General features: G+C 42.0%; 4 protein-coding genes, 1 long non-coding RNA gene and 3 pseudogenes across 5 annotated transcripts in view; 3 read left to right on the top strand and 5 right to left on the bottom strand.

The window, feature by feature from the left end:
* Window positions 1-579: 579 nt before the first annotated feature.
* TEKTL1 (tektin like 1) lies at window positions 580-9,237 on the bottom strand. Its single transcript, XM_014853550.3, has 7 exons — window positions 7,455-9,237; window positions 6,130-6,234; window positions 2,472-2,670; window positions 1,910-2,076; window positions 1,681-1,776; window positions 1,479-1,592; window positions 580-961 (listed from the first exon to the last, which is right to left on the bottom strand). The coding sequence occupies exons 1-7, from the start codon at window positions 8,022-8,024 to the stop codon at window positions 713-715; spliced, it is 1,500 nt and encodes a 499-aa protein (XP_014709036.3). The 5' UTR covers window positions 8,025-9,237; the 3' UTR covers window positions 580-712.
* A 14,944-nt stretch (window positions 9,238-24,181) lies between these two features.
* SLC1A6 (solute carrier family 1 member 6) lies at window positions 24,182-49,584 on the top strand. The gene is made up of 10 exons (XM_014841348.3): window positions 24,182-24,436; window positions 29,373-29,584; window positions 30,327-30,464; window positions 31,983-32,187; window positions 32,995-33,037; window positions 33,565-33,908; window positions 36,639-36,872; window positions 38,044-38,238; window positions 44,419-44,553; window positions 45,307-49,584. The coding sequence occupies exons 2-10, from the start codon at window positions 29,380-29,382 to the stop codon at window positions 45,500-45,502; spliced, it is 1,695 nt and encodes a 564-aa protein (XP_014696834.1). The 5' UTR covers window positions 24,182-24,436; window positions 29,373-29,379; the 3' UTR covers window positions 45,503-49,584.
* A 3,344-nt stretch (window positions 49,585-52,928) lies between these two features.
* LOC106831169 (olfactory receptor 7C2) lies at window positions 52,929-53,882 on the bottom strand. Its single transcript, XM_014841231.2, has one exon. The coding sequence runs from the start codon at window positions 53,880-53,882 to the stop codon at window positions 52,929-52,931; it is 954 nt and encodes a 317-aa protein (XP_014696717.1).
* An 8,162-nt stretch (window positions 53,883-62,044) lies between these two features.
* LOC106831172 (olfactory receptor 7C1-like) lies at window positions 62,045-75,778 on the bottom strand. Its single transcript, XM_070519677.1, is given in 4 exon segments — window positions 62,045-62,267; window positions 67,565-68,145; window positions 68,148-68,452; window positions 75,676-75,778. Coding segments are annotated over 4 exon segments (1,212 nt in total).
* A 13,013-nt stretch (window positions 75,779-88,791) lies between these two features.
* Window positions 88,792-89,723, top strand: LOC106831179 (olfactory receptor 7A10-like; annotated as a pseudogene).
* Window positions 89,724-96,820: 7,097 nt separating this feature from the next.
* Window positions 96,821-117,518, bottom strand: LOC106831187 (olfactory receptor 7A17-like; annotated as a pseudogene).
* Window positions 117,519-128,552: 11,034 nt separating this feature from the next.
* On the bottom strand, window positions 128,553-129,540 carry LOC106831194 (olfactory receptor-like protein OLF4; annotated as a pseudogene).
* A 2,274-nt stretch (window positions 129,541-131,814) lies between these two features.
* LOC123289422 (uncharacterized) overlaps window positions 131,815-141,628 on the top strand; it is a 10,275-nt gene continuing 461 nt past the window's right edge. The window contains exons 1-3 of the long non-coding RNA XR_006533385.2: window positions 131,815-131,931; window positions 140,159-140,384; window positions 141,013-141,628. The exon at window positions 141,013-141,628 is cut by the window's right edge and continues 461 nt beyond it. This is a non-coding gene — a long non-coding RNA (uncharacterized lncRNA). The remainder of the gene's footprint in view (window positions 131,932-140,158; window positions 140,385-141,012) is intronic.

Genomic DNA, 141,628 nt, shown 5'->3' with positions numbered 1-141,628 from the left:
CTGGGGTCTGGGAGAATGAACAGCCTCTGCTAGAGAGGGCTACTGGGGAAGCTGCATCCTAGTGTGTGTGTGTGTGTGTGTGTGTGTATGTGTGTGTGTGTTATCAACAAAGGCAGAAAGCAGGGGGAACCCATGTCTGTCTAAAGAGAGGAGGACAGAGGGGAGCCCCAAGTTCTGCCTAGAGTGCAGGCTCTAGAGTCGAGGACTAAAATTCCAGCTCTTCTACTTGCCAGCTGTGTGATCTTGGGCATCCGCTTAGTCTCACTGTGCCTCAGTGTCCTCAACTGTAACACGGGGATGATAAATCATGGTGCATTGCAGCCACCATGCTACAGGCCTTACACACATGAACCTATCTATGCTTACAACAAGCCTTTGAGGTGGGTGCTGTAGTTCTTCCTGTTTTACCAGTGGAGAGACTGAGGCCAGAGGGGGACTGTGACTTGCCCAAGGCCACACAGCTTGAAATTGGGGAATCGGGATTTGAACCCCAGAAATCTGGTGTCCAAATGCATCCTGTTAACTTCCAGGATACCCCCCTATAGCGTGTTGCAGAGTAAACGATAGATACACAGTAGGTGCCTAACAAATGATAATTATTGTTATTTTTGATTGCTATAACTCTGCTGGAGGGCGCTCCGAGGGAGTGTGGGTGGCAGGAGGCAGGGCCGTTGGGCCGAGGCCCCGCTCCCAGGCCTGGCCGGGGAGGCTGTCACTGGGTGGCGGGGTACTCGGCGCGCGGCGGCGGCGTGCGCGGGTCCCAGTCGCTGACCAGGCGCTGCGCCTGCTCGTAGCACACGTGCGGGTGCTGCTGGCGGAGGCGCAGGCGCACCACGTTGTAGTCCACGTCACGCCCGATCTTCTTGCAGTTGAGGCTCCAGGTGAGGTCCTTGCGCTTGGCGAGCAGCTCCTTCAGGTTCTTTTCCATGTGCGAGATGTGGCGCTGCACCTTGTCAGTGCCCTGCAGAGGGGGCGAGGGGGCGGGCCGGGCTGGGGGACAGAGAGCCGGTGCGGAGGGCGGGACCCTGTCTGGGGTGGGCGGACACACCTGGGCCAGGGGTGCGTGTGAAGGGAGCACAGCTGAAGAGAGGGCGGGCCTCAGATGGGGAGGGACACACCTGGGCCAGGTTTGCTTGGAAGAGAACCCGCGAGAGGGCAGGGCTGAGGGACGAGGTGGACCTGGGATGTGAGAGAACATCTGGGCAAGGCGTGCATGAAGGGGGAGCCTCCTCAGGGGCGGCCTGAACTAGGGGCTGTGTCATGAGAGGGTGGGGATGAGGTGGACAGGGTGGGGATCGAGGGGACTTATTTGGGACAGGTGTGGGTGTCGGAGGGCCTCCTCTTGAGCAGGAGCTGAAGGACAGACTTTGATGAGGGGGTCTTCCCTGGGCCAAGTACGCTTGAGGAAGGACTCTTACCAGGGCGGGGCGCCCTAGAGAGCGCGGAGAGGCGCGGAAGGGGGACGGAGAGGGGCGTACCTGGGCGAGGCGCGTGGCCTCGGGAAGTTGGGTGCCCACGTGTCTCTGGTACACGCGAACCAGGGGTCTATCCAGCTTTTCTCGAGTCTCCAGGTGACTTTTTGACAGAGGACCCTGGCAGAGTGCGGTGTGCGGAGCAGTGAGGCCCAGCCTACGGGGCACCCCTGGCCTCGCCCCCGCAGGCCCTTTCCCCAAACCATACCTTGATGAGGTCGCGGGTGATGTACATCTCCTGGTTGAATTTCGTGCACCGGTGGATAGTTCCCCTCATTAGTCCTAAGGTCATGTTCATTCTTTCCTGGGTGGGTGGCAGCCCAGGGGCTCACACCGGGTTCTCGTCCCCTCTCCTCCCGCGTCCCCCACCTCCCTCCGCAGTACTCTCCCACCCTGGCCCCCAGCGGCCAGCTAGGAGCCGAGCCCGCCGCGCCCACCATCAGCTCCGAGGTCTCGCGCGTCTTCTTTGCTATCGAGGCGCACACGCGATCGCCGATCTGCTGTTGTTGCTCCTGGATGTCCTCCTCGTTCTTTGCCATTTCTAGCAAGGTGTCCTTGGACTCCAGCAACAGTCGCTTGGCTTCGTACAGCGCTGCGGCACACTCTGTGGGCGGGCGGGACGCGCGTGGGGCGCCGAGGCCCTTTCCCCCACCCTGGCTTTCTGCGTGCCCCTCTCTGTTCTAGGTGGTGGTGGGCCCTGGGCGAGGGGGCTTTATCGGGGGACTGGCAGAAAGCCCAGGGGAGGGGCTGTGAGTGGGTTAGTGTGAGCAGCGCCTGGGAGTGCCTGGGCGAGTGTTGGCACGCAGGCATGAGTGTGGGAAGCAGGATTGCGCAGAGGGAATAGCTAATCAAGGACGTGGGCTTGGCTGGAGACTGGCTTTCAGGTCTCTCATTTGCTCTAGGGGGAAAATTCCCCAGGGAAAGGGGCAGCTGAGAAGTAGGGGAGGGCTGGGCACCAAGGGCATCCACTATAGTGGGCTCCTTTCTGTGGGGGCCTACCTGGGGTATAGGTGCCCACAGGGTCTGGAGGTGGCGTTTTCAGGCCCTGAGTGCGGGGAGAGGGGACACGGGAGAGGTTCACCCATGAGTGGCGGCCGGCCTGCTCCAGAACCTTGTCCAGGGGCTGGTTCATGAGGTCTACAGCTTGGAGCCTCTCCTTACAGCAGAAGACCAGAGTGTCTCGGCAGGAGGCCAGGGTCTGGAGGCAAGGAAGGAGAGAGAGGCAGGGAAGAAGGCAGAATGTGAGCTGGGAGGGTGGAGGTGGGGGTGGGGGTGGCTGGAAGTGATTTGTCTCCTGAGGACTGCAGAGCGAATCTGGGTCCAAACTGACCCTCTCCAGCTCTTGTTTTGACGGGACAGGAGCAATTTCAAAGTGTTGAAACTCAGACATCCCACCTTCTCACCCTCTGTCCGGAAGCCTTCAGTAACCCTGGTGGGGGGGGGGGGGGGAAGCAGTAGGGGCTGGTGGCAGCTTCCCTGTCTTGGGTGTCAGTCGGTTGGGTTCTGTGCCTGGCCCCCAGAGAGAGCCCTTCCCCCATCCATTTCTGCGTCTGGAGAGGAGCGTGGGCTGCACCTGCGCCTCGGTCTCCCTGTGCCATCCCTTCACTCCTCACCTGCATTCAGGGCTTACCCCACCCTCACTCCTAGCCTCAGGGTCTCCCTTCCTCTTCTCCAATTAGTGTCAGGAGCCCTTGCTGTCCTCAGAGTCCCTTCCCCAGGATCTGTTGCATCTGGAACCCCCACCCCCATCCAAATCCTACTTACACCATTAAAAAATAAAGCACATTGCATTTCTTTGATACTTGCAATTATTTGAAAGTTATATTAAAACAGAAGTCTTTCTGCATATGTATATACCCATATAAACACCGCCCTCATCAAAATATAGAGTATTTTCATCAGCCTAGAAATTTCCCTGGGGCCCTTTCCCCCTTCCTGCTAAGCTAGCTGCCTTGTAGGTTCGTTTTGCCTGTTCTTTGAGGGGTTGGTAAACTACAGCCTATGGACTGGCCGGCTGCTTTTTGTAAATAAAACCATATGGAACACGGCCACACTCATTCCTGGACGTATCCTCTCTGGCTGTTTCTGTGCCTCACTGGTGGAATTGACTATTGTGACAGAGACTGTGTGGTGCGCGAAACTCAGAGTACTTGCTATCTGACTCTTTAAGAAAAGCTTTTGAAATCTAGAACTTCATATAAATGAAGCACACAGTGTGTACTCTTTAGGTTCAGCTTCTTTTGCTGAATAACATATCTTTGGGATTCATCCATTTGGGTGAAAAAATGGATTTAAAAAGTCTCCTGTTCATTAATTCGAATGCCCATCGAGCCCCTCCCGTATGGCAGGCAGTGTGCCAGGCAGTGGGGCTGTGGTGGGGAAACTGACCCAGCACCTGCCCAAAAGAAATGAGGTCAGCACGTGCACACGTGACTGGACAGTGAGTGTGTCCGAGGAACGAGGGTTATCTGGAGGGCGCATGGGATCAAAAGAGGTGTTTTTTTTTTTATTGTGGTAAAATAGATGTAACAAAATTTTTCCATTTTAAATATACATTTCAGTGGCATTAATGCTGTGCAACCATCACTATTGTCCATTTCCAGAACTTTTTCAACATCCCAGACAGATCTGTACCCATTAAAGAATAACTCCCCGCCTGTTCACTGGTGAGAATGACACAATAAAGAAGGAAATCCTGGTGATGCAGGTGAAGGGGGAGAAGGCGGGTGCAGAGGTAGGCGGGATTATAAGACTGGCAGAAGGAAAATGGGAGAGGTGCCTTTCCTTAGCTTCCATGCATTGGGGGTCATTTATTGTGAGGAAAGTACAGGAAGGTGAAGAGGTTTGAGGAAGAGAAGGTATGAATGAACTTGCACAGTGGGACAGCGAGCCTTCTGGAGACACACGGGGAGATCCCTGGGGAAGTTCTGAGTGTCAGTTTGAGGTCTGAATTCATGATTTTAAGTTGAAACATGTTTACTTGGTGGTGAGCATTTTTTTTCCAGAAATATTCACCCCAAGCCTCCCCAGTGGCCCTTTCTGGGTTCTATATATGTCTGTCTTTTCTCACCTTCCTATTTCCCTTTCTCTTTTTCAATCCCTCAGAGTCTTCTCCCTTGTCGGTTTCAAACTGCCTTGAAGGATTTTTCAGGAATCACCAGATTTAAAGGAATATGACTGGGGTGGAATGACTGCAATTACGATTCAGCACCAGGGACAGTGGTGCACCAGCCCATAATTCCCCTCCCTCGACCCCACCCCTTCCCCCGCCAATCCTTCTTTGAATGCCCCTATAACTGAACTCTGCAAGGGCAAGGCCAGTTCTGCCCTTGTTCAATACTTCTTCCCAATGCTAAGTACAGTGCCTGGGACGCCAGGGGGCTGGATTAATATTTATTAAATGGATGAGTCAAAAGCACATACAGGTTACCAGCTAACCCAAACCAGTCCCAAAAGCTCCGTGAGACCCAGCTACTCTCCTGCCTCCATTAGAGCCCTCGAGAAGAATTTCCTGTTGCAAGAGTGAAGGGTGCAGCGAGAGATGATCTCTGCATGGAGCCAATAAAGACAGAGCACGTATGACAGTGTAAAGAGCTAGGTTCAAGACACGCAAGCTGAAGCACAAGGCAGCTCTCCCACTTCCGAGTGCATATCCAAGGGCAGTCAGGGTCACGCTCCCATGCTCATTTCAGCATTATTCACAATAGCCTGTTATGGAAACAATCTAAATGTCCATTGACGGATGAATGGATAAAGAAAATGTATATAGATAATGGAATATTATTCAGCCTTAAAAAGGAGAAAATTCTGCTATTTGTGACAATGTGGATGAACCTGGAGGACATTATGCTGAGTGAAATAAGCCAGATGCAGAAGGACAAACACTGCATGGTCTCACTTACATGTGGAATCTAAAATAATCAAACTCGTAGAAGCAGAGGGTAGACTGGTTGTTGCTGGGAGGAGAGAAATGGGGACGTGTGTGAAGGAGTAAAAATTTTCAGTTATGCAAGATCATTAAGTTCTGAAGGTCTAATGTACAACAATGTCACTACAGTTAACCATACTGTATTTTGTAATTGAAATTCACTAAGAGGGTAGATCTTAAGTGTTTTCACCACATCCACACAAAAAGGTAACTATGTGAGGTGATGGATATGTAAATTACCTTGATTATGGTGATTATTTCACAATCTACATATATCAAATCATCAAGCTGTATATTTTAAATAAATATACAATTTTAAATCATTAATTGTACCTCCATAAAGCTGGGAAAAAAGACACCTGAGCGGAAACCACGGCTCTGCCCCTGGCTAGCTCTGTGCTTTGGGCAAGGCTGTCTCTCTCTGGGCCTCGATTTCCCCATCTCTAGTGAGGGGATCACTGGAGTGTTTTAAGGAGTTAACTCAGCGACTGCACGGGGCTTAGCACAGAGAGGATGCTCACTGTTACCTTGAGGCCCAACTCCATCTCCCAGAGCCCCAGTTTTCCATTTCGAAAAGGGGAAATTCAGTGAGCGGCAGGTCAGGGTGGGCGGGGCGTGGGTTGAGAGTTTGCTGTGGCTGTAGTCCCCAAGGGCAGAGCGGTTTGCCGGTGAGGCAGACAGGCAGCCAGCCCCTCCAGCCCCCTGAATGTGGCTTCGTGTGTTTCCAACCTTGAGCAGGGCCTCTGATTTTTCCATGTCTTTCTCCATCTTCCTCTTCATGCTCTTGAGCTTCTCTTTCTCCCAGGTAAGCATACTGTCAGCTCTGTCAGGGAGCTGGAAAACAAGGAGAGACCTTCTCACACCTCAGGAGAGGGCTGGACGCAGGTCGCTCCTTCCAGGGTAGTAGAGGGATTGCCAACTTCATAAACTGTGGGTTTGGGGAATGGAGCTGGGGGCACTCTCACCCCTTGGGGGTCTCACTCTCTGAGAAGGCTTTATCCTTTCAGGGGGCTCTCACCTGAGGCAGGTCTTACCGTCTCGAGAGTGGGGCTGGGGGCTTTTACAGTTAGGAGCGCAGTGAGCCAGAATGGAGATGACCTAACTTGGGGGAAGGTTGCTATCACTCTGGAGCTGGGGGTCCCGCTTCCTTGGAGATGCTCTTATCCCCCCTCCCTGGTGAGAAGTGGTGGGATCTCATCATAGGGATGATGAAGTTTGCCTTTTTGGGGTCTTAGTATCTGGACTGGGGGGCTGGGAGTAAGAATCCTTCTCTGTGGGTGGGGGTCTCATCTCTCTCCAGCAAGGCTGGAGTGTTCCCCCCTTTTGGAGTGGGCGTCTGGGGTTTCCCTTTAAGGAGAGTATTTCACCAAGGCTGGGACTAGCGGGCTCCCCCTTCCCCTCCCCGGCTGGGGGCTCAGCTCTCAGGTGTGGGGCTGGGAGTCTGTGAGTCTCCACCTGTGGGCAGGACCTGTTTCGTTCTCCTGGGTGAGGTCTGGGCAGGTGTTCTCCTCCCCTGAGGCTGGAAGTGGGAGGGCTGGGTTTTCGAAAAGAACGTTTGAGGAGAGTTTCATCTGGGTTGAGACCAGGCATCACCTGCTACCTCAGCTGGGGGCTTCCATGTGCTTTCAAGGGGATTGGGGCATTGAGGGTCTCATGCCCAGGGTAGGGGAGGGGCTCTCACCCTCTGGGACTGGGGGCTGGGTGGGTGATTCCATGCCTGGGCCACGGGCTGTGGGTTTTCGCCTTTGGGAAGAACTTCATCTAGTTTGACTCAGGGGTCCCACCCTCTCTTCCTGGCCAGGGGACTGGGATAGACTCCTCTCTGGGGCAAAGGGCCTGAGGATCTCATCCCCTTGGAGGGGGTCTCACCCTCTGGGGCTGGGAACCCAGGCACCTCATCTTGGGGGTGTCCTTATCTTCTTGTGCCCTTACTCACTGGATCTGGGGCCTGGGGGAGTGGGGAGTGTTCTCTCTGTGGGGCGGGTTTTTCCCTGGCTGAGCATTAGGGAGCAGAGGCCTCAGTCTTTGCGACTGGGCTCGCCGGGTGGTCTCACCTTCTCTGACTTGGGCCGGTAGCCCCGCAGCTTGACGCTCTGCTGGTTGATAAGCAGGCCCTTCCGCACCTCGCTGAGCCTGTGGTCGGTGGCCTCCCTCTGGCGCTGCAGCAGCCGCACCTGCCCATTGATCTGGTGCTGCGCGCGGCAAAGGCGGGCGGCGGTGAGGCGCGCCCCGCGAGCGTGGGCGTGCGCCACCTCCGCAGTCTGCAGGGCCAGCGCATCGCGGTGCATGGGCAGCGGCAGGCGGGCGTGCCAAGCGGGTGGCTTCATCTTGTCCTTCCACAGCGTGACGCCCTCGCCCGGCGGCGGCTTCTCCAGGGTGCCGCCGCCTTTGAGCATCTCCACGTGGAAGCGCCAGGGCAGGACGCAGGCGGCCCGGCACAGGTGGCGCTCCATGCTCGGATCCTGCACGCTGTCCTTGGGTTGCCACACGGTCACCGCCTCCTGCCTGCAGCGATCGGTCAGCTGGTGCGCCTTCCGCGTCGTGGCCTTGGCAGCCTCGCGCCATGCTGGAGCCCCAACGCGCAGGTCTCGGCTGTGCTCCGTCGGGGGTATCAACACCGGCATGGTCCCTGCTTGGTGCCCTGGCCTGGGACGAGACCCCCACGAAGAGAGTCAGGGACCCCCAACGACACGCAGCTCCTTCCTGGCTGAAGAGTGAGCGAAACAGAGCGCCCGTCACCATGACGCCGGTGGCAACGGCGCAGACGGAGTTCCAGCTGTGGGGGAGGGGGAAGGGCGACAGGGGGCGTTGGAAGGGGTCGTTGCTTTGGAGCTCTGTGGAGGTGGCTTGGAATTGGGCTCTTTGCGAAAGCTGACCTCATCTACCCCCGCAGTGCCGGCCTCCTTCCAGCTCTCAGGACTCGCTGGTCTGTGTCCGCTTCGCAGCTTTGCATTTGCCGTTCCCTCTGCGTGGCAAACTCCTTTCCATGTCTTTCCCATGGCTGGCTCCTTTTCAATCTTCAGAACCCAGCCTAAATACCACCATCTTAAAAGAGTCTTTCCTTAGCACTCGGTCTAAGCCCCACTCTCCCCTATCATTCAGGAATTTTAGTGCAAGCCACAGAAACGGAAAAGATGGTCTCGCAGCCAGAATCATAGCCAAATGGTACAAAGACGTGCAGTGGCCCCTGAGGACACATGGAGAGGACACCATGGCTGCTGTTGCAGAGCTCTCAGCTGCGTTGAGTCCTCTGCCTCCGGAAATGCCAGCTGCTCCTGCTGGCTACCGACCGAGTCAGCACTCTGTGGAACCTGCTTCTCTGCCTGTGCAGTTCAGGGGTCCCAGGCAGCTGCCTCTTAGGGGCTGAGCCTGTGGCGCATGGCCATGGCCCCAGAAAGCGAAGCTGGGGAAGCAGTCATGCCTGAACGTTCTCCTCCTCGAGTGGGAGGAGGGTTTGCTTCTCAGGAAACTCATGATGTGAATTCCTCCCTCGGAGGAAGTGGGCCAGAGTCCAGCGTGGAAAAAGGAGACAACTGCCCTCCGTCCTTCCCCCATGGTTTTCCATCTCATCACCTTGTTTGGTTCCCTCCAGCAGTAGCATCTTTACTTGGGCAGTTGCTAGGCTCCTCAAACTCAACAGGTCCCAAAGCAAACTTTTGGTTAACGTCCTCCATCTTTTCCTTCTGCTAGTAAGACTTGGTAGCTGGCCCGCCATCCACCCGAGTCACTCATGCTAAAAACTTAGAACATGATGCAGTCTGTACAGAAACTGATATGGAATACTGGACACTTGAGATTTAGACAATGTTGTAAGTCAATATGACCTCAATAAAAATAATTTTTAAAAAACTTAGGAAGCTTCTTTAATATTTTTGTGTCCACATCCAATCCATCAACCAATTTTGCCTTTCCTGCCTTCCATATTTATCTCTAATATGATCATATTTTTCTCCACCGTTTTTATTCTCTTTCACATCATTTCTCACTCACCTGGTCTTCCTGTGTACCCTCCCCAGCCCCCATACCTCCTCAGATTCATTCTCCACACCACAGCCAGCACTATGTTTTAAACTAGGGCACTTACTTAAACCCCTTCAGTGGATCCCATTGTACTTGGAATAAAATCCAGACTCTTTACTCAGAAGGCTCTGCATGGTCTGGCTTTTCTTACTTCCTGGAATTAACTCACCTTCTGTCTCCCACCCCTGGGCTCACTCACTGCTCCAGCCTTCCTGCCCATCTTTGTGGTCCTCTAACGTATCACACTAGTTCCTACCCCAGGGTCTTTGCACTTGCTGTTGCCCTTTTGGTTAGATCTCTTTCCCTCAAGATTTTTGCCTGCCTGGGTTCTTGGTGTCCTTCAGGCAGGCCTTACCTTTTCGACAGGTCTTCCTTGACAACTCAAAAGTAGCTTTCTTAGTTTTACAATTTATATAGTGCCTGATAGCACTTATGGTTATCTGAATGTCTCCTATCCATTTATTTGTTTACTTTTTAATTTTTGATCTCCCCACCACCTACCCTAGAAGAATGAGAACCTTGAGAGCAGGAACTTTGCTCTCAAGTGCCTAGCATGGCTCAAGGCACATAGCAGGTCCTCAAAACGCATGTGATGAAGGAATGGATGGTGTCAACCACATGCTGTGACCATTTTATTGGTTTCTTTTTTTTTGAGATGAAATTCCCATAAGTAAACTTAACCATATTAAAATGCACAATTCAGAGGCATTTAGTACATTCATGATGTCATGCAGCCACCACCTCTGTCTAGTTCTAAAACATTTTCATCACCCCAAAATAAAACCCTATTCCCATTGGCAGTCACTCTCCATTCCCTTCTGCCCCCATCTCCTGGCAACTACTAGCCTACGTGTTGTCTCTATGGATTTGCCTGCTCTGCATATTTTGTGTAAATTATTCATACATTATGTGACTTTTTGAGTCTGGCTTCTTTCACTTAGTGTAACATTTTCAAGGTTTGTCCTCCCGTAGCATGTATCGATGCTTCATTCCTTTTTGTGGCTGAATTACATTATATTTATATTCCACAGCTTCACTTATTCATTCCTTCATTGATAGACATTTTGTTTGCTTTTTACTTTTCTCTTTTGTCTATCTTCCCCATCAGATTGTGAACTTCATGGGGGCAGTGACCTTGCCCCTCTTATCTACCCCTGTATCCCAGCATCCAGCACAGAATGTGGCTCATAGTAAGCACATAATAGACATTTATTAAATGAATACACGAGCAAAGGAATGAATAAGCATTTTCTTGTTGAGCGATTGAGAGGTACAAGGATGCAGAAGGGATGAATGACCCTGGCTTTGCAAAACCAGAAAATCATTGAGTGATGGGGAGGAATAAGATGGGCAACTAAAGGCTCCCAGGCCAGCTATGCTGGACACCCACCAGGGTCACCAGGAAGAGATGGGGGCAGGTAACCATTGTGACGGAGGCTTGCTTCAAGGATTCACAGGAATGTGGGTTTAGCATGGTCATTAGCCACTGGGCCCAATGATATCTGGCTCAACAAACCTTCACTAGAGTCAGGATAGTGCTGTGGTCACGATTCTGGAACCAGACGACTTGGGTTAAAAGTATGATTCTGACACTTGCTGTCTGTATGATCTTCTGCAAGCTGCTTGACTTCTCTGTGCCTCCATTTCCTCATCTTTGAACTAGCATAATAGGATCGTGGCATGGATTAAATGAGTTAATATGAGTAAAGTGCTTAGCATGGTGGCTGACACAGGGTGGGCATTATGCAAGTGCTGACTTTTCATTTTTATTAATTGAATGAATAGATGAATTAGCTCTCCTAATACCAGGAGACTCAGAGAGGGTTTCACAAGAACTGGGGAGACAGCTCTCTTGGGACAATATGCTGCGCTCAGCCACCCACCTTTGCTTTGTTCCTGTAGTGCTTCCATTTTCCCAACCAGAGGATTGCACTGGGTTGGTTTGCTGCCTGGAGTATGGAGCACTTCTGTTAGGCGGTGTTCCTGCCAAGCTACACAAGGGACACCTCAGGAAGCTTTCTTGTGCCAAACCTGCTTATGGAGGATTTTGGCTCCAACATCGGTCTCTCATGAAATTCATTAGGGCTGTGAGTGGGGGTGCAGTCTGTTCCATTATGTTTTTTTATTGGTTCAACCCATTCATGCCAACACACTCCCAGTAGATACTACCTTTGTCTGAGTGTTGGATTTGATACATGCTACTGCCCAGTGCTCTGTCTGCCAACTTCTCCCCATTTTGACCTTCCAACCCAAGTTTGACTCTATCAGCTTCTAATACTCACTCCAGTTCCTGGTCTCTGATGGCCCATTTTGGACACTTTTCTCGAGCCTGACACATATGCCTGTGTTTGAGCAATAGGTGAACCACCTCCTGCTCAGCTTTCAGAGCCTGCTGCTCACAGCCTAGGGGTGCAGGTGCTAGAGACTGAATATCTGTGTCTCCCCAAAATTCATATCTTCAATCCTAATGCCCCATGTGATGATATTAGGAGGTGAAGCTTTTGAGAGATGATTAGGTCATAACCTCATGAATGAGATTAGTGCCCTTATGAAAGAGACCTCAGAGAGCTCCCTTGCCCCTTCTGTCATGTGAAGACACAGTGAGAAGACAGCTGTCTATGAACCAGAAAGTCCCCAGCAGACACTGAATCTGCTGGTACCTTGATCTTGGACTTCCCAACCTCCAGAACTGTGAGAAATCAATTTTGCTTGTTTATAAGATACCAGTCTATAGTATCCTGTTGTAGCAGCCTGAACAGACTGAGACAGCAGGTGGCTGGAAGGAACGATAGCAGGGCTGGTGTTAGCTCTCAGTCTCCAAGAGATTCAACTGCACAGAAATGATGCAGTTCAAAAAATGCTACAGAAACATTTACATATGTGAGCTGAGGGCTGGGAAAATTCTTCACTGCTCTTCAAGCCCAAATACAACCCTCTTAAGCTAACAAATAAGCCTGTTTTTATGCTATGAAAGAAATGTGTGCACATTGTGTAAAACACAGAAAAATGTAATGGAGTCAGAATCATCTATAATTTTACCATTCAGAAATGTCTATTCTGAACATGTTTTACTTTCACTCCTACATTTCTCTATTCCCGCTCCCTCCACATAGTTATAGTTATACACATCTCCCTCCTCCCAACATGCTGAACCTCAGATATGTCTAACTCAGGCCACTGGGGAATAATATTTGTGAAATTAGCTCTCTGATTTTTATGACAAAGGATGCTTTACAGATATTCCTTTCTGTAGTCATCTTTGCCGGGACCACCTGTTCTATATAATGGATACTGAGAAGTGGAGAGCAGAATTCTGCCCTTGGATTAAATAGAGAAATTGCGGGATGTATGAGGAAGGAGAGCCTTCTAAAACTTCTAGCTTTTCCTCTCTCTTTTTCCTTTGGTATTACATGGAGATGCCCTTTGCTCTGAAATCTTGGCAGGTAATTATCAGAGACCCCTTTTTAGGTCTTCCCTTCTGGGGCACCAGGTTCTACTTTTAGTAAATGCCCCCCTTTCTCTTGGAGATAATCACATCAATTGGTCTCTTGTTCCAGGGGGATGTGACCTAGAATCAGTTTTGTCTTTAAGAAATGAGGTCACTTTCCTGAGGGAGGTGTCAGGAGATAGCGGGAAGCCCCAGGCTGGGAGAGGAGCTTCTTCCCGGCCACCTCATGCAAAGGTGGTGACCATGTTGGTTGGTGAGGATAAAGACTGGTCCATATGGTTCTAGCCCCCGTCAGTCCACTTAAATGGTTCAGACCAAGGTATCAATGTCCTCCTATAATTGACAAATTCCATAGTTACTTTCCATCCCACTCAACCAGACCCATAGGTAGCATCTGAAGTTGTTGTCTACCTGAAACTTGAATCTCCTCTTTCACATTTTCCTCTTCTAGCTCTACTCTGGGTCCTTCACTGGCTGATTGTTTGCCATCCACCCCTCCAATATAGAGTTAGGCAGTCTTGAAGATGGCCCCCAAGGGTCCACACCTCCTGGTCTTCATGCCCTGTGAAATCCCCTCTCTTTGAGGGTAGGCTGCACCTAGTGACTCACTTCTAACCAGTAGAATATGGCAAAAGTGATAGAGTACTACTTCTGAAAGATTAGGTTATAAAGAGATCATGGCTTCTGTCTTGCTCCCTCTTTCGGAAATGGAGAGGCCACGTGGCAAGGATGTGAAGGGATCTCTGGCCATTAGCTAGTGAGGACTTGAAACTTGCAGTCCAATATCTCGTGAAGAACTGAATTCTGCCAACAACCACATGAGTGAGCTTGGAAGCTATATCCTACCCCCATCCACCCTTGAGATGAGATAGCAGCCCCTACTCACGTCTTGTTTGCAGCCTGGTGAGAGAACCCAGCTAAGTCATGCCCAGATTCCTCACCCGTAGGAACCCATATAATAAACGTGTTGTTTTAAGCTGCCAAGCTTTGGGATAATTTGTTATGTAGCAATAGATAAGTAATGCATTAGAATTCCATCCTCCATTTACTTCTCATTACTCACCTTCTCCCTGGAAAACACTCATCCGTGTTAATGGATTTGGGTATTACTTATTAGCTTAGGATGACTGTGGCTTTAAGACCAATGGGTAGGTTTAGTGAGGTGAGCCTCAAGTTTAGAATAGCATCCAAATTTCTTGCCATGATCCGCAGAATCCCAATTCTTTACCACCTGGCCCTGTCCGCCTTTCCATCCCTATCTCCTATCATGCTGTCCTTGGATCATGAAGGATCAGTCATTCTGGAATGCAGACTTACCAACCTTGTTTTATCTCATGGCCTTTGAACTTGTTTCCCCCCTTTCTGGAATGTTCTTCCTTCTCTGGAATGTTCTTCTCCTACATTTTCATATGGCTTATTCCCTCTCATCCTTTAGGTCTCTGCTCAGATATTATCTCCTACAGGGCCCCTCCTTGGCCATCTTTTCTGAAGTATCACACCACCATGCTGTAATATAGCCCTTCTTCTCCTTGTAGCACTCATCAGTTTGTGATTCTCCCACCTCCCTCTCCAGATATTAGCTCCTTGATGGGAGTGTTATCTGTCTTAGTCATCACTGAATCCCTGGCGCTTAGCCCAGTTGCCCGCACAAAGCAGGCCCTTACTACTTATTTGTTGAATGACTGAATGATGGTGACCCTACCACGCTTGGACATAATCCATGTGTGGACCAACCAAGGACTTTCTGTTGCTTCTTCATGGACTTTCCTGTTCTGGCCTCTCAACCTTCAAGCATCTTTCTTATTTATGAGGGAACCCAAATTAGGTGGCAGGCAGGACTGATGAAGGGCCTTACCCACTGTTGTGGGTTGGATTGTTATCTCCCCATCCCCAAAATATTTGTTGAAGTCTAACTCCTGGTACTTGTGAATGTGACCTTATTTGGAAATAGGGTCTTTACGGATGTAATTAGTTAACTTAACATGAGGTTATACTGGAGTAGGGTGGGCCCTTAATCCAGTGACTGTTTTCCTTATAAGATGCCTACGTAAAGACATAGAGACACATACAGGGAGTAAAGCTGCGTGAAGAGAGAGGCAGAGACTGGCGTGATGTGTCTACAAATGGAGGAACACCAAGGATGGCTGGCAACCGCTAGAAACTGGAATAGGCGAGGATGGATCCTTCCTAGAGCCTTTGAGGCAGCACAGCCCTGCTAACACCTTCATGTCAGAATTCTGGCATCCAGGACTGTGACAGAATAAATCCCTATTGTTTTAAGCTGCCCAGTTTGTGGTAATTTGCTATGGAAGCTCTAGGAAACTAATACAATGGTTTGTCCCTTTTGTCTTGGGTCCCCTGCCTGCTCCTGGCCTGTCTGTATGTGGCATTCCTTATCACCTGTGCACAATGTGAGCACCTCTTCAATGCTTAAAGAGTGGAACCAGAGAGAAGCAGCCTTTTCCTCTCCTGGCTGTCTGAGCTCGTCTTCTAATTTCTAGGTTTCCCAACTTAATCTTACCCTTCTCTCATCTCAGATTCCCTGAGGCAAGGAGCCCATGGGTCTGGTCCACAAAGATCTACCTCCTGAGGTACACAGCAGGTTGGCAATGGATGGAGAGTGGACTTGGGGGGGGGGTCCACCAGAAAATCTGTCTCTCCCAATGGATTGACTGACCCATCAAGTTACCTGACAAATATTTACTGAGCACCTGCCCTGAGTCAGGTGCTGGGCCATGAACCAGGAGATGAGAACGACAAGACAAAGCCCCTTCTCTCACGGGGCTTCTCATCCAGTGGGACAGACAGAATATGAAAAACTAAAATAAGCCACAAGATCATGTCAGATAGAGGTAATTGCTTAAGGTGCAACAACAGGTCATCATCATCATGATTGTTGTCTTTGTAGGCAGGACAACAAACTGCCAAAATGACATGATTCTAATTTTTCTTTCTCATAGTAAAATATACATAGCATAAAATTCACCATCTTAATCATTTTTAAGTGTCCAGTTCAGTGCCATTAAGTACATTCCCATTGTTGTGCTGCCCTCACCATCATCCATCGCCAGGACTTGTTCACTGTCCCAAACTGAGACTGTGTCCCATTAAACATTAACTCCCCACCCCCTCCCCCAGCCCGTGGTGCCCACCATCCTACTTTCTGTCCCTATGAATTTGACTCCTCTAGGGATCTTGTATAAGTGGAGTCATAAAATATTTGTCCTTTTGCATCTGGATTGTTTCACTGAGCATAATGTCCTGTAGTTTCATCCATGTTGTAGCATGTAGGCATGATTCTAATTTTGAACTCGAAAAAATATCTCTACCTGGAAAGTGATCCACCTTCGCTGCTCAGTACGATGTTGGGCACAAGACAGATGATAATAAAGGCTGAATAAATAATCATGAACTAGAAAGAGACTGAAGTTTTTAATTGTAAAATACATATAACATAACATTTACCATTATAACTATCTTTTCCAGCTTTATTGGAATATAATTGACACAGAACATTGTGTAAGCATAAGGTGTACAAAGTATCGATTTCATACATTAATGTATCGCAAAATGATTACCACCATAGCCATTGCAACCATTTTAAAGTCACAAGTCAGTGGTGTTAAGTACATTCACAACGTTGTGCAACCTTCACCACTATCCAGCTCCAGAAAGAACATTGCCATCCCCTGCCCAAAGAAACCCTGCACCCGTGAGCAGCCACTCTCTGTCCCCCTCCCCAGTCCCCGGCCACCACTAATCTGCTTTCTGTCTCTATGGATTTACCTCTTCTGAATATCTCGTATAAATATACATGCAGACTGAATTTCGGAGGAGTAAACTTAGCCCCTCGTCTCTGACTCTCTTCTTTTCTCCCCTGAAATTCTGCTTCTGGTTTGAGACACTTTACTTGCATATCAGGTGACTTTGATAACAAGGGGGGAGTTTCAGAGAAGGGGCACCTGGCCTTCCTCTCCCTCCTCCTCTGCTCCCTCTGGGGCCCTGAGAATGATGGGGAAGCTGCCAGCAGATAATGAGACCCCGCCTCTCCCTTAATGACTCTGGGGGCTGCGGGGATGCCGCAGGCTGGCTCTGCCCTAATTAATTAATAGGGAATGCTACCCGCAGAGGAATTAGCCTCGATTCCTCCATCTCAGGCTCCTCTTGGCTCAGCCCCTGCTCAGGCCCCACCCCACAGCCTGGGCAGTCATCTGGGACAGCCTGGGGATGCTCTCTCTGGGCTGGCCTGCCCTCCTAATGCTAGAACCAGAGCTGGAGCCTCTGGTCAGTGTGGACCTGGGGTGGGCTTAAACTCTGGCCCCACCATTTATTAACAATGTGGGCTGAGACTTAACCCCTTTGAGCCCCTTTTACATCTATAAAAGGGGGCCAGTAGCCTTTCCCTTATTGAAAGAATGAAAGAGAGACTTACAGGGCCAGGATGAGGGTGAGGTGATTGAGTGACTCACCTGGGGTGTGAAATGTAAGAGATTGAGTGACTCACCTGGGGCGTGAAATGTAAGAGATTGCCAAAACACCTGTAATTAAGATAAGCCATATTCCAGATTTTGAGAGGTGATGGATATGTTTATGGCCTTGAAGGTGGTAATGGTTTCATGGGTGTATACTTATTGCCAAATTCATCATGTTGTATGCCTTTACTACATTCAGCTTTTTTATGTCAATTATACCTCAATAAAATGAGGAAATAAATAAGGCAATGAAATAGACAGTGACTCTGTGTTTATCTGCAATTTCTAAATAATGAAATCTATCGGATTTTTTTCTTTATGAGTTAATCTTTGGAGATATAGTTATGTTATCTTTTCCCATTCAGAGGCAGTAAAGCTATTCTCCTGTAAAAAAGGGTAAATAACATTCCAATGTCAATAATTAAAAAACACACACACAAAATTAATGCAAATATCCACGGTGAGAAAAATAGCAGAATATTAGAGACAGAATCAGTAAGAATGTCCAGTCAAGCTACATGGAAGCCTGAAGCAGGAGGAAAAATCAGGAATTCTAATCCTGTTTTTATCTGACATGTTGATATTTTGTTCATTGTGGATTTTTTGCCTTCATTGTAATTTTTAAAAATATTGCATTGAAATATTATTTATCTTAAATCTGAGGTTTTTTTGGGCACTCCCTTACTTTTTTTTAATTGGAGTGAAATTCACACAACGTAAAACTAACCATTTCCAAGAGTACAATTCAGTGGCATTGAGCACATTCACAGTGTTGTGCAACCATCACTTCTATCGAGGTCCAGACCATTTTCATCGTGCCTACAGGAGACCCTGTGCCCATTAAGCAGTCACTCCTCATCCTCCCTCCCCCAGCCCCTGACAACCACTAATGCGATTTCTGTCCTTATGGATTTGCCTGTTCTGGACGTTTCATATACATGGAATCATACAGTGTGTGGCCTTTTGTACGTGGCTTCTTTCACTGAGCATCTCTTTTTCGAGGTTTGTCTGTGTTCTAATTTGCATCAGTGCTGCCCCCAAACGTTTTGCGCCCATGGCGAGTGCTTCACTTGCCTCAACCTCGTCCAAGCCCTGAAGAATCGTAGCAGTTCACTTTTACTGAGTCCTTCATGTAAGCTTCATTTTAAAAATTGAGATAAAATTGACATATAACATTGTGTAAGTTTAAGGTACACAATGTGTTGATTTGAAATTTAAATATTGCAATATGATTACCACCATTGCATTAGCTAACATCTCTATTGAGTCACCTCATTATCTTTTTTCTTTGTGGTGAGAACATTTAAGATCTAGTCTCTTAGCAGCTTTGAAGTATCCAGTACTGTATTGTTGACTTTATCACTATGCTGTGCATTAGCTTTCCAGATCTTACTCATCTTCTAGTTCTTTTAACCCTCACTACAGCTCTTGGGGGTAGTTCCTGCAAATGCAAAGGCTCTGAGCATTCCCATTTTACACATAGGGAGACTGAAGCTTGGAGAAGTTAAGCAGACTGCCATAAGCTTACAGAGCTAATAAGTGGGGGAGGTGGAATCCCAACCCAGGTAGCCGGACTCCAGGGTCTGTGCCCTTAATACTGTGTGGAGTGCCCGGGCCGTGCCTGGCACACAGGGGGTTCTCGGTACATGCAGAGTCGCTCAGGCCACATGGATCCAAAAAGGGCAGGCCCTGCTGGGGCCAGACTAGGCTCCCCACATTGCTTCCCATAGGCTTTCTAGTCGGGGACAGGTTGAGTTTGAATTGCCTGTGGAATGTGTTGGGGGAGATGCACGCTGCCCTCCCTGCTGTGTGTCAAATGCCCCAGGTTCATCCTGCTCAGAGTCTTTGCATTTGCTCTTCCCTCCCCCTGGATTTCCTTTCCTAGAGATATCCTCATGGCTTGCTCCTTCATCTCCTTTGGGTCTTTGCTCGAATATCACCTTTACATGCAGACTTTTACTGAACAAACAAAGTTACTCCTTCCCCACCCTCCGTGTATTCTTTTCCTGGTTATTATTTTTTTCATAGGGCTTATCACCATGTGACAATGGTTTGCAAAGTGTGGTCTGCAGATCACTGGGGTGAGGTGACCCTGAGATTCTTTTAGGGGCTCCACAAGGTCAAAACTATTTTCATACAGGGGCCGGTCCTGTGGCCAAGTGGTTAAGTTCGCGTGCTCTGCTTCGGTGGCTCAGGGTTTCGCCAGTTCGGATCCTGGGCGCGGACATAGCACTGCTCATCAAGCCACGCTGAGGCAGCGTCCCACATGCCACAACTAGAAGGACCCAGAACTAAAAATATATATATATACAACTATGTACCGGGGGGCTTTGGGGAGAAAAAGGAAAAATAAAATATCTTTTAAAAAAACCCACAAAAAACTATTTTCATACTAATACTAAGAAACTATGTGCTTTTTTTCCACTGTGTTATTATATGCACTGATGGTGCAAAAGCAATGGTGAGTAACAACTGCTAGCATCTTAGTATGAATCAAGGCAGCAGCATGGAACTGTGCTAGGAGTCTTTGTTTTCTTCACTGCCACAAACTCAAGATTAAAAAAGCAAAAGTCAGTTGCACTTTAGTGCGTCCTCGATGAAGCACTAAAAAATTGTTCACTTTATTAAATCTCAACTCTTGAGTTCATGTCTTTACTTTTTTCTGATTTTGATTGGAGTGGTTTTTTAAAAGACAACTTTTCTTAGAGCAGTTTTAGGTTCACAGGAAAACTGAGTGGAAGGTACAGACTTCCCCCATACCCTCAGCCGCCACTCAGGCACAGCCTCCCCCATTATCCACATTCCCCATTACAGCCGTGACTTTGTTCCAAGTGATGAATCTTCGTGACGCATCACCATCACCCTAAGTCCACAGGTTACACTAGGGCTCGCTCTCGGTGCTGTGCATCCTGTGGGTTTGGACAGATGTATAATGGTATGTGTCCATCATTACGGCATCATAAGAATATTTTCACTGCCCTAAAAATCCTCTGGGCTCTGCCTATTCTTTCTTCCTTCCCCCAAGCCCTGGTAACCACTGACCTTTTTACTGTCTGCATAGTTTGCCTTCTCTGGAATGTCACATAGTTGGGACTGTACAGTACGTAGCCTTTTCAGATGGGCTTCTTTCATTTAGTAATGTGCCTTTAAAGTTCCTCCGTGTCTTTTCATGTCTTGCTAGATCATTTCTTCTTAGCACTGAATAATATTCCATTATGTGGATGTATCGCAGGATATTTATCCATTCACCTACTGAAGGGCATCTTGGTTGCTTTAAGGTTTGACCATTATGAATAAAGCTGCTATAAACATCTGTGTGCAGGTTGTTTTGTGGACCTAAGTTTTCAACTCCTTTGCATAAATACCAAGGAGCCTGACTGCTGTATCATATGGTAAGAGTATGCTCAGTCATCAGTTCGTGTCTTTTTAAAATTCTGTATGATGAAACAGGAAGCATGCAGACAGCATCTTTGCTGCCCCTGCAGCACCGCAGTCACTGTCTCCAGGAAGAAACACCTGTGTCCCTGTGTGAAGTGCAGGCTGAACTAGCCGCATGTCTCATGGAATACCATATTTAGATACACAAACTTCAGGTATTCTGATATGGATATTTGGCAGACATTTTCACAAAAATGAAAGAAAGGGGCCTGTCACTTCTAGGAAAAACAATGGACAGTATTTGTTGTTAATGATAATATTTGAACTTTTAAGTGAAAACTAGAATTTTGAAAAACTTGTATTTACCACAGTGATCTCGACAACTTCCCAACACTTAAAGATTTTCTGATGAGATCAGTGGTCATATTAACATATGTGACTTTTGGATATTGAATAATGAAATGTGTTAATATTTGGAAGATCTGTGTAATTCAGTGGACTAATATTTTTCAAATGACTGGTGCATGATGTTTCCAAATCATGCGTGGGGAACAGATGCACTCGGTGGGTTTTCATGTAAATGGAGTCCAGAAGTCCACTGACAGTTCCAGATCACACATTGCAACTATTAAACGTGTCGAGTTTTGGTGTAGTCTCAAAGACTAGGCAAATTACCTGAAAAGCTGGTCAAAATACTCTTCCCTTTTCCGTTTACATGTCTGTGGGAGGTTGAATTTTCCTCATATACTTTAACCGAAACAACACATCATGACAGATTCAGTGCAGAAGGTACACTTGATTCTCGTTATTCACCGTAGTTGTCTTCTACAAAGTGGCTGTGAACCCTGAACCATGGCTCTTAGGCAGAAAAATCGGGTTAGGTTCCTGTAAGCCTCTGGTCACCACATTTTTTTTTTTGAGGAAGATTAGCCCTGAGCTAACATCTGCTGCCAATCTTCCTCTTTTTGCTGAGGAAGACTGGCCCTGAGCTAACATCTGTGCCCATCTTCCTCTACTTTATGTGTGGAATGCCTACCACAGCATGGCTTGCCATGTGGTGCCATGTCCACACCCAGGATCCAAACTGGTGACCCCCGGGTGCCAAAGTGGGAGGTGCGCACTTAACCGCTCCTCCACCAGGCGGCCTCTCTGGGCACAGCATTTTTATCAATCAATCATCAACTGATAAAAAGCCAACTCTGTTTTATGTGTGTTTCCATTTAAAGGCACCTTATTTAATAGATATCGTTGATTCATTCACATTGAATTCACAACCAACAGCCCTATAACTCCTGCCTGAATGAAGCTTGTGGCATGAGGCACGTCACAGCCTTCTGGTGCTAAGGACCACTAGGCGACACCACGCCTGGGGCCAGTTTAAACAGCAAAATCAAGGAAAAGCAGAAAAATGTGAAAAATGCAGCACTAAACAGACTGTGGAAAGGACACTTTTTACAGTATGACGCTGGAACAAGAAGGCAGAGCATCGCCTCCTTTGACCTCAGCTGGGAACACGGATGTCGGCCACGTCAGAGCTCTCACTGCTCCGTGGAGGCCCCTGGCCGAGGGAGGCCCCGAGTGCTGATCGTGGGGCTGCAAGTGAGTTTTAGTGAGCGGATGAATTTGCAAACACAGAATCCGCACATCATGAGGGTCAACTGGAGGAGAATCCCGTCTTCTGGTTATTAAGCTAGACAATAAAGCAATCTGCAAAGGTGTAAAACATTGCCACTCTTCTCATAATTTTTTGTTTTGGAAAATATAGTTAATTTTTATAAAAATACACTATTTTTGTTGCCATGTAAAGAGTTTATGTTAAAATGGATATTTAAAAACATTCTCAGTTTTAATTTCTAATACAGTTAAGATCAATAGGCATGCCCTCTGTAGATGAAAACTTATCTTTTAAATCAACAGACACAGTTGTGTAGAACAGTTTTATATTTACAGGGAAATTAAAAAGATAGTACAGAGGGGCTGGCCCCATGGCCGAGTGGTTAAGTTCGCGTGCTGCGCTGCAGGCGGCCCAGTGTTTCGTTGGTTCGAGTCCTGGGCACGGACATGGCACTGCTCATCAGACCACGCTGAAGCAGCGTCCCACATGCCACAACTAGAAGAACCCACAACGAAGAATATACAACTATGTACCGGGGGGCTTTGGGGAGAAAAAGGAAAAAAATAAAATCCTTAAAAAAAAAAAAGATAGTACAGAGAGTTCCCCATCCTCCCCCCGCAATTTCCTCTATTAATATCCTGTCTTAGTACAATACATGTATTACAATTCATGAGCCAATATTGAAACACGACCGTTGACGTCCACGCTGTTCAGATATCCTGTTTTCTCTTAACACCCCTTTTCTGCCCCAGGAGCCCCCGCAGGATCCCAAGTTAGTCTTACGTCTCCTTGGGCTCCTCTTTGCTGTGACGGTTTCTGGGCTTCCCCTGTTTTTGATGGCGTGACGAGGTTGAGGAGCACCCGTCTGGTATATTGTTGAATGTCCCTCCATTGGAAGTTGTCTAATTTTTAAAAAATCATGATTTGACTGGAGTTGTGGGTTTCCTGGCTGTGTGTACACGGAGAGTGAACGCTCCCTGGCTGTGTGAACCTTCGGCTGAACCTCTCTGAGCACCTGACCCTCACGGAGAAATGCGGGTGGTGGTATCTCCTTCAAAGGGGTGTGTAGATTAAATACAGGTAGAAGCGCCTGCCTAGACCAGGAAGCTGCAGTTCACAATTGCTCGGCAACAACGAGAACAATGACAGCAAACACGTAGCCAACACTGGGTTTTTATCACGTGCTGGGCTCTGTGCTCAGCTCTCTGAATGACGAGAGGCCAAGATGTTGGAAGCAACCGAGTCAGTGCCGTTTGAGAAGAAACGCAGGATCAACATTGCCCGGCGTACCCTAAAGACAGCAAAGAATAATATTAATTACTATACTAACAGCAATTATACACCTCCCATTTGCACAGGGCTTCACGCTGCACGGGGTATTTCCACGCTCAGGCGTTTTAATTTTCTCAGCCTTAATTTTCTATGGGGTCAGCAGAGTCATCTCCGTTGTTTAAATGAGGAAGCCAGGCTCAGAGAGGGAGAGGAGCTGGCCCAAGCTCGCACAGCGGCTAAGTAGCCAAGGAATGTGCCCCCGGAGGGAGAAGCGGGCAGCGGAGCCCGAGCTGCGGCCGTGTCTCCGATACGCTCAGGCCTGCGCCTTCTCCAGACCTCCGCCCAGGATGCAGGCGCAGGCCCCAAGGTGCCCGGCCTTGTCCCGGGGCTCTCCAGGGACGTCCAGTCCTCAGGAGGGCTCAGGGGCCGGCGGAAGGCGCGGGCTCTGAGGCGCGGCTCTGAGCTGGCGGCGGGGGCCGCAGGCGGGAGAGGCCACCCACCCCTCCCGCTCCAGGATCCCCCTCCCTCCCCAAACACGCGGGGCCCTTTCTAGGGCGCGGCTGCGGAGCCTGGCCCGGCGCGGGGGAGGCGGGGGGCATCCCGGAGGGGATCCCGCCCCCTCCCCCGGCCGCGCGGCGCCCCCACACCCACGTGAGCGCACGGCCGGTCCGGATCCCCGCAGCTGCACAGCGCGTCCCGGCTCCGCGCCGCTGCCTCTGCCGTCTGTCCCCGCGCCAGCGCTGCGCCGTCCCCGGCGGGTGCCAGCTGCCGGGCCGGGGCTTCGCTGGACTCCGGGTCTCACGGTCCTCCTCGGAGCGCAGGCGAGGCGCGGTGAGTCGGGGGACTGCGGCCCCGCGCGGGCAAGGGCTCTGAGGGCAGGGGCGGGCGGGACCCGAGGACGGCTCGGCCCACCCTGGGGTCAGGCGGGCGGGGTGCGCCCTACTCCTGCCTCCCCATCTCTCGCCGCCCTTTGTCTCAGCTCCTCCCTGCCCCTTTGAGTCGTTCGCTGTTTCCTGGCGCCTTAGTTACCCGCGGGTCTCTCTGCCCCTCTCTCCGCCCGCCTCCTCCCGCGCCTCTGTCCGCGGCCTGGATCGTTACAGCTATCCGTCTCCGTGCCTGGTGCCTCGTCCTTTTCTGGGGCTCTGATCCCGGCCCCATTCGGGGGTTTATTCCTCCAACTCCGGACAGCCCTGGTTGTGACTGAGACTTTGGCCACCGCTGCAGGGCGCTGGGTGTGGAGCTGCGTGTGTGTGTGTGTGTGTGTGTGTGTGTGTGTGTGTGGGGTGGGGGTGGGAGTGGGGGGGGCGGTGGTGGTGTGTGCCGCCGAGAGACTGAATGTGTGAGGGCGCTTGCCTTCCCAAGGTGTGTGGGGCTGCATGTTTAACTACTGGCAGGAATTTGTTTGGAGTTTTGTGTCCTGTGTCGCAAGATGTGTGTGTGTGTGTGTGTGTGTGTGTGTGTGTGTGTGTAGGAATTGTAGAACCACTGCAGTTCCTTTTACAGGGGAAGTTGTGCAGGGCTTTGAAGGTGTGTGTGGGGTTGTGTGTCTGACGGTGTGCATGAATGTGGCAAGTGTGTGTGCATGTGTTTGTGTGTAGGGATGGTATGACTGATGCTACCTGAGCGGAGCTGCATTTCTGAAGGTGTGTGTGGGGTTATGTGCCTGAACAGTTCTGTGTGTGACTGTGTGTCTGTGTGTGGTTGTGTACCTGTCAGTTGCACAAGGAGGCGTGCGGGGTTGTGTTTTGGAGTGTGTGTGTTATGTGTGATGTGTGATTTCCGTGCTTCCTTTCCCTCCCCCCACTCACCCTCCGGCTGCAGGGTGTTAGATAAAATGTGTGGAAGTAGCCTCGTTTTGCCACAGCAGCTGGCTTCAGTTCTAGGGTGTAGGAGGCCCTTCTTTGTTCCCGTTGGCTGCAAGCGGGGGGGGGTGGCTGGCACATCTCACCATATCTAAGAGTCTGGAGGTGGGGGAACCAGGTGGAAGACCCATCCTTGAACCCCTGCAGAGACTGGGGACACTAGAAGGGCCATGTCTAGAGCAGGAAGCCTAAGAAGCAGGTCAAGACCATGTCTAGAACCAGGAGAGACTGGACAAGAGAGAACCGAGGGTGAGGGGGGAGGCCCCAGGGGTCCAAGAGAGGCTGAGAAAGGCCCCAGTGGAGGCCAAGATCCTGGGAAAACCATTTCAAGTCCAGTACTGCTTGGTGAGTAATGTACCCAGGACCAAGGAAAATCGATAGGAAGACACACTCCTGCTTCTGCATTCTTCTCTGTCCTCAGTTGTACGTCTGCTGGGCTTCTGCTTTTCCTCAACCATGGCTGACATGTTTTGTGCTCACCAGGCACTGTTCTAAGCGTCCAGTGAATTTTGCCCTCTGAGCCACACAGACAGTAACCAGTTCCTGCAAAGGGGAGTGGGGTTTGAAATAAAGAGCTCACGTAAGCTCTTCCGCTAGGCCAGGGGTCTGCAAACTTTTTCAGTAAAAGGCTAGAGAGATTGTCTTGTGGTCCACAGGATCTGTGCCACCAGCTCCACTCAGCCGTGGTAGCACGAAGTATAACCATGGACAATACGCGTTGAGTGAGTGCTGCTTGCCAATAAAGCTTTATTTACAAAAACAAGTGGCTGGCTGGATTTGGCCCTCAGACCATGGTTTGTCTATCTCTGCTCTATACTGTACTACCTCTTGTAAGGAAGAGACAGGAAAGAGAGAAAACTAGCTCTGGATTTTTTGTGACTAGTTTAGATCTTAGCTGACACTCCCTTGGGACCCGTGGGACGCTACTGCTTGGTGACAGGGAATGTACATCCTAGAGGAGAGGGAGGAATTTCGCATTTCCTCTGTAGTCTGTGGTCCTCTGTCTGGGATTTTTCACAGCAAGGTGAGAAGCAGCATCCTGTTTTCAAAGTGAGCGATCCACTTGAAGCAGGACCCCAACTGGAGTTGGCCATTGGAAAGGGGGGTTAGACCTGGAGGAAGCAGGGCCTGGAAAGGTGAGGCCGACGTCCTATCACTTGGATATGAGAGGACCAGAGGGCAAGGAAGACAGTGGCCCTAGAAAAGTAGCTGCTAAGCCAGTGGCAGCAAAAAAAAAAAAAGAAAGAAAGAAAGAAAAAAAAAATTCCAAGGACCTACCTGCTGGTGGAACTGAGACCTCTGCCAGACTCCCAGCCCTGACCTGATGAAATCAGGCACTGGGGCAGGGGTGGGGGCAGATTGGTAAGGAGAGGTGTCAGAAGCCAGGTCCCTCAGAGAGTAGCTGGGTAAGGCCACGTTCTCCCTACAGGTGCAGCGATCCCAGGCAAACCAAATATGCAGAGTTCAGTACAGGATACAGTATTCACTGTCTTCCTTTGGCCTGGATGTTTTTTTCTAAGAGTTGGATGAATCTGGTGTATCTGTCAGGAAACAGCACACTCAAAAGGGGGAACTGCAAAGAGTTTAAGTTAGGGACTATTTACAAAGATATGAGCAGAGTTAAGAGAAACTAGTGTGGCTGGTGTAGCACTCAGGGATCAGCAGCAGTGGGGAGGCTGCAGGGAGGGAGGAGGCGAGCGGCCTGGGGAAAGCCATGGCTGGAACAGAGAATTATCTTTCTTTTTTAATTGAAATATATTTGACACATAACATTGTGTAAATTTAAGGTGTACGCCATGTTGTTTTGATACCTTTATATATAATACGATTGCCATTGTAGTGATGGCACCTTTATCACATCAAGGGAGCCAAGAACACCCAATGGGGAAAGGAGAGTCTCTTCAACAAATGGTGTTGGGAAAACTGGATAAACACATGCAGAACAATGAGGCTGGACCCCTATCTTATACCACTCCCAAAAATTGACTTGAATCAGCCTAAGACTTAAACATAAGACCTGAGACCATAAAACTTGAAGAAGAAAACATAGCGAAGAAGCTCCTTGGCGTGGGTCTTGGCTTTGATGTTTTGCATATGACACCAAAATCACAAACAACAAAAGCAAAAATCAATAAGTGGGACTATGTCAAACTAAAAAGCTTCTGTGTAGCAAAAGAAATGATCAATGAAATGCAAAGGCAACCTGCAGAATTGGAGAAAATTTTTGCAAACCATAAATCAGATAAGGAGTTAATATCTGAGATATATAAAGAATTCGTACAACTCAATAACAAACAAACAATCCAATTAAAAAATAGGCAGAAGAACTGAATAGACATTTTTCCAAAGAAGACATTCGAATGGCTGATAGGTACAGAGGACTGTCTGATGGGAGCTGTGGCTGAGGTGGAGGAACATAGCCTCTGCCAAGTATGCTCATCTCCACCTGCTGCCTTCCACGGCCAGACCGAAAGGAGAGCCAGTGGGCAGGGAGCCTGGGTGATGCCATCTCTAGCGATCAGCCTCCGCCTGGGAGTGAGTCTAGAGGGATGGCAGAATTCCCAGTGTGCTTGGCCTGGAGGCACTGCCACTCTGGCTGTGACATCAGTGCCTGCAACATTGTTGTCCTTCGAAAACCAGAGGCTCAGTCCCCAGGGCCCACCATACTTTTAGGGACCCATGGAAATGCTTTCACTTCTTTTAAAATCACAAGAAAGAATTAAACTTTTAGGTCAAAGAAAATGTTTTAACATATAATATTAGGTGAAATTCACATCACAGGAAACCAACCATTTTAAAATGTCATTCAGTACATTCACAATGTTGCGTGACCATCACCTCTATCTAGTTCCAAAATAATATATTCATTTTTAGACCAATGCAGTCGTAAAATAGGATTGTAATATTTTTTTTTAATGGAGGAAGGAGTCCAGGAAGGCAAAAGTTGCTCAGGCTTATGAAAGTCACATTTCTAAGTTGCCTTATACATGTAAGGTGTTTAGCTGGTAAGAGGATAGGCAGGTGTTTATTTTTATATGCATTTAACATGTATTAAAATATAATTAGCATTTCAAATGATGACCTAAAGTTTGACATAGAGGAATGACGTAATGTATCTAAAGTTACCATTTTAGATACACTTATTTAGATAAGTAAATGAAGTTACATGGATATGGCCGGAGGTAAAGAAAAGACATAGAAGTCTGAAGTTTGGATAACAGTGCCCTGCCCCCTAGGCAGACTCTGAACATCACATTCTCCTGCAGAGATGTATCCTGAAGAGCCACGGGGGTCAAGAATTATCCCCATTTCCATCCCGAGGGACTCCCCCCCTCTGCAGTTGCTCATCTGGGCATTCAAGCAGCTGCAATTATAGGGCACCCACTGTTTGCCAGTACCTGCAGATTTTGTCCTTGTGGAAAGCCGTCTTGTCAGCACCTCCAGGCCAGGCACCGAACCGTATGAATTTTGGGGGGCTAGCCTCAAAGTGCCTTGTCTAGGGCTCTGCATGCAGTTGTCGCTCAGCAAGCCTTGTTAGTTTGCTTTGCGAGACGGGGCAGCCCCCAGTTGCTTGTGATGATCTCGTGAAAGAGGAGGCTGGAATCAGGGAATGGCAAAAGCGGCCATTCTATTGTGGTCTACTTCCCCGCCTCTCCCCAGCCATGCCCAGGAGTGATTCTGGAGACCTTGGCCCTTTTCTGCCAGGACACGACCCCTGAACCCTAGGCTGTGTTCTCAGTGGCCCAGCCCCAACACATCCCGACAGACCGACACCGCCCCTCCCCTGCTGTCTGCACTCCCCCGGAGGACTCACCAGCGTCCTCCGCCTTTCCATCCGTCCCTGTCTACCCACATCCGCCCTCTGTCCCGTCCCTCACCCGGCCCGGGCCCTCTGTCCCCTGCAGATAGACGATGAGCAGCCACGGGAACAGCCTGTTCCTGCGGGAGAGCGGCCAGCGGCTGGGCCGCGCGGGCTGGCTGCAGCGGCTGCGGGAGAGCCTGCAGCAGCGGGCCCTGCGCACGCGCCTGCGCCTGCAGACCCTGACGCGGGAGCACGTGCTGCGCTTCCTGCGCCGGAACGCCTTCATCCTGCTGACCGTCAGCGCCGTGGTGCTGGGTGAGTCGGCGCAGCCCTCGAGAGCGGGACTCCTGGGAAGTTCCCTGCGCGCACGTCTCCTTACTTCACCCACGGGTTCTTGCCTGCACACATGCGCACGTCCCCCCAGCGGCACCCCCACCAGGGACACACTCACACGAATGGGTACAACACAGTTGTGTGTGTACAACGTCACATGTATATGCGTGTGTACACACACACACACGTGTACACTATACAAACACACCCTTTCTGTTTGTAAACAGACAACAAACATGAACACATTTTAATGCATTCACAAAACTTACAGGTGGAACGTGAACGCACATCACACTTGCACGCATTTACTAGAACTTAGAAACACATTCGTACATGCACATACATTCCTCTATACTTATAGCACTCTTATGAACTTAAATGTACATACACTCCCATGTCTGAAAACAGTAACGTACACATACAACTCACACCTGTATACACACAGAGGAGAAACATGTGCATCCCGTGTATAGGGCCACATATACAGGCACAGGTACATGTGCACAAGTGAGTGTACAGTGTCACATATGCATGCATATGTACATGTAAATGTGTGCATTTACACACACATCAACATGATACACAAATTCATACATTTCTACACTCAGAATGTGTCTCTCTTTCTGCCACCCTCATCCACACACATCCTTATTCAGATGGATGGCCCCTGCTTGGGGCTCAGTGGCCCAAATTCCACTCCACGGACCCCTCATTTTGGCCCTAGGGGTCAGCCTGGCCTTTGCCCTGCGTCCGTACCAGCTTACCTACCGCCAGATCAAGTACTTCTCTTTCCCTGGAGAGCTGCTCATGAGGATGCTGCAGATGCTGGTGCTGCCACTCATCGTCTCCAGCCTGGTCACAGGTGAGAGAGCCCAGGCCGGCAGCGCTGGCCTCCAAGACCCATCCCGGAAACCAGGCTCCAACTGGAGCTGAGGCTGTCCCAAGCATGGGGACGCATCTCCAGCTCAGGCCTCAAACATGGAGTGTGAGTCTGGCCCTGAGTCCTTGGCCAAAGCTCCAATCTGCGTCAGACCCAGGTTCCGGACCTCATATCATCTACACCACTTATTTCAGGAACTTTCCTGTACTTTTCCTTGGAGTTAAAATACCAGCCTGCCCGAGGCTTGGTGTCATCCAGAGATGGGAGAAAAGTTGTGGTGGGACAGCCAGGGAAGGTTGCTGGGATGTGGTGTGGGTGGCAATGGGATGAGATGCGGATGGAAGTGTTTGTGATGGGGGTGACAGGATGGTGGGTGGAAGGTGAGACGGAAGTATGGATGGACTATGCAGGAGTTAGCAAACTTCTTCTGTAAAGGGCCAGACAGAAAACATTTTCAGTTTTGAGGGCCATACGGTCTGGTGCAACTCCTCATTTCTCTCCTGTTGTAGTGCAAAGGCAGCTGCAGATTAATATGTAAACAAGTGGGCATAGTTGTGTTCCAATAAAACTTTATTTCTAAAAAGAGGCAGTGGATCAGATTTGGCCCATTGATAGTCAGTTGCCAATCTCCAGAATTTGGGACAAGCATGAAAGAATGGTTTCTTGGGTTGGGTTTCTTAGAAGCAGAGCCTGAGATGAGGATATTTGTGCAAGCAATTTATTGAGGGATAGCTCTCAAGAGAAACCTATGAGGAAGTGAGGAGAACTGGAGGGGGGGGGAGAAAGAAGCTAAGCAGAAATGTTGGTTCAGAAGAAGGCTGGCATCTCAGCCTGATCCTATGAGGAGCTCTGGAGCATGAGCAACCCTGCAGAATTGATCCCCCCAACTCTTCCTCCACCCAAGTCAAAGGAGCTGGCTTTTTAATCCCTGTACCAAGCAGCCATTGGCTGTAGGTCTCCAATGGGGCCTTTCTGGGTGAGGAAGCTCCTTTCTGCTGAGGGCAGTTCTCAGCAGAGGTAGGTAGCATGAGCTGTTAGCAGCCAACACACTTAGCAGCTGTAGGATAGGTGTATCATTCTGGTAAAGGGTGTCTGAATAGGGCACCAAAAGTATCTACTACAGAGAGTATGCAGTGAGGTGGGTTGGAGTGAGGTGTGATTTGGGGTGGATAGCGGAGTGAAGAGTGGAATTAAATTATGTTGCAAAATGGGGGTAAATGGAGAATGGGATGGGGATTGAAAAGATTGGCTTGAAGTAGAGGGAAGGTTAGTGAAGTAGTGTTTGGGAAAAAAGATGGAGTGGAAAATGTATATGGAAAAGAGAATGGAGCTTGAAGAACGATGACATGGTGACATGGGTGGTGGGTGCGGCATAGGAGGAGGGTGTGCTTAGTGGAATGGTGGTTGAACTGGTGGTGTGGGAGGGTGGAGCAAATGGATGGGAGAGTGGGTGGTCGGGTGTCGATGGGGCTGCTTGGGGCTATACTACCTGTTCTCCAGGTATGGCGTCCCTGGATAACAAGGCGACAGGGCGGATGGGGATGCGGGCAGCTGTATATTACATGGTGACCACGGTCATCGCAGTCTTCATCGGCATCCTCATGGTCACCATCATCCATCCTGGGAAGGGCTCCAAGGAGGGGCTGCACCGCGAGGGTCGGATCGAGACCATCCCTACAGCCGATGCCTTCATGGACCTGGTCAGGTGACGTCCTTTCTAATTTTGATGGGAATTTTGGCCCTCCATGCAACAATTTATGCTCAAGCAGAGACTAAGGGGACAGGCTGACTCAGCCTGGAAATGGCAGCACCCAAGTTGAGCCTGGTTTTATTGGTACCCATTTTATGCCCTGGAGCCTTGCACAAATCCTCTGAGAGCAACGGACTCCTAGGATATGATCTTTTGACCCCTAGGCTGGGGAGGCTGTAGCTTAAGCATCTTGGGATGGGCTCAGACAGCTGGCGTTTGTCTGGTGTCCCTAAATTCCACTGCAGGGTGAATGATTCTCTTAGAGCAGCAAGATTGTGTCAGTTGGAATCAAAGCTGGCCCGAGTGATACTCTAGTCACCAACTTGGGAGGAACCCAGGGTTGGGGGAATTCAGGAGCTGTCAGTGTGATTTTGAGGCATCATTATCATGTGTGATAATGTGTGTGTGAACTGAGGTCCCTGAGGTGGCATAAGGTCCCACTGAGGGCTCAAACAGACCTGAATTTGAGGTACATCTTCAGCCCTTGGCAGCTGTGTGACTTTGGGTAGCTTACATAGATTTTTTGTGCTTTGGTTTCTTTGTGTGTAAAATGTGTGTAAAATCAGTAGCACTCACTTCTAGGGTTATTTTAATGTATAAATCAGATCATATAGATAAGGCACTTAGCTCAGTGCTTGGCCTAGAGGAAGTGTTCATATGTTGGCTGCCATTATTATTATTGCTGTTGTTATTATTATAGCTATTATCACCCTAGATTCCTCTCCAAGGTCTAACTTCCCTTTATCTGATGCTTTTCTGCAGAAATATGTTTCCGCCCAACCTTGTGGAGGCCTGCTTCAAACAGGTCAGGAGGAAATACACAGTTTCATCAAGGAGGCTTGGAGGGTGGGGGAAGCTTGCTGCTGAGTGAACGGTCCAGGGGTGAAGGGTGTGAAGAAGGGCCTGACAGAGCAATGGCCAGAGGCTTTTGGAAGAGACTGGGACATTGGTGTGATGATTAAGAGAGGGTTAGAGAGGAAGACTTAAGCCCAGGGCTGCCTGGGAATGGTATTGGAGGAGAATCCAAGGCTTTTGACCATAAATGGTTGAGGAGAGAGGCCCCCAAATCTGCCTGAGCAGTGCCTGGGGAGCTTGTGCAAAATGCAGAATCTATACTCATTCCCCCAGGTGGTGGCTGTTCCCTCCCTCAATCATCTCTTCATTCACTTATTCTTCTATGTGTTGGTCAAATCATCCATTCACTGATTCAGATCTACTGAATAAGACTCTCCAGGGTGTGGGAACCAGGAATTGACGTTTGAAGGAAATTTCTCCAGGAGATTCTGATGCATCTGCTGAATCATATTTGGCCCCAATCTCTCCATATTTCAGTTCAAGACGCAGTACAGCACGAGGTTGGTAACCAGGACCATTGTGAGGACAGAGAACGGATCTGAGCTGGGCCCCTCCGTGCCTCCTCTATCCTCAATGGAGAATGGAAGCAGCCTCCTGGAAAATGTCACGCGAGCCTTGGGCACCTTGCAGGAGGTGCTGAGCTTTGAGGAGACTGTGCCTGTGCCTGGCTCGGCCAATGGCATCAATGCCCTGGGCCTTGTGGTCTTCTCTGTGGCCTTCGGGCTGGTCATCGGTGGCATGAAACACAAGGGCCGAGTCCTGCGAGACTTCTTTGACAGCCTCAATGAGGCTATTATGAGGCTGGTGGGCATCATTATCTGGTGAGTGCTGGTCTGTGACAGGGTGGGTGGTGATGGTGCCTGGGAGGATGGAACCAGAGCTGGAAAGTCAGGCTGTGGGGAAGCTGCTGACGGGCTCATTGCAGCCATTTGGCCAAAGTTGTTCATATACGTATTGGTTAATTCACTCACTAACTCTTGCAGTCATTCACTCACTCATTCATACCTTTCTGCAATGATTTCTTCACTCATTCACTCCCTTGTTCATCTATTCATTCACTCATTTATTCATTTATACTCATTTTTCCATGCATTGGTTTACTCATCTTCTCATTCATTTATTCATTCTTCTGTGCATTGGTTCATTCACTCATTCATCCGTTCATTCGCTCATGAATTTGTTCACTAACTCATCCTGCATTAGCTAAACCATTGAACGATGCATTTATTTATTTACTAAGTCACTTATTCATTTGGACTCATTGTTTGACCCACTGATTCATCTCTGCACTTGTTACTTTCTCATTCGCTTGCTCAAATATTTCTTGCATTCATTCATCCATTCACTTAACACACTCATTCATTCATTCACCTACTCCTTCATGTCTCATTTGCTCATTTTCTTACTCATTTATCCACTTGCTAATTGTTCCTTAATTGATGCATGCACTCATTCATTGTTTAAATCTCTTCATTATGTCACTCACTCAACGAACATTTTCCCAGGCTGACTTTCTCTTTAACTCTGGAATACAGAGATACATTGAATTAAGTCCTTGTCCCCAAGGAGCTTGCAAAGTCTTGGAGGAGACAGACACATATTAGATACATAGAATACAAGGTGGAAGGTTCTATAGTAAGGAGACCTTACAAAGTGTTGGGAACATGGAGAAGTGAGCAGCCAGTGGAGGAATTTACAGTGAACTCTGCCTGGGAAGGTGAGGAGGGAGTCATGGAGAAGGTCATCTCTTAGCTGGGTCTTGAAAGGTGAGCAGGAATCTAACAGGATAGGAAGAGGGAAGAGGACTTCAAGCAGAGGGAAGAGAACATGCAAAGCTTGAAAGAACCTGAGTTGTTTGGAGAATGGTGCAGAGTTCAGGAAGGTGGGAACATAGGGTAAGTTGTAAGTGGTTGTGGAAGATGTTAACAAGGCTGTCTGGTCCCAAATTGAGGAAGACTTTGTACATTATCCCAAATAACTTGAAAGTTGTGTCGGGGGCTGGAGGGCCATGTAAGAGCTTGGAAAAGCTGCTGAGGGGGAATGGAAAGGGGTGATTATCAAGGATAAGCAAGATGATTGACAAGGAGTAGGAAGGCTCAACTCAGCTGGGAACCATGAGTGGTGTCATTGGCATGGTTAGGGAAAGTATCCCTATGTGCCAGGTGGCTGAGCGTGGGAGGAAGGAAGTCATGTGCAATTCATTAGGGTTGAGGAATTTTGCAGAGGACAAGGAGAATGGATGAAGATGAGGGAGATGGAAATAGAGTTCACAAAGTAATCATAGAGGTAGGTCTAGACTTGGGGACAACTTAGCAACCACTCACCAGGGCTAACCCTTGAGCCCAGCTTAGGGAACACAGATGTGGCTGGAGAAGTCCCCCATATCCTCATTCCCACAGCCTTAGCTTGAGTCTCATCATTTCTGACCCAAGCTGTTGCATCAACTTCCCAAGAGGTCCCCAGTTCCTCCCGTACATCCATGAGAATGACCAAGGGTAGATTTCAGTTTCTAAAGAGACGAATAACAGTTGAAGCCTGGTAATAGGTGAATGATGGCACCACTGGCAGAAACTCACAAGACTAAGCAATGGGCTGTTTTTTTGGGAAAACAGGCGAGCCCCTGATAAACTCACTTCTTCTGTCTTCTTTAGTCTCCTTTTCACTCACTGCTCCAGCCACACTGGTCTTCTCTCTGCTCCTCCAATACTCCTAGCTCATGCTCATCTCAGAGTCTTTGTACTGTGCCTGAAATGCTTCCTTCTCAGATACACATGGTTCCTTCTCATCATTTGGGCCTCAGCTTAAATGTCACCCCTTCAGAGAAGCCCTTCTGACTGCTCACACTTAAGCTGCCCCACTCAGTGACACTCTTTTGCAGTTATCACCACCTGAAGTTTTTAATTACACATTTCTATATGTACCACCTATTTCTGAAAGAATGTGCACCATAAGGGCAGGAACCATGTGACTGGAACATACTAGGTACTCAATAGATGTTTGTTGAGTGAATTAATAAATAGATAATTTGATAAGACATGTTGTTTGACGTGTCTATGGGAAATCTAGGTGAAATAGCTCAGGGCTGGTGAATGAGTGAGAATATGCACTTACAGGAAAGAGAATAGGCCCATAAAGGTGATAAATGCAGAGCAAAGAGTTGGGGGCAGTGAATAATGGAAGTTAGAAGGCCAGAGATAGGGAACATCTGGGCAATGCCTACAGAAATAGTCCTGAAGACAGTGATTATTTGAGGGGGACTTGGATGGAGGAGTGGATAAGGAGAGACCTTATCAGATTGTATGCCCTGGAGTTGTAGGAACTTTTCTGCTGTCTGGGGGTGAGCTGTGGATGAGCAGGAAGAGGTGGTGGGGTATGCTTGTGGCGCCCAGCCCTGTTTGTTATTGTGTGGAGAAGGTTGGGTGGAGGAGGGTGCTGTATGACAGGCACTGCCTGGCTCCAGGGTCTCATATGGGCAAAACTTTAGGGATGCCAGTTCTGAGTTTGTAGGGGAGGTCATGAGGGAGCCCTGACAGGTGTCTGGCTTGGCCCAGGTATGCACCTGTGGGCATCCTGTTCCTAATTGCTGGGAAGATCCTAGAGATGGAAGACATGGCCGTCCTAGGGGGTCAGCTGGGCATGTACACCTTGACCGTCATCGTGGGCTTGTTCCTCCATGCTGGCGGCGTCCTGCCTCTCATCTACTTCCTCATCACCCACCGGAACCCTTTCCCCTTCATTGGGGGTGTGCTGCAGGCCCTCATCACCGCCATGGGCACATCTTCCAGGTATGGCCTTGTCTACCCCTGTGGGTACCCTTCCTAGGTTCACCGTTGGTCTTTCATGAACTCTCCTAGGAGTCCCAACCTCCCCCACTACAGAACCTCTTCTGAGTTGTATAATAGTGTCAGATGCTCCTGAAGGCCTCCAGGTGGCTCGCAGGGTGATCTTTGTCCTGGACTAGCTCTCCTGACCCCTTTTTCTCCTCTCCTGTCTCTATTTTATGTGGAGGAGAACTTGCTGCCAATTTTGAGGTTAGGATGAAGGTTCCAAGATGCCTCATATTCTCATTTTCTAGCTCAGAGGGTCTCATCTCCCCTTAAGATGGTTACTTCCTTCTCCCTTTTTTTGTGGTTTTAGGGGGTTAATAAAAAGCTCCCCTTTCTCCCATCACCCAAATTCAAAATGGTTTGAGGAGTATCAGAAGCACCAATCAGATGGAAGAAAAATACAATTTTTATTGTCCATAACGCTGATTGGAGAATGTGCCTTTTGATCTATGGCCAAGTAGGGTTGGTGCCATTGTACCCCAGGATTAAACTCATCTGGCTTCCACAGGGCTGGACACTCAGAAGCCCTCTCTGTGGGTCCAGGCTTCTCACTGCATGATGTAAAGCTTATCAGACAGAGCACACATCTTTGTGGACAGGCTGACCTCAAATGAGATGCCCACTCCTTTAACTAAACTCACCAATTGATTAAGTCACTCTTCCTTACCTGGGAAGTGGTGGGGAGAGAGGCCACGAGGGTTAGTGTAGCTCAGCTTGCTCCCTGAGCAAATATGGGGAGTGCAGAATAGGAGTCCTCTGTAATGTTCCCCTCTTAGCCCTGAGGGGTGGGAAGTCAGAAGATTCTTAGTTCTCTCCTTTCTGGGAGTGAATAGAGTGAATTAGTGGTATGAACTAGCCTAGTAGTTAGCTTTAAGCTATTGGCTTTAAGTGGGTCAAGAGACCTTCAGCTTGGAGGAGCCCCATTGCTCTGTGCTCCCTGTCATAAGGAGACCCTCTTCCCCATGCACAGTTATCAGCCTCTGAAATGTTACACACCTGCCCTCCTCCCCTTGCTCTGGCTCCCATCTGGCTTCCCAGTGTTCTCAGGGGAAGCTCTCCTTGGGTCTGTTGCTGCTCCAGCTCTGCTCTGCCATCCCCTGTTCTCAGCCCCCAGGGCTCTCTCCCTTAGCTCCGCGACACTGCCTATCACCTTCCGCTGTCTGGAAGAGGGCCTGGGTGTGGACCGCCGCATCACCAGATTCGTGCTACCTGTGGGGGCCACCGTCAACATGGACGGCACTGCCCTCTATGAAGCCCTGGCCGCCATCTTCATCGCCCAAGTCAACAACTATGAGCTCAACCTGGGCCAGATCACAACTATCAGGTGAGATGGTCTTGCGTGGGACCTGCCAGCAGGTGAGACCTAAGAAGTCTTTAGCTTGGCTGGGGGAGGGCGGAGCCACAGCTCGAGGTCAGGGGAGGCCCTTGATGTTGGAGAGGGGGCCTGTGGGAAGAGCCCAGTCACCCATACTAGACGAAGCTAAAGGTGAGACTTTGCAATCTGAGGCTGTCAGAAGCTGGCAAGATGTTCAGGAGAGTCCTCCTCTAACGTGGTATTGTGGAAGATCCCTTTGTGCAGTATTTTCCAAAGTATCGCTGGTGCCTCCAAATGCCCTGAGGTTCTTGTTATAAATATGGATTCCTGGGCCTCATCCCAAAGGCCCAGAGGTTCTAACTTAGTCATTATAAAAGCAAAAGCAAACATCATCATCTCCTTCGGGTCTTTGCTCCAATGTCACCTTTTCAGGAAAGCGTTTCCTGAATACCCTATTTAAAATTGCATGTCTGGACTTTCGTAGGCTGAACCATTGTCCTGTAGCACTATCTGCCCTCCTTTAAGTATTTTACTTATTCATCTTGCCGATTGCCTGCCTTCCCCACTAGAATGTAAGCTCTGTTTGGACAGGGATTTTGTTCTATGGGAATTTCTACTAGGTGTCTAGCAATAGCATATGTGCAATAAATGTGAGTTGAAAGAATGAATTTATTAAGGCTGTGTAAACAGTCTTGTGCAGAGTGCCTTTGCACCCATTCATTTGATCCTCATGACACCCCCTGAGGTGGGTAAAATTATCTTTACTTTTTTAGAGAGGAGGAAACAGAAATTGAGGCCGGTGAAGTTACTTGTCCAAGGTCACTTAGTGGAGAAGTTGAGCAGGGGGTCTTGATTCCTGAACCAGTGCTGGCAACTGCAGAGCACAGGGTGGGAGGAGCGATGGATGAGGGCTGGGAGGAAGGAGTGTGCATTCAAGGAAGCTGGTCTGGGAAGCAGGGGTACATGTGGGCAGTGGTTTGAGATTCTCTTACCCAGGTGAAGAGTCTGAGTCAGTGGAGCTTAGCTTCTTGTGTGCCACACTCAGCAACCTCATGCTGCCTTCCTGTGAACGTGAAGTACTTGGAGCTCATGGGGCTGTGGTTCTCTATACCTTGTGGCCACTGAAATAGGCCTCATAAGTATTGGATATTGGGGAATAGCCTCTTGTTCAGTCAGTCAGCAAATATTTATTGTAGTAGTACTGACTCGGTCCCAGGAACTGGGAATATGGCTGTGAACAACATACTCATGACTCTGTACTGAATCTCTTTGGAAGTCAGCTGACACAGCAGACTCAGAGTCCTGGGAAGGCACTGCTGGGAATTTTCCTCATGGCTTGGGCTCCTGGCAGTAAGGACTGTACATGGACTCCCAACAAAGGCTGGCTGGGGTGTGCTGGACACAGCTCTCTGAGGCTCTGCTCTTTTGTATAGGTTCTTTTTGGAGGAAGAAAGACTCACTGTGACTCCTCTGCTGACAAGGGCCTGGGGGCCAGTTTCTTGGCTTATGTCTCCATTTCCTTAGAAAAAGAGAACTTAGAAAGATTTGCAGTAATTTTCTGGGTGTGGGTCTGCCTTTGTTCATTCCTTCCTTGCTCAAACGTTCATTTGGTGTCTACTTACTGAACCCCGTGCTTAGGAAGACCTAAATATGTGAAGGCATGAACCTGGCTCAGAAGGCATCCACAGTCCATTAGAGGAGACCATGAGTGAACTAAACATTTCCACATGGTCTGCCAAGGGCTGCGCTGGGGAAGCCAAGTGCTGTAGGAGTGCAAGGGGGCACCTGGCCCAGCCTTGGAGAAGAGGCAGTGAGTGAAGCCTTCATGGACAGGTGACTCTGGACTTGAATGTGGAAGGAGGACTAGGAGTTGGCCAGGTGGAAAGGAATGCAGTGGGTAAAGGGGTTTATGGCATCTGAGAGCAGTGGTTCTCAAAAGAGGACCAGCAGCAGCAGCATGTGGGAACTCACTAGAAAATGTAAATTCTCAGACCCCAACACAGTCCTACTGAATTAGAATTTCTGGGATAGAGCCTAGCCATCTGTGTTGTAGCCAACCCTCTCATTGACTTTGGTGCACAGTTAAGTTGGAGAACCACTGCCTTAAAAAGACTAGGAGGAGCTCATCAAGGCTGAGGCTCGGAGGACATGAGAATGAGAAGGACATAGGGCTGGAAAGTGGGCAGGGGCAAGCTCAGGAAGGCCCCTGTGCCAAGAACTCTAATTTAAGAGCAAACGTTCAAAAAACATGTGCTGAGTGTTTTCTATCTGGCAGGCTCTGTGTGGAGACTGAGGGATGCAGGGAAAAGTAAGACATGGTTCCTGAACTCAGGGAAGATCCAGTCTAATGAAGGGAAAAGACACACAAATGATGATGATGGTGATGGTGGTGATGATGATGGTGATAGTGGTAATAGTGGTGATGATCATGGTGATGATAATGGTCAATATTTATAAAGCACTTACTATGTGTCAGACACAGCATTAAATATTTTACCAGTGTGAATTCTTTGAATGACATCCCATTATGTCCTATGTATAGCTCCATCATTGTCCTTGCCAAATTAAAAAAAGATTATCTGTTTGTTATGGGTAGCATAAGAGCTTTGGGAATCCCGGGAATGGGCATCTAACTCAGCTGGTACCATGTAGCTTTCTTTTCCCTTCCATTTTGTTAGTACCCCTCCTCCCCCCAAATAACTTCAACATCCACACAGGTGACCCTTCATCATCTTCCTTTAAAAGTTCCCTGGCCTTTGGAACTCCAGCCACCTACCCTTGGGACCACACCCTGGACTTTGTCACCACTCAGCCTGCTTTGACATCTCTAGTATATGCATCATGGGCACAACCTCCAATGTATCTGCCTTCTTACTTTACTTCCCCTACATTTCTTTAATTTCATGAGAACTTTTGCTTCCTCAATTCCTCTCTCCCCCCCCCCCCATTTTGGTTTCACTTTTCCCCTTATGTGTTTTAGTTCAGTGCTTTTATGTGCATACTAATCACCTGGGGTTCTTGTTCAAAAGAGGTTCTGATCCAGTGGTTCTGGAGTGGGGCTTGAGGTTCTGCCTTTCTAACAAATCCTCGGGTGATGCTGATACTGCTTGTCGGGGGACCACACTTGAAGTCGTGAACTTCCAGACCAGAGAACGTGGTGCTTCCTTCTTTCACTTTCTTGAGACTGTCTTTGACATCCTCACTCCCTAGTCTTTCTGTCCATCACCTCTCCAAATCCTCAACATTGGGGAACTCATCCATCCACTTTATCTGCTCATACGTCAAGGTGTCTGAGCCCAGGTAGGAAAAATCTACCCACCATGGAGATTTTTGCCACTAGAAGAGGATGCATTACATTCTCAGCCAAGCACATTTCCACTCAGAAATCCCTTTATGTCAGGATTCACAGTCCTGGGTACACATTAGCATCACCTGAGACCACCTCCTCCAAGAGGCTCTGACTTAGTTCTGGTGGATGTGGGGTCTGGACATCAGTATGTTTGTGAAAGCCACCAGGTGATTCTACTGTGCAGTCAGGGTTGACCACCCAGTTATATAGTGGTTGTGTTAGGCGTTCCTCAGCATTCATACTGAATATTCACCACTATCTTTACCCACCAAACCTGTTCTCTGGTTTCCTTCCTCATGGAAGACCGTATTGCCTGCTACCTCAGGGAGATCTTGGAGATCATTGAGGTTATTGGGCATGAATGGACCTAACTTTCTGCTCCTGCAGCTCAAATCTGTTGTGTATGCATCCATCCATGCTTCCTTTCCTCTGATCTCAGTTTAAACACAGTTCTGTTGCTCTGTTCAAAACTCGTTCCTCTGCTGTTCCCCAAATCCCATCCCTCCTGTCTTCTCGTTGTCAGCCATTCCATTGCTATTTGCATTTTCAATTCCACTGCCTCTACTTGACCTTTCTCCGTAGCATATGAAGGCATGCTGACATCTCTCCCATATTATAAAATTAAAGATCTCACATCTAAAATGCTACTGATCTCAGGGAGGCTTGGCTCCAGTGTCTGAGCATCTCACCCTCTCCAACACCTGCTTGTCCTTCATGGGTACATAGGGATTGTGGCTGAAGGCAGGTACCACAATGTCTCAGCATAGTACAAAGCTGGCTTGATGGAAACACTTATGACTGGGTGTCCGCAGTAGGATGAGGTGCTCTACCTTTTTGAGGGTCCTGATAGATCACCCTGTAAATAAGGAAAACAGTCTGAACTTGGGTCCCAATGACTGAGGGGACTTTCAGGGATACATCCCGACCCCAGGGCTGATAGCACCTGGAGGTTCTGTGGGATGTTGAGCCCATGTGAAGTCCCTTCTGCTACAGGTAGAGGAACCCTGGTCCTAGCTACCTCATTGCCACACAACCCAGAGATTGCCACTGGATCTTTCTTCAAACAGCCTTTCTTGTTACTGGCTGGGATATATGAACCCTTTTCTATGGTAAACCAAGGATATAATGAAGATGACATAAAGATAATTTCAAAGGAAAACATTTTTTTTGTTTATTTGTCTATGTCAGGGTCCCAAACATTGCTGTGAACACTTCTCATGGGAAACTTTGACATCATTGGGAGTAGGGAAGTCATCAAAAAGGGTAAGGATGAAAGACTTTTGAGGGATTTCTTAAATGGACCTGGGATCTGAGCATCACTTCCAGCATCTTCCTGGGGAATCTTTGGGGAGAGCTTGGTGGGGATGGCCACCTTGAAAGCCACCAGATAATAGTTCCAAGTTTAGTGGCAGATAGTGATTGGCTAGTTGGAGATTCCTAGTTTGGACCTAATCTAAACTTAATCCAGAGAAGTTTGCGTTGGCTTCTTGGATCTGGGTTGGGATTAGCTCGTCCCGTTGAGAGCAGGCTGCCCGCCTGCCAGGGGCACACGCAGACCACTGTTTATGCCAGGGCCAGCGATCGGAGGAGGTGTTTTCTCTCACTTAGGTTGATGGTAATAATGATCCCCTTGAGGCCCGTCCTTGAAGCACTGTGCTCTTTTACTGCTCACAGTAACCTCACAAGGTGGGTGTATCTTCCCATTCTACAGGTGAGGAAATAGAGACTCTGAGTTTATGTCCAAGGTTGTACATCTAATGAATAGGAGTCTTCTGGATCCCAAAGTCCATTCTCTGTTCACCAACCCAACAGTTTGCCCAATAGCTATTCTGTTAGAGACCTCATCTGGGCTAAGCATCCGAGTGGCTCCATGTTCATGATTATAGAATTTGGGAAAGGGCTTCAGAGGCCACTGGGAAGAGGGGCACCAACCTCAGGGCACTGACACCTTTCCTGGTAAGCTTGGTGGCTTTAGAATACTTGGCACCATGCCAGGCAACCCACGTTGATGTGGGAGCTACAATCTAGCCTACTCTTGATCCAGTCTGACTCTTCTTGATGCTGGACAGCCATCTCCTTCATTTTCCATAGATTTTGCCTTTTAATTTTCCAAAAATGTATATGTGTATTATTTTTCATATATAATTTTTTCCCTTTGCTCAGCATAACAGAAAGTTTTTTCTTTTGGTTCTAAACTTTGTCCATCTTCCACATTTCCATCCCTGAAGCTGGACGTGGCCCTACTGACCTACCTGCTTCTAGTGTGTGTGCAGATGGGAACTCAGTCTTCTGGTTTATGGCTGCTGTCTGGTTTGATTCTTCTGCTTTCTTGCAGCCCCTAGTGGCAGCTAGTTAAATACCTCCTTTTACATCTGCAATATGAGGTGTTTAAACATACAAAAGTCTGTCGTTGGGTGAACTTCCAACCACATCCTAGCAGAGGACGAGGAGACCTGTCTGCACTGGGACTCAATGAAAGTCACTTTGGGTTACTTTTTTTTTTTTCCTGATTTTTCTCCCCAAATCCCCCCAGTACATAGTTGTGTATTTTAGTTGTGGGTCCTTCTAGTTGTAGCATGTGGGATGTGGCCTCAACATGGCCTGATGAGTGGTGCCATGTCCGTGCCCAGGATCCGAACCAGCGAAACCCTGGGCTGCTGAAGCAGAGTGTGCGAACTTAAGCATTCGGGACTGGCCCCTGGGTTACTTTTTATTTTTGGGAATTTGATTTAGGATGCCCTGGGAATGGACCCCTTCCCTTCTCTCATGTCCTTTCTCACTCTCTTCCTTGTCTCTCCCCTCCCTCCTCCTGCCTCCTTGTGTCCTCTCTCCACTTGCAGTATCACAGCTACAGCAGCCAGTGTGGGGGCTGCTGGCATCCCCCAGGCGGGTCTGGTCACCATGGTCATTGTGCTCACGTCGGTCGGCCTGCCCACTGAAGACATCACGCTGATCATAGCTGTGGACTGGTTTCTGTGAGTGTTCTTCAGACCCTTGTGCTGTCTCTCCTTGACCCCCTTCCTTTCCCTGTAGGACCCCAACCCATGGGCCCTCATTCCAGCAAGGACGCTGAGTTCTAGAATTTTATATTGAAAGGGGGTGCTTGGGGAATACTCAAAGCCATGGCCTGTGGATCCCAAATTCCATAGAGTCAACCTTGGGAAGTAGGGCAGGGAGGAGACAAGCAGTGGGGGCTTTACCTCTCAGCTGGAAAAGCTCCCCTTGTACCTGTTCTATGTAGAAGTCACACAAAGGTGAACCGTGGGACAGAACTGCCTTGAAAATATTTTTAAAAAATTCTCAACTTTAAAAACAGGAGGTTTCCATGAAAAAATCTGGACTTTCATCCCCACCTGGGAGCTGTCAGCTGGACCTGAGTCCCATTTGGATGGTCTCCAGCCTGGCCTGATTTACTCGTGGTGGTTACCTTCCTCATCTCATATGCTGTTCAGATCATGACTCCTAATTTTTTATCAGATGTTTACATCCTTTAAAAAAAGAATTGTATTGCTAAGATCAAGTGTGAGCATCAGAGCTTGTCCGACCTGTGCTCGTTAGAAGGGGAAACTGAGGACAAGGGGGGTACCTGCAAGTGTTACATGGTCGTGGATTGGACTGGAATGTGAACCCCAGCTCTCAGGCACAGGAGCCCCCCTACTGCACCCTGCCCCCTGGGGAGCTCTTCAAGCCTCTGTTAATGCAGTTTCTCTCTCCCCTCTCCTCCCTAGTGACCGACTTCGCACCATGACTAATGTGCTGGGGGACTCGATCGGAGCAGCTGTCATTGAGCATTTGTCTCAGCGGGAGCTGGAGCTGCAGGAAGCTGAGCTCACCCTCCCCAGCCTGGGGAAGCCATACAAGTCACTCATGGCACAAGAGAAGGGGGCATCCAGGGGGCGGGGAGGCAACGAGAGTGCCATGTGAGGGGTCCCCAGCTCTGCTGCCCAGAGGTGGGGGGAGGGGCTGGGGAGGGAGGTCGTGGGGAAGATCCACTGCCTGGATGGCCATGCACTGAACACCTGTGTTCTGTCTGGATGGCCATGCACTGAACACCTGTGTTCTGTCTGGATGGCCATGAACTGAACACCTGTGTTCTGTCTGGCATGTTTGGGGGAGACTGGGATAAAAGAACAGGAGTGAGAGGGGTGTGAGGTCTCCATTTCTCTCTGAGTGTATGCTGAGAGCTTGAGGGCAGGTCATGAGCGAGGCAGGGAGGGACTATTTCTCCTGGGATCAGGGATACAGGAAGCTTCAGGCTCAACCAAGAGAAGGATCAGCTCATGTGCCTCATTTTCTCAAGGAGTGAGGGAACTGAAGAAGGAAAAGGAAAACCTCTGTTTCTCATAATAAAGCAATATCCATGGCCTCTGTGTAGGGGTCCCCAAGACCACCTTTGGGTTCAGTCATTTGCGAGAAGGACTCATGGATCTCAGAAAAGCTGTGATGCTCATGTTTATGGTTTATTGCAGGGAAAGGACACAGATTGAAATCAGCAAAGGCGAAACGTGCTTGGGGCAGCGTCCAGGAGACACAGACATGAGCTTCTAGTTGTCCCATTTTAGTGGAATCACATAGACAGCACTTAATTTTCCCAACAATGACCTGTGACAACACATGAAGTCTGCCAGCTGGGGTGCTCACTTGAGCTTTGATGTCCACGATTTTTATTGGAGGTTCAGTCACATAGGGATGGAGCACTTGCTCCATCATTCTTTACTCCCCCTGGAGGTCAAACTAATACAGCATTGCCCAGGGCCCCAGGTGAACGAAAACAGGCATTCACCGTAAATTACAACTGTCAGCATAGACTGTTTGGCATGGCTCAAAGCCCCAGGTATACAAAGACAGTTTTATCAAGCAGTATATTCCAAGGGCTCAGAGGTCATCTTCGAGGAGCCGGTCAAGGGCCAGTCCTTTTGTTGGCAGGTGCAGGCTTTCAGCATCCCTAACCTTCTGAGTCAACCCTTTACTGCATACACCCTGTGGAGGGGAACAGAGGAAGCAGCTTCTCCTGGGGATGAGTAGCTGGTTCTTGTAGCCTCAGCTCTTAACTCTCGAGAATGAATGGCCCAGACAGCCCCATACCAGTCTTGGGGTTCTGTATCTCCTAACTACACAAGAGTGGATGTTGGCCTCTTAGTATCATTTTCTTGTAACCTAGTGAACCAGATGTGACACTGAATGAGACCTTGCTAAAGACTTGGGGAAAACACAAGTAGACAGAGGGACATGATTCTGTCTGTTATGGATGTAACTCAACTCCACGACCCTATTTGTCCAGGAGACATGACAGTAATTTTTTCTAAATCAAATTAAGCTCTGCTTGAGCATTTACCTCTCCCAAATTGGGGAGGGAAATTCAAGCACAGGTGTGTTTTGAGATGCCCCTTCCCCCATTCTTTAGGATCCTAAGAGAACCTTTGGATATAGGCAGTTGAGAGAACGTGGGAGAAGGGCTCCACGGAGACATATGTGGCCAGGGAGTGGAAACAGTCTACACAAAGGCAAGAGGCTCCTCCGTGTGTAAAACATCCTGCTCTGCATTTGCCCAGGGGGGACTTGGCCTGGGACCCGAGTGTCAAACCGGAATTCCAGCCTCCAGCCCAACACCTCCCCATGGCTGTGTCTCCAGAGGGCTCCTTGTGGGAGCGAGGTGTTTTAGTTTTCCAGGGCTGCCGTGACAAAGTACCACAGATTGGATGGCTTGAACAGCAGAAATTTATTTTCTCAGAGTCCTGGAGGCTGGAAGTCTGAGATGGAAGTGTCATCAGGGGTGGTTTCTTCTGAGGCCTCTCTCCTTGCCAGGGGCTGGCTGTCTTCTCCCTGTGTCTTCATATTGTCTTCCCTCTGTGTGTGTGTATCCTAATCTTCTCTTTTCATAAAGATACCAGTCAGACTGGAGTAGGAATGAACTCATTTTAATTAAACAATTAAATCTGCAAAGACACTTTTTAAATGAGGTCTCATTCACAGGTTCTGGGTGGGCAAATCTTTTGTGGGGCCACCAGTGAAGCCACTACATGGCCAGGAAATGTAGTCAGCCTACCTAAGACCAAGATCTTCGTGGTCTGGGGAGGTGGAGTTGTGAGTCAGGTAAAGGAAGGCACCCGTAAAGGAAGCATCTATCAAACCAGTTACCAACGTGGTTGCCCAGGGCTTCTGCTGAGGAGCGCCGGGAGCCAATGTCATGTGTATGCCTCAGGGCCATCTCACCCAAGGGAGTTATACACCAACTCTGTCAGTCTTTGGTGAAGGAGTGAGTCCTGAGGCATTAATTCTCTATGCACATAGGCAGAGCAGAATGCTGCCACCAGAGTGATCCCTCCTTAGGCAAACGATGCAAATAGAAAAGTTTGAAGCCAGACAGGATTGCATTAAAATGGTAAATGGTGATGGGAGATCTATATTACGCCTCTTCATTCTACCTTCCTGGGATGCAGTTGCAGAGTCTGGAAAGGCAGAAGTTTTTGTGACCATGATGATGAGAATCCAATGCTAAGGATGGTAGAGCGGAAAAGTGGCATGATCCTGAGTACTTGAGGACTGGCCTTGAAATGCTTAGCTCCAGAATTCATGTTTCAAGAGGAAAGAAAAAACCTTTTTGGTTAAGCCATTACAGAGTGGTTCCTGCTATATGCAGCCAATTGCAATTTTTAATTGGTATGGAAGAAGTTTACTAGCAACGTACCTGATGACCTTGACAGGACGTCCCTGAAGAGAGTTATATAGAAAAGACAGCTTCCTTCTAAGGCCATGCTCTCTGACAGAGCTTTCTGCAGTGACGGAAATGTTCTCTATCTGCTCTGTCCAGTACAGTAGCCAGTAAGCACACATGGCTTCTTGATCACTTAATATGTATAGTGTGACTGAGGGACTGATTTTTTTAATAAATTTTGTTCATTTTACATTATTTTAAACTGCCACGTGTGGCCAGTGGCTGCTATGTTATATCAGACAGCACAGTTCTAAGGGACACGCTCTTGGGGACCATGGTGCTGTTTTGGTAGAGTTAGCAGAGGTAAGGACGTAGCTCTGATCCCTATGAAGGATAAACGTGGTCAGCACCCCACCCCGGAGCATCGGGCTCAAGTTTCTTCATTTGACCTCGTGTCTACGATGGAAGTGAAACCGCCGTTTTCCTCAAAGGCATAGGCATTTCTGGCTGAGACCCCAAAGCTTCCGTCCCTGTACGACCCTTCGGGACTTGCATTCAGCTTGGAGCAGCTGAGGTCATAATGTGACAGAGCTCGAGCCCAGATTTCTCGGTAGCTTGGGAAAGTGGCTTCTTGTCTTGGAGACAGTGGACAAAGTCAAAATTTCTGGCTGTCTAGGTCCTTGGGTCCATAAGGGGCCGGCTGCCTCTGCATCTGCTGAGATTTTGGGAGATCAAATTCATGAACACGCAAAGATGATAAAAGTTAGTTCTTTTTTCTCCCCTTTTCAGTTCCCTTAGGGAGACTGAAGGGAAGTCTTCCTGCCTCATGCACAGGCAAATAAATGTTCTTTCAAACGAAGACATTATTGCTTAACTAGTGGGTAAATTTAGCATTAAACTACACCCCAAGGCAAAAAACGTTATCTAACTTTTTCAGCGACTTTTGACTTATGCTTTTAAAACTTCTGTGTTTTTGTCTTACTCTCTATCTTGCCTCCATTCTTGGGCTTGTCAATGAAACATTAAAAATATTAATGTATGCTACCACTGTCCTTTGTGCTCTACATGCATCTGCTCTTAATACTTACAGTGGCCCTGTGAAGACTTGCTATTACTATTAACCTTATTTTACAGATCAGGGAGCAGGCCCAGAAAACTTAAGAAATACTGCATGGTCAGCCCCGGTGGCCTAGTGGTTAAGTTCAGCATGTTCCACTTCAGCGACCCGGGTTCAGTTCCTGGGAATGGACCTACACCACTCGTCTGTCAGTGGCCACGCTGTGGTGGTGGCTCACGTACAAAAAGAGGAAGATTGGTAGGGGATGTTAGCTCAGGGCGCATCTCCCTCAGCAAAATAAAACAAAAAACAAACAAAAAAGAAATTCTGCAAAGTCACACAGCTGGGAGGGGCAAAGTTGGTCTTTGAACCTGCACTTTTTGACCGCTGAGCCTGTGCTCCTATCCTCCACTGCCTCTGAGTAATCCTGGCCTTATTTATTCTTTGGTAGGTTGTACCAGCGGTCCCCAGACTTTACTATGAAAATGGATCACCACCTCTTTTATGGTGGGACACATTACATACATTTTAAAATGTGTCCTGGACAGTGTTTCTTGTTAGAGATGGCATTCAGCTGCAAGTAACAAAAAGATGGACGAAAACAGTAGCTTAGATAAATTAAGGCTTTATTTACCCCCACATCACAGGTCTAGGATTAGGAAGTATGGTAGCTCAATGATGCATTATGGACTCAGTCTTCTTTTGCTTCCCTGCCATTCTCAATCTGTGTTCATCATCCTCATGGCTACAGAATAGCTGCTGAACCTCCAGACATTGAATGCATATCCCAGGCGGGAAGATTGAGTGAAGAGTCAAGGGGGCTTTCTAAAAAAAAAAGAACAAACATCTTTTTAATGAAATATAACCTATAGATAGAAAAGGGCCATATCCAAAGCTGAAGGAATTGTCACACACTGAATATTCTTCAAATAACCAGAAACCAGACTGAGAAAAAAACATGTCCAGCCAGAAGAAGCTTCCTTTGTGCTCAGTTCCAGTCACCACTTCCACCCCCACCATAACAGCTATCTAGAATTCTGGCAGTATAGATTACTTTTTCCCCAGTTTTGAATTTTATATAAACAGAATTATTTAACATTTATTTTTCATGTGCGTATCTGACTTCTTTTTTTCAACGTTATGTTTGTGAGTCTATTTTTTAATTTTTTAATTAGGAAAATACGTATTTTTTTGGAAGCTCCACCTAACAATTCCAGCTTATATCTCTTTGGGCAAAACTGTGTCACATGATATGTTAGGCAGAATGATGGTCTTTCCAAAGGTGTCCATGCCCTAACCCTTGGAGCCTGTGAATATATTAAGCTATATGAAAAAGAAATTAAAGTTATAGATGAAATAAAGGTTGCTAATCATCTGACCTTAAAACAGATTATTCTGAATTGTCTGGGTGAGCCCAGTGTAAACATGAGCATCCTTAAATGTGGAAAAGGAGGCAGAAATAGGGGTAAGAGTGAGACAATATGGGAAAGACTCGACTAGCCATTACTGGCACTGAAGATGGAGAAAGGGGCCATGTGGGATGTTCTCTAGAATGTGGGCATTCTCTAGAAGCTGGAGAAGGCAAGAAAGTGTATTCCTCCCTAGAGTCTCTAGAAAGGAAACCAGCCCTGCAAACATCCTCATTTTATCCCCTTGAAGCCCATTTTGGACCTTTGACCTACAGAACCGTAAGCAAATACATCTGTGTTCTTTTAAGCCACTAAGGGTGTGGTAATTGGTTACAGCAGCAATAGTAAACCAAGACACATGGTTATCCCTATAACGATGTTTTAAGCTGGGTGTATTGCCATCGCAAGCAAATCAGTGTTCTGCTATTAGGAAAAGGTTGAGAATCAGTAGTGGAAAAGCAGCTTAGCCATGTCTTCCACAAAGAGTAATTGGGAAGATAATTTTTAAAAAGAAGAATAAAGAGGGAAGATTTGGCTTCCTCTTTATGGAAATGTGTAATAAAGCTGTGTTTGTCAAACATAGTGAAATTGGCTTGAATCTAAACAGATACATCAATGTAGCAACAGAATAATAATAAAAAAATTCAGTGAAATGAGACGCTATTATAAAAGGGGCAAAAACATCAATGAGGAAAGAAATTATTTTGGAATAAATGGTGCTTGGGCAATTACTTACTGGTTGGAAGCAAAATAAAGTTAAATTTGTATCTTAATACCAATCACCATAATAAAATAAACTCGGAGGAAAAATATAACATAGCAGTAAATGTACACTTCTAGAAGAACTTACAGACTAACCCTCTGAGCATAAACCCAGGTGGATGAAAAAGAAAGGAATAGAACTGAGAACATAATTGATGGATTCAAGCATGTTAAATGCCTGTGGGTCAGCCAGCAGAGAAGATAAAAGACAAATGAAAGACTAGGAAAAATATTTAGAATGTGTTGGGTATCACAAAGCATAACAATGTAGACACATGAAAAATTTCTTTTAAACCAGTTAGAATAAAAAATACTGAAGATGATAGATGATCAAAAGATATAAGCCAAAAACTTAGAAAGAATAAACACAAGTAAATACATAAACATGAAAAGGTGTTCAACCTCATCAACAATCAAAGGAAGTCAAAATATTAAGGAAACCTTAATAAATTTTATCCCAGGGTTTGATTTATTTCTAAGGTTGCAGCCCCCAGAGACAGAACATTTCTTGGTTGGGGAGCTGACTTCCAGAAATGAGAGTTTTTATATTTGAGGACTCCTTTTTCTTATAATAAGTTTTGACTAGAGGCAACATAACATGATGCCTTAAAGAGTGGTCTGATTTAGAAGCTCTGGGTTTCAGCCTCTTCACCACATCTGTGACCTTGAGCTGGCTATCAAGTTATCTTAAGCTCTTAGTTCCTTGTCTGTGACTATCTGGAAATGATACTAATCAAACGTTACTCAAAAATTTAAATGAGACAATGTGTGTAAAACGCTTAAATAGTGCCAGCATATACTGATTGTTGTTGCTATTCTTATTATAAACTTCAATAACAGAATCTCTTTTCTAGCTCAAAAGCCTTTATTAAATCAGTACATTTGTGTTTTTACGGTCCAGTCTCTATATTTAACCATCCACCCATCTATTTTTTACTCCATTCAAGAAATGTTCACTGAGCATAAACCCCTTTCTAAGAAATGTACCAAGCACTGCCGTTTCAAAGATGGATAGGATATAGTTCAGAAATTTAAGGAATCCACATTGTGGATAAGTAGAGAAATTCAGTAAAATTGATGTGACTGAAGGAAAAGTGAACCAGAAAAAAGGGGGGAATCTTTGAGTTTATTTCATTCTCATACCCTCAGAAATCATCTTCGTGAATGAGTTTCCAGGGCAACATTTCCAAATAGGTACACACCCCATCACTTAGAGGATGGATATTAAATGTGTGAGATTTGATTTTTAGGAAATCCAAATCATTACTGAAGAAACAGAAAATATCATATGAGGTTAAAAAGTCTGGTTACAGAGTGAAAAAGAGAACCCAACATATGATCTGAAAAAAAATAGAGCAAGGAAGACCCAAGGGAAGTTTTGCCTTAAAACATGTAAAATTAGGAAAAATAAAAACATTCGACAAGGAGGCCAGGAGTTCTGGTCCTCAGTATTGTGCACCTAGCTACTCATGGGATAGTTCCAACAGAGAGAGGCACCACCCTGCTGAGGAGTCTCCCGAGGGCCCCCTTCATGTCCTGGTTCCTCAGACTGTAGATGAAGGGGTTCAGCATGGGGGTGAGCACAGTGTACATCACTGAGGCCACCAGACTTGTCCTAGAGGATGAAGTGGCTGCAGAACTTAGGTAGACCCCAAGGCCTGTGCCGTAGAACAAGGAGACCACCGAGAGGTGAGACCCACAGGTGGAAAAGGCTTTGTACCTGCCCTTGGCTGATGAAATTCTCAGGATGGAGGAGAAAATCTGAGAATAAGAAAAGAGGATTCCAGAGAGAGGAAAAACAGCTAGGATAATGGTCACAAAATACACCACAATATTATTGATGAGGGTGTCTGAACAGGAGAGCTTCAGGACTTCAGGAAGATCACAATAAACATGGGGGATTTCCATGTTTGTGCAGAAGGACAATCTCAAAACAGTCAAGGTCTCGAGTAGGGAACCTATGACACTGATGCACCAGGACCCCAGAACCATCAATGCACACAGCCGGGGGTTCATGATGATTGTGTAGTACAGGGGGTGACAGATGGCCATGAAACGGTCATAGGACATCACAGTCAAGAGTAAATTGTCCAGGCACCCAAACGCAATGAAAAAAAATATCTGGCTGAGGCAGGCTTCATAGGTAATAACTTTTCTCTGCATCTGCAGATTCAGTAGCATCTTTGGGACGGTTGTGGAGGTGAAACAGATGTCAGCAAAGGAAAGGTTGGAGAGGAAGAAATACATGGGCATGTGGAGGTGGGAATCTGAGATGATGGCCAGAATGACAAGCAGGTTCCCAATGCCCGTGACCAGGTACGCGGACAGGCACAGCCCAAAGAGGAGAGGCTGCAGGTCTGGCTCCTCTGTGAATCCAAGGAGGAGAAAGTTTCCAAGTCCTGTTTGGTTTTTTCTTTCCATGGAGCTGCTGGGTTTGCCTAGAAGGAGGGAAAAAGCAACACAAAATTCACTTCAAATAAGCATTCCCTGGAATAACATAAAATATCCTTAATCCAAAGCCAGGCAAATTATGAAGTCATTCATTTTGGTTAATGATTGGATCTCTTTGCTGGCAAACTGTAGTTACCACTGTGACCTGGAAAAATTGTCTCTAAGTTCAGTGGTTCTCAAATTGTGGTCCCTGATCAGTACCATCAGCATCACCTGGGAACCTGTTAGAAATGCACATTTTCAGGCCCACCTGAGCTACTGAATCAGATGCTCCAGCATGAGGCCCGAACTCTGCACTTTAACAAGCCCTCTAGGGAATTCTGAGGCACACATAAGTTTGAGGAGCACTGCTCTAGTGCTTGCCTGCATCCCTAAGCAACATCCCTTTGTCAGCATCCCTGATGGCCTCTCTTGCACTTTCTGCTCAGTGCTTGTGGGAACAGGGAATTGCCTAACTCTAGGCAGATCTTCTAATCATTGAGAGATTCTTTCATGGTGCTGCTTTTCTGTAATTTCTATATCTTAGATCCTCCTTGGGTGCTCCTTCTGTTAAAAAAAATAACTAATCTTATTATTAATCATTTACATTTCATTTATATTATCCATGTCCCCATATATAAATTCAACCAAAATTGAATTTCTAAACACAGTATCCTAGAGTTCCAGAATATCAAGTTTGTCTTAACATAAGTCCCTATTTTATTTTTAGTTTTACTGAAGTATAATTGATTTACAAAAAATTGCACATATTTGATATATATATCTTGATAAGTTTGGACATATGCATTCACCCCTGATACCATCAGCATAATCTAGGTAATAAATTTTTATCTCCTTGTACTCTTTTGTGTGTTTTTGTGTGTGGTGGGAATACTTACAATCTATTCTCCTAACATATTTTAAAGAGTACAATACCGTATCATTAACTATACATGCTAAGTTGTACACTAGACCTCTGGAACTTATTCATCTTGCATAACAGAAACTTTATACCCATTGGGCAACAGCTCCTCATTTCCTTCCCCCCAGCCACTGGCAACCAACATTCCATTCTCTGCTTCTATGAGTTTGATGATTTTAGATACCTCAGGCAAATGTTGTCATACAGTATTTGTCCTTCTGTGTCTGGCTTATTTCACCTTGTATAATGTTCTCCAGGTTCATCCATGGTGTTGAAAATGTCAAGATTTCTACACAGCATTTTAATGTATGTTAGGTTTAATATCATTAATAATGAAATTCCCTCACATTATCTCTCTGATAGTGTTATTAGTAAAGATTTTGATTTTTTGCATTTATTAGGTATAGTGTGCATTTCCTTAATGTTCTTATTAATTTTAAGATTTTCTCTAATATTCATATACTTTATCCAAATAATATTAATTTAAAACATCTATTTATCTTTAGGTCTTATTGCATTGATATGAAATTCCACCACACTATTCAACTGTATGGCAAGAGTTGGAATTTTTATTAGTTTTCCTTTCTTTCGAGGGAATAATTCTAGCGCTTTGTAAGTTAATATGATGTTCACCATAAATTAGGATATATATATTTTTCTCAGCTTAACCTGCATTTTTTTATTCCTAGATAGCTTAGAGGGTCTTTTAAAGGTACAAATAAGTGTTTTGTGATTGATTAACAATTTAGAAAAAATAACATTAAAAAATAAAATTAAATCCATATTCCCTAATAAATTTCAAATGTTAAGTGTGGAGCAAGAGACCATACAAGCTATCAGAAGAAAATAAATAGACTACATAGATAATATAAATTTATACATGAATATATATATAATCTTTGAAAGTAGAAGTTCTCTCTGAATAAAAAGTCTAGTAGATACAAGAGAAGAAAAGATCCATAATTGGACCATAAATCAAAAAATTCTTAATGAGAAAATGTGCCATGCAGAAAATTAGAATGTAAAAAATAATCTTTCTGACTGATAAAAGTTAATATCTTTAGGCTATAAAATCTTAATTATAAATCATAGAAACATTAATGAATTAACTTGGAAAAAGGCATTGGATATTAAAGATTTACAAAAGAGAATATAAAAGGGTAATAAATGTTTGAGAATATTTTCTTTCTAGTATTATTCTATGAGAGTGAAATTAAAATAAGATATCGTTTCAGTGAGAGAATTAAAAAGTACTTTTTAAAATAAGATTAAGAATGCAAAATTCCCTTATGTGGAAAGAGAAATAACACTTCAGATACTGTTATGAGAGGATAACTGATCCGTTTTTCGGGACTGGAGAAATTAAATGAGCATACAGATCTTTTATAATTAGACACATATTTGCACAAACCCAGGGAAAAATTATCTACAGCAAGATACACGAAAATGTGGACAGAGATCATCTTTGAGTGGTAATGTGAATCCTGATTTTTAGATTTATTTTCTTCTGTCTTTCAAAAACTGCAAATGAACACACATGTAGTCTATACTCAAGAAATAAACACTTTAAGATTTGAAGATGTGGTTAATAAAAGTTCCTCAAAACAAAGGTAAAGCATAAAATTAAGATAAAAGCAGAATTAATGAATTAAAAAGAAGAAAACTTATAGAACTGAGAAATAAATTCTAGAGCTAATTATTTGACAAAATCAAACAAATAGATGAAATTAGAGAGAAGTCTAATGAAAATGATAAAAAGAAAGAAAAAGAACAGAAATGCCTAAAATTAGGAACGAGAAAAATGAACACAGAGGTAAGGAAGTGCTCAACTTTGCAAGATAACATTAATTATAACTCTATATTAAAAATTGGAAAATCTCTGAGAAATAAATTTATTTCTGGGAAAATATGTGTCAAAAGTTGGTTCAGGATGAAGGATAACAGATCAATAATTAAGGAAGGAATTAAAGAACCAAACTGACCTCCAGAAATGCCCTGGTGGGACCTGTGGCAGGAACAATAGAAGAATCCCCTTTAAATATTAAGAAGAAAGGAAAGCCTGCTATCACTAACGTTATTTATCAACACCCTGGAAGTTCCAACTAATGCAACAGAATGAGAAAAAATGTAAAATGTAAGTATTGAAAAGGCAATTCTTCATTGTTTGAAGATGATGGGTTGGTTGCAGATAGTGAACTGGCAGCTGAAAACCTCTTTTAACTGAGTATGGTTTTAGTAAGACAGTCGATACAAAACAAGCATGGAAAAACTAGGAGCCATTTTAAAATGACATTTAGTGGCATATAGTACCTTCAGAATGTTGTGCAACCATCACTTCTATCTAGTTGTCATCACTATGGGAACTCTCTGTCCTATCTTTGTAACTTTTCTGTAAATCTAAAATTATTCAAAAATAAAAACTAATGACAAAAGTGGGTGCAAGAGAAAAAAACCCAGTAGTGTTCATACGTATGGTTAAATCTCTCAGGAAACAGATCACAATGATTTCATATGTTAATAAAAATATAAATCGCCTGGAACAGGGACTGGAAACTTGGAAATATACAATAAATAAGAGCGATAAATTTATTAAATAAGCTAAAATTTCTTGAAGACCTTCATGTGTCAATGCTTTTTATGTGCTATGTTTTATATGCCTTAGCTCATTTTGTCATCATAACTATTCTTTTTACTTAACAATGAATATGTGTTTCCAGTAATGCAGTGATAATAATCAATATGTATAGATTCTCACTAAGTGTTACAGCCGATTTGGAAACTTCCCATTCATGATCTCCTTTAATTTAACCTTCACATTAACCTTGTGAATTGGGTACTACTATTATCCTCATTTTACAAATGGGGAAACTGAGACACAGAAACACTAAATAGCTTAACATCAAAAGCTATATGAATGGACTTGTAAGTGATAACTATGCAGAATCCCAGGGAATGTTTCTTGCTTGAATGAATAAATGAATGAATAAGATTTTACAGATAAAAGGACACAGGAGCATCTTTGATAGAGGAGAATAGAGGCACTTGTAATGGCTCCTGGAAAATTGCTAAGATGGCTGGGTAAGAAACTCTGGAGAGATGTTGAGGGCTGAGAGAAGGTCAGTTTCATCAGGAATGTGAGAGGTCCTCAGAACTGGGTTCCAGAAGAGACAGGAAGGAAGCTGAGAGGAAGAGAAATTGAGAGAGACTCAGGAATTGAATTTTGTAGAATGTTTTAAGTGAATGGACTCTCACCATCACATTATCTCATTTTTGCCACCAAAGTTTGTCCTCTGAGAGCTCTGCCTGCCTCCATTCCTGTTTCCCACAGCAAGTGCTCTGATGGCGTTGCTGAGCCTCTAGTTCCCCGGGTCCTTTCTTCTCTGGGTGATGGATATTCAACTCAGTTCCCAGGAAAGGCAGAGAGGGGGCGTCAGGCAACCATTCTCTGAAAGGGCACAGTTGAACTCCCTCCTCCCTGGGACAATTGAGCTGCAAGTGAGAGGAGTAAGGAGCATATTTACCGTTTCTGTGGCCTCAGAGGTTGAATTCTCACAAAAGCTCATTAAAGCAATTGTTCCATTCTTAGTCTACTCTCTGAGAAATTTTGTTCCCATGAGTTAGGGAGCCAAAACAGGAAGGAACTTCTTTATGCTAGTTTTGTGCCCTTGGGAACATCTTGGAAGCCAGCTATGTGTATTCCCTGCCCTACGCCCCTTAGTCATGGTGTTCTTTTCTCCATGGGTGTGGTCTCCATTGTCCTCTCCCATGAGCATTTCTTCAAGATTTGAGATGGAATTTCTTTGTCTACCAAAGGCACGAGCAGGTACATTTTTCAAGACTATGTGAGTCCCAAGAACCTTGACTTGGAGTTGTGAACAAGGCTCTAAACCACACTCAACTCCCAACAAAACCATTCTGATGACATTGGCACAACTCCTCTTCTTACCATTGAAGGTGCAATCAAGAGATAGTTGTAGACATGCAATGAGAGAAGTGCATGGAGAGGTGGCTGGCTCTACAGGCAGGACTCTGTGGGTATTTATAGCTTTACAGGGTAAAACCAAGTCCATCAGACAGTCCTCAGCATTCTAGTCCAGAGGCAATGGGCCATCTTTATCAATTGACAAGGGAGTGAATTTTATAGCCCAAATCAAACATTATTAAAATATTTCCAGAAGATAAGAACAGTAGGATACTTAGAGCATTCCCTTTGAATGGCTGCTTTCAGCCTGAAGGAGTAATCAACAGGATGAGATCTTTTCTACCAGAAGGGCAGACCTACTGTGGGGTTCACTGTGCTCATGTCATTATATTGAACAGTGCACCATGTTATTTAATCAGTATCATGAATCTTGTAGTTGACTCAGTCTCCCTTCCTTCTCATGGCTGTTAACAGAAAATAGAGCTAAATCTGGGTCTTCACTTTAGTGCTTGTACAGGGATTTATGGTCCATTATTATCATGTGTAAAAATGTTTCAGGGAAGAGAGAGAGGACATGAATCAGAGAGGAGAGGAGGGAGTCTTTTAGGCCCCTGGGAAGTCTGAGACTTTTGCTTTTACTGATGTTGGAAGCTAATAAAGGGCTTTCGAGTGGAGGAATCATTGAACAAACTTATAGTTTTAAAAGATGATTCAGTTGCTAAATTGAGAATTAACTGTAGGGATGGGGCATAAAGGGAGAACATTGAGATTAATGGGAAGGCTATTGCAATTCTCCAGGAGGGAACTGACCGTACAACTTATTGCTCAAATTGAAACTGAAATTTAAGTTGAAAATGTTGAAATGGAAAGAGGGCGCTATTAATAATTATTTTGAGACAACAGCTATAGATCAACACAATCCCGTGTAAATTGGTCACCTAACTGAGGAAAAAGGGTGGTGGCTGGGACCAGAGAGGCGGCTGTGGAGGTGGTGGTAGGGAGTTAGATATGGAATGTGGTTTGAAGGTGGAGCTGATGGACTTTGCTGAATGATATGATGTGGGGTGACACAGGAAGAGAGGAATCAAGGACAATTCAAAGTATTTTGGTCTCAGATACTGGAATAGTGGAGATTTGCTGTTTACAGAGATGAGAAGACAGTGAAAGGAGCAGATTTGGGCAATAATTTTTCAGGACTATGGCTTTGTACATGTCAAGTTTGATATGTTTATTAAGCATCCAAGTGGAGATGTCTAAGGAGCAGTTGAGTCAATGATTCTGGAGTGATCTTGTATGAAAAGAAATATTTGGAGTCATTAGTCTGCAAATATGATTTTTGAATCTATGACACAGCTTGAAATTACCTACAAAATGAGAACAGATAGGGAAATGGAGAGGACTGAGGACTGAAGCATGGAACACTACAGAACTGAGAACTTGAGACTGTGAGGGGGAGCCAGCAAAAGAAGACGGAGCTGCCAGCGAGGTAAGGCAAAACCAAGAGAGGATAAGTTTCAAGAAGGAGTGAGCAATGGTGTCAAGGGAGCTGAAGTCATTAAGAGAGAGTCATTAAGAAGACTGACTGTTGGATTTGGTGATGTGGAGGTCTCTGCCAACCTTGACAAGACCTTGATGAGAGTTGTTTAGTTGGCATTATGAGGATGGAAGTCCTATCGTTAAGGGTTTAAAAGAGAGAGGGGAATGGAAGGGGAGATAGTGCTTTTGGAATACACTCCAGAGGAGTTTTGATGAGATGGAGAGCAGAGACATAGGAGCACCATCTGGAGGGAAGAGCGAGGTTAAGAAAATAACATTTCCATTAAAATGTAATTCACCTAAAATTCACTCAAGAAAATACTTTTGAAAGGAGAAATGGCAGCGTGTTTGTATAATGTAGAGTGTAATTCATCAGAGAGGGAGAATTTGATGCTTCAGCAGAGAGAGTTGCTGAGGAAACCAGGAGAAGGAAGGTTTCAAGGAGTGACCCACATCCTTGGGTAGCAGAGAGGGGGAGGGTCTAGGGTGTATATGGAGCTCCTGGCCTGCAAGGCTCTCACCAGACACCAGACCTGTTGGCACCTTGATCTTGGGCTTCCCAGCATCCAAAACCATGAGCAACAAATGATGTTTAAGCCATCAGTCTATGGTGATTTGTTAGAGCAGCCTGAACTAAGACAAAATTAGTGGGTCATTGGGCTTGATGGAGGGAAAAAAAGGCTCATTATTTGACCACAGAGGTAGAGTTTTCTTTGTATAAGTTTCCGAGGTCCAGTTATTTAGTTTTTCCACCTGGAGTAAACACATCCTCAACTTTAAACTCACATGACAAAATTTTCCTGGCTGTATTCCCAGGTAGGCTATTCAGGGCATTCCTCCCCAATGGGGAAGTCCATTTTGTAACTATTAGTAACTGACAGTGACTTAGAGCATCAGTGGGCAAACACTTTCGTAAAGGGCGGGACAGTCAATATGTTAGGCTTTGTGGGCCATCTGTTCTTTATTTTAACTATTTAACAGCCGCTGTAGTGGGTAAGCATGTGTAGACATTATGTACAGAAATGGGTGTGGCTGTCTGAGTTTTCTGTGGCTGCTGTAACAAATTACCACAAACTAGGGGACTTGAAACAACAGCATTTCTTCTCTTGCTATTCTAGAGGCCAGAAGTCTGAAATCAAGGTCTCAGTAGGGCTGTGCTACCTCCAAAGGCTCCAGGGGAGATTCCACTCCTTGCCTCTTCCTGTTTTTAGAGGCTCCCAGTGTTCCTGGGCTTTGTGGCTGCATCACTCCAATGTCTACCTCTGTAGTCTCATGTTCTCCTTCTCTTCTCTGTGTCTCTCTTCTGTGTTTCTCTGTGTGTCACCTGTCATTGGCTTTAAGTTCCACCTGGATAATCAAAGATGGTCTCATCTCAGGATCCTTAATTACATCTGTAAAGATCCTTTTTCCAAATAAGGTCATATTCACTGGTACTGTGGGTTAGGATGTGGACATATCTTATTTGGGGCCACCATTCATCCCGCTATACTGGGTTCCAATAACGTTTTTTTTTTTTTTTTACAAAAAAGGCTGTGGGTTGGACTTGGTGGATGGGACACAGTTTATTGATCCCGGGCTGAGAGAGTAGCTTTAGAAACGGGGAGCAGGTAAATCAGAGAGAACACTGTGAGCTGTACAGTCATGCTCCGCATAACAGTGTTTGCATATAGGAGGGTGGTCCCTTAAGATTAGTACCATATAGCCCAGGTGTGTAGTAGGCTATACCAGCTACGTCGGTGTTAGTACACTCCACGATGTTCGCATAATGAGAAATCACCTAATTCGGCACTTCTCAGAAGGTAACTCCACCATCAAGCCGAACGGGACTGGATTTTCTTTGGTATCCTCCGTACCTGAGCAGCGGTTCAGCCTGTCTTTTTCCTCTGATGCCCTAGGTTTGCTGCAGCTCAGATGCAAATCTAATTCCCCATGGTTTTCTTTCAGCTCAGGGGCGCCCCGGGCAGGGCAGGACCCGGATTTAGAAAGCAGGTACTCCGGGTACACGATTTAAGCGGGGAGTGCCTCCCTGTGTCCCGGGCACCTCACCCTCGTCCAGGCTCCTGCACCCGCTCTCAGCTTCCAGCCCTCCCTTGGCGTCTTCCCTGCAGCCGTCCCTCCCCTGAGGTGCCCCCGCAGTTCAGCGGTAGCCCTGGGGCGGGCGGAGCGGCCTTTCCTCTGGGCCTCCGCAGGTCTCCTCCTGCTTCAGGCGCAGCATCCCCAGCGCTGAGTCATCTTCTGAGCGGAGGCGAGCATCTTCTCCCAGTGGTTTTCCTCTTGCACGAGCCGCGCTCAGTGTTCCCGTCGGCTCAGCCACGCGGTTTTCCTTTTGGTTTTTCCTGGGATCCTCTTTGCCCAACGCGGCAGCATTTCCTCTGCAACGGCCCAGCGTCTCGACACCTGCAGGTTTCCTCAGGCTGTGCCTCTCCCCTCAGTGGCGCCGGATTTCCCGGTGGTTCTGCAGCTCGTGCTCAAGTCCACACTCTTGACAAGTCCACGCCCAGCGCGCTGCCCCTTCCCGCTGGACACGCACAGTCGCCTGCGTCCCCACGGCGTTTTCAGAGCGCGTTTCGCGCACAAACGCCTCCGCGGCTCTGCGTCTCCTGCTGGGGCTCTCCGCGGCCCAACCGGGCGTCTTTTCCTATGGTTTCCCCAGAGGTTGGAGACGCGCCGTCGACCCGAGAGTCTCAAACCGAAGTTCTCCGCTCCGTGTCGCCCTATTCCTCTCTCCCCAAGCCCCCAGCTTGGCCATAGCTTACGTGGGAAATATCCGAGAGTCTTAAATGATCCCCACATTGCTATGAATGTGGTATGTCTGCTAAACACAGAGCGATCGTAGGCTTTATGTTACCCAAGAATTTGTCACAATTTATAGTGTATTCTTAGCCCACGTCTGGAGTGTGAATTTCAGTCTTGAGTATCACGATTTAAGAACTTCCACTGCAGACTCAAGGAAACTTAGGCACAAATACAGTGCTATTGCAGTTAATGATGTAGAATGGGAAGTCTCTGGAGGGGGGAGGGGTGGGGACACCTGGGAAGCGTTTTCCTTACCTGTTAACATGGTCAGAATCTGAGAAAAGATTTCTTATAATATTATAAAATGCGTTCCATGATGAATCTCCAGATTTTTAATTTTTCCTTCTAGAGAAATAACCCAGACTCTGCCTTAATTCTCCGTGATGGAGGCAATGTTCTCACCAGGAAGTGCTTTGCCCTGCTGCACGTTAGGGAAATACAGTGGAGTTCCTCCCTATGACAGCTGAGCCCTCTCCACCTCCAGGCTCCGTGGTCCAGCTACTTATTTAAACTTGTTTTGGGGCATATACTCCATTCATCTTAAGGCCACTCTGTGCCTGCTAACATACCAGACACCACAGAGAAAACGTACCTGACATGAGAGCAGACACCATCGCACCTGTTAAAGGGTAAAAAGCAGGTGGAAACAGAGGTGACCAAGGAGGCCCCATCTCTCTTCTCACCCAAGCCTCTGAGAAACTTCCCGAGGAAAGATTTCCATCCCGGGAACTGAACATCTCGTGTGTTTAATTAGCAGAGCTAATCCGGGAAAAGATGATGATGTATTATTTGTGGACTAGGAAGACTTCTGAGAATTCCATGTTATTATGTGAGATATCGGGGATTTCCTGTTACTTTTCTCTTGCTGCATTAAAACCCCCCAAGATTAGTGACTTACAACTACCACCAACATTTACTATTCTGCATGGTTTCCATGGGTCAGGAATTTTGGAGTCCTTCTGCTGGAAGTCCTGGTTTGAGGTCTCTCCTGAGATTGCAGTCAGAATGCTGGATGGTGCTGCAGTTGTTGGAAAGCCTGACTGGGGGTGGAGGATACACTTCTGGCTGTTGGCAGGAGGCCTCAGTTCCTGACCACGTGTGCCTCTCCATAGGGCTGACTGAGTGTCCTCACACCAAGGCGGCCAGCTTCCCTCAGAGGCAGCAATGCAGGGGGGAGCAAAGGGCGAAACTTCAATGTCTTTTATACTCTAGCTTTGGAAGTCACACGTTGTCATTTCTTAATATCCCGTTGGCTTCAAAGGTCAGCCCTATTCAACGTGGGGGGCAGTACATCAGTAGGTGGGGATCATTGGGGACTATCTTAGAGTTGGCTCCCACAAATATGGTGTGACAAATCTAATTATGGGAACAACTGACACAGAAATGGAAAGAAATTGAGAGTGGAAGTGTTTGGGTAACAGGGAGGCAGAGTCGTCTACAAAAATTCTTTGATTAAAATGAATAAAAACAAGCTGTCAACGAAAATAATCCATAACCAGTCTATAAATGAAAATTTGGGTGAGTTTATTCTGAGCTTAAATCTTAGGATTATAACCCGGGAGAGTCTTTCCACAAAGGAACAGAACACTCCAAAGAAGTGGGGGTATACAGGGTGGTTATATACCCTCAATGAGTATGTTTCACATATGATTGAAATGTCCCTTTTACAATAGTCACGAGGCTGCTCTGTCAGCACAGCGATTGATGGAAACGGCAGATAGGTCTGCTGTCTCAGTGAATGCCGCGGGGCGGCCGGTGTGTTGCCTCGGGCTGGGCGGTCACAGATGAGTGCTGCAATCGGTTCCCAGCCTAAAGAAAGATGCTTAATCTTTAAGGAGATGCCAACGTTGGGAGGGGGAGAGAAGTTGCACCTTTATCTCAAGGGCCTTTTGCTTTTGCCATAGGGAATCTCTAAAGCAGATATACAGTGCATGCTCAATGGCCTCGGTCAGGTCCTTTTGGAAAGACAAGTTCAGGCCAAATTAGGTTTACACAAAATGGCTTCCTCATATACTCCAATATATCCTATTACTTGTCATTTTTATTTGTCAAAGCATATCGTTTTCAAGGTCATCCCATGCACTGAGGGAATAGAGCAGATTTTTCTCTGACATATGAAAAGTCTGGTCCCATTGTATGGATATACCACATTTTGTTTATCCATTCATCAGCCATGAAGAGGAATGAAGTGCTGACACGTGCTACAACCTGGATTAACCTTGACAACATTATGCTGAGTGAAAGAAGCAAGACACAAAAGGTTATATGTTGTATGATTACATTTACATGAAATGTCCAGAGAAAGCAAGTTAGAGACAGAAAGCAGATTTGTGGTTTCCAGGAACTGGAGGTGAAAGGAAATGGGGAGTGATTGCTAACGGTTATGGCATCTCCTTTGGGGTAATGAAAATGCTCTGGAGGGGCCTGTCCCATGGCGTAGTGGTTAAGATCATGTGCTCTGTTTCGGTGGCCCAGGGTTTGCTGGTTTGGATCCTGGGCACTGACCTACTCACCACTCCTCTAGCCCTGCTGTGGTGGCAGCCCACATGGAGGAACTAAAATGACCTGCAACTGAGATATAAAACTATGTGTTGGGGCATTAGAGAGAGAAAGAAAAAGGAAAATATTAGCAACAGATGTTAGCTCAAACTTCCTAAAAAAAAATCATGATGGAGGCAACCGAAAAAAAAGAAAATGCTCTGGAAGTAGATAGTGGTGCTGATGGTTGCACGACATCATGAGTGTGTTTATTGCTATTGACTATACACTTTAAATTGATTAAAATAGTAAATTTTACACTAGGTTTTAATCTCAGCCTTCTTGGCTCATATGGGGCTCCATGGGTCACGTAGAAGGGTGATAGGTTTCCGAATACCCAAAGAGGGACACACAAGGCTGAGCTGAGCGCCCACAGGTTGGAAACTGGCCCCTGGGTGAGAAGTCAGATGATGCCACCTGGTGTCCACTATGGACAGTCTGTGTCAAGGGACAGATAGAGGACTCACTGTGACACCGAAGGTTCTGGGGTATTGAAAGGAGCTAAAATCTGGGTGAATCATCATGAGAGGACCACAGAGTTGGTCCAAACCAAGAGAACATAGCAAAGGTTTGTTAACCCAGATATTGGCAGAGGCTGCCGTTGGAAGTCCAATGAGAGCCACCACTGCCAATAGCAGTCAGCTTAGGCAGTTCAATGACTCACATTTTCCGGTTGTTATTACCATTATAATTATTGTGTGGCAGTGAGCTGGCATCCAGATGGACCAGACATCTTTTCTGGGCAAATGAACCTCTGCTATCTTCTCTTGGTTTGGACCAATTCTCTGGTCGTCTTCTGTTGATTCAGTCCAATTTTAGCTCCTTTCAATTCCTCAGAACCTTCAACATCACAGTGAGTCCTCCATTGTCCCTTGACACAGACTGTCCACAGCAGACACTGGCTGACATCATCTGACCTCTTACCCCAGGAGCCAACTTCCAACTTATGGACACTCAGCTCAGCCTTCTGTGTCCTTCTGTGGGTCATCAGAAACTTAATGACACTTCTAAGAGACCCATGGAGCCCCATATGAGCCAACGAGGCTTAGATAAAAACTCAGTGTCCCTCCCAGGTTCACACTGCACAGATATTGCACCTCTGCTACAGAAACCCCATTTTAATTCAAGGTAAAAATATATAACCATAATCCCCAAGCTTCCCAAACAGGATGAGATGAGAGATGTAAGCCCCCGTTTATTACTTTTTAGGCTTCAGCAGATGCCCTTGAGGATTTTGCACCTGGGAGTTTTCCATATGTTCTCTTCCTCATTGGAAGAAACTCTCCTGTGGTTATGCACTGGGGGTGATTTGGCCCCGAGAGGACATTTGTTCATATCTGGAGACATTTTTAATTGTTACAACTTGGCTGGTGATGCTACTGGCATCCAGTGTTTAGAGGACAGGGTTACTGCTAAACACCTACAATGCGGAGGACAGCCCCAGCAAAGAATGATGCAGCCCAAGTATCAAGAGCGCCAAGGATGAGAAATTCTGCCCTATGTCATGTTGTCTTTCTTCCCAAGGAAAATGAGCTTTGTGACAGTCTAATGGAGACCAGAGCACAGGGAGAGAAATTTGCTTAATAACGTGGGCTGGAGCATCATAAAAAATTAGCCCTCTTATATATATCAATAGCTGGCATTTGCTTAGGACTTGCCACTTGCATTCCCTGTGCTGGAACTTTACCATATCATCCCTTTTGATCCTCTTGTCACCTGTATGAGGCATGCATTGTTATAGGTCCATTTCACAGATAGAGAAACTGAGGCACAGGAGGTTGAGCATTTCTAACAAGACCACCATCCATTAAAAGCGACATCAGCATTTGAACCCAGTCAGGGGGACTTCAGAGTCCACACTGTTAAGTGCTCTGTTCCATTGCCCTTGGTCACACTTGTCCAGGCACAGAGTCTTTGCTCTTGTCTTGGGAAGATGACACGCTGCAGTCAGGCTTTCTAAAGGCCCTCTTCATGACCCTGCTCCTCAGGCTGTAGATGACGGGGTTCATCACTGGAGTGATCACAGTGTACAGGACTGAGGCAAACACCCATGTCTGAGAGGCATGTGTCCATGTGGAACTGAGGCAGACCCCCAGGCAGGTCCCACAGAACAAGGAGACAACCGACAGGTGAGACGCACAGGTGGAAAACACGCTATACTTCCCTCCTGCTGAGATCCTCAGTACACAAGAAACGATTTGAGAATAAGAAAAAAGGATCCCAGTGAGAGGAGAAAAGCCCGTAGTGCCTGTTACAATATATAATACAATGTTATTGATGAAAGTGTCAGAGCAGGCGAGCTTGAGGACCTCAGGGAGTTCACATAAATACTGCAGGATTTCAGTGACTGCACAGAAAGAAAGCGACAACATGGTTAAACTCTCAGGCAGGGCCCCAAGAACACTGATAGGCCAGGTCAGGTGGAGTAACTGGGCACAGAAGCGGAGGTTCATAATGACTGTGTAGTGCAACGGGTGGCAGATGGCCACGAAACGGTCATGGGCCATCACAGTCAGGAGTAAATTGTCCAAAAGTCCAAAACCTGTGAAAAAAAATACATCTGCATGATGCAGCCTGCGTAGCTAATGACTTTGCTCTGCACATGGATGTTCAGGAGCATCTTTGGGATGGTGGTGGAGGTGAAACAGATGTCAGAATAGGACAGGTTGGAGAGGAAGAAGTATATGGGTGTGTGAAGGTGGGAGTCTGAAATGATGGCCAGGATGATCCCCAAAACAGTAACCAGGTACAAAGACAGGAACAGCCCAAAGAAAACACATTGAATCTCTGGCTTCTCAGAAAGTCCTAGGAGGGGACATACTGGGAGCGCCGAGTGGTTTCCTGTTTCTGTTTATAGCAGTTTCTTCCAAGAAAGAGGCAGAAGCAAGACTGAATCAATGACCAATAGGCATCTCAGAACCGTGGTCACTGTTAGCTTGAATGCAATTTGAGGAGATAAAGCATTTCTTCTTTCTTGTCTGTCAGTTTGGGGTTTCCAAATGCCGCCATCTTCTCCTCAGAACATCCAAATGCCGCCAACTTCTTCTGTGTTGCCACCACCAGCTGGAAAACCTACACATGAAAACTAATTTTGCTCCCAAAGTAGACCTCATCTGTTCAACTGCCCTGATACCTGGTCATCCAGTCTTAGTCTTTTCAGATGTCTTTAACTAATCTGTATACTTTTAAGTGCCTTTACAATAAAAATAATCACAATAATTTTTATTATTGTTTTAATAATACTAATTAAAAAGGCCTGGATCTGTATATAATTTCCATAAACTATGGTAATGTCGTGATATCTACTCACTTTCTACTCACAATTTCTACTCATTTGACTACTTAAAATGTATAATGGACCAATCATGAAAGAAATTGAGTCATCAATCAACTTTACCTCCCAGAAAAGACACAGCGCCAAATTACTAATTTGAAATACATAAAAATTATTTGCAGTCACTTGAAAATAAATGTCCCAATGAATTTTATGACGCCATTTTAATCATGATACCAAAAGCCAACAGCTCTTCACAATAGCAGAGGTACAGCCAAGACTACAGATTAATCTTTTTATAATTAATGTATCAGGATAAAGCTCAAAGAAAATAGCAATAAAATATATTCAGCAATTTATCAAGCAAAACAAATACCATGACCAGGTAGCATTCAACCTTAGAAAGCAACCAGCATTTCATATTGGTAATTTATTTATTGTAGTAGAGCAAATCAGTAGAAAAAATCATCCAAATAAAATAGGATTGTCTTATTAAATGCCAAAGATATTGCATGAAAACTGGTCTGAGGATCTGTAAATAGGATATTTCTTAACTATGATAAAGTAGTTTCCTTGGTCATCAGCTAATAACAACCCTGACACGAAGATATTTGAAGAATCCCCATAAAGATCATACAGAAGACAAATATGCCTGCTGCTGCCACTACCCAACACTGTTCTGAAATTTCAAACCAATATGACCAAAGAAGAAAAAGCAATAATAAGTTCATGTTTTGAGTAAAAGTAAATTGATCAGGTTTTCACATGATACAATTGGCTACCTAAAGTCCATTGGCAAGGTATTACAACTAAGAAGTCACTTTGGTAAGGCTAGATTTTTTTGTTGTTGTTGCAGTAACATTGGTTTATAACATTATGTAAACTTCAAGCGTACATCGTCATGTATTTTGGTTTCTGTGTAGATTACATCATGTTCATCACCCAAAGACTAATTACAATCCATCACCACATACCTTTTGCCTTCCTCCCTCCTCTGGTCCCTTCTAGTAACCACCAATCCAATCTTTGTTTCTATGTATTTGTTTGTTGTGGTTTTTATCATCTACTTATGAATGAGATCATATGGTAGATGACTTTCTCCTTCTGGCTTTTTTCACTTAGGATAATATCCTCAAGGTCCATCCATGTTGTCACAAATGGCCAGATTTCATCATTTCTTATGGCTGAGTAGTATTCCATTGTATACATATACCACATCTTTATCCATTCATCCCTTGATGGGCACCTAGGTTGCTTCCAAGTCTTGGCTACTGTGAACAATGCTGCAGTGAACATAGGGGTGCATGTATCTTTATGCATTTGTGTTTTCAAGTTCTTCTGACAAATACCCAATAGTGGGATAGCTGGATCATATGGTAGATATATTCTTAAATTTTGAGGAATCTTCATACTGTTTTCCATAGTGGCTGCAGCAGTTTGCACTCCCACCAGCAGACTATGAGGGTTCCCTTCTCTCCACATCCTCTCCAATACTTATTGTTTCCTGTCTTATTAATTATAGCCATTCTGACAGGATACAATGATATCTCATTGTAGTTTTGATTTGAATTTCCCTGATAGTTAATGATGTTGAACATCTTTTCATGTGCCTGTTGGCCATCTGTATATCTTCTTTGGAGAAATCTCTGTTCAGATCTTTTGCCCACTTTTTATTGGGTTGTTAGTTTTTTTAAAAAAATTTATCGAGTTCATAATAGTTTACATCAATGTGAGATTTCAGTTGTACATTATTTCTTGACTGTCACCACATAAGTGCTCTCCTTCACACCCAGTGTCCCCCCCACCCACCTTCCCCTGGTAACCACTAAACTCTTTTGTTTGTCCCAGTACTTGTTTATATTCCACATATGAGTGAAATCATCTGGTGTTTGTCTTCTTCAGTCTGGCTTATTTTTCTCAGCATAATTCCCTCTAGGTCCTTCCATGTTATTGCAAATGGGATGAATTTGTCTTTTTACTGGCTGAGTAGTATTCCATTGTATATATATACCACATCTTCTTTATCCAATCAATGGTCGATGGGCACTTGCATTGCTTGCATGTCTTGGCTTTTGTGAATAGTGCTGCAATGAACATAGGGGTTCATATGTTACTTTGGGTTGTTGATTTCACATTGTTTGGGTAAATACCCCGTAGTGGGATAACTGGTTCATATGGTAGGTCTATTTTTAGTTTTTTGAGGAATCTCAATACTGTTTTCCATAGTGATTGCACCAGTTTGCATTCCCACCAGCAGTGTGTGAGGGTTCCCTTCTCTCCACACCTTCTCCAACATTTGTTATTATAAACATTTTAACAGGTGTAAGGTGGTATCTTAGTGTAGTTTTGATTTGCATTTCCCTGATGATTAGTGATGAGCATCTTTTCATGTGTTTATTGGCCATCTGTATATCTTCTTTGTAAAAATGTCTGTTCATTTAGTCTGATGAATTCCCACTTGTTTATTTTTTCTTTTGTTTCCCTTGTCTGAGAGGACATGGTATTTGAAAAGATCCTTTTTAGTTTGATGTCAAAGAGTATACTACCAATATTATCTTCCAGGAGTTTTATAGTTTCAGGACATATCTTCAAGTCTTTGATCCATTTTGACTTTATTTTTGTGTATGGTGTGAGATAGTGGTCTACTTTCATTCTTTTGCATGTGGCTGTCCGGTTTTCCCAACACCATTTATTGAAGAGACTATCTTTTCTCCATTGTATGTTCTTGGCATCTTTGTTGAAGATTAGGTGACAGTAGATGTGTGGTTTTATTTCTGGGCTTTCAGTTCTGTTCCATTGATCCATGTGCTTGTTTTACTACCAGTACCATGCTGCTTTGGTCACTATGGCTTTGTAGTACATTGTTAAATCAGAGATTGTGATACCTCCAGCTGTTCTTTTTTCTCAAGATTACCTTAGCAATTCGTGGTCTTTGATCGCCCCATATGAATTTTAGTACTCTTTGCTCTATTTCCGTGAAGAATGTCGTTGGGGTTCTGATAGGGATTGCATTGAATCTGTAGATTGCTTTGGGTAGTATGGACATTTTAACTATGTTTATTCTTCCAATCCATGAGCAAGGAATCTCTTTCCATCTCTTTAAGTCATTATCAGTTGCTCTCAGTAATGCCATATAGTTTTATTTGTATAAGTCCTTCACCTCCTTGGTTAAATTTATTTCTAGGTACATTATTTTTTTAGTTGAGATTGCAAATGGAATGATATTTTTGAGTTCTCTTTCTGTAAGTTCATTATTGGAGTATAGAAAAGCAACTGATTTTTGTAAGTTGACTCTGTACCCTGCAACTTTACTGTAGTTGTTAATTATTTCTGTTAGTTTTCCAGTGGATTTTTTGGGTTTTCTATATATAAGATCACATCATCTACAAACAGTGAGAGTTTCACTTCTTCACTCCCTACTTGGATTCCTTTTATTTCTTTCTCTTGTCTAATTGCTCTGGCCAAAACCTCCAGTAATATGTTAAATAAGAGTGGTGATAGAGGGCATCCTTGTCTCATTCCTGTTCTCAGGGGGATGGCACTCAGTTTTTGCCCATTGAGTATGATGTTGGCTGTGGGTTTGTCATATATGGACTTTATTATGTTGAGGTAATTTCCTTCTATCCCCATTTTGTTTAGAGTTTTTATCATAAATGGCTGTTGGATCTTGTCAAATGCTTTCTCTGCATCTATTGAGATGATCATGTGGTTTTTATTCCTCAATTTGTTGATGTGGTGTGTCACATTGATTGATTTGTGGATGTTGAACCATCCCTGTATCCCTGGTATAAATCCCACTTGATATTGATGTATGATCCTTTTGATGTATTACTGAATTTGGGTTGCCAAAATTTTGTTGAGAATTTTTGCATCGATGTTCATCAGCGATATTGGCCTGTAGTTCCCCTTTTTTTGTGCTGTCCTTGTCAGACTTTGGTATGAGTGATGTTGGCCATGTAGAATGTGTTAGGAAGTGTTCCATCCTCCCTAATTTTTTGGAATAGCTTGAAAAGGATAGGTATTAAATCCTCTCTGAAAGTTTGGTGGAATTCCCCAGGAAAGCCGTATGGTCCTGGGGTTTTATTCTTTGGGATGCTTTTGATTGCTGTTTCAATCTCTTTCCTTGTGATTGGTCTGTTCAGATTGTCTGTTTCTTCTTGACTTAGCTTTGGGAGGTTGTAGGAGTCTAAGAATGTATCCATTTCCTCTAGGTTATCCATTTTGTTGGCATATAGTGTTTCATAGTATTCTCTTATAATCCGTTGTATTTCTGCGGAGTCTGTTGTTATTTCTCCTCTTTCATTTCTGATTTTGTTTATTTGAGCTTTCTCTATTTTTTCTTTGTAAGTCTGGCTAGGGGTTTGTCAATTTTATTTTTCTTCTCAAAGAACAAGCTCTTTCTTTCATTAATCCTTTCTACTGCCTTTTTTGTTTCAATAGCATCTATTTCTACTCTGATTTTTATTATTTCTCTCCTGCTGGCTTTGGGCTTTGTTCTTCTTTTTCTAATTCAGTTAGGTGTAATTTGAGATTGAGTATTTGGAATTTTTCTTGTTTGTTAAGGTGTGCCTATATTGTGATGAATTTCCCTCTTAATACAGCTTTTCCTGCATCCCATATGAGTTAGTATGGCACGTTATCATTTTCATTTGTCTCCAGGTATTTTTTGATTTCTTCTTTAATTTCTTCAATGATCCATTGCTTGTTCAATAGCATATTGTTTAGTCTCTACATCCTTGTGCCTTTCTCAGCTTTTTTCTTGTAATTAATTTCTGGCCTTATAGCATTCTGATGGGAGAAGATGCTTCTTATTATTTCAATTTTTTAAAATTTGTAGAGGCTTGCCTTGTTTCCCAAAATATGGTCTATCCTTGAGAATGTTCTGTGTGTACTTGCGAAGAATGTGTATTCTGCTGTTTTTGGATGGAGTGTTCTATGTATGTCTATTAAGTCCAATTGTTTTAGCTTTTTGTTTAATTCCACTGTTTCCTTGTTGATTTTCTGTCTGGGTGATCTGTCCAATGATGTGAGTGGGGTGTTGAGGTCCCCTACTATTATTAGGTTATTTTTAATATCTTCTTTTAGGTTTGTTAATAGTTGCTTTATGAACTTTGGTGCTCCTGTATTGGGTGCGTAGATATCTATAAGCATTATTTCTTCTTGATGGAGTGTCCCTTTCATCATTATATATTGCCCCTCTTTGTCTCTCTTTACCTGCCTTATCTTGAAGTCTACTTTGTCTGATGTAAGTATTGCAATGCCTGCTTTCTTTTGTTTGCCATTAGCTTGGAGTATCCTCTTCCACCCCTTCACTCTGAGCCTGTGTTTGTCATTGGAGCTGAGATGTGTTTCCTGGAGGCAACGGATTGTTGGATATTGTTCTTTAATCCATCTTGCCACTCTGTGTCTTTTTATTGGAGAGCTCACGCCATTTACATTGAAGGTGATTATTGATGTATGAGGGTTTAATGCTGTCATTCTGTCACTCATTCTCTGGTTTTCCTGCATTTCCTTTGTTTCTTGTCCTGTGTGTTTTGGTCTACCCATTGAATTATGCAGTTTTTTATGCTGTGTTTCTTTGTTTTTTCCTTATTTATTTTTTGTGTCTCTGTTCTACTTTTTAGTTTAGTGGCTTCCCTGAGGTTTGTATTCAGAAACTCGTGCATAACATACTCCATTTTCTGATGGTCTCTTATTTCCTTAGTTTAAACTGATTCAGTCTCTTTCCTCCTCCCCTCCTAAGCTATTATTCTCATATTTTATTCCAAATTGTGTTGTGAGTTTATGGTTAAAGTGACAAGACTGTCTTTGTTTCTGGTATTTTCCTTCCCTTTATCCTAATGCTATAGTTGAATATTTGCTATCCGAATATATGAATTTGCAGAAGATTCTGATTCTGCCTACCTATTTGTCTCCTTACTCTGTGTTTTGTGACCCCTTTCTCCCTTTTTTTCTTTCTTCAGGTATGACAGCCTTCTTGAGGATTTCTTGTAGGAGAGGTCTCATGGCTATGAAGCCACTTAGCTTTTGTTTGTCTGGGAAAGATTTAATTTCTCCTCATATCTGAAGGATATTTTTGCTGCATAGAGTATTCTTGGCTGAAGATTTTTGTCTGTTAAAGTTTTGAATATGTCATTCCAGTCTCTCCTAGCTTGTAAGGTTTCTGCAGAGAAATCTGCTGAAAGCTTGATAGGGGTTCCTTTGTAGGTTATTTTCATCTGCCTTGATGCCCTGAGTATTCTTTCTTTGTCATTCATTTTTACCAGTTTTAATGCTATATGCCTTGCAGTAGGTCTTTTTACATTGACAAATCTGGGAGATCTGAAAGCTTCCTCCACACACATTTCCTTCTCATTCCCTAGATTTGGGAAGTTCTCTGCTATTATTTCTGTGAACAAGCTTTCTGCTCCATTCTCGTTCTCTTCTCCTTCTTGAATACCTATAATTCTTATGTTGCATTTCCTCATTGAGTCAGATATTTCTCAGAGACTTTCTCCATTTCTTTTTAGTCTCAGTTCTCTCTCCTCCTCTGTTTGGAGCACTTCAACATGTCTATCTTCAATTATGCCGATTTGCTCCTCTATGGTGCCCACACAAGCATTCAGGGAATCTGTATTTTGTTTTATCTTTTCCATTGTATCTTTCATCTCTAATATTTCTGATTGATTCTTCTTTGTAGTTTCAATCTCTTTTGTGAAGTACCTCCTGAACTCGTTGAATTATTTCTCTATATTCTCTTTTACATCATTGAGTTTTTGGATGATAGCTATTTTGAATTCATTGTCATTTAGTTTACTTATTTCTGAGTCCTCAGGACTGAGTTCTGGGTGCTTGTCATTTTCTCCCTGGTCTGGGGATTTGAAGAATTGCCTGATGCTGGAAGGACGGGTCTTTCCCATTTTGATATTATTTGGTTGCAGTTGCAGCCTATCACCACTGGGTGGCGGTCGAGAGCCAGGTATTCTGAGCCCTCTGCCTTCACCTGAGATGGTGGGCACGGTTCAGGGGAGGGCGCTTTCTCCTGCGTGCAGTCCTGCGTTTCCCAATCAGATCTCACTATCTGGTCTCCTGGGGTCTTGTCTTGATGAGGTCACCCAAGTGGGAAAGCTTTTGCCCCATTAGAGGGCTTCCCGCTAGGCTGCAAGGGCCCTAGGGCGTCCTGGGTAATCCCAGGGATATGTGACACCGCCCCCACTCCTTCCCTCACGTAGCCTTCCACGGCAACGATCCCAGTCTTTAGGGGAGGAAGCGAAGATCTCTCTTACCCTGTTCCAGCTCCTCCAAGGGGGCCTCCAGCCTCTCCGCCCTCCCTGATGTGACTGCTGAGACTCTCCGAGAATTTTTGTGCTTTTAGGGTATTTTCTGTTAGAATATGATTGCTCCTTTTTGTTGTATGCTGGAGGGGAGAGAGTCCTGGGCAAGCTCACTCCTCCATAGTGCTGATGTCTGGGTTGTTAGTTTTTTGTTGTTGAGATGTATGAGTTCTTTTCATATTTTGTATTAACCACTTATGAGATACATGGTTTGCAAATATCTTCTCCCAATTGTTAGGTTGTCTTTTCGTCTCGTTGATTGTTTCCTTTGCTGTGCAAAAGATTTTTAGTTTGATGTAGTCCCATTTGTTTAATTTTGCTATTGTTTCCCTTGCCCAGTCAGATGTGGTGCTTGAAAATATGCTGCTAAGAGCAGCACTGAAGAGAGAACTGGCCTATGCTTCCTTCTAGAAGTTTACTGGTTCCAGGTCTTACACCCAGGTCTTTAATCCATTTTGAGTTGATTGTAGTGTATGGTGTAAGATAATGGTCTACTTTCATTACTTTGCATATGGCTGTCCAGTTTTCAAAACAGCACTTATTGAAGAGACTCTCCTTTCTCCATTGTATGTTCTTGGCTTTCTTGTTGTAAATTAACTGTCTGTAGATGTGTGGGTTTATTTCTGGCCTCTTGATTCTGTTCCATTGATCTGTGTGTCTGTTTTTGTGTCAGTACCATGCCGTTTTGGTTACTATGGCTCTGTAGTAAATTTTGAATTCAGGGAGTGTGATACCTCCAGCTTTGTTCTTTTTTTGTCAGAATTCCTTTGGCTATTTAGGGTCTTTTGTTGTTCCATATCATTTTAAAATTCTTTGTTCCATTTCTGTGAAAAATGTTGTTGGAACTTTGATAGGAGTTGCATCAAATCTGTAGATTGCTTTAGGAAGTGTGAATGTTTAAACTATGTTAATTCTTCCAATCCAAGAGCACGGAATATCTTTCCATTTCTTTGTGTCTTCTTCAATTTCTCTCAACAATATTTTATAGTTTTCAGAGTACAGATCTTTCATTCTTTGGTTAAGCTTATTCCTAGATATTTTATTCTTTTTGTTGCAATTGCAAATGGGATTGTATTCTTCTTCTTCTTTTTTTTTTTAAAGATTTGCCCTCAGTTAACATCTGTTGCCAAACTTCCTCTGTTTTTTCTTTTTGCTTCTCCCCAAAGCACCCCTCCTCCAAGTACATCGTTGTGTGTTCTAGTTGTGGATCCCTCTAGTTGAGCTACATGGGACGCTGCCTCAGCATGGCTTGATGAGTGGTGCTAGGCCCCCACCCAGGATCTGAACCAGTGAAACCCTGGGCTGCTGAAGCAGAATGGGTGAACTTAACCACTTGGCCATGGGGCCAGCCCTGGGATAGTATTCTTAATTTCTCTTTCTGCTACTTCATTGTTAAGGTATAGAAGCACAACTGATTTTGGTATGTTGATTTTGTATTCTGCTACTTGACCATATTCATTTCTTATTTCTAAAAGTTTTTTAGTGTATTCTTTAGGGTTTTCTATATGTGAAATCATGTCATCTGCAAATAGTGACAATTTCACTTCTTCCTTTCCAATTTGGATCCTTTTTGTTTTTCTTGCCTGATTGCTCTGGCTAAGACTTCCAATACTATGTTAAATGAGAATAATGAAAGTGGGCATCCTTGTCTGGTTCCTCTTCTTAGACAGATAACTTCCAGTTTTTCTCCATTGAAAATGATACTAGCTGTGGGTTTGTCATATATGGCGTTTATTATGTTGAGGTGCTTTCCTTCTATACCTATTTTATTCAGAGGTTTTATCATAAATGATGCTGTATGTTGTCAATGAGTTCTCTGCATCTATTGAGATGATCATGTGATTTTTATTCTTCATTTTGTTATGTGATGTATCATGTTGATTGATTTGTGGATGTTGAACCATCCCTGTACCCCTGGAATAAAACCCACTTGATCATGGTCTAGGATCGTTTTAATGTATTGTTGTATTCAATTTGCTAGTATTTTGTTGAGACTTTTTGCATCAATGTTCATCAGTGATATTGGGCTGTAATTTTCTTTTTTTGTGTTGTCCTTGTCTGGTTTTGGTATCAGGATAATGTCAGCTTCATAGAATGAGTTAGGAAGCCTCCTCTCCCCTTCAATTTTTTGGAAGAGTTTGAGAAGGATAAGTATTAAATCACTTTTGAATGGTTGGTAGAATTCACTAGGAAAGCCATCTGGTCCTGGGCTTTTACTTTTTGAAAGTTTTCTGATTACTGTTTCAATCTCCTTACTGGTGATTGGTCTTTTGAAATTCTCTATTTCTTCTGGATTCCATTTTGGAAGGTTGTATGATTCTGAAAATTTATCCATTTCTTCTAGATTATCCAAGTTGTTGGAGTATAGCTTTTCATAGTATTCTCTTAGAGTCCTTTGTATTTCTGAAGTATCTGTTGTAATTTCTCCTCTTTCATTTCTGATTTTGTTTATTTGAGCCTTCTCTCTTTTTCTCTTGGTCAGACTAGCTAAAGGTTTGTCAATTTTATTTATCTTTTCAAAGAACCAGCTCTTGGCTTCATTGATTTGTTCTATTGTTTTTTTTAGTCTCTATTTCATTTGCTTCTGTGCTGATTTTTATTATTTCTTTCCTTCTGCTGATTTTGGGCTTTGTTTGTTTTCTTTTTCCAGTTCCTTTAGGTGCACTGTTAGATTGTTTATTTGGGACTTTTCTTGTTTGCTGAGGTAGGCCTGAATTGCTATAAACTTCCCTCTTAGCATTTCTTTGGCTGTATCCATAGATTTTGATATGTCATCTTTTCATTTTCATTTGTCTCCAGGAATTTTTTGATTTCCCCTTTGATTTCTTGATTGACTCCATCGTTGTTTAGTAGCATTTTTTTTTAAAATATCCACATATTAGTGGCTTTTCTGATTTTCTTCTTGTAGTTGATTTCCAGTTTCATAACTTTGTGGTCAGAAAAGATGCTTGGTATTATTTCAATCTTCTTAAGTTTATTGAGACTTGTTTTGTGGTCTCATATGTGATCAATCCTGGAGAATGTTCCATATGCATTTGAAAAGAATGTGTATTTTGAAGTGTTTAAATGGAATGTTCTATATATATCTACTAAGTCCACCTGGTGTAATGTGTCATTTAAGGCCAATATTTCCTTCCTGACCTTCTGTTTGGCTGATCTATCCACTGGTGTAAGTGGAGTGTTAAAGTCCCCTACTATTATTGTGTTATTGTCTATTTCATCTTTTATGTCTGTTAATAGTTGCTTTATATATTTAAGTGCTCCTATGTTGGGTGCATAGATATTTACAAGTGTTATATCCTCTTGTTGGATCATTCCCTTTATCATTATGTAGTGCCCTTCTTTGTCTTTTGTTACAGTTTCTTTTAAAGATTTTATTTTATTTTTTCCTTTTTCTCTCCAAAGCCCCCCAGAACATAGTTGTATATTCTTTGTTATGGGTCCTTCTAGTTGTGGCATGTGGGACGCTGCCTCAGCATGGTTTGATGAGCAGTGCCATGTCCATGCCCAGGATTCGAACCAACGAAACACTGGGCCGCCTGCAGTGGAGCACGTGAACTTAATCACTCAGCCATGGGACCAGCCCCTACAGCTTTTGTTTTAAAGTCTACTTTGTCTGATATAAGTATTGCTGTCGCAGCTTTCTTTACATTGACATTTGCATGGAGTATATTTTTCCATCCCTTCACTTTCAGCTTGTGTGTTTTTAGGTCTGAAGTGTGTCTCTTGTATGCAGCATATATGTGGGTCTTGTTTTTTTTCCACTCGGCCACCCTATGCCTCTCTGTTCCTTTCCTCGTCTCTTGCTCTCTTCTCTTGTGATTTTATGGCTTTCTTTAGTGCTGTTTATCTTCCTTTCTCTTACTTTTTTGTGTATTAATTATAGCTTTCTAGTTTGTGATTATCATGACGTTCACATATATATAATAATCTATGTATATAGCAATCTACATTGAGCTGATGGTCTCTTTAGTTTGACCTCTTTCTAAAAGCTCTACTCTTTTACTCTCCCACATTTTATGTTTTTTATATCAAATCTAACCTCTTATTTTGTGTGTGTGTATCCACTACCCTCTTATCATTGAAATAGGTAATTTTAGTACTTTTGTCTTTTGACCTTTGTATTCTCATCATAGATGGTTGATCTGCTACTTTTACTCTATTTTTGCCTTTACCAGTGGTTCTAGTGTCTTTTATTTTTGATAATTTTCTTATCTCTGTTTGTAATCTTGTCTTTCCAACTTAAATAAGTCCCTTTAGCATTTCCTGTAAAACTGATTTCTTGGTGATAACCTCCTTTAATTTTTGCTTGTCTGGGAAACTCGTTATCTCTCCTTCCATTCTGAATGATAACCTTGCTGGGTAGAGTATTCTTGGCTGTAGGTTTTTTCCTTTCATCTCTTTAAATTAGTCATGCTACTCTCTTCTAGCCTGTAGGGTTTCTGCTGAGAAGTCAGCTGATAGCCTTATGGTGTTCCCTTTGTATGTCACTTGTTGCCTTTCTCTTGCAATTTTTAGGATTCTCTCTTTATCTTTAATTTTGGACATTTTAATTATAATATGTCTTGGTGTGGGCCTTTTTGGGTTTATCTTGTTTGGTGCTTTCTGTACCTCCTGTACTTGGATGTCTGTTTCCTTTTTTAGGTTAGGAATGTTTTCAGCTATTATTTCTTTAAATAAATTCTCTGCCCCTTTGTCTCTTGTCCTTCTGGGATATCTATAATGTGAATGTTAGTGCACTTGTTGTTGCAGAGTTCTCTTAGACTGTCCTCATTCTTTTTAATTCTTTTTTCTTTTATTTGTTCAGCCTTGGTGATTTCCTCTAGTCTTTTTTCCAGCTTACCGATCTGTTCTTCTGTGTCAACTACTCTGCTATTGAGTCCCTCTAGTGAGTTTTCCCTTTCCAGATTGTATTCTTCATTTCTGATTGGTTCTTTTTTATATTTTCCAATTCTTTGTGGATGTTCTCACTATGTTCACCCACTCTTCTCCCAAGATTGTTGAGCATCTTTATGAATTTTTGTTTTAACTCTTTGTCAGGTAGATTGTTTATTTCTGTTTCATTTAGTTCTTTTCCTGGAGTTTTGTACTGTTCTCTTGTTTGGAACCTATTCCTTTGCCTCCTCATTTTGCCTCTTTCTCTGTGCTTATATGTATGTATTAGGCGAGTCAGCTGTGTCTCCTGATCTTGGAGAAGTGGCCTTATGTAGGATTCACCTTTTGAGGCCCAGCAGTGTGTTTCCCCTCATCACCAATTCCAAATGTTCCAGGAGTGACCTCTGTGTAGGCTATGTGTGTCCTTCTGTTGTGATGGGGTTGCTTTTGCTGCAGGTGCCCAGGGAGTCTAGGCTGTATCCCTGGCCAGCTGATTGTAATGCTCATTTGTGTGTGGCTTTTCTGAACACTTCTGTCACTTTGTTGGGTTTGGGGAGCACCAGCTCAGTTGTCTGCAAGGCCTAATATCACATACTTGCTGCAGTTTTCCTGTTAAGTGACTAGGCCCTCAGTCTGGTTGTTTGCTAGGCTCAGGAGCTTACAAATGCTGTAGGCCTCCAGCCTGCAAAGATGTTGTAAGCTCTCTCAGGAGTGTAGCTGAGTAGAGTTGGCCCCAGGCACAAGAGCACTCAACTGTTTCAGGCTTTTAAAGGTGGGGCTGATCCCCAATGTGACTGTTTGAGAAGCACCAGTCTTCTGCCACTGATAAGCCTCAGGGCACACAGCTCCACACACACCATCAACACAGTCCTGGCCCATGCACACATCTTGGCCCTGTGGATCATGCCCAGTCACCCCACTGCAGAGGTCGTCACACACTCCACCAATGCCCCACATGCTCCACCCTCTCCTCATGCATGCCTTGCCCCATAGAGGTGCACCCACTCACTTGCCTGCAGAGGATCCAGGGACCCAGTCTATACAGGCTGAAGAGTTGCCTGAGGGCTTGCTGTTGGGTGAGGCTAGTCCCTAGGGCAGTCTGCCTGCCATGGCTGAGAAGGATTAAATAAGTGCTCTAGTGGGTGGGGCAGAGCCTGGGCTAACAGGCCAGGGGAAGAACTCCAATGGCATCTGCCAGCTTCTGTCAGCACCTCTATCTAGGTCACACTAATGGCTGTCACCAATGTCTCAGTCCCTGGAGATGTCTCACCTTCCACCAAGATGCACTACAGCCTATCAGGTGAGTCTCTTTTCACCAAAGGTCTGTGCACCTTTCTTTCTGATGACTTTAGGTTGCTTTCCGAAATGGGTGAATTTGTGCATGGGCTCTTAAGTGTTGATTTTTTTCCCACTTATGTCCCATAGGTTTTCCAGGGGTATTCCTTGTTGTAGTTAATAGCGAGCAAAGTGAGATATTATGACACTCATCTCAGTTGTGCTGAGTCCGAAGGATGCTTATAGTGGTAACACTCCCCCACTCTTCCAGGGAACAATCCTAACCTCAGGATTGCTCTCAGCTGGCCGTGAAGCTCTGCAGCTCATGAAGGTGGCTTTTTTCTCTCCAGAAAGGAAGTTATTCCTCTTCCACCTCAGTCAGGACTGTCCCTTGTTGTGTGGGTTCTTTTGATCCAATTTTCAGTTCTCTCTCAGTGGTAATTTTTCCAAGAATAATTGTATCTTGGTTGTGTTCATGGGAGGAGGTGAGTTGAGAGTCTGTGTATGCTGCCATCTTGATATCAACTCCATCAAAGTCTTACAGTTTTAATTGTCCATATATTTCATTTCCTTGGTTAAATTTATTTCTATTTTGTTGTTTTTGATGCTATGGTGAATGGGATAGTTTTCTTTATTTCTTTTTCAGATGTTTTGCTGTTAATATATAGAAACAACTGATTTCTGTATGATGATTTTATTTTCTGAAACTTTACTGGATTCATTGATGAATTCCAACAGTGTTTTGGTTGATTCTTTAGAATTTTCTGTATAAAAGATCATATCATCTGCAAAAAATGACAATTTACTTCTTCCTTTTCAATTTGGATGAATTTTGTTTCTTTTTCTGCTTAATTTCTCTGGGTCAGCCTTCCAGTACTATGTCCAATAGGAGTGGTGAGAGTGGACACACCTGTCTTGTTCTTGATCTTAGAGGAAAAGCTTTCAACCCTTTATCCTTGAGCATGATGTTAGCTATGTATTTGTTGTATATGACCTTTATACTGTTGAGGTATGTTCCTTCTATATCCCATTTATTGAGGATTTATCATGAAAAGATGTTGTATTTTGTCAAATGCTTTTCCTGCAAATGTTGAGATGATCATATAATTTTTATCTTTTATTCTATTAATATGGTGTATGACATTTATTGATTGATGTATGTTGAACCAGCCTTGATTCACAGGGATAAATCCAACCTGACCGTGGTGAATGATCCTTTTACTGTGCTTTTTAATTTGGCTTGCTAATATTTTGTTGAGAATGTTTACATCTGTATTCATCAGGGATATTGGTCTATAGTTTTTTTCTTGTTGTATCCTTATCTGGTTATGGTATCAGGATAACATTACCCTTGTAAAATGGTTTTTGGAGTGTTCCTTCCCCTTCAATATTTTGGAAGAGTTAGAGAAGGATTGACGTTAATTATTCTTTATATGTTTGCTATATTTCACTACTGAAACCATCTGGTACCAGGCTTTTCCATGTTGGGAGGTTTTTGATTACTGATTCAATCTCCCTGGTCATTATTGGTCTGTTCAGATTTTCTATTTCTTCCTGATGTAGTCAGGTAGGTTGTATGTGCTAAAAATGTATCCACTTTTTCTAGGTTATCCAATTTGTTGGCATATAATTGTTCATGGTATTCTCTTATGGTCCTATGTATTTCTGGGGTATCAGTTTCTTATTGTATTTATTTGATTCTTCTCTCTTTTATCTTAGTGTAACTAGAGGTTGGTGTATATTGTATATCCTTTCAAAGAACTAGCTCTTAGATTCATTGATTTTTTTCTATTTTTTTCTGGTTTCTGATCTATTTCTGCTCTGATCTTTGTTATTCTCTTCCTTCTCCTAACTTTGGACTTAGTTTGTTTTTCTTTTTCTAGTTCCTTGAGGTGTAAAGTGTAGTTGTTTATTTGAGTTCTTTCTTAATGTAGGCATTTATTACTATAAACTCCCCTCTTAGAATTGCTTTGGCAGTACCCCATAGGTTTTGGTATATTGTGCTTCCATTTTTGCTCATTTCAAGTTATTTCTTGATTTCCTCTTTTTCTCTTTAAAAACTTACCATACATAAAAATTTCTTCCAACTGTTTAATATTATGGAAAATAAAAACAGACTTCAGTACCCACCGCCTGGAAAAAGGAGCTTTATCTAATAAGGGAAATGTATACAATAGATTAAGTATATCCAGGAGCAGCAATACAAGACCAGGATGAAAATTCCAACAAATGCAAACTATCATTTTTCAATGGCCCCTTAACACAGAACAATTACAACACTATAAAAAAGTTAAAGGGAAAATATTATTAACTGATTTAAAGAAAAAGCACTACCTAGTAATGTTATGTACTAGTGATCAAGGATGACTTGCAGAATTATTTCTCCTCAATATTCATTTCTGAAAGTAATTAATAGAAATCCGTAATCCAATGTTGCGCTTTAAGAAAGATGCATGGTAAACACAATATATTTACGACTTTTATAATGTCTTTCATGTTGAAAGTTTCTAGAACATTATAGACAAGTTAATTTCCATCAAACTTTCACGTATTACTTAGATGTATATTTCTTTTTGGTGGGAGTTTCACATATAAGGATGTAGGCTAATTGAAGTCTTTCCCATGCTGTTTACTTTCATTTACTTTTTATCAAGTGACTGCTTTTATGCCTTCAGAAAGAACTGAGATGACAAAAGCCTTTCCCACATCCATTATATTTAATTGGTTTTTCATCTAGTATGCTTTCTTGTATATCCTTGAAAGTTTGCATGAAAAATAAATGCCTTCCCACTTTACTGACATTCACAGGGTTTCTCTCCCATATGAGTTATTTCATGTCTTTGAAGAGAACTGGGAAAATTAAAAGCTTTACTACATTTTGTACATTCATATTGTTTCTCTCCAGGATGACTTTTTTTATTTATTTGGAAACTTTGATGAGAACTTAAGGCTTTCTCACATTCTTTACATTCATAGGGTTTCTCTCCAGTGTGACGTCTTTCATATATTCAAAGTGTACTGGAATGACTGAATGTGTTACTGCAATCTTTACATTCGTAGGGTTTCTCTCCACTGTGACTCCTTTCATGTACTTGAAACGCACTGGAAGAAATGAACACTTTCTCACATTCCTTACTTTTATAAGGTCCATCTCCAGTGTGAAAGATCATGCGTGATCAAAGGCTTGAGGGAGCTATAAAGGCTTTCCCACAGCTTTTACATTTATAGGGTTTCTTTCCAGCATGAATCCTTTCATGGACTTAAAGAGAACTGGAAGAAGTGAACGCATTACTGCATTTTTTACATTCATAGGGTTTCTCTCCAGTATGAGTTCTTTCATGTATTTGAAGAAAACGGGTAAGAGTGAAAGATTTCCCACCTTCCTTACACATATATGGCTTCTCTCCATATTGTTGATAGTCATATGGTTTGGGTTCAGTGTGACTCTAAGGTGCCTGTTAAGGGATGCAGGATGCACGAAGGGTTTTCCACATGCACCTCATTCACATGGTTTAGCTCCTGTAGTTTTATTGTTCAGGCTGAGATTTGGAATGAGGCTGAAATGTTTTCTGCATTGAGTACCCTCTTCACTTTCACAGACTCCTTACCATATGACTTCTTCATTTTCTACCCTGGTTTTTGTACTGATCTTCAATATCTTCCCATGTTTTTCCTATTGAGGCCTGGTTCCTGAAGGTTTCTCACATCACATCTCTGTAGAGTTTCTTCTATGAAGGACCCAGTAAAGCCCACTCCTTCAGGGTGAAGTTCACAGCCACATCCTCAATGGCCACCAAGACCACCTCTAGGTCTCCTGGGTCCCCCTGAGTCCTTCCTATTACTCCCATGGCCAGAGCAGATCACATAGTGACAGGGGCTGTGGCAGAGCCCCCAGGAACTGTTTAGGGCAGGTGGCCAATGATCCCTAGTGAGGCCTCTCTTGATCTCCCTTTTGATTTCTTCTTTGACGCATTCGTTCTGGAGCATGTAATTTAATCTCCACATACTTGTGAATTTTCCATATTTCTTCCTGTTATTGATTTTTGTTATTGATTCAGAGTTATCAAAAAAGATACTTGGTATGATTTCCCCTTCTTGAATTTGCTAAGATACTTTTTGTGGCCTCTCATAGGATCTCTCCTGGAGAGTTTTCCTCGTGTCCTTGAGACAATTATGTATTCTGGTGCTGTTGGAGGGAATGCTCCCTATCTCTCTCTCTATATCTGTTTTATTTGTTCTCCTCCGAGCAGGTTATTCAATAGTCTTATCCTTTAACTCATGGCTTCTATATCCTCCTTGGTCTATTCTGTTGTTATGTTCTCTATTGTATTTTCCATTTCATTCACTAAATTCTTCAGCTCCAGAATCTATATTTGGTTCTTTTGGTATGATTTCTAGCTCTTTGTTGAATTTCTCATTTTGTTCACATATTGCTTTCCTGATTTCACTGATTTATCTTTCTGTGTTTTCTTAGCTCATTGAGTTTCCTCAAAACATCAATTCTTTATCAGCTGAGTCACAAAATTCCATGCCTTTGAGTTCAGTTACTGAAGGGTATTGTTATCTTTTACTGATGAAATGTTTCCATGATTCTTCAAGTTCCTCGGGGTTTTCACCTCCTTCCTTAATTCCTAAGCATTTTATTCTTTTGGATAACATTGTAAAAGGAATTTGTTTTGTAATTTCCTTTTCAAACTGTTCATTGTTTGTATATAGTCATGCAACTGATTTTTGTGTGTTGACTTTTTATCCTGTTACTTTGCTGAATTCATTTATTAGTTCTATTAGTTTTTTTGTGGAATCTTTAGAATTTTCTACATATAAGATCGCATAATCTGCATACAGACATAAATTTATTTCCTCCTTTCCAATTTGGATTCCCGTTCTTTCTTTCTTTCTTTCATTCATTCATTTTTTTCTTTCTTTTTCTTTCTTACTCTTTGTTTCCCTCATCTTTTGTTCTTCCTTAGTGATATTGTTTAATTTTAATTTATCAAATTTTTTATTGCAGTAACATTGGTTTATAATATTATATAAATTTCAGTTATACATCATTACATTTCAATTTCTGTGTAGACTGTACCATGCTCACAACTCAAAAACTAACTACCATCCATCACTGTACACATGTGCCCTAATATCCCTTTTGCCTCCTCTCTCACCCTTCCCCTCTGACAGCCACCTATCTAATCTCTGTTTCTATGTGTTTGCTTGTTTGTTGTTTTCTTCCACTTATGAGTGAAATAATATGTATTTGACTTTCTCTGACTTATTTCACTTAGCATAATACTCTCAAAGTCCATCCATGTTGTTGCAAATGGCAACATTTCATCTTTTTTGTGACTGAGCAGTATTCCATTGTGTATATAAACCACATCTTCTTCATCAATTCATCCACTGATTGGCACTCAGGTTGTTTCCAGGTCTTGGCTATTGTGAATAATGCTGCAATGAACATGTATCTTTATGCATTCGTGTTTTCATGTTATTTCAATAAGTATCCAGAAGTGGAATACTTGGATCATATGGTAGACTCATTCTTAATCTTTTGAGGAATCTCCATACTATTTTCCATAGTGGCTGTACCAGTTTGCATTCCCACCAGCAGTGTATGAGAGTTCCATTTTCTCCACATCCTCTCCAACATTTGTTATTTCTTGTCTTGTTAATTGCAGCTGTTCTGATGTGCATAAGGTGATATCATATTATAGTTTTAATTTGCATTTCCCTAATAATTGGTGCTGTTGAATATCTTTTCATGTGCCTGTTGGCCATCCTCTTTTTCTTGACTTAATTGCTTTGGCTAGAACCTCCAGTGTTATTTTGTATCAAAGTTACAAAAGTGGGCATCCTTGTCTTGTTTCTGATCTTACAAGAAAACGGATCAATCTTGCACCATTGAGTACAGTTGGTCCTCCATATCCGTGGGTTCCACATTTGTGGAGTCAACCAACCACAGATTGAAAGACCTATGATAGCTGCATCTGTAATGAACATGCACAGATATTTTTCTGTTCATTAATCCTCCAAAACAATACAGTGTAACAACTATCTACATAGCATTTACATTATAAGTAATCTAGAGATATTTTAAAGTGTATGAGAGGATGTGCATAGGTTATACGCAAATACTATGCTAGTTCATATACGAGACTTGAGCATGTGTGGATTTTGGTGTCTGTGGAAGTCCTGGAACCATTTTCCCATGAATACTGCATAATTAATGGGGTTGTATAATGTTCACTGTGGGTTTTCATAAATGGCTTTTAGAAGGTTAAGGTAGTTTCCTATTATTCCTAGTTTTTTAGTGTTTTTATCATGCTCCGTACACAAATGTAAAAATTAATTTCTTGAGTGTAGAATATAAATAATAGAATATCTGCCAAGTTAGTAATTCATGATTGTGTCGTGTTCTTTTTTCTCTTTTTTTCAGTAGTCATATCAATTACATGAAGCCAGGGAATAATACAAAAATTTCAGAATTTCTTCCTTTTGGAATTTCAGATAAACAAGAATTGCAATCCTTCTTCTTTGGGCTGTTCCTGTCCATGTACTTGGTCATCATACTTGTGAATCTGCTAATCATTTGGGCTGTCAGCTCTGACTCCCACCTCCACACCTTCAATCTGTCTATTATAGACATCAATTTCACCTCCACCACTGTTCCAAAGATGCTGGTGAATATACAGACACAGAGAAAAGTCATAACTTATGAAAGCTGCATATACAAATGTCCTTTTTCATACTCTTTGTATGGTTGGACAGTTTCCTCCTGACTGTGATGGCCTACAACAAGTTTGTGACCATCTGTCACCCCCTGCACTATATGGTCATCATGAACCCCCTGCTCTATGGGCTGCTGGTTCTGGTAACTTGCATTATCAGTATCCCACATTCCATGTTACACAGCTTAATGATATTGTGGCTGTCCTTCTGTAGAGGCTTGAAATTCACCACGTTTTCCTGTGAACTTAATCAGGTGGTCCAACTTGCCTGTTCTGACACCTTTCTTGGTAACATGGTGATGTATTTTGCAGGTATCCTGCTGGGTGATGGTTCCCAGGCTGACGTCCTTTACTCTGACTCGAAGATAGTTTCTTCCATACATAGAATCTCATCAGCTCAGGGGAAGTATAAAGCCTTTTTTACCTATGCATCTCACCTCTCAGTTGTCTCCTTATTTTATTGTATGGTCCTGAGAGTGTACCTCAGCTCTGCTGCTACCCACAGCTCACACTTAAGAGTAACAGCCTCAGTGATGTACACTGTGGTTATACCCATACTGAATCCCTTCATCTACAGTCTGAAGGACAAAGACAGAGGGAGCTCTGAAGACGTTCTTCAGGGTAAAGCCATAAAGGGGCCATTTTTCAAGAAGTGATTGTAGGGCTCCATGCCAGCAGCCAGAAATGGAATTTCAACTTTTAAAATTTTAACTGCTTTATTAAATTTAAATAACTCCATTTATTAAACTTTCTGATTATTCTGATATCCGACATTTTTCCTTTTGTTTTTTTCCCCTAATTTCTCAAAGTTATTCCCAACTTTGGATCAGAAACAATTTGGAGATTCCCATTTACCTCATAGAGTGATGAGTTGTACTTGTTTTATGTAATAAACACATTTCACAAGTTAGGCTATTTACATGTTTTATCATAGATGAAATTTTGAAACCACAGTTTAACCACTTTTACGTCCTTTGTTCTTTTCTGTATCACTACGTTAACAGCTTTTCCTGATAACGTAAACTTTAACATACTAGTTTCTTTTGTAGCTGGTTGTGGAGTTTCATTATTTTCATTAGGACTCTGATATCTTATCAGCTCAGCATCCACAGTATCCCTGGCACAGAATCGTAAGGCCAAAATTGCTTATCAAAAACTTGTGTAGGGAGACATCATCACCATGGTGGTGTGAGAGGATTCCTTTGCCCCTCCCCTTCCTTCTACAGTGAGTAAAACATCCAGAGCCCAACAAAGACTACATTACCCAACACACCAGGATGCCAGAGATCCACACATAGATACATATGAAGGTGACTGGATTGGAGCACATAAGGGAGGCTAAATGGGGGAACAGCATAGGTGGTGCCCAGCATCTTGGATCCTGGCCATGGTGGCTGAACCAGCTGCCTCCAGCCACAGGGAACACAGTGGGCAGCAGCAGAGGCACACAAGTAGGTATGGCTCCCAGTCACAGTGCACCTGTGGCCACATGGAGCAGAACTTCAGCAAAGGCAGAGTCCTGAATCCTGGGCCCTGAGCTGTAGCTCAGAGCCTGGTAGCAGCAATGCAGGCACACACACAATTCTAGCCTCCCAATTTTAGTTTTGTCTGTGGCTGCAAAGAAATGGGCAACAGTAGAGGTGGAGAGGCAAAACCTGGCTCCATTCTCACCCTGCCCTTTTCCCTGCCATGGCAGGAGTGTTTCTGACCAGGTGATCCTGGACCTGGTGGACAGGTCATTCATCCCCATACCACCGGTGGTGAAGCCTGTAACTGCAGTGACACTGGCAACAGCAAGGCATTAGTGACCTGTAGAGACACTGGCTGCAATGATGAGGGTACCTGGTGGCACATCTAATAGAGGCAGTGGAGTGAGGAAAGTGCCCATCCTCAAAGATAGCCAAGAGGCAGCACAGGTAAGAGAAACCAAAAACTGGTGCTATAGTGCCACCTGCTGAAAAACAAAAGAAAGGCCTGTAATCTCCAATTGGTTGAATAGCTAGAATCAAAGCAAAGTCTTACTTAAATAAGAAAAGTGTTTGGTATGACAAAAGGCAGACAAATAATTGAGCAGACATCAAAAAAGGCCACAGTAACACAGCATTACAAAAAGAAAATAAGAAACCAAACATAAAGTCATGGAAGAGTGTGAAATAACTGATAAAGAATTAAAAAAGCTGTGATGAAGAAACTCAACAAGCTATGAGAAAACAGTTAAATGGGCTCAGAAATAAAATTAATGAACAAAAGAAGTACTTTACCAAAGAGATTGAAGCTGTAAAGTAGAACTGAACAGAAATTCTTGGGCTAAAGATCTCAATAAATGAGACTAAGAATGATTTAAAAAACATTGGAAATAGAGCAGACCATATGAAAGAGAGAGTAAGTGTGATTAAAGATAGAAACTTGGAAATGATGCAGGTAGAACAGAAGAGAAAACTAAGATTTTAAAAATTTGTAGAAATTCTATGAGAATTATTCAGCTCCGTTAGAAAGGGCAACATAAGGATAATGAGTATCCCAGAAGAACAGATAGAGAGCAAGAAATGAGTATACATAAAGAAATAATAACTGAGAAGTCCCTAAACCTGGGGAAGGAACTGGATATACAAATCCATGAAGCTAATAGAAAACCCAAAAAGACCCTCTCCAAGACACATTATATTAAACCATCAAGAGCCAATGATAAAGAAAGAATATTAAAGGCAGCCATGGGAAAAAATAATAACCTACAAGGAAATCTCTGTTAGGCTATCATCAGATTTCTTAGGAGAAACTCTACAAGTTTCTCAAGGAGAGAGTGGAATGATATATTCAAAATACTGAAAGATAAAAACTGTCAGCCAAGAACGCTCTGCCCTGCAATGTTATCCTTCATATATGAAGGAGAAACAAAGGCTCTCCCAGACAAACAAAGGCTGTGGGAGTTCATCATCACTACACCTGCCTTACAAGAAACCACGAAAAGAGCTCTCCACCTGAAATCAGAGGCAAAGGGTTACAAAACTTTGAGCAAGATGATAAACATACAGACAAAAATCATAAAGTTGCAACTCTATTTTAGAATAGGCTAGTAAACAATTATAACATAAACGTTAAAGGGAAAAAAGCATTAAAAATAACTATAACTACTTTAATTTGGTAATGAACTCACAATATAAAAACAAATAATTTGTGAAAACAAATACATAGAAAAGAATGGAACCTGCATAGGAAAATGAAGATAAGATGCTACCAGTGGAAAAAGGGCTGTCTTACCTGTGAGAGCTTTTATACAAACCTCATGGTAACCATAAAACAAAGATTCAGAGAAAAGACACAAAACATAAAAAAACTGAACACTGAGAAATACATCATAGAAAGCCACCAAACTGAAATGGAAGACAGAAACTTTAGAAAAAAAGAAATAATGGAAATATAGAGCAACTAGAAAACAAAAGACAAAATGGCAGTATTAAGTCCTCATATATTAATAATCACCCTATATGGAAATGGACTGAATTCATGAAGAAAAAGACACAGAGTGGCTGGATGCATTGAAAAACAAGGTCCAACAATATGCTGCCTCCAGCAGACTCATCTCACTGCTAAAGATAAAGTGAAGGCATGGAAGATGATACTCCAAGCAAATGGCAACCAAAAGAAAACAGTGTAACCATATTTATGTTAGATTAAATACACTTCAAGCCAAAAAACATAAGAGACAAAGACGGACATTATAAAATGACAAAAGGGACATTCCATCAAGAAGACACAACATTTAATAATATGTATACAGCTAACATATGAGAACCAAAATGTATAAAGCAAATTATTAAAAGGTCTAAAGGAAGGAATTGACAGCAATACAATAATGGTAGGAGACTTTAACACCCCACCTTCATCAATGGATAGATCATCCAGACAGAAAGTCAAGAAGAAAATAGTGGCCTTAAATGAAACATTAGGCCAGATGTACTTAAAACATATATATATGTTTTCCAAACATATTTTCCAAACATTCCATCCCAAAGCAGCAGAATACATATTCTTCTCAAGTGCACATGGAATATTCTCAAAGACCAAATGTTGGGAAATAAAACAAGTCTCAACAAATATAAGAAGATTGAAATCATATCAAGCATCTTAACCAACCACAATGGTTGAAACTAGAAATCAACTACAAGAAAAAAGCTGGAAAAGTCATATATATGTGGAGACTAAACAACACACTACTGAATGACTATTGGATCAATGAAGAAATCAAAGGAGAAATAAAAAATACCTGGAGAGAAATGAAAATAAAAACACAAATTACCAAAACTTATGGGATACAGCAAAAGTGGTACTAAAAGGGATGTATATAACAGTACAAAACAAATCTCAAATAAACAATTTAACACCGTACCTAAAAGAACTAGAAAAAGAACAAAGCCCAAAGTCGGTAAAAGGAAGGAAATAATAAATATAAGAGGAGAAATCAATGAAATAGACTAAAAACGCAGTAGAAAGGATCAATGAAACTAAGAACTCATTCTTTGAAAAGATAAGATTCACAAACCATTAGCTACATTCACTAAGAAAAAAGGAGAATGCTCAAATAAAATCAGAAATTAAAAAGGAGAAATTGTAACAGCACAGAAATATGAAGAGTTATAAGAGAATACTATGAAAAGCTACATAGCAACAAATTGGATAACCTAGAAGAAATGGATAAATTCATAGAATCGTAAACCTTCCAAAACTTAATCAAGAAGAAATAGAGAATAGACCAATTACTAGTAAGGAGATCAAAACAATAATCAAAAACCTTTCAAAAAGCAAAACCAGACATCTTCTCTGGTGAATTCTGTCAAACGTTCAAAGAAGATTCAATAACTATCCTTCCCAAGATTTTTCAAAAAATTGAAAAAGTGGCTGTTTCCTTACTAATTTTACAAAGGAGATATTACCTGGGTACTAAAACCAGACAAGGACAACACAAAAAAAGAGAATTACAGGCGAATATCGCTGAAGAACATGCAAAGATGCAAAAATCTTCAACAAAATATTAGCAAATCAAATACAACAATATCTTTAAGGAATCACACACCACGATCAAGTGGGGTTTATTCCAGGGACACAAGGATGGTTCAGTATCCACAAATCAATCAACATGATACATCACACTAACAAAATGAAGGAAAAAAAGGTCACATAATCATCTCAGTAAATGCAGAGAAAGCATTTGACAAGATTCAGCATCCATCAATGATAAAAACTCTGAATAAAGTGGGTAAGGAAGGAAAATACCTCAGCATAATAAAGGTGATATGTGACAAATCCACAGCTAACTTTATATCCAATAGTGAAAAATTGAAATCTATCTCTTTAAGAACAGGAACAAGACGAAGATTCTCACTCTCATGATTCTTATTCAACATTGTATAGGAAGTCCTAGCCAGAGCAATTAGGAAAGAAAAAGTAGGAAAAGGGGTTCAGATTGGAAAAGAAGTAAAACTGTCACTATTTGCACAAGAAATGATTCTATATATAGAAAACCATAAGGAACCCACCAAAAACCTGTTAGAAATAATCAACAAATACAGTAAAGTTGCATGGTACAAAATCAACATTCAACAATCAGGTTCATTATTATACACTAACAACAAACTAGCAGAAAGAGAAATCAAGACTATAATCCTATTTCAATCACAACAAAAAGAATAAAATACGTAGGAGTAAATTTAAACAAGGAGATGAAAGACCTATATGCTGAAAACTATGACATTATTGAAAGAAGTTGAGGAAGACACAAGGAAACAGAAAGATATTCTGTGTTCATGGATTGGAAGAATAAACAAAGTTAGAATGTCCGTATTCTCTAAAGCAATCTACAGATTTAGTGGGGTCCCTATCAAAACTTCAACAACATTTTCCACATACATAGACAAAGAATCCTAAAATTTATAGGGAAAAACAAAAGACCCTCAATAGCCAGAGGAATCCTGAGAAAAAAAGAAAAAGCTGGAGATATCACACACTCTCTGATTTCAAAATATACTACAAAGCTACAGTAATCAAAATGGCATGATACTGGCAGAAAAACAGACACACGGATAAACGGAACAGAACTGAAAGCCCAGAAATAAACAGATACATCTATGGATATCTAACTTTTGACAAAAAGCCAGGAACATACAATGGAGAAAGAAAAATCTCTTTAATAAATGGTGTTGGGTAAACTGGTTAGCCACATGCAAAAGAATTAAAGTAGACCACTATCTTACACTATACATAAAAATTAACTAAAAATGGATTAAAGACTTGAATGTAAGGCCTGAAACCATAAACTTCCTAGAAGAAAATGTAGGCTATATGCTCTTTGACATTAGTATTAGCAATATCTTTTTGGATATGTCTCTTTATGCAAGGGAAACATAAGAACAAACAAAAAAAGGGACTACATCAAACTAAAAAGTTTCTGCATAGCAAGGGCAACCATCAACAAAACAAAAGGACAACCTGCTGATTGGAAGAAGATATTTTCAAATCATATATCCAATAAAAGGTTAATATTTAAAATATATGAAGAACTCATACAACTTAACAACAACAATAAACTTCACAATTAAAAAATAGGCAGGAAATCTGAAGAGATATTCTTTCACAGAAGGTATACAGATGGCCAAGAGGCACATGAAAGATGTTCATCACTAATTACCAGGAAAATGCAAATCAAAAGCACAAATAGATATCACCTCATGCCTATCAGAATGTCTGTGATTAAAAAGACCACAAATACCAAGAGTTGGAGAGGATGTGGACAAAAGGAAACCCTCATACACTGCTGATGGGAATGTAAATTGGTGCAGTCACTATGGAAATCAGTATGGAGATTCCTTAAAAAATTAAAAATAGAAATACTGCATGATCCCGCTATCGCACATCTGGGTATATATCCAAAGAACAAAAAACCACTAATTTGAAAAGGTATATGCACCCCATGTTCATTGCAGCATATTCACAATAGCCAAAACAGAGAAAGAACCTTAAGTGCCCATCAATGGATGAATGGATAAAGAAGCTGTGCTATATATGTATACAATGAAATACAACTCAACCATGAAAAAGAATGACATCTTGGCATTTGTAACATGGATGAACATTGAGGGTATTATGCTAAGCAAAGTAAGTCAATCAGACAAAGACAAATACCATGTGATTTCTCTCATATGTGGAAGATAAAACGGGGACAACAAACACACAGACACAGAGAACAGATTGGTAGTTACCAGAGGGAAGGGGGTGGGAGAAAGGTGAAAAGGATAAAAGGGGACTTTTGTACTGTGACGGATGGAAACTAAACTTTTGATAGTGAACACGACATAGTTTATACAGAAGTAAAAATATAATGATGTGCACCTGAAATTTATAAATTGTTATAAACCTATGTTACCATAATAAAAAAGAATTTTACAGTGCTTTTTGCTAAATCTTTCCAATGAGAAAGAAATATTTGCTTATTTTGCCACTAGAATTTGAATCTTTATTATAGAATATAATGTACAAAGAAATGAATAAAACCTTTGTGCAAAGAAAAAAAGAAAATGATAAAGAGAAAAACTGTTGGATATGATAGCGATCACAAGGCTAAATAAAGTGAGCTATGTAAATTGCACAGAGAAGTCATGTCAAATAAATGGAAATTCCTGAAAATAATGAGTAGGAGTGAGTTGTAGTTCCCAAATCTGGTAAAAGAATAAAAATTTCTGGCAATAATTAAAACCTGAAATCACAGGCTGTTATTCAACTCTAGCAGAATTGTCCATTTTATAGCCAAGATGCTAAAAAATGTTTTTAGAGCCCTCTTTATGTCTTTGTTCCTCAGATTGTAGATGAAGGAGTTCAGGATGGGTGTGAACACAGTGTACATCACCAAGGATGTTGCACTTGAGTGTGAGCTGTGGGTAGCAGCAGAGTTAAGGTACACTCCTATGCACATACAATAAAATAAGGAGAAAACTGAGAGGTGAGACACACATGTTGAAAATGCCCTATACTTACCTTCAGCTGAGATTCATGTAGGAGAAAACTATTTTAGAGTTATCCCATCCAGGGGACCACCATGCAGCAGCTCAATTGAAAAATACATAACCAACTCATTATGAAAGATGTCAGAATGGACAAGTTGGACCACCTCTTTGAGATCACAGGAACAGTGGGGAATTTCAAAGTCTCTACAAAAGGATGGTCCCATACCAGTAAGTTTGTGTTAAGGAATGAAAGACACTGATGACCCAGCATACCAGGACCAGAATTCCACAAAGCTGGGGGCACATCATGACGATGTAGTACAAGGGGTGGCAGATGGCCATCACAACCAGAAGAAAGTCATATAATCCTGAAAAGAATAAGGAAAAATACATCTGGGCAATGCATACTGCATAGGTTATGACTTTGCTCTGGGTCTGGATATTCAGCAGCATCTTTGGGATGGTGTTGGCAGTGAAACAGATGTCTACAAAGGACAGGTTGCAGAGGAAGAATTACATGGGTGTGTGGAGGTGGGAGTCAGAGGTGATGGCCAAGATGATGAGTAGATTTCCAACACAGTGATCAGGTACACAGAGAAGAACAGCACAAATATGAGGGGCTGCAATTCTTGTTTTTCTGAAAGTCCCAGAAGAAGAAATTGTGATATACAAATAAGGTTCCTTGATTCCACATAGTGGATGAATACCTGGGAAGAGAATATAATACAGTTAACTTTCACACAAACATGCATTACTCACATAGTTGATAGTCTATAATTTATATTTTTCAGTCAAGAAGTTAATTTCATAAATGGAATAGAGACTAGAAAAAAAATAGAAAGGGTCAACAAAATGAAGAGTCAGTTTTTCCAAAAGGTAACCAAAATTGACAAACCTTTAGCTAGAATACGTAAAAAAAAAAAAAAATAGAGAAGTCAAATAAAATTAAGATAAAAGAGGAGACATTACAACTGATACTATAGAAATACATAAGATACAAGAAACTACTATGAAAAATTATACGCCAACAAATTAGGTAACTTAGAAGAAATGGCTAAATTCCTAGAACACACTACCTAACAAGACTGACAAGAAGAAATACAAAAATTGGAACAAACCAATAATGAACAAAGAGATTGAAGTAGTAATAAAAAATCTCCCAACATATTTAGGACGTCAGTATCATGGTGGAGTGAGTTGCTCCCTTTGTCTCTCCTCTCTAAGTTACAACTGAATGGACATCTGTTAACCAACAGAGGATACCCTACATAGCAGAACAGGACACCTGAGAAATCCACACAGATATACATTTGAAGGTGAGTGGTCTGGACCCATGCAAAGCAGTACAACTAGGTGAGCAGACCCCTCCTCCCCCCCAGCAGCAGTGATCCAAATCATGGATCCTCACACAGTGGCCAGCATGGTTGTGAGTGGAGGTAGAGGCAGCCTGGCCCACACATGAACATTTTTGGAGTGGTAACCTAACTTGCAGGTACACTCACCTACTATGGCAACCATGCCTGTGTGAATGACCCCCACCAAGTGGTGGTGGCTCAGCTCACAAGAAAGTGCCACACCCACAGAGCACAGCAGCCTGGCCAGACCTGCCTGCTGAATGTGACACCTGGCCCACATGAAGGCACCCTGCTTGTGCAAGCACAACATGCCAGCCAAGTGTAGTGGCCCCACCTGTGCAAGCACACTTGCCTGCCTGGCCCATTGAGGGCAGATGCCTGGCTGAAAACTCGCCCACCAAATGCAGTGGCCTGGTCTACACCAAGGCACCCCACTGACGCAAGCATGACATGCTGACTGAGCACAGTGGACCTCAGTGAGACCCCACCCACCAAGCACAGCAGCTCTGCCTGTGTAAATGTAACCTTATGGGCAGCTAGAGCCAGCCTGCCTGAATGCAGAATGGTCTGACAGGTACAACTATGAGCAGATGGGTGGGAAGAGAAAACACAGCTCCTGCACTCTCACAGTGGTGGCAGGTGGAATCTATGAACAGATACTACCACAAATGCACCAGCATAGGATCAATTATTCAAACACCATGAAGACCTACAGTAGCACTTCAGAGCAGAAGGAAAATGACAGCTTTCCAGAACTCAAACCTGAAGTCACAGAAGATTACAATCTAAATGAGAAAGAATTCAAAATAGCTGTCACAAAGAAACTCAACAAATTACCAGAAAACACAGAAAAACAGTTCAATGATCTCAGGAATAAAATTAATAAACAGAAGGAATACTTCACCAAAGAGATCGAAGTGCTTTAAAAAGACAGAAATTCTGGATATGAAGAACAAAATTAAAGAGGTAAAAAATAATGTAGAAAGCATAAAAAATAAAGCAGACATTATGGAGGAGAGAATTAGTGACCTGGGAGATAGAAATCTAGAAATGCTTCAGGTGGAGGAGGGAGAGAACTAAGACTTAAAAAAATGAAAGCATTCATTGAGAAATATCCAACTCACTTAGTAAAAGTAACATAAAGATTATGGGTATCCCAGAGGGAGAAGTGAGGGAGAAAGGAGCAGAGAGCTTTTTCAAAGAACTAATAGCTGATAACTTCCAAAACCTGGAGAAAGAACTGGACTTACAAGTACATGAAGTCAACATAATTGCTAATTACATCAATACAAAAAGACCTTCTTCAAGGCATATAGTATTAAAACTGGCAAAAGTCAATGACAAAGAAAAAGTATTAAGGGAAGCAAGAGAGAAGAAGATAACCTACCAAGGAACCTCCATCAGGCTTTCAGTGGATATCTGCAGAAACCTTACAGCTGAGTAGAGAGTGGAATGATATATTCAAAATACTGAAATACAAAAGCTATTAGCCAAGAGTACTCTATTCAGCAAAATTGTTGTTCAGATACAATGGAGAAATAAAAGCTTTCCAAGATAAACAAAAGCTGAGAGAGTTCATCTCTCTGGACCTGCCTTGCAAGAAATGATGAAGGGAGCCCTCCTATCTGAAACAAAAAGTCAAAGATTTATAAAGCTTTGAGCAAGGACATAAATAGATAAAATCAGAAAATTGCAACTCTTTATCAGAATACGTTAACAATTAGGACATAACAGATAAAGGGAAAGAAAGCATCAAAGATAAATATAAACACTTTAATTTAGTCACAAACTCACAACACACATAAGAATAATTTGGAACAATAACACAGACTGGGAAGAGGAATGGGATGGAACATACTTAGGCTAACGGAGATAGGAGGCCAGCATAAATAGATTATCTCATCTATTAGATCTTTTATACAAACCTCATGGTAACCACTAGACAGAAAATCAGAGCAGAGTAACTAATAATGACTAAAGAGAAAACTGAGAAAACCATCACAGAAAAACCACAAAATTGAATGGCAAGCAGAAATGCAAGGGAAAAGAAACAGTGAAAATATAGAACAACCAGAAAACAAGAGATAAAGTGGCAGTATTAAGCCCTAATATAAAAATAATCACTCTAAATGTAAATGGATTGAATCCTCCAATCAAAAGACACAGAGTGGCTGGATGGATTAAAAAACAAGACCCAACAATATACTGCCTCCAGGAAACACATATCAACTCTAAAGACAAACATAGGCTCAGAGTGAAGGAATGGAAGGTCATACTCAAAGAAAGTGTGAAGCAAAAGAAAGTAGGTAGCCATATTTATATCAGACAAAGCAGATTTCAAGACTAAAAAAATGAGAGACAAAGAAGGGCAACGAATAATGATGAGACATTCCACGAAGAGGACATAACACTTATGAATATATATGCACCTAACACAAGAGCACAAAAGGATATAAAGCAAGTATTGAAAGACTTAAAGGGAGAAATTGACAGCAACTCAATAATAGTAGGGGAACTCAACACCCCACTTACATCAATGGATAGATGATCCAGACGGAAATCCAACAAGGGAACAGTGGCCTTAAATGAAATGCTAGATCAGGTAGACTTACTAGATATATGGAGAACACTCCATCCCAAACCAGGAGAATACACATTCTTCTTAAGTGCATATGGGACATTCTCAAAGATAGACCATATGTTGGGAAACAAGGCAAGCCTCAATAAATTTAAGAAGATTGAAGTCATATCCAGCATCTTTTCAAACTACAATGCTATGAAACTAGAAACAAACCAGAATAATAAAGCTGGGAAAGTTACAAATATATGGAGATTAAACAACATGCTACTGAAAAACCGTTGGATCAATGAAGAAATCAAAGGAGAAATAAAAAATACCTGGAGACAAATGAAAATGAAAACACAACATACCAACTCTTATGGGATGCAACAAAAGCAGTACTAAGAGGGAAATTTATGGGAATACAGACCCACCTCAACAAACAAGAAAAATCTCAAATAATCTTAAACTATACCTAAAATAGCTAGTAAAAGTAGAACAAACAAAGCCCAAAGTTTACAGGAGAGAAATAATAAAAATTAGAGAAGAAATAAATGAAACAAAGACCAAAAAAATATCCAAATATTATATAATGTTATAAACGAATGTTACTACAATAAAAAACATAAAAAAGAAATAGTCAGAGAAAGGGTAAGATGTGAATAAAAATGACATATTTATAAAGAGTCTTTATGAATAAAAAAATAAAATTACCTAATCAATGGAAAACATACAATAGAAAGGATCAATGAAACTAAGAGTTGGTTCTTTGAGAAGATAAACAAATTTGACAAACCTATAGCCAGACTAAGAAAAAAGAAGAAGATGCAAATAAATAGAATTAGAAAGGAAGGAGGAGAAATTAGAATGGATATCTACAGAAATACAAAGGTTTATGAGACAATACTATGAAAAAACATATGCCAACAAATTGGATAACTTAGAAGAAACAGGTAAATTCTTAGACTCATACAACTTCCCAAAATTGAATCAAGAAGAAATAGAGAATCTGAATAGACCAATCACAAGTAAAGAGATTGAAACAGTCATCAAAAATCTCCTAAAGAACAAAAGTCCAGCACCCACTGGCTTCTCTGGAGAATTCTATCAAACATTCAAAGAAGAATTAATACCTAACCTTCTCAAACTATTCTGAACAATTGAAGAAGACAGGATGCTTCCTAACTCATTCTATGAGGCCAACATCACCCTAATACCAAAGGCAGACAAGGACAACACAAAGAATAAAAATTACAGGCCATAGATACAAAAATCTAGCAAAATATTAGCAAACCAAATACAGCAATAAATTAAAAGGATCATGCATCATGATCAACTGGGGTTTATTCTAGGGATGCAGGCATGGTTCAACTTCCATAAATCAATCAATGTGACACACCACATTGATATAATGAGGACTAAAAATCACACAATCATCTCAAGAAATGCAGAGGAAGCATTTGAGAAGATCCAACATTCAGGGGATGGCCCCATGGCTGAGTGGTAGAGTCTGCATGCTCTGTTATGGTGGCCCAGGGTTTTGCTGGTTTGGATCCTGGGCATGGACATGGCACTGCTCATAAGGCCATGTTGAGGTGGCGTCCCACATGCCACAACTAGAAGGACTCACAACTAAAATATACAACTATGTATTTGGGAGGATTTTGGGTGAAAAAGCAGAAAAAGAAGAAGATTTGCAACAGTTGTTCACTCAGGTGCCAATCTTTAAAAAAAAAGATCCAACATCCATATATATAAAAACTCTCAATAAAATGGGTATAGAAGGAAGTAACTCATCATAATAAAGACAACATATGATACACCCACAGCAAACATTATTCTTAACGTTGAAAAACTAAAAGCCATTCTTCTGAGAATAGGTACAAGACAAGCATACCCACCCTCACCACTCTTATTCAACATAATACTGGAGGTTTTGGCCTTGGGAATTAGGCAAGAAAAAGAAGTAAAAGGGATCCAGATTAGAAAGGAAGAAGTAAAACTCCAAACAGATGCAGAAGACATGATTCTACACATAGAAAACCCTAAAGAATCCTCCATAAAACTATCAGAAATAATCAATAAATACAGCAAAGTTGAGGATAAAAAACCGTATACAAAAATCAGTTGCATCTCTATACACTAATAATGAACTAGCAGACAGGGAATTTAAGAAGATGATCCCTTTTACAATCACAACAAAGAATAAAATGTCTAGGAAGAAATTGAAACAAGGAAGTGTTAGACCTATACACGGAAAACTATAATACATTATTGAAATAAATTGAAGAAGACATAAATAAATGGAAAGATATTCCATGCTCTTGATTGGAAGAATAAACAAATTTAGAATGTCCATATTACCTAAAACAATCTACAGATTCAATGCAATCCCTATCAAAACTACAACAACATTTTTCACATGGATAGACAAAGAATCCTAAAATGTATACAGAACAACAAAAACCCTGAATAGCCAAAGGAATCCTGAGGAAAAAGAACAAAGCTGCAGGTACCATAATCACTGACTTCAAAATATACTAAAAAGTGGGGGCCAGCCCAGTGGTAGTGGCTAAGTTTGTGTGCTCTGCTTCAGTGGCCTGAGGTTCTTGGGTTCAGATCCTGGGCACAGATCTACACACTGCTCATCAAGCCATGCTGTGGCAGTGTCCCACATACAAAATAGAGGAAGATTGGCACAAACATTAGCTCACTGACACTCTTCCTCACAAAAAGGGGAAAAATATACTGCAAAGCTATAGTAGTCATAATAACATGGTTCTGGCAGAAAAACAGACACATAGATCAATGGAACAGAATTGAAGGCCCAGAAATAAAACCACACATCTATGGGAAGTTAATATTTGACAAAGTAGCCAAGAACATACAATGAGAAAGCAAAGCCTCTTCAATAAGTGGTGCTGGGAAAATAAGTGAAAACCATGTGCAAAAAAATGAAAGTAGACCATTATCTTACACCATACACAAAAATTAACTCAAAATGGATTAAAGACTTGAATGTAAGGCCTGAAACCATAAAACTCCTAGAAGAAAATATAGGCAATATTGTCTTTAACATCAATCTTAGTATCTTTTCAAATACGTGTCTACTCAGGCAAGAAACAAAAGAAAAAATGAACACATGGGACTACATCAGGCTAAAAAAGTTCTGCAAGGCCAAGGAAACCATGAACAAAATGAAAAGACAACCCAACAACTGGGAGAAAATATTTTCAAATCATATATCCGACAAGGGGTTAATTTCCAAAATATATAAAGAACTTATATAACTCAACAACAGAAAAACAAAAAACCCAATCAAAAATGGGCAGAGGATATGAACAGACATTTTTCCTAAGAATATATACAGATGGCCAATAGGTACATCAAAAGATGTTCAACATTGCTAATTATTAGAGAACTACAAATCAAAACTACTATGAAATATCACCTTATACCCATCAGAATGGGTATAATTAAGAAGACCAAAAATAAAAAATGTTGTAGAGCATATGGAGAAAAGGGAACTATCATACACTGCTAGTGGGAATGCAAATTTGTGCAGCCACTATGGAAAACGGTATGGAGATTTCTCAAAAAATTAAAAATAGAAATACCATATGATACAGCTATCCCACTACTGGGTATTTATTCAAAGAACTTGCAATCAACAATTCAAAGAGATTGATGCATCCCTATGTTCACTGCAGCATTATTCACATAACCAAGATGTGGAATCAACCCAAGTGCCCATCAACAGTTGAATGGAAAAAGAAGATGTGGTATACACACAAACATGCACACGCACACACACACACAATGGAATACTACTCAGCAATAAAAAAGAGAAAGTTGTGCCATTTGCAACAACATGGATGGACCTTGAGCGTAGGATCTTAAGTAAAATAAGCCAGACAGAGAAAGACAAACACTGCATGATTTCACTCATATGTGGAAAATAAACAAACGGATAAGGAGAATGGATTAGTGGTTACCAGAGGAGAAGGATGTGAGGGGAGGACAAAAGGGGTAAAGGGACATATGTATGGTGACAGATAAAAACTTGACTCTTGGTGGTGAACACGATGTAGGTAATACAGAAACTGATAAATAATAATATACAAATGAAATTACACCACGTTACAAGCCAGTACCACCTCAATGAAATAATTTACAAAATAAAAATTCTCCCAACACAAAAATCCCCAAGACCACAGAGCCTCACTGGAAAATTCTACCAAAAATTTAAGGAGAATTAATGCCAAAATTTTTAAAACTCTTCCAAGATTTTGAGAGGAAGGAGCACTCCCAAACTCATTCTATGGAGCTGGAGCCAGAATTTCCCTGACACCAAAGCCACATAAGGACAGTAAAAGAAAAGAAAACTATAGACCTATATCCCTAATAAATATAGATGCAAAAGTTCTCAACAAATTATTAGCAAACTGAATTCAAAACACATTAAAAGTGTTAAACACCATAACCAAGTGGGATTTATCCCTGGGATGCAAGATTCAACATATATAAATCAGCAAGTGTGATACACCACATTAACAAAATGAAAGATAAAAATCACATGATCATCTTAATAGATGCAGAAAAAGCATTTGACAAAATACGACATTTTTTCATGATAAACCCTCAACAGATTAGATATCAGAGGAATATAGCTTAACACAATAAAGACCATACACAAGAAAACCATAGCTAACATTATACTAAATAATGAAAAGTTGAAAGCTTTTCCTCCAAGATCAGGAACAAGACAAGGATGCCCACTCTCGCCACTCTTATTTAATATAGAATTGTAAGTTTCAGATAAAGCAATTAGGCAAGAAAAAGAAATATGTCATCCAAATCAGAAAGGAAGAAGTAAAATTATCATTATTTGAAGATGATATGATTTTGTATATAGATAATCCCAAAGACTCAACCAAAAAGTTGTTGGAACAAATCAATTAATTTCAGAAAGTTGGAGATATAAAATCAACATAGAGAAATCAGTTGTGTTTCTATTCACTAGTAATGGAATATCTGAAAAAAAAAAACTATTCCATTCATAATAGAACCAAAAACAATAAAATACCAAGGCACAGATTTAATGAAGGAAGTAAAAGATGTACAAAGAAAACTACAAGACTTTGTTAAAAGAAATTAAAGCAGGCATAAACAAGTGAAAAGACATCCTGTGTTCATGGATAGGAAGATTTAATATTGTTAAAATATCCATACTACCCAAAGCCACCTACAGATTCAACATAATCCCTAACAAAGTGTTAATGTTATTTTTCCTAGAAATAGAAATAACAATCCTAAAATTTGTATGGACTCATGAAAGACCCTGAATAGCCAAAGCAATCCTGAGTGTTCGGGCAAATAATCCAAAGTCAATCTATAAATAAAAATTGGGGTGAGTTTACTAGGAGTCAAGTTTGTGGACTACAGCTCAGGGCCTTCCTTCTGGGCACCAAAGAAGTGGTGTGTACAGAGGGGTTATATACTGTCTTGGAACAAAGAGCGTACATCACATATGATAGGAATGTCTCTGTTACTACTGCCATGAGATGCTTAGCTGGCACAGCAGGTCAGTGGTCACAAGGTGAGCACAGCAAGTCAGTGATTAGTCCTTAGTTTCCAGGAAGAGATGCTTATCTTTAAAGAAATGCCAATATGGGAGGGGGGAAGCTACATCCCTATCTTTAAGAGCATTATTCTTGTCTTTGGGAAATAGTAAATGTTTAAAGCAGATGGACAATGCAAGCTCAACAGACCACATCAGGCCCTTTTCAATAGACAAGTTCAGGCTGAATTAGTTTTAAACCAAATGGCTTCCTCATATACTCCAATAAGCCCTATTGCTTTTTGTTTATTTATCATGAACAAGAAAAACAAAGCTGGAGGCATCACTCTTCCTGATTTCAAACTATACTACAAGCTATAGTACTTTTACATTATGGTACTGGAATAAAAATTGACTCATAGAACAATGTAACAGAACAGAGAGCCCAAAAATAAACCCTTCACATGTACAGCCAACTATTATTCATTGAGGAAGCCAAGAGCACCCAGTGGGTAAAAGAGAGTCTCTTCAACAAACAGCATTTGAGAACTGGATAAACACATTCAAGAAAAATGAAATTGGACCTCTATCTAACAGTACTCCCCAAAATTAACTGAAAATGGATCAAAGACTTAAACATAAGACCTTATACCATTAAACTCCTAAAAGAAAACATAGAGAAGAAGCTCTTTGACCTTGCTCTTGACAATGAATTTTTGGATATGGCACCAAAAGCACAAACAACAAAAGCAAACATCAACAAGTGAAATTACATCAAACTTAAAAGCTTTTGCACAACAAAATAAAAAAATCAATACAATAAAAGGAAATCTATAGAATGGGAGAAAATATTTGCAAACCATACATCAGATAAGAGATTAGTATCTAAAATGTATAAAGAATTCATACAACTCAATAACAAAAAAGAAAACAATCCAATTAAAAAATGGGTAGAGGTTACGTTTGTGAATGGTGAAAAAGAATGGTCAAATTTCATTCTTCTCCATGTGGCTGTCCAGTTTTCCCAGCACCGTTTGTTGAAGAGACTTTCTTTTCTCCATTGTAGGCCCTCAGCTCCTTTGTCGAAGATTAGCTGTCCACAGATGTGTGGTTTTATTTCTGGGCTTTCAATTCTGTTCCATTGATCTGTTCCCCTGTTTTTGTACCAGTACCATGCTGTTTTGATTACAGTAGCTTTGTAGTATGTTTTGAAGTCAGGGACTATGATGCCTCCGACTTTGTTCTTCTTACTCAGGATTGATTTAGCAATTTGGGGTCTTTTGTTACCCCATATGAATTTTAGGATTCTTTGTTCAATTTCTGTAAAGAATGTCGTTGAGATTCTGATTGGGATAGCGTTGAATCTGTAGATTGCTTTAGGTAGTATGGACATTTTAACTCTGTTTATTCTTCCAATCCATGGATCAAAGACCTAAAGATTAGGCCTGAAACAATAAGCCTTCTAGAAGAGAATATAGGCAGTACACTCTTTGACATCAGTTTCAAAAGAATCTTTTCAGACACCATAACTCCTCAGATGAGGGAAACAATAGAAAAAATAAACAAATGGGACTTCATCAGACTAAAGAGCTTCTTCAAGGCAAGGGAAAAAAGGATTGAAACAAAAAACAGCCCACTAATTGGAAAAAATATTTACAAGTTACTTATCCGACAAAGGGTTAATCTCCATAATATATAAAGAACTCACACAGCTCAACAACAAAAAATCAAACAACCCCATCAAAAAATGGGCAGGGGACATGAACAGACATTTCTCCAAAGAAGATATACGGATGGCCACTAGACACATGAAAAGATGCTCATCATCACTAATCATCAGGGAAATGCAAATCAAAACTACACTAAGATATCACCTTACACCTGTTAGAATGGCAAAAATATCCAAAACGAAGAGTGACAAATGTTAGAAAGGTTGTGGAGAAAAAGGAACCCTCATGCACTGTTGGTGGGACTGCAAACTGGTGCAGCCATTATGGAAAACAGTATGGAGATTTCTCAAAAAGTTAAAAATAGAAATACGTTATGACCCAGCCAACCCACTATTGGGTATCTATCCTAAGAACCTGAAATCAGCAATTCCAAAAGTCCCATGCACCCCTATGTTCATCGAAGCATTATTTACAATAGCCAAGATGTGGAACCAACCTAAGTGCCCAGCAACTGATGATTGGATAAAGAAGATATGGTATATATATACACAATGGAATACTACTCAACCATAAAAAGGACAAAATCGTCCCATTCACATCAACATGGATGGACCTTGAGGGTTTTATGTTAAGTGAAATAAGCCAGACAGAGAAAGACGAACTCTGTATGACTCCACTCATAGGTGGAAGTTAACATATAGACAAGGAGAACTGATTGGTGGTTACCAGGGGAAGGGGAAGTAGGGGAGGGCACAAAGGGTGAAGTGGTGTACCCACAACGTGACTAACAATAATGTACAACTGAAATTTCACAAGGTTGTAAACTATCACAATCTTAATAAAAAAAATAGGCAGAGGAACTGAATAAACATTTTTCCAAAGAAGATATCCAAATGGTCAATAGGTACGTGGAAAGATACTCAACATCACTGACAGTCAGGGAAACGCAACTCAAAACTACAAAGAGATATCACCTCACACCTGTTAGAATGGCTACCACAAGAAGCTAACAGATAACAAGTGTTGATGATGGTGTGTAGAAAAGGGAACACTTGAGTACTGTTGTTATGGGCTCTTAGTTAATATCAGCCCAGTTATTGGTTTCCCTACAGTGAACCTGGCATGTATGGGGTTAAAAGTAAAAACCTGCATTCCTAGTTCCTTGGGTCTTTAGTTACCCTCATATGTAAATATTTGTGTCTTTAACCTCCTACTCCTTGAACTTTACAACCAAATAGAAGTTACAAATTGTTAAAGCCCACATTGTCTCAAGCTGGACTCCCACTAAAGTTGTGGGTAATCCAAGGACCTTGAAGTTCTTTTACAGAAAAACTAACGTCCAGAGAATATCAAGAAACCAAAACTTCCCAGGCCCAACTCCTCAGCTTCCTGATGTCAGAGTCTACCTCCACCATGGAGATAAACAGCGAAGGACACTCATCTTAGAAATCCTTTGTCTCCTCCACTAGAAGCAGCCCCAGACACAGGCCAATGGGAAAATGCTGACCAAGAAGTCCATGGTCCCCCTCCCCTACCTAAAACCCCAAATAAAAACCTACTCATTTCTTAACAGGGAGCAAACAACTTTGGGGGCACTAGCCCTTGCTTAGCTCCCTCTGCCTGGCAAAGTAAAGCTTTCCTTTTTCTCCAAAGACTGTTCTCATTATTTGGATTGACATCAGGATCAGAGATGGAACTTTTGGTAACACTGTTGGTGGTAATGTAAATTGATTCAGCCTCTATGGAGCTTCCTCAAAAAATTAAAAATAGAACTACCATATGATCCAGCAATCTCACTTCTGTGTATATATCCAATGTAAATGAAAACAGGATATCAAAGAAATACATGTACTCCCATGTTTACTGGAACATTACTCACAATGCCAAGATATGGAAACAACCTAAGTGCCCATCAACAGATAAATGGATAAAGAAGATGCAAAAAGTATATATACAATGGAATATTATTCAGAGATGAGAAAGAGGGAAACCCTGCCATTTGTGACAACAAGGATGGATCTTGAGGACATTATACTAAGTGAGATAAGTCAGACAGAGAAAGACAAAGACAGTCATGTACTGCATAACAACATTTTCATTCACGATGGACTGAGTATACCATGGTGGTCCCATAAGATTAGTACCGTATAGCTTAGATGTGTAGAAAGCTATCCCATCTAGGTTTGTGTAGTACGCTCTATGATGTTCACACAATGATGAAATCACCTAACGATGCATTTCTCAGAATGGATCCCTGCTGTTGAGCGATCCATGACTGTACTGTATGATATCACGTGTATGTGGAATCTTAAAAAGCCAAACTCACAAAAACAGAGAGTAAATGATGGTCGCAAAGGACTGGGGGTTGGGGAAGTTGGGGAGATGTTATTTAAGGGTCAAGTTGCAGCAAGTACACAAATCAGTCCCGAAGATCTAATGCACAGTACAGGAACTATGGACAACAGTACTGCTTATAGTTATCAAACTTGCTAAGAGACTAGGTCTTGATAGTTCCCAACACAAAAAATAAATGGTAATTATGCAGCATGATAGAGGTACTCACTATTGCTACAACGACAATCATATTACAATACACAAGTGGATCACATCAACATGTTGTATACCTTAAGTGTACACAGTGTTATATATCAAACATATCTCAACAAAAACAAAAAATTAATTTCAATATTCTGTGTATGGATCTGATCCTCTTTAGGGAATTTCCTGTGCCGTCTCTAATTTGGAAATCTGTCTCACTCTCAACTTCCCTCCCCCCCCGATGTCATTATTTCACAGTTTAAGTGAAAAATTTTTTTCATTCATTTGAGGAATATATATTGTGTCATCAATGTTCCTAGCACTGCCTTAGCAATGAGTATAGAGTGCTGGAAGACAAAAGTTACTCAAATCCAGGCACAGAGAAAAAGATGCCAGCAAATAAAAAAATTATATAACATATCAAATGGTGACAGGTGCTGCGAATAACACAAAAGCAGGTATAAGGAGAGAGTGAAGCAGGTGCTATTTTTTAAATGGGTATTCAGGCAAGATCTGCAAAGAAGCTGACATTTGAACAGAAACTTCAAGGAAGAGAGTTCAGGAGCCACAAGCATGCCTGGGAAGGGGAAATGCCATTGTGAAGGCCCAAGGTAGATGTTTGTTTCAGAAATTCAAGTCCAAAAAAATGAAGCCACTGTGTTGAGGAGAATGAGCAAGAGGGAGAATGATGAGAAATGGTGTCAGAGAATGTTGAGGAATGAGGTGGCCTCCATCCTGCTGTTGAAACTTCAAGTCACAAGACTTCCTTCATCCATACTATGTACAACTTGCACTTTATTCATCTGGCTGCAAAGGTGTCCTGTAGGATTAAATGAATCCTTTATTTATTATCATCTGTTGACTGAGTTCTGGCCTCTGTATAATAAGAGTCTCCTTGGAGTATGAGTGCAGGTACCCTTGCTATGAGGACTGCTCACATTCCGCAAGGCACACACACATGTGCGCACGAGCGCGCGTGCACACACACACACACACACACACAGAGTAGACTATGGCTTCCTGACTGTTAATTACATGTCTTTTTTTACCCTCAAACCACGCTGATTAGTCTAGAGGTATACACAACTCAACTTTGTCAAATAAGACTATCTATCTTTCCCCTAAAGAATGTATAAGTGGTACCCAGAAATTCCAGGTGGCAAGCCTTCTATGGAATAATAAACTTGGGGCTTGATTTTGGTATGGTCATTTTATACCTTCTATTTAAAGATACATAAAAAATCTTTTCAGTAATATATATATATATATTTTTTTTTCTCCATTAATGAATTTTAGAGCATGCACACACACACACACACATAGAGAGAGAAATAAAATGGACATGAAAAGTAATAAAGATCTAATAAGCCCAAATAGTTCCTGGAGACTACAGTGAAGAAAAGCTTCTTTGGTTCTGGTGATGTTTCATATCCTGTTATATTCCCTAGATGCCCAGAAAAAGATAAAAAAAAACAAAACTAAGTATAACTAAAAGACAAAAATACTGATATGTGTGTTGTATCAAATACCCTACAGATTGAAGACCCCAAGGAAAAAATAAGCAGAGAGAATAAACCAAAAACTTACAAAAGCCAATATACAAAGCACAACAAAAGGTGGGCACTTAAAAATATAAAACAGTAGAAGACTTGTTTCCGTGCCTATTCCTTGTTTGTTTGACCAATTGGTTTTTATATGGTCCAATAGTATATGAGGCAAGCCCCTTTCTCACTTTTCTGTGTGGCATCTTTTCTTGTTCTTGAGCTTTGGGTTTTGCTCTCTTAATTGTCAAGTCTGATGGGCACACCATAGTCCTAGTTCTGGTCTTTGTCCAACATGCAAGGTACCACCCAACCCCCCAAACTGTATGTTGTAAATCTTGGACTCACCATCATATTTCCACCCTTTTACACTGAATAACTTTCCTCATATTATTTATGCCTGAGCACATTATGTCCTACACATGTTCACTTCATTTTCCTCTGTCTTCTAAATTATAGTGCAAAACCCAACAAGCAGGGCCTTCATCTGCTTTGTTTAGATTTGTGTTTTCACAAAGGTATGTGAATATGTGTGTATTTATATAGAAATAAATTTAGAAAAGTGGGAAATTAAGAAATAAAAAGAATGACAAGGAAATGAAACTAGGTTAAAGAGTATGCTTACAAAACAACTGTAGTAAACAAAATTGAATGGAATATTGAAAACTAACTGAAGGGATAAATAAGCATATTTAATGATATTAATATGAATTAATAATTAAATTGGCAATGACCTAGACATAACATAATATAAAATGTTCCCAGAATGTTCTGGCATGTAGCAGATGCTGAGTTACTATTTGTTGAAGGAATCAGAAGTTAGGTCCCACTATATATGGACACAATACTCAGCAAGGTTGTATTTTAACTTATTTGGAAGGGTTGACTTGTTGATGAAAGCTGGCACAAATGGCTGTCTATCTTGCATAAAATTAAGATTCTCCCCTCCCTCAAATATCTTACAAAAAATCAGATCGATTATACCTCAGTGTAAGAGTGAACCATGCATTCTAGATGAGCATCTAGAAATGACATATAAAATATATGTGTGGTCAAAATCATCTTAAATAAGTCAAGAAAATCAGAAGTGACAAATAGAAATGGCAAGCAACAGGATATATTGGAGTATATGAGGAAGCCATTTGGTGTAAACCTAATTTGGCCTGACTTTATTTTTCCCAAAAGGGCCTGACATGGCCATGGAGCATGCATTGTATATCTGCTTTAAGCATTTGCTACGGTAAGAACAAAGGCCCTTAAGATAAAGGTGTAACTTCCCCCCACATTGACATTTCTTTAAGGATAAGCATCTTTCCTTAGCTTAGGAACTGATTGCTCCGCTCACCTGTGACCAACCAGCTTGAGGCAACAGACCTGCCACCCTGCTGGGTCCACCGAGACAGCAGACCTACCTGCTGTGTCCATCAATTGCTGTGCTGACAGAACAGTCTCGTGACTATTGTAAAAGGGACTTTTCAATCATATGTGAAACATCCTCTTTGGGGGGTATATAACCACTCTGTGCACCCCACTTCTTTGGCTCCCTTTATTCCTTCAGGAAGAAAGGCCCCAGGCCATGGTCCTCACATTTTAGCTCAGAATAAACTCACCCAAACTTTCATTTATAGATTGGTTATGGATTATTTTCATCAACAGAAGAAAGAAGATAGACATTTAACTAAATAAAATTTAAAAAGTTTATGGGCAAAAATATGCCCCCAACACAACTGAAAAACAATAATTTTTTTTTGGTGAAAATTATCTGAAAGGCTGATAACTGTGAACAAAAGAGCATAAAATAATGAGGCAAATCAAAATAGTGACCAAATATATGAATCCTTGCTTAAACTCAGTTTAAAGTTTAAGAAAATGACAAGAAATCTCTTTCATATCCATCATCCTGGGAAAACACTTAAAAGCTGTCACACTGAGGGGCTGGCCTGGTGGCATAGTGGTTAAGTTCACATGCTCCACTTAAGTAGCCTGGAGTTTGCAGGTTTGGGTGCTGGGGGCACACTTACACACTGCTAGTCAAGCCACGCTGTGTCAGCGTTCCACATACAAAATAGAGGAAGAGTGGTGCAGATGTTAGCTCAGGATCAATCTTCCTCACCAAAAAAAAAAAAAAAAAAAGCTGTCACATTGATTTGGGTGAGAACTTATAAACCAGTAGGAAAGAGGTATTCTCTAATTTTGCTGGTAGAAATTTGAAGTGTTACAAGGTTTTGGGTGTGAAATGTGAAACAAAGGGGAGTCACTTATGTCTAAGGGATTTAAAATGGAGCCTGGAAACCATTAAGGAAACAGATTTTATGCGTGTCTTTTGAGCTAAGTTAAGACAGGTATATTCTGAGAACACTACAACTCCTCATGATGACAGACATCTGTCTCCCTCTAGCCAGGCTTAACAATCAATTATGTTTAGCAAGATTAGCTTTCTGCCTCTAACCCTAATTAGCATTCTTTGTAAGGCAAACCTCCTTTCTTTACCTTTAAAAGCTTCTGACTTTTACTCCCTAGTGGGACCATATTTTGGTTTCCACCTGAATCTGTGCTCTTGGAATTGCAACTCTTTGATCCCCAAATAAACGCCTCTCTTCCTCTCATTTCAGCTCTTTATTTTTAGGTTAACATGGGGGAAAATTCTGAAGACAGCTATGCATATTAAAAAGACAGATATTCTTTACCTCAGGGTTCCACAACATCAGGACAATTGGCATTCTGGGCCAGATCACTGTTTGTGATGGGGTCTGTCCTGTGAATTATAGGATGTTTAGAGCACCTTGACCTCCGCCCACCCTCCCCAGCATGACAGACAAAAAGCTCCCAACATTGCTCAGTGTACCCTGGATGACAAAATCAACCCTGGTTCAACCACCATTTGAAATTCACAGTCTCAGTGTATTTTTCTAGCATTGAAATAATAGCAATTGAGTCATAAAGGATCTGAAGACCATCAAATGAGTGAGAAGCACAGTCACACTACGAAGTATTCTGCAGCACTGAAATCATGAACCAGCATTATCCTAGCTGATTGGAGGCAAGTCCATGAGGTGTTATTGAATAAGAAGAAAAAGGGACAAAAGGTAGAAAAAACGATGGCACTAAAACAAAAGAATATTTATGATGTGCATAGGATTCTATTCATGCATGCATATAAAAGTATATGCATATATATGTGTGCATACTATAGAAACAGAACTATTAAAAGAAACTAAGAACTTATGGAAAAATGTCAGTGAGAATGAAATTAGGTTAAGTATAGTAGTGTCAAAACAACTCCACATAACAAAAGTGAATGGAAATCTACAGCTAACTTATATAAAGACATGAAATGGTAATAATTTAATGACACCAACATGGTCACTAATGATGAGGATTATTTTGGGCTGGTTACTTTTGAAAGCTGCAAACAGGAAGTAAACTCTGAAGGGTGGAATTTGCTTGCCCTTTGATGAGAGACATTTGCACTTGTGAAGGAAGTCTCTGTCTGTGGGGGTGTCTCCGTCTCTGCACCAGGAGGAAAGGGGGATGACCTTGTCTCTAGAAACTCTTAATGGGGAAAGCAAGGACTTAAGGCTGCATAATAATCTTGCTCTTGTTTACTGCACTTGTCTGTTAACCTCGTGTAACTGACCCCCCCACCAACATCCTCCTTTGTCTTTAGCTGAAGATGATATTTAAGGTGGTGGCTTCAGCCATTTACTTAATCTGATCTGATTCTTATCTAAAGTTATAGGACCACCAAATAGCCAGACCCCACCTGCACTGATACCATTTTAACAACTTTTAAAAAACATACTCTTTCCTTTGTCTTGTAAAGAGATAACTCACATACATATGCCTTAAATTTAGCCCTACCCTCAACCCATGTTGGCAGCTCTTCACTGCCCATGGGTCCTGTCCCCATGCCTGCAGCTCTTTACTACCCATGGGTCCTGTCCCCATACAATTCCATACTATTCTCTGAATAAAAGAGCACTACTGCCAGACCTTGAGAGTCCTTTTGACTCCTTGACTCACTGAGCCTGCATAAACTAACATCAAATTAAAATGTCAAAGTTTTAGAAATAAAAGAGCATAAAAGAAGGGCTTTTAAAATGTGAGGAGGAAATAGCATCTAAGACATAATTTCATCTGATATAAAGATATGTGGATTCCATATAGGCTGGAGGAAGATACAGGTGATCTTTAGTCAAATGCAAACAAGAATTCCTTCCAAATGATAGTTGCAGGTGATACAACTTTTATAAATAAATCTAATCACAAAGACCAAAGGAACAATAAGGAATAACAGAGACATGAAGACTCGTTGGAAAACACATAAAGGGCGATTTATCAGCATTAAGGATGCAGAACTTTCACTATGATTTTCGTTTAAAGCCATGATTTGCAAGTAAAGAACATTAAAGTGACAGCTGAATTCTTTCAGAAAAAAAATAAAAAATCAATGGCTAACAAATCCAGATGTATATTCAGCTTCCCAGTTAATGAAATAATTGCAAAGTAAAGCTGTTTAGCATACAACTTTTCACATATTAAATATTGTTTTTTTTAATGTGAATACCCAGAGTGAGAGAAGATACTGCAAAATGTATGTCTCACATACTGCTGTTACAAGGATGTATTTGCAAACATTCCTTGTTCTGGATCTTCTTACAGAAACACAGTCAAATATGCCTCAACTCAACATTTTTTTAAAATGCCCTTGCTTCAATTTAAATCCCTCCACATCTAACATCGTGTTTCTCTACTCCAGTTAATTAATAAGATACTTGGACTTAAGCTCTACTTTTACTGGAAGCACTTTATGCCTCTTGTTTCCTCTTCAAGTTGGGTTTCCACTACTATCACATAATTGGCATCACTGAACCTTGTGTTACTCATTTCAATGTCACTTCTCTTTTTAGCCTCATAAAAACACATTGATATACTAATCAAGCAGGCAAGCAAACACAGTGACCTCTAGGCTCTGGGCTAGGCTGGACTGGCTCTCAGGTGACCTCAGGCAAAAGTTTTGGGCTTCCATTCTCTCCTATCCTCTCCTGCAGTGTCTGTTGGGCCCTCAGACTCACCTGCACGGGATCTCTGAGAGCAGGGTCTCCATGTGGAAGTCTGAATTCCTCTCTGGATGGTTAATGATGGGGATTGAAGCGCTCTCCCAGACAAGACAGCCGGAAGTGGTCAAACATTGGTCCAGAACCAGACTCAGGAGTGCAAAAGAAACAACCATGACTCCTACAACCCAAACTGCAAACCCTGAGGGACTGAGCAGAGGAGATATTTACAGTTCCCTATGTCTGGTCATTAGGCACATTTTCCTCTTGTTACTCCAACCTCCACGTACATGATGTCCTTGTGGGATGCTGATCTGGGCAGAAAGGAATTTTTTCCTGCAGTTTCTCTGTTCCCAGGAGACCAGGTTCTAAGCCAGGTAAACTCAGTTTTTATTACTCATTCTCCGTTGAATCAGCTGCCTTCCAGAGGTAAACTCCTAGCACCTTATCCCAACCTTGTTTTCTCTGAAGTCTAAGACTGATGATTCTAAGTACCTAATCATCAAAATATTGGATCATCAAAGTATTGACTAGTGGTAGGAACACAGCCCACAATTCCACAAAACATGCTTATTCCCTTCATTATAACAGGGACAACTTTTTGCCTTTAATATCAAACTTTGGACCCTACATTCTTTGGCTCCTACCCTTTTGCCAAAACTATTAGGAATTTCATAGTTCTGTCTCAAGTTAAAAGCTGTCTTTGAGCCCCTCTTTATAAAATGTTTTTAAATATAGAAGATGAGATCTCATCAAGATGGCGATGAGGGCAGACTCCGAACTCACCTCCTCCCATGGTGGCAACTGTTGTTGTGACCTAGTACAGACATGCTGACACAGACACTGGCAGATGCCATTGGAGTTCTTCCCCTGGCCTGTTAGCCTAGGATTCTGCTCCACTCTGTAGAGTGCAGATTTAACCAAGTTTAGCAAGGACAGGCAGCCTGCCCTAGGGACCAGCCCCACCCACCAGCAAGTCCTCAGGCTACTTGTTGGCCTGTGTAGACTTAGTGCCTCGATCCTCTGCAGGCAGGCGAGTGTGTCTGCCTCTGTGGGGCAGGGCCTGTGTAAGGAGCAGGTAAGCTGTGGGGGGCATTGGTGGAGAGTGTGGGGGCCTCTGCAGTGGGGTGACTGGGCACTCTCAGGGGGTCAGGAAATATGCTTGGACCAGTGCTGTGTTGATGTTATGTGTGGACCTGTGTGTGTGTGGGGGGTGCAGATTTTCATAGGCAGAAGACCTGTGCTTCACATACAGCCACAAAGGGGATTGGCCCTACCTTCCAAAGCCTGAAACAATTGAGTGCTCCCATGCCTGAGGCCAGCCCCTCTCAGCTGCAATCATAAGAGAGCTGACAACAGTCTTGTAGGCCTGAGGCCTACAGCAACTGTAAGCCCATGAGCCTAGCAACCAGCTACACTGGGGTCCTACTCAATTAACAGAAAAGTTGCAACAGGAGTGTGCTGTTATACCTTGTGGCCAACAGTGCTGTGGCTTCCCCAACCCAATTTACAAACAGCCAGCCAGCGAGGGAAAGAATAGATTCCCTGTGCACCTAGTGTAAGAACAACCTTGCCACAGCAGAAGGACACAAGTAGCCCATGCAGGGGTCACTCCTGGATCATTTGGAACTGGTGATGGGAGGGAAGCACACTGCTGGGCCTCAAAGGCATCACTTACATAAGAACACTTCTCCAAGCTCAGGAGACATAGCTGACTCACCTAATACAGAAATATAAGCAAAGAGAAAGAGGCAAAATGAGGAGGAAAAAGACTACATTCCAAGCAAGGGAACAGGACAAAACCCCAGAAAAAGGACTAAATGAAACAGAAATAAGCAATCCACCTGACAAAGAGTTCAACCAGTCATAAGGATGCTCACTGATCTTGGGAGAAGACGGATGAAAACAGTGAGAACATCAAGAAAGAATTAGAAAATATAAAAAAGAACCAATCAGAAATGAAGAATACAGTACGGAAAATGAAAAACTCACTAGAGGGACTCAATAGCAGAGCAAATGATACAGAAGAACAGATCAGCAAGCTGGACGAAACACTAGATGAAATCATCCAAGCTGAACAGATAAAAGAAAGACAATTAAAAAGAATGAGAAAAGTGTAAGGGAACTCTGGGACAATATCAAGTGCACTAACATTCATATTACAGGTGTCCCAGAAGGAGAATAGAGAAACAAAGGGACAGAGAAACTATTTGAAGAAATAATAGCTGAAAACTTTCTTAACCTATGGAAGGAAACAGACATCCAAGTACAGGAAGCACAGAGACTACCAAACAAGATAAACCCAAAGAGGCCCACACCAAGACACATTATAGTTAAAATGTCCAAAGTAAAAGATAAAGAGAGAATCCTAAAAGTTGCAAGAAAAAGGCAACAAGTGACATACAAAGGAAACCTCATAAGACCATCAGCTGACTTCTCAGCAGAAACCTTAGAGGCTAGAAGAGAGTGGCATGACTTATTTAAAGAGATTTACAGAAAAAACTTACAGCCAAGAATACTCTACCCAGCAAAGTTATCATTCAGAATGGAAGGAGAGATAAAGAGTTTCCAAGACAAGCAAAAATTAAAGGAGTTTACCACTAATAAACCAGTTCTACAAGAAATGCTGAAGGGACTTATTTAATTGGGAAAGAGCAGACCACAAACAGGAACAAGAAAATTATCAAAAAAAAAAAAGGCAATAAAATCACTGGTAAAGGCAGATATACAGGAAAGGTAGCAGATCAACTACCTATGAAGTTAATATGAAGGTTAAAAAACAAAAGTACTAAAATTACTTATTTCAATGATAAGAGGATAATGGATACAAGCAAAATAAGAGATTAGATATGATTTCAAAAACAAAATGTGGGAGGAGGGGAGTAAAAGAGTAGAACTTTTAGAAAGAGGTCAAACTAAAGAGACTATCAACTCAATATAGATTGTTATATACATAGGTTTATATATGAACCTCATGGTAATCACAAACCAGAAACCTATAATAAATAAATGTCATAGAAAGGAAATAAAATATTTTACTAAAGAAAGCCATCAAACCACAAGGGAAGAGAGCAAGAAAAGAAGAAAGGAACAGAGAAGAAGTAGTAAAACACCCAGAAAAAAAGTAACAAAATGGCAAAATACATATTTTTCAATAACTACTTTAAAAGTCAATGCACTACATGCTCTAATCAAAAGCTATAGGGTGGCAGATTGGATATAAAAACAAGACCCATATATATGCTGCATACAAGAGACACACTTCAGACCTAAAGACACTCACAAACTGATAGTGAAGGGATGGAAAAAGATACTCCATGCAAATGGCAATGAAAAGAAAGCTGCAGCAGCAATACTTATATCAGACAAAATGGACTTTAAAATAAAACCTGCAGCAAGAGACAAAGAAAGACACTACATAATGACAAAGGGAACAATCCAACAAGAGGATATAACACTTGTAAATATCTATGCACCCAACATAGGAGCACCTGAATGTATAAAGCAATTATTAACAGACATAAAAGGAGAAATCGACAGTAGCATAATAATAGTAGGGACTCTAACACTCCATTTACACCAATGGTTAGATCATCCAAACAGATATCAATAAGGAAACATTGGCCTTAAACGACACATTAGATCAGATGGATTTAGTAGGTATATAGAGAACATTCCATCCAAAACCCACAAAATACACATTGTTTTTAAATGCTCATGGAACATTCTCCAGGATTGATAACACATTAGGCCACAAAACAAGTCTCAATAAATTTAAGAAGATCAAAATAATACCAAGCACCTTTTCTGACAACAAAGGTATGAAACTAGAAACCAACTACAGGAAGAAAATGGGAAAAGCCACAAATATCTGGAGATTAAACAAAGTGCTAACAAACAACGATTGGGTCAGACAAGAAATCAAAGGAGAAATCAAAAAATACCTGGAGACAAATGAAAATGAAAATACAACATGCCAACATCTGAGGGATTCAGCAAAAGTGGTTCTAAGAAGGAAGTTTATAGCAATATGGGCCTACCTCAACAAACAAGAAAAATTCCAAATAATCTAACAGGAGATCTCGTCAAGATGGCGGTGTGAGCAGACCTTGAACTCATCTCCTCCCACGAACATAACCAGGTTACAACAATTTTTGGAACAATTACCCCAGATTGAAAACTGAAAACTGGATAAACAGAACCCCCACAACAGGGTACAGTCCTGATGAAGGCAGAAGAGGTAGGAATTCCAGCTGGAGAGGAAAAAAACTACCTTTGGGAGCAGCAGAGCTTCTCAGTCGGCCACGTGGGAGCCACCCTAAGGTACGAGCCCTCCCTGGAGGAGTGAGGTCCATAGTGGGGGCGATACTGCTGTGGGCATACTTCAGACTCAGCTCATCTGAGATGGGAGTTTTACTGTCTGGCTTTGCTGGCTATTAACTGCAGTGAGGATACCCCCAGAAAAGCTATCAGCCAAGGCCAAAAAGACCCGGGTCTTAAAGGGCCCACACACAAACTCACTCATTGCAGCAACTTAAAATCACCAGAGAGAAGGCTGACAGTCCTTTGGTGAAGCAAGACTCACCTGGTGGGCTCTGGGGGTATCTTGGTGAGAGGAGGGACCTCTGCAGAGACTGAGACATTGGTGGGGGTCATTGTTCTGAGCTGGTCCAGGCGTGCTGACACGACCCTGGTGGGTGATGCGGGGTCAGTGAGCCAAGGAGTCGAAAGAAAGATTTCATGGACTCTCAAGATCTGGCAGTAGTGCTCTTTTATTTAGAGAATAGAGTAGCATGGGGACAGGGCCCATGGGCAGTCAGAGCTTCTGCTGCCGTCACTTCTGCTGCCCCCACTGGCATGGGCACAGGGCCCATGGGCAGGCAGAGCTACTGCTGCTGCCCCCGCTGGCATGGGGACAGGACCCATGGGCAGGCAGAGCTGGTGTGTGGGGACAGGACCCACGAGCAGTCAGAGCTCCTGCTGCTGCCCCAAGTTGAGGCTTAGGGCTAATTTTATAAGGCATGGGTATGTGAGTCACTTCTTTACAAGACAAAGGAAAGAACATGAAAAAACGTTAAAATGGTATCAGTGCAGGTGGGGTCTGGTCGTTGAGTGATCCCATGACTTTTAGACAAGAATCAAATCGGATTAAGTAAAGGTCAGAAGCCACCACCCTAAATCAGTTACATGAGATTGCCAGACAGCAACCAACTTAAGTTCTTGCCTTCCCCATTAAGAGTTTCTAGGGATAAGGTCATCTCTCTTCTTCCTGGTACAGAGAGGGAGGCACCTTTTACAGATAGAGATTTACCTTACAAATGTAAATGTGTCCCAACAAGGGCAAGTTCCATTCCCCAGAGCCTCCTTCCCTGTCCCAGTTTATCGAAAGCAATCAGCCTAAAACAATCCCAATGCCAAAGAGACATATCTTGGGGTGGCCAATTTCAGGTCCCTACAAGGTCATCCCCCCTTCCTTCACAAATGCAAATATCTCTCAAAGAGCAAGCAAATTCCAGTCCTTGGAGCTTGCTTCTCATCTGCAGTTTTTTAAAATTAACCAGCCTAAAATCCTCATTGGTGGGGACCATTGAGGTTCATCCCTTGGCCTGTTAGCCCAGGGGTCTGCCACACCCACTAGAGTACAGATTTAATCCCGTTCAGCCAGGGCAGGCAGCCCTCCCTAGGGACCAGCCCCACCTAACAGCAAGCCCTCAGGCTACTTTTCAGTCTGCATTGACTGGGTACCTTGATCCTCCACAGGCAGGCGAGTGTGTCTGCCTCTGTGGGGCAGGGCCTGTGTGAGGACCAGGTGAACTGTGGGGGGCATTGGTGGAGAGGTGGGGGCCTCTGCAGGGCAGCATTGGGGTACACTCCAGGGGGTTGAGAAATGTACATGGACCAGGACTGAGTTGACGGTATTTGTGGTCCTGTGGGGGGTGAGGTTTATCAGTGGCAGAAGACCTGTGCTTCACAAACAGCCATAAAAAGGATCAGCCCCACCTTCAAAAGCCTGAAACAATTGAGTGCCCCTGTGCCTAGGGCCAGCCCCACTCAGCTGTGCTCCTAAGAGAACTGACAGCAGCCTTGTAGGCCGGAGGTCTATCACAACTGTACACTCCTGAGCCTATCAACCAGCTACACTGGTTACCAACCCAATTGAGAGGAAAACTGCAATAGGAATGTGCTGATAGACTTTGTAGCCAACAGTGCTGAGGCTCCCCAAACTGGATTTACAAACAGCTGGCCAGGGAAGGAAAGACTAGACTCCCTGGGTCCCTGCTGTGGGAGCAGCCCTGCCACAGCAGAAGGACATAAGTAGCCCACAAAGGGGTCACTCTTGGTTCTTATGGACTGGTGACAAGAGGGAAGCACACTGCTGGGCCTCATAAGGCATCTCATGCATAAGGTCACTTCTCCAAGATCATGAGACATAGCCAACTCACCTAATACATAGAAATAAGCACAGAGAAAGAGGCATAATGATGAGACAAAGGAATCGTTTCCAAGCAAGGGAACAGTACAAAACCCCAGAAAAAGGACTAAATGAAACAGAAACTAGTGACTTACTCAACAAAGAGTTCAAACAAAATATCATGAAGATGCTCACAGATATGGGGAGAAAAATAGATGAACACAGTGAGCACAGCAGCAAAGAACTGGAAGATATATTAAAAAAACAATCAGAAATGAAGAATACAATACTCAAAATGAGAAATTCACTAGAGGGACTCAATAGCAGACTAGAGAAAGCAGAAGAACGGATCAGCGAGCTAGATAAAAGATTAGAGGAAATCACCCAAGCAGAACAAAAAAGAGAAAAAAGAATTAGACAGAATGAGAACAGTCTAAGGGAAGTCTGGGACAATATCAAACATGCTAACATTTGGATTATAGGTGCCCCAGAAGGAGAAGAGAGAGACAAAGGGGCAGAAAATTTATTTGTCAAAATAATAGAGGAAAATTTTCCTAACCTGAGAAAGGAAACAGACATCAAAGTTCAGGAAGCACAGAGAGCGCCAAACAAGATAAGCCCAAAGAGGCCCACACCAAGATATATTATAATTAAATTGTCCAAAATTAAAGACAAAGAGAGAATCCTAAATGCAGCAAGAGAAATGCCACAAGTGACATATAAAGGGAAGCTCATCAGGCTATCCGTGGACTTCTCAGCTGAGACCCTATAGGTGAGAAGAGAATGGCACGATGTGTTTAAAGTGCTAAAAGGAAAAAACCTACAGCCAAGAATACTTTATCCATCAAGGTTGTCATTCAGACTGGAAGGAGAGATAAAGAGCTTCCTAGACAAGAAAAAATTAAAGGAGTTTATCACCAAGAAACCAGTTCTGCAAGAAATGCTGAAGGGACTTATTTAAGTGGAAAAGCAATGACCACAAATAGAGATAACAAAAATTATCAAAAAACAAAACAACAACAACAAAAAACCAGGCAATAAAATCACTTGTAAGGTAAAAATACAGTAAAGGCAGCAGATCAACTACTTGTGAAGATAATATGAAAGTTAAAAAACAAATGTACTAAAATCACCTATTTCAATGATAAGAGGCTGATGGATAGACACACACTAAACAAGAGACCATATATGATTTGAAAAACATATAATGTGGCAGGAGGGGAGTGAAAAAGCTGAGCTTTTAGAAAGAGGTCAAGCTAAAGACTCTATCAACTCAAATAGACTGTTATATGCATAGTATATTAAATAAGATCCTCATGGTAATCACAAATCAGAAACCTATAACAAGCAAGAAAAAAAGTAAGACAAAAGAAATCAAACATATTACTAAAGAAAGCCATCAAACCACAAGGGAAGAGAGCAAGAGAAAAAGAAAGGAACAGAGAAGAACTACTAAAACACCAAGAAAAACATGAGTGAAAAAATGGCAATAAATACATACTTATCAATAGCTACTTTAAATGCCAATGGACTAAACGCTCCAATAAAATGCCATAGGGTGGCCAATTGGATAAAGATACAAGACCTATGTATATGCTGCATACAAGAGACACACTTCAGACCTACAGACACTCACAAACTGAAAGCGAAAGGATGGAAAAAGATATTCCATGCAAATGGCAAAGAAAAGAAAGCAGGGGTAGCAATACTTATAACAGACAAAATAGACTTTAAAAGGAAAACTGTAACAAGAGACAGAGACGGGCACTACATAGTGATAAAGGGAACAATCCAACAAGAAAATATAACACTTGCAAATATCTATGCACTCAACATAGGAGCACCGAAATATAAAGCAATTATTAACAGACATAAGAGGAGAAATAGACAGTAACACAATAATAGTAGGGGACCTGAACACTTCACTTGCACCAATGGTTAGATCATCCAAAACAGAACATCAACAAGGAAACACTGGCCTTAAAGGACACATTAGACCAGATGGACTTAGTAGATATGTACAGAACATTCCATCCCCAAACCACAGAATACACATTGTTTTCAAATGCCCATGGAACATTCTCCAGCATTGATCACATATTAGGCCACAAAACAAGTCTCAATAAATTTAAGAAGATCGAAATAATACCATGCATCTTTTCTAACCACAAAGTTATGAAACTGGAAATCAATTAAAGGAAGAAAACCAGAAAAGCCACAAAAATGTGGAGATTAAATAAAATGCTACCGAACAATGATTGGGTCAATGAAGAAATCAAAAAATTCCTGGAGACAAATGAAAATGAAAAGACAACATGCCAAAATCTATGGTATACAGCAAAAGCGGTTCTAAGAGGGAAGTTTATAGCAATTCAGGCCTACCTCAACAAAGAAGAAAAATCCCAAATAGACAATCTAAAACTGCATCTAAAGGTACTGGACAAAGAACAACAAACAAAGCCAAAAATCAGCAGGAGGAAGGAAATAATAAAAATCAGAGCAGAAATAAATGAAATCTAGACTAAAAGAACAATAGAAAAAATTAATGAAACCAAGAGCTGGTTCTTTGAAAAGATAAACAAAATTGACAAACCCTTAGGTAGACTCACCAAGAAAAAAAGAGAGAAGGCTGAAATAAATAAAATCAGAAACGAAAGAAGGAGAGATTGCAACGGACACCTCAGAAATACAAAAGATAATAAGAGAATACTGTGAAAAGCTATACACCAACAAATTGGATAATCTAGCAGAAACGGATAAATTCTTAGAATCATACAACCTTCCAAAACTGGACCACGAAGAAGTAGAAAATTTGAATAGACCGATCACCAGTAAGGAGATCAAAACAGCAATCAAAAACCTCCACCAAAATAAAAGTCCAGGACCAGACAGATTCCCTGGTAAATTCTAAACATTCAAAGGACACTTAAAACCTATACTTCTCAAGCTCTTCCAAAAAACTGAAGAGGAGGGGAAGCTTCCTAACTCATTCTACAAAGCCAACATTATCCTGATATGAAAATCAGACAAGGACAACACAAAAAAAGAAAATTACAGGCCAATATCACTGATGAACATTGATGCAAAAATCCTCATCAAAATACTAGCAAATAGAATACAACAATACATTAAAAAGATCATACACCATGGTCAAGTGGGTTTCATTCCAGGGATGCAGGGATGGTTAAATATCTGCAAATCAATCAACGTGAGACACTACATTAACAAAATCAAGAATAAAAATCACATGATATTCTCAATTGATGCAGAGAAATCATTTGACAAGATACAGCATCCATTTATGATAAAAACTCTAAATAAAATGGGTATAGAAGGAAAATACCTCAACATAATAAAGACCATATATGACAAAACCACAGCTAATATTATTCTCAATGGAGAAAAACTGAAAGTTATTCCTTTAGGACAGGAGCCAGACAAGGATGCCCACTTTCACTGCTCTTGTTAAACATAGTATTGAAAGTCCTACCCAGAGTAATCAGGCCAGAAGAAGGAATAAAAGCGATCTAAACTGGAAAGGAAGAAGTGAAATTGTCACTAATTGCAGATGAAATGATTTTATGTATAGAAAACCCTAAGGAATCCACTCAAAAAGTTCTAGAAATATTAAATGAATACAGTCAAGTTGCAGCATACAAAATCAACATAAAAAAATCAGTTGTGTTTCTATACACTAATACACTAATGATGAAGTAGAAATTAAGAAATGCAATCCCATTTACAATTGCAACAAAAAAATAAAATACCTATGAATAAACTTAACTAAATAGGTTCTAACTTTGAGGCTTTAAGATAGGAAAAGTAATTAATTATCAAAGTTAAGGTCACTCATTCCTACTTTAAATATTCATGTCTAAATTTCTACATTCCTGGAATTTCATGTTAATTCAAATGTTCATTCTTTACTATCCAAGTTTCTCTAAAGGTTTCTTTCAACATAATAGACAAGATTATAAATGATTCCGTGTGCATGTCCATGTATGTGTGTGTAGTTATTTGAAAGAAAAATTTATGCAAATACACAGACATATACACTATTTATTTTGTACAGTAATAAATGTATGATTTAATATTTTGCTTCATCATATTTAAGGTCAACTCTGACTAACAGGCAATTTATTTATTCATATTAGTCTTTTTGTGTACCTTCTGCTTGAAGACGCATTTTATTATCATTTTTTTCCAGTGTCTATATTAGACATGGTGAACACTGAGCTGAATAACAGAACAGGATCCTAATGAGTAGAAAAAGCACATGATCAGCTATAACAAACAGTATGTTAAAGTTTGCTATCAGGAAGAGCAGCTAAGGTGGATATGCAGAGGAATAATGTTCACAAAAGTAAAGAACTGTGGTCTTAAATTTTCCTCTGTTATAAACATATAAATAGTTGTGGTTGCCAAGAGTATTTTTTTCTGTAGGAGCAGTACAACTGATGACTATTCTTCAGTCAAAGAAAACAAAAATATTCATATGATCTATTTCATTTGAGAAAAAATTATTTTTAAGGGATCCATGCAGTCCTTTGAGATTAGAGGGGATTTCCAAATATTTTAAATCCAAGGTTGGGAATAATATTTGGAAAGTAGGAGAATGACAAAGGTAAGAACTCTTGAATTTCAGAGAGAAAACAAACTTAATAAGGGAAGTTGCATAAATTGTACAGAGAAGTTGAAATCAAAGAAATAAAAATTTCAGGAAAAAATAGAAGGAAAAACTGCAGGAAAAAACCAGCAAGGGCATGTTCCACTTCCAAAATCTGATACGAATCATAATTTATGCATGCTTTGAAATCTGACATCGTGGGCAGTTTTTAAGCCCTAGGACACTCAGTGCTTTTATACCTGCCATCCCAAAGAATGATTTCAGAGCCCTCTTTATGGCTTTCTTCCTCAGACTGTAGCTGAAGGAGCTCAGCATCCGTGTGAGCACAGTGTACATCACTGAGGCTGTGGCACTTGATTGTGAGCTCTGGCCAGCAGCAGAGCTGAGGTACACGCCTAGGTCCATACAATAAAATAAGGAGACAACTGAGAGGTGAGAAGCACAGGTGGAAAATGCTTTATATTTCCTTGAGCTGATGAGAGTCCTCATAACGAGGAAAATATCTTAAAGTATGAGTAAAGGATCCCAGCAAAGGGACCACCAGCCAGCAGACCAGCTGCAAAACACACCACCACGTTATTAAGAAAAGTGTCTGAACAGGCAAGTTCAATCATCTGATTGGTTCACAAAAAAAGTGGGTGATTTCCACATCTGTACAGAAGGACAGTCACAATACCATTAAGCTCTGTAACAAGGCATGCAGGACACTCTGGATCCAGGACACCAGAACCAACAGTGCACAGAGCTGGCGGTTCATGATGACCATGTAGTACAAGGGGTGACAGATGGCCACAAACCGGTCATAGGCCATCACAGTCAGGAGAAAGATGTCGAATCCTGCAAAGAGTATAAAAAAATACATCTGGATGATGCATCCTGCATAGGTTATGCCTTTGCTCTGAGTCTGGATGTTCAGGAACATCTTTGGGATGGTGGTGGAAGTGAAACAGATGTCCACAAAGGGCAGGTTGGAGAGGAAGAAGTACATGAGTGTGTGGAGGTAAGAGTCTGAGCTGACCTCCAGGATGATGAGCAGGTTCCCAAACACAGTGATCAAGTACATGGAGAGGAAAAGCTTAAATGTGAGTGGCTGCAGTTCTGCTTCCTCTGACTATCCCAGAAGAAATTCTGACATTCCTGTATTGTTCCATGGTTCCATAGGTGGAGGTGACCACTAGGAATGAAGAAAATAACGTGGTTAATTTTCACACATACTGGCATTACTCACATAGTTAAATTATTCTAATGGCCTTTGACAGTCAGTAAATTAATTTCAATGTTGTGTATATGGATATGGTCCCCTTCAAGGAATCCTTTGTTTCATCTCTGATTAGGTATTTTGTGCCAACATCAGCCTTTTCCCCAAGAGGTCAAGCATTCCATAGTTTTAATGACAAATTAGTTCCTGCATTTGTGGAATATCTCTGAGTGTCAACCATGTTCCAGGACCTGTCTAGTCAATGAGTACAGAATGATGAAAAACATTAACTTCTACAGTCCAGTGATGGTGAGAGAATGTCAGCAAATTAAAAATTAACATATCCGAGGGTGACAGGTAAGCTGCTGAAAATGAAAGCAGGTATGAAGGTGAGAGTAGACACACACCCACCCTTTGCTCACCGTGTCGTCGTGGGCTGTGTTAGTTCCATGGCTTTCTCACCCACAGTCACATTGATTAAGCTAAGAGAAGATATGACACAAATTATCTAGATCATATTATCTTAACCCCTAAAGAATGTATAAATGTTGCTCAGAAATTCCAGTTTGTAAGCCTCCCAATGAAAATAAACTCAGGGCTCCCTATCTGTATGGTCATTTTCTGCCCTGATTTAATGAAACATAAAAATGTGTGTGTGTGTGTGTGTGTGTGAGAGAGAGAGAGAGAGGGAGAGAGAGAGAGAGAGAGAGAGAAATTAAAACAGATATAAGGAGCAAAATCTAATAAGCCTGAGAGACTGTGAGTGGGGAAAATCTTCCTCAGTTCTGGTGGCATTTGATCCAGTTATACCCCTTGTTTTCCAGAAAAAATAATAAAATGGCAAAAATAAATAGTCCAAAAGACAAAAGTAGTGATATTTTTATGGTACAAAACACTTTACAGGTTAAATAGCTCAAGAGAAATATGAGCAAAGAGAATAAACTAACACATTGCAAAAGGATATACATATATGTAATGAACAATGAAAGTTGGGCATTTTTAAAATCAAGCTTTTTGTGTTTCCTGTGCCTAGTCCATATGTCTTTGACCAATTGGCTTTTATATGGTCTGATAGCAGATGAGACAAGCCCCTTTTCCTTCTCTCATGTGGCATCTTTTCTTTGTTATTCTTGGGTTCTGAGTTTTGATTTCTTTTGCTGAGGAAGATTTGCTGTGAGCTAACATCTGTTGCCAATCTTCTTCTTTTTGTACGTGAACCATTTCCACAGCATGGCCACTGACAGCAAGTCGTGTAGGTCCAAGCCCAGGAATCAAACCTGGGGTGCCAAAGTGGAGCATGTCAAACTTAACCACTGGGCCACTGGGGATGGCCTGAGTTTTGATTTCTTTTTGACAAGTCCAATGAGCACACTCTAGTCCTGGTTCTGGTCTTTGTCCAACATGCAAAGGCCCCTCCAAACCATACTCTATAAATCCTGTGCACACCATGACAGTGCATCCTCTGACTCCAAATAACTTTTTTCATAGGATTTATCTGAGGACGTAATGTTAGACACATATTTATTTCATTGTACTCTGAATTGTTACAATGCAAGTATCACATGAGCGGGGACTTCATCTGCCTTGTTCACCTTTGTTTTCTCAAAGTTATGTAATATATGTGCACTTATATAGAAACAAGTTCAGGAAAATGGGCAGTTGTGAAATGAAAGAATGGTAGTGAAATTGAAACTAGATGAAATAGAGTGATTTCAATAGAACTGTATTAAAATCGGGTGGAACATTGAAAACCAACTGAGACAAGGTATAAAATAACAGTTATTTAACAAGATCAACATGGATTAATAATTAAATCACCAAAGACCTTGACATATGAGACTATAATGTATAATGTTCCTAGAACTTTCTGGTATGTAACAGATGCTTTGTTATTGATATCGACCCTGATATCAGTTTCCCCACACTAAACCCAGCATATATGGGGTTAAAACCAAAACACACTCCCTGCTTACTCTCTGGCTTCCTGGCTTCAGAATCCACTATCCTCCATGGAGACAGACACCGTCAAGGACAAGCACCTGGATTATCTCTTCCCCACAAAGAGATACAGGCTGGTGAGAAAGCTGCTGACCAACAAGGTCACAGGATTCCTCCTCTCTGCAAGTGTCTCAAGGCCAAAGACAGGCTGGTGGGAAAGCTCTGACCAGCAAGGCCATATACTCCCCCTCCCCTACCTAAAGCCCCAAATAAAAACCCTTCCTTTTAGCTTTTCAGGGAGTTTGGGATTTGAGGGTTAGCTGCCCTCTCTCCTTGCTCAGTGCTGTGCAAAAAATAAAAGTCCTACTTTCTTCCACCACAGCCGGTGTCAGAGATTGGCTTGCTGTGCAACGGGTGAGTGAACTCACTTCAGGTTTGGTAACAATTTGGTGACCCAGATGGGACAATGTCCCAGGTGCACGTCTTGCCTGTGGCATGCTGGCCTCTGGTTAAAGGCCTCTCTTGGAAGCTGTCCTGCAGCTGCCTGAGCCCCTTGTCTCAGGGACAGCCCCAAGTGGCTGGCTGCTAGCCAGACGTCGTTGGCCCATGGTGCTTTTGCTTTGGTGGTGGAAGAAACTAGATTTAGGACATAGGAAGACGTCTCTTGTAAGTAGCTGGTAGTTTTTGTTTTTGTCTTTGTGTTAACCTTTTCCAACAGGACCAGCCAGAAATAATGGGTACCTTGGCAGCCCTCTGGGCTCCATTTGTTTTGAAGTTGCCGCGATACCCCGTCCAAATTTTGGTAAGTCCCCCGGGTGTGCACAACCGAGGTCCCTTGTCCTTGCTCATTTGGGAAGATCCGCGTAGCAGGTCTTCATTTGTTGGGTGCCTACCAAGTGTAGGACACGGACTAAGCTGGGACTGGAAGCACTTTGGCTTTTGGTTTTGGTCTTTGTTTTGGCTTCCGTTTGTGGTCGAAGGTTTTTGGGAATGCGTGCTTGTTTGGTGTTTGTTGTTGTTTGTCTGTTTGTCTGTCCTTTTAAAAGTGTTAACATGGGAGGTGCTGCATTTATTCCACCGAAGAGCCCCTTGGGAAAAACTTTGTCTGATGGTCCACCTATAGCTATAAGCCAATGTCTAAAGAGGGATGATTTTCTTTTGTAACACCATGTGGCCACAATATTCTTTAGACTCTGGAGAGAAAAAAATGGCCAAAAGATGGATCCTCAAGTTGGGAAACTTTTTAGAGAGCTCTTATGATCAACAACTGTTTTATTGGTACCTATGAAAAGACCAAATTAAGAGGAAACTATAATGACTAGTCTTAAGAACTTAATCTATCTTGGGGTCTCAGCTTCTCGTAGTCTTACAGATGCTAATAAAAATGTTAAGTTAACAAAGAGAAATCAGAAAGGGAAGAGTCACAGGACTCATCCCAATGGGATAAATGGAACAGATATAAATAAAGTTAAAACAAAGGTTTTAATAAAACACTGCCTAAGATTGGATGGACTAAAGGGACCCCCCCCATTGGCTCCCCAACATTAGAGAACATCAGACAAATCTGTTCTGTTTACCCCAGTTTGAAAAATTTAAAAGGTCAGGAGGCAAAAATCAGAGTGAGAAACCTGACCAACAATTGTTTGGGGCAACAGTTAGGCTACTAAGATTAATAAGACTATAAAGATTAAAGTGTTTAAGCTAATATTATATGAAGAGGTTATGTCAACTTTGCCTGGATGTTTTCTTTGGGAATAAATGTTATGTCTAACTGGGAATGCTTCCGCTGAACAATATTGTAATACCAAAACTTGTTAATAGAATTCTAATGTAAGTTATAATTAAAAGTATAAGGGTTAGTAAAACTAAGATAAAGTTTTGTAAAAATTGATATACTTAAACAGGCCAATTTCAGTTCACGCAAACTGGTGTATGCAATTGGAAAAGCTAGCTGCAACAATGGGGAGCCTGTTTTAATCTTTTGAGGCTTCTAAATAAAATTAGAAATACTTTACTGCCTCTTTAAGAGAAAATAATTAAAAAATTAAACACGCCAGCAGCCGAACCCAAATCTGCTGCTTTTGTCTACTCTCTTGCTGAGCTTCCCAGCAAGCTGAGCTTTGCTTCAACTCCCCCAAAATTCCTGATCTAAAATTGAACAAGTAAAAATAAGTAAACTTTTGAGATAATTTGGAATTGTAATGACCATTCTGAAAACCTGTTTCAGAAGAGGATTCAAAATCTCTCATAATGGAAGGCAGTCTTTAATGAATATGCAAAAACTTCTAAGAGACAAAGTTATTTAACATGATATAAAATGATCTTTGATGAATGAAAGCCTGTTTAAGTTTGCTGGTTTCATTTAAAATGAACACATCCTCAAAGTTATCAGCATTGGCTATAATGCAGACATACAGGCTGGGTTTACTGGTCAAATGAGCTCATGTCATCTCTGTTACAAAATTTATCAGCAAAACTCATAACTCAGTATAATAGCTAATTTTGTTTAATGTCTCATGGAGTTTTTGTAGACAATCTAAATATAATTGTTAAGAACAGGTAAACTAAATAAATATAAAAAATAAAAGTTTTTGGAAAAACTTTTAAATAATAATTATATATATAATTATATGTATAATAATTATATTATGACATATGTACTTAAAACAACTGAGGATGATAGCTAACTGCTGTAATGTCACATGAAGTTTTTAAGAGTAATTATTAAAACTGGGTAAGAATTTTAAGTACAATAATTATGTTTTATAGTCTGCATACTTAAACAACAGCTTCCAAAATCTTTTTGGAAACTTAAATTTTATGGCTTTACTCAATTAAATTAAATAATAACAGTTTATTGGGTATCTAGGTCATTTCCACATAAGATAAAATATTAAAGGTTAACTACTAAGCATGTATTTGTTTGCCTTTGGTTTCTTATATCAAAGAGACTAAAAAGTGCTTAGGTTTATTGATAAACATGCTATATGTATGTTGAGAAATTTTCTATGAGGAAACATATATTTCTAAAAGGTCTGTATATAAGGAAAGCAAAATATATGTTTTCAGTAAAAAGATATAAAGAATGGAAATATTTTTGTTTCTTGAGTTGAGAAAAATAAATTTGTCCTAAAGTGCTGGGACAAATTCTGAATGTAAAAAAAGTAACCAAAGGTTTGTAAAAGTAAAACCCTAAAGAGATTTATATATGGTCAAGTTGGCCAGGATTAAAGTAAATCCAATTAAGTAAATAAACTTATATGTCAAAAGTAAACTGGTACAAAATTAAAACTTGGTTTCCTCTTTCTTAAAAGGATAATTTTCCTAAATTTTTAATCTGCTCTTGATAAAAAGATTATAAAAAGTCTTTTTTTGACTATTTTAACTCTGTTTCCCCTTGACTCTTTCTGTTGTCACTTTGAATAGATACCTGAACATGGTTTTACAAGTGAACTTTGTTTCCTATCTGAACAAATGTTTTAAAGCTTTTAATATTTTTGACAAGCTTCACCCCCACACAAATATTCAAGTCTTGAATACAAGCTTTCTTTTGACCTGGGAGAGGAGGGAAGGTTTCTCTGGGGATTTTCAGAGGGCCCCTGGGACTTCTAGGAGAAATTTGCTCTCTTCCTATAAGAAAAGAAAGCTAAACTAATAAGGTTTATTTTGTATGTTAAATTACATGAGAAGCATTGTCAAATAAGTAATGATAAACTTTCTTAAATGATATGATATAAATGTTACTGATATAAACATTTTAAAAATTATCTGATCTGTTCTGATTGTCGGCTATAATCCTGGTTATTATCTCAAAATGTTGTATATCACAGAGATAGTCAAATGCCTTTGTCAGTTACCATTTTTGAATGTTTTGTTATTTATAAACAGTGGCTGTTTTACTTTCATGTTTTTAAAAATATGTTTCATCTTCAGAGAAATTCATGGAAAGGACTCTGACACTCTAGAATACAGGTTTCTAATAAATGTTCAGATTGTAAAACTAAACTGGGTAAAAATTACAGAACTCCAACAGAGAAACTAATGACCTCACAAGCTGCTGACAGAAGATTAAGATCAAGAACCAATTACACAGGACAGAATAAACTGATAGGGATGATTATAACTTTTATGACTTTTTAATCGAGATATTACTGTTTTTAATGTTTTGCTTTTTTTCAGAGTTAAGAAAACCTTTTTCTCTATTCTCTTAAAGAACTATGACTTACAGCAATTTATAAACAAAACTGAAACATTTGTCTTTTCCTCCCTAGCTGAGCCCCCAAAACACAAAAACTTCTGATAAGTAAGTATTCTTATTCTCATGGCAATATTGTTGTTTGCATAAGTACAATAAGAATCTGTTCTTTTAACAGGACACAATTGGAAACACTGGTTATATCACTAAGGCTTTGACTGGAACATCATATTTGAAAAAAAATACAGGCTTGGATATAACAGGACAGCTTTTAAGGAATGAAGGTTGACATTCTGGAATAAAGCCACTTGGAAATATTGGCCTGGTACTGCGTTTATGGGTTCTGTAACCTGGTAAGGTTGAGCAAAGAATGTCACTCCCTCTGGCAGGTACAAGGAACCTCAATATTTTGGGGAACCTCATGAAGAGAGGAATTTACCCAAATCTGTAGGTACTGCAGGCAGAATGTGATAACAGGTCCTTTGCTTGGCTTTCCTTGAGAGGCCTTTAAAGATCAACCTGAGATTCCTTATAAGGTTCCAGCAAAGCAGATTTAAAAGAGCCTATATGATCAATTACTATTCTTGCTGTACTTATGTAAATAAGTATGCCAAATTTATTAAAACTAGACTTATTTTGCAAACCAGTTAGTCTTAATTTGGCTATGTCTAGTGAAATTGAGGGTGATTTTAGGGAGGAAGATTATATTTCAATAGAAACTATATGTTTATAAATATTGAATTTTAGTTTTTTCAATTCTCTGTGAAATTTTTGTTTTACTTTTGTTAATTGGACTGGATCTTGAATTCTTCATCTCCTGAAATATCTGGCTAAAAACGTCCAAACTAACATTTTCAGGGTTTTTTCCCCCCAATTATTTTCATTTAGAGTCATTGAAAACTAAGTCTGCCCTTTTTCCTAAAGCCTTACAAACTGAAGCTGGAAGACCCAATATAAACTTAAGAGAGATTCATGTCTACTGCTGTGTAAGCCACTCAAAAAGCTGCCTGAGTGCCTGATGACACCATGAGAGACATTTCAAACTGCAAAAGATTCTTCGACCCTGACTTCTAGAAATCTTGATTGGCTGCCCCTGGGCTCAGAAACTGGTTTATAATTTGCTCCAATCATTAACCTTGTTTTTCTCTTTTTGTTTCTCTAGAAAAACTTCTTATTAAATACCTGGTTACTTACTTACATGATACAGGCCCACCTTCAGGAGCCCACCAGCATCACTACCTTATTAAAAGACTGGTTCAATGAGATGAAACAACCTCTGCCTGATTTCAGCAGGAAGTAGCTAGATTGGTCGCTGCCCCAAATCCCTCAAGATTGAGGGACAGACATAAAATAGGGGGGAGTTGATATCGACCCTGATATCAGTTTCCCCACATTAAACCCAGCATATATGGGTTAAAACCAAAACACTCATTCCCTGCTTGCTCTCTGGCTTCCTGGCTCCAGAATCCACTATGCTCCATGGAGACAGACACCATCAAGGACAAGCACCTGGACTATCTCCTCCCACAAAGAGATACAGGCTGGTGGGAAAGCTGCTGACCAGCAAGGTCACAGGCTTCCTCCTCTCTGCAAGTGTCTCAAGGCCAAAGACAGGCTGGTGGGAAAGCTCTGACCAGCAAGGCCACATGCCCCCTCCCCTACCTAAAGCCCCAAATAAAAACCCTTCCTTTTAGCTTTTCAGGGAGTTTGGGATTTGAGGGTTAGCTGCCCTCTCTCCTTGCTCAGTGCTGTGCAAAAATAAAATTCCTACTTTCTTCCACCACACCTGGTGTCAGAGATTGGCTTGCTGTGCAACAGGTGAGCAAACTCACTTCAGGTTAGGTAACATTATTATTTGTTGAATGAATCAGAAATTAGGTCTCATTTAGTTTATGACAAGGTTGTGTTTCGATTTAGTTGGAAAATGTTGGATTGTACAATCAAAGCTGCCATAAATGTCCATCAGTCTGAAATAAATGAAGTGATTTTCTATCTCCCAATCTTAGAAAAAAATCAGGGGGATTAAAGACCTCCGTGTAAGAGTGACCAATACTGTGAAATGAATATCTAGAAAACTACATGTAAAGTCTATGGGTGGGCAAATCTATAGTAATTAAGACAAGAAACTCAGAAGTAAGAAGACAGACACATTTAACTAAAAAAATTTAAACTTTTTAAGACCAAAAATATCCCCCCAAAATCTAGTTGAGAAATAATGATATGTCGAAATCTTTTGAAATGCTGATAACTGTATAAAATTTGGTATATAACTGATGGGCTTATAATTATAATAATCAAATAAAGAAGTTGATTAAATATAATAATTTTTCCAAACTGAGTAATAGTTTAAGAAAACAAAAAGAATTCTCCCTCACACACATTAGCCTGGAAGAAGATTTAAAGAGCTGTCAGATTGTTAGGACTTGGGACTTTTAAACAGATAACAAAGAAGTATGGTCTAATTTTGTTGGCAGAAATGTGAAGTGTTACAACATGTTGAGGAGACATTGTGAAGTCTGGTATAAATGTTAAAAACACTCAACTCAGGTTTCTCAATCTTGACTCTTGGCCAGAACATTGTATGAGGTGAGGTGTGTCCTCAGCCTTGCAGGGTGTTTACAGCATCCCTGGCCTCTGCCCTCCCTTCACCAGTGTGACAGATAAAATGCGTTCAGATATTTTTTAAGTTACCCTAGGGGATAAAATAGTCCTTAGTTGTAAAGAAAAGTTTTAACATAACGATAGCAAAATATTTTTGTATCAGTGAAATAATAGCAATTTAAGGAGAAAGACCATCAAAAGGGTGAGAAGCAAGTCACACTACCAAATATTCTGCAGCCACTGAAATAATGAACCAGCCTCCTTCTAGCTGATTAGAGGCAAGTCCCTGAGGTATTATTGAGTAAGAAGGAAAAGAGGACACAAGGCATCCAAAGAGACTGCACTAAAACGTAAAGAGCGTTTGCAATGTGCATAGGATTCTAGCCGTGCGTTTGTATAAAAGTGCATGAATATGTGTGTATGCATAATAGAGAAAGAGAAGCTCTAAAAGAAATCAGGAACTTATGGAAAAAATGGGAGTGAGAATGAAATTAGTTTAGGTTTAGTGGTTTCAAAACAACAGTATGAAACAAAATGAATGGCAATTACAACTCACATACAGACATAAATTAGTAATAATTTAATGACTTTAACATTGGTCACTAAACAATATTAAACTTCCAAAGACTTGAAAATAAAAAAATATAATAGAAGGGTTTTTATAATGTGAGTAGAAAATAGTACCTAAGTTATAATTTCATCTTCCATAAAGATATATGGATTCCAATATGCTTATGGAAGGCAAAGGTGACCTTGGTTCAAATGTGAAGAAACATGCCTTCCAGATGATGGTCAAACATGATGAAATCTTTAGAAATATATCTAATCCCTACAGGGAAAAAGGAAAAATAAGAAAAACAGAGATGAAACAAGTTGAAAATATTATTTATAAAGGTGTTTTATTAGCAATTAGCACACGGAACAACATGCACTATTATTTTTGTTTAAAGTAAGTTTTCACAAGCAAAGAATATTAAAGTGACCACTCAATTATTTCAGTAAAAAAAATAAAAAATAAGAAAGCAATGAAGAAAATAGAAAATGACTGACTGATAGATTTGACCATATGAAATTTATAAACTCTCATACATTTCCCACAAATATATCTATGCACATATATCTATACATTAAAAGAACTAAGTACAAACAACTAGTTTGTGAAAAAAACAGCCAATAATTTGTTTGACAGAATGCAATAAAAAACAGGAATAAAAGCACTTTAGCCCCAGCATATGAAAGCAAAAGATTTGCACAGATAATTTGTGATAGAGAAAACAAATGGCTAACAAACCCACATATATATTCAGTCTCAAATGTGGTGAAATAATTGCAAAGTAAAGCTTGCTAGCATATTCTTTTTCACGTATTCAATGTTTTTTCACATGAATATCCAAAGGGAGAAGTTACTGTGACATGTATGTCTCAGGTACAGCTGTTGCAAGGATGTAATTGTAACTAATCCTTGATCTGGATCTTTCTCGTCAATATGGAAACACTGTCAAATATGCCCCACCTTAAAAATAAAATGGAAAGCCCTCTTTGTCTACTCCTGTTGATTAATAAACTCCCCGGGATTATGTTCCACTTTTCCTGGAAGCACTTTACATTTCCCATTTTCTCTTCAAATTTGGTTCTCATTAACATCCTTTAATTGTTCACATGGACACTTCCATTGCACAGTGCTATGTTCACTTTTGTTTTAGTATCTTCAACAAATACATTAGTTGATTGATCATGCTGCAGACATCCATGGAGATCTCTGGTACCTGGGCTAGGCTGGACTGGCTCTCAGGTGACCTCAGATAAAGGTTCTTGGCTTCCATTCTCTCTGATCTACTCATGCAGAGTCTATTGGTCTCTCTGACTTACCTGGATGGGAACTCTGAGAGGAAGGTCTCCTTATGGAAATCTTAACTCCTTCCTGGATGGTTGATGTTGGAGACTGAAGCTGTGATCCCAGACAAGACGGCAGGAATGAGTGAAGCATCAGTCCCTGAGCCACACTTAGAAGTCCAAAAGAAACAACTGTGTCCAGTCCAGCAAGGTTGCCCACACTGAGGGACTGCAGCAGGTGAGATATTTACAGCTTCTTATGTCAGCTCATTAGGCACATTTCCATTTTGTTACTCTAACTTCTAAGCATATAATTTCCCTGTGGGACACTGGTCTGGACAGAAAGGGGATTTTTGCTATTGATCCTGTGTTCCTTGGAGAACAGGTTGTAAGCCAGATGAATTCAGTTTTCATCATTCCTTCTCTTTAACTCATCTGCCTTCCACAGATCTAAACCTCCCTGCACCTTATCCCAATCCTGAATTAAAGTTTTCTCAAGTCGAAGACTGAGGATTCTGTCTTGATTAGGTCCCTTGGCTCATCAAAGCCTTGACTTGTGGTGATACCACATCTTATGATATCCTTAGAAAATTATTTTTCCCCTTGTTATAAGAGGGACAACTTTGCCCCTTTATACTTTGGGTACTACCCTCCTTGACTTCATGGTACTTGTGAAAACAATTAGGGATTTCAAACATATCACAAGTTAGAAGCTGTCTCTAAAATGCCTGTTAATTTTAAAACATATATTTAAATCTTTTCATGTGCCATAATCCAGCTTAGCAGTGTAGGAGTTGTCTGATTTAACTTTTAGAAAAGTCCATTCTATGAGGTAGTACTATTATGTTCTCCATTCTCCATTTCAGGAATGTTGCATGGAGGTATTTAACGTTCTGCTCAAAGTTATACACCAAATTGAGATGGACACTTGACTGGAATTCTTTTAGGATGCTTCCAGTTCTAAAACTCTGAGATAGAGATAATTTTGCCCATGGGGATATTTGGCAATGAGTGAGGGGATCCTGTGAAACACCAGCAATGCACAGGACAGGACCCAACACAAATATTTATCCAGCCCCAAGAGTCAACAGTGAGAAGGTGAGAAACCTTATTCAACACCAGCACTTCTCTAACTTCATTGTGCTTATACATCATCATGGATTTTAGTTCAAATGCAAACTCTGATTCAGCAGGTGGTCCCGAGTATCCTGCATTTGTAACATGCTACCAGGTGGTGTTCATGCTGCAGGTCCTGGTCTATGGATAATAGTTTGAGCAGCAGGTGTGGTCCTGTGTTAGAGCCATCTGTAGGTAGTTTTAGGTCTTCTCCAGCAAAAATCGTCTTTGTATGTAACTCTGAAAGAAAAATATTTCACTCATTGTAGAGGCCATTATAAAGTCTGTGTTTGATTCTTTTATATAGGGGCGCTTGAGTGTCATCAAGTAATATACATCTGAAAATGATTTTGTAGTAGGCAGAAT

This window comes from Equus asinus, chromosome 10 (genome assembly GCF_041296235.1).
Source record: "Equus asinus isolate D_3611 breed Donkey chromosome 10, EquAss-T2T_v2, whole genome shotgun sequence".
NCBI classification, from domain to species: domain Eukaryota; kingdom Metazoa; phylum Chordata; class Mammalia; order Perissodactyla; family Equidae; genus Equus; species Equus asinus.
The sequence above is the reverse complement of the archived record's forward strand: the minus strand, read 5'-3'. Positions and strand labels throughout refer to the sequence as shown.

Bases quoted from the DNA above. Each gene is read 5' to 3' on its own strand.
- LOC106831169 (XM_014841231.2), bottom strand. From the start codon at position 53,882: ATGGAAAGAAAAAACCAAACAGGACTTGGAAACTTTCTCCTCCTTGGA.
- TEKTL1 (XM_014853550.3), bottom strand. From the start codon at position 8,024: ATGCCGGTGTTGATACCCCCGACGGAGCACAGCCGAGACCTGCGCGTT. The intron at 6,235-7,454 runs GTGAGACCACCC...CTTGTTTTCCAG, and splicing joins ACCGGCCCAAGTCAGAGAAG to CTCCCTGACAGAGCTGACAG. The intron at 2,671-6,129 runs GTTGGAAACACA...CCTTGCCTCCAG, and splicing joins AATCAGAGGCCCTGCTCAAG to ACCCTGGCCTCCTGCCGAGA.
- SLC1A6 (XM_014841348.3), top strand. From the start codon at position 29,380: ATGAGCAGCCACGGGAACAGCCTGTTCCTGCGGGAGAGCGGCCAGCGG. The intron at 33,909-36,638 runs GTGAGTGCTGGT...GGCTTGGCCCAG, and splicing joins CTGGTGGGCATCATTATCTG to GTATGCACCTGTGGGCATCC. The intron at 38,239-44,418 runs GTGAGATGGTCT...CTCCACTTGCAG, and splicing joins GGCCAGATCACAACTATCAG to TATCACAGCTACAGCAGCCA.